The following is a 143888-nucleotide window of genomic DNA, read 5'->3' as shown; positions in this document are numbered from 1 at the left end:
TGTGTAGCGCTGCTGAATCGCCTCTGTCCGCGGCATCTAGTACACATACGGTGACAGTGACAAAAGGCAAAACAGGCTCCATGGTTGCCACGCTATGGCGTCTGCCAGGGTAATCCAGGGAAAACGGGCTCGAAATGATTGTCTGCCGTTGCTTTCCCGGAGGAAGGAATGAGTGACTACATTTACCCAGAACCACCCGCGACAATGATTTTTAACCCATCAGGCACTGGGATCTCAACCCAGAATTCCAAGGATCCAGTGTCGGGGGACACTGCGATGGGGTGGAACAGGGGCAGAGTTTATGCTTTCTGGATTGCCTGCAGCAGGAGTGCGCACGAGATAGGTGCTGTGCATGCTCTTGTTCACAGATACAGACTAGACTGTGTTCATTGTTTGCAAAAATGTATCTTTGCAAGGAATTCACTCCCTTTTTCCCATCACACAGCTTCGACTGTCTCCAGACCTGCCACAGCATCCCCCTCACAGAGGCTGGCAAAGATTAGTCGGCGAAAGAAAAAGACACGGGACGAGATATTCGCTGAACTTATGGGCTGCTCCCAAGACGAGGCGGACCAGCAGAGCCAGTGGAGGGAGACCCTCTCTCTGTACCAGCGCTCACACAGCGAACGGGAGGAGAGGTGGCGTGAGGAAGACAAGCAGGTGACTCAAATGCTGCTTGGACTAATGAGGGAGCAAACGGACATGCTCCGGCGCCTTGTGGATGTTCTGCAGGACCGCAGGCAGGAGGACAGAGCCCCCCTGCAGTGTATCTGCAACCGCCCTCCCCCGCCACAAAGTCCCATACCCCCCCTCACCCAAAATAACCAGGAGGAGGGGTGCCAGGGGCCGTGAAAACTGTCACTGCACCCCAGCAGAGTGCTCAAGTACCCAAAAGCTCTCATACCCTAAATTTTGAGAAGTCCTTCCTTTCCTGACTCACCCAAGCCCAAATCCCAGTTTCATCCCCTAACTGTCTAGTTATTTATTAAAAATACTTTGCTGTTAATTACTGTCTCCGTCATGTTTTTTTACAGAAGACTGTGTTTGAAGGGGGGGTGGGAAAGGGGGTTGGTAATTGCATAGGACAGTCACCTTTACCAGGGTACAGACACGGGGGCAGGATCAGCAGCAGGTCACACACACAGTGCAGTCAGTAGGCACCCTGGTCAGTATGGGAGGTGGTTTCCAGGTTCTGTGTGGGTGGGGGGGAAGTGACTTTGTAGCGGGGGAGGGCGGTTACAGATCTTATGCAGCGGTCCTTGTCCTGGACCGCAGAGGCACGCAGCAGAGGAATCTGTATCCGTCCTCCTCCGCCACAAGGTCACATAGCCCCCGCACACAGAATCCCAAAAAGGAGGGATGGCAGGCTCCGTTGAAACAACCAGTCTGGCACTGCGGACCGCTCTAGGAGCAGGAGCCTGTCATTCCTCGAGTTTAGAGGCGGTCTTTACATCACTGCACACCCTACGCAGCACAGTCTGCGTCCCAGTTTCAACCCTTTAATGCAAAGTCATTAATAAAGAAACGTTTGTTAAGTAACAATGGAACATGTATTTTATTTTTACACGTGTGTTGGAAGTGGGGGAAACAGGGTGAACGGGGTATGTAACTGCAGAGGATAGTCAACAGTAAGTGGGTAAAGAAACAGGGGCAGGTTCAGCTTCTCTGTAAAGAAACTGAACAGTCACAGGTCACGCTGCTCGCTGCTCGCTGGTACTTGAAGAGTTCCTTATCGCTGTCCAAGGCGCCTGTATAGGGCTTCATGAGCCAGGGCATTAGCGGGTAGGCTGGGTCCCCGAGGATCACTATAGGCATCTGCACATCCCCAACAGTTATTTTGTGGTCCGGGAAGAAACTACCTTCCTGCAGGTGTCTAAACAGACCACAGTTCCTGAAAACACGCGCGTCATGAATCTTGCCTGGCCACCCGACGTTGATGTTGGTAAAACGTCCCCCATGGTCCACCAGTGTTTGCAGCACCATTGAAAAGTAGCCCGATTTCTCAGCAGCTGACTGTGGAAGAGGTGGACGATAAGGTGCGAGGAGGTGAAAAAGGCCATAACTGCAGCGGGCTCCATGCTCACAATGCTGTGGCGTCCGCGCTGTCACTGACCAGAAAAGTGCATGAACAGATTGCCCGCAGGCGCTTTCGGGGAGGGAGGGAGGGCGTGATTGATGGTTCAATGATGACAGTTACCCAAAACCACCCTCAACACATTTTTTCAGGCATTGGGGGCTCTACCCAGCATTCCAATAGGCAGCGGGGACTGCGGGAACTGTGGGATAGCTTCCCACAGTGCACCGCTTCCAAAGTTGACGCTGAGCCCGTTAGTGTGGACTCACAAAGTCGAATTAGTGTCCTTAGTGTGGATACACAAATTCGACTTTGTAAGGTCGATTCCACAAATTCGAATTAAGTTGAATCGAACTACTCTTGTAGTGTAGACATACCCTTAGACAGCCAGGGAGAAAGGATTGAACTGGAGTCTCCTACTTCTCAGAGGAGTGAGAACCGCTGAGCTAGCGGACATTCTGATTTGGGGGCTCCCTCAGGCTCTCCCGCTGAAGTTGCTCTACTGTGGATTAAAAATTCGAAAGAGTGTTTGGCCAGAGAGAGAGAGAATATGACCTGTAGTCTAGTGGTTTGCACACCCACCTGGGAGACCCTGGGTCACTTGTTCCAACCACTCTTTCATTATTGAGCCACCATGGAACAGATTCAACAGGAGAGAGTAAAGAAACCTGCTAGCAGAATATCCCCTAACTCAATGGTTAGCCCACTCTTCTGAGAAAGAGGGGACCTGTGACAGGTTGGGTAACAGAAACCCCCTCGAGAACTGCCAACTGATGTGCCAAGACTACTTCTGCCCCTGCTTTCCTTGCTGGCCTGGGACTCCAGCACCCTGTCTTGTTGAGCCAGACACGCCAGTCTGCTCCAACACAGACCCAGGATCTGGACCACATGCCCCAAAGCTTCAAACTTAACCAGAAAGCAATTTACAGAAGTGTTCCTGTCTTTAACACTCAGATGCCCAACTCCCAATGGGGTCTAAACCCCAAATAAATCCATTTTACCCTGTATAAAGCTTATACAGGATAAATTCATAACTTGTTCGCCCTCTATAACACTGATAGAGAGGTATGCACAGTTGCCCCCCTCCCCCCTGCAGGTTTTAATACATACTCTGAGTTAATTAACAAGTAAAAAGTGATTTTATTAAATACAGAAAGTAGGATTTAAGTGGTTCCAAGTAGTATCAGACAAAACAAAATGAATTACCAAGTGAAATAAAATAAAACACGCAAATCTAAGTCTAATACAGTAATACAACTCAGTACAGATAAAATCTCAGCCTGAGAGAGGTGTCAATAAGTTTCTTTCACAGACTGGACATCTTCCTAGTCTAGGTACAGGCCTTTCCCCTGGTACAGCCCTTGTTCCTGCTCAGGTGGTAGCTAGGGGATTCCTCATGATGGCTGCCTCCTTTGTTCTGTTCCACCCATTTATATATATTGATAAGGCGGGAATCCTTTGTCCCTCTCTGGGTTCCCACCCCCTTCTCAATGGAAAAGCACCAGATTAAAGATGGATTCTAGTTCAGGTGACATGATCACGTCACTGTAAGACTTCATTACCCACTTGCCAGCACACTGGTATACAGGGAGACTTACAAGTAAAACAGAGCCATCTGCAGACAATTGTCCTGGTTAATGGGAGTCATCAAGATTCCAAACCACCATTAATGGCCCACACTTTGCATAATTACAATAGGCCCTCAGAGTTATATTTCATATTTCTAGTTTTAGATACAAGTGATACATTTATACAAATAGGATGACCACACTTAGTAGACAATAAGCTTTGTAATGATACCTTACAAGAGACCTTTTGTATGAAGCATATTCCAGTTACATTATATTTAAACTCATTAGCATATTTTCATAAAATCATATAGAGTGCAACATCACAGGCCAATGTTCAAAGCCTTTTTCCCCCCTCAGGTAGAGGTGGGACTTGAACCTGGGTCTCTCACATCCCAACTGCTGTATCTGCTGGGCTAAAAGCTATAAGAAAGACATCACCTCCTCCTTCAGGTATTTTGTGTGTGCCAAGGCAGGTGCCTAATTCATTCCAGCAAGAAATGCCTTAGGCACTAAAGTCATCTGAGTCCAGGTGGCTGGTTCCCATTTGTGGATTGCTAAGCAGAGCTAGGCAGCTCCCTGTGGCCCAAACTTAGGTATGGATCTCTGAGAGATGGTCATGGCAGGGCTTAGCACTCACCCCTCTGGTCACCATTTCTCAATGGCTATCTGAGGCAGCTCCCCACTTTGCATGTTGGCTTTTGTAGATCACATCCTAACATGCCAGTATCTCCCCGTTCATTGTATGGGGAGTGTAGGCACTGAACTCAGATTTGTGGATCACACTGCTGTTCCCTGATTTTTCTAGGTACCTAAAAGTTGGGGGCTGTGACACTCAGCATTGCAAGGCCTAAGTCCTTTCATGGATCCCACCCCACATTATGGCTGCATCATGAAAGATGTAGTCCAGCCAGGGAGTGTGGACAATAGTGGATAATGAGGCAAGGGACACCCAAACTACAACTCACATGAGGAACTGGGGCAAAATAGGCGGATGCAGTTTAATGTTGAACAGATTTGGAATGAAATATTTTGATAGTTTGGAACTGAATGTTTTCAGAAATTTTCATTCCATGACAATTGTTGAAGTTTTCATTTTCCCTCCTGATTCAGGACAAAAGCCAAATAATTAATTGTTGGAATTTCCCAAGAAATGGAAATGTCACTCTTCTTGGTGACTTATCTGTTTATGTCCTTGTTATGCAGATATTGTACTCATTTGAATCCTAATCAGAATTTTGCCTCAATAATATCAGGGTGAGTGAGGACTTCAAACAAACTGTGTTGTGTAAAAAATACTTACTACATTTCAGTGTGTTGCCTTGTAATTTAATTGGGTTACCCTTTGTTCTTGTATGGTCAAAAATTTATTCTTGTGATTATTCCATGCCTTTATTCTATTCTATTCTTCATTATTTTATGTACCTCCGTCATGCCACCACTTATCTGACTGCTATCTAAACTAAACAGTTCCAGTCTTTTCAAGCTCTCTTCTGATGGAATCTAGCAGCAGAAGTGGGAGCATACCAGCAATTTTTGTCCCATTCAAAGCACAATGAAGTATTCAGAAGTATTTGTTTTTCTAATGATCCCTTTCCTTGAAGGGCTATTGAGTGCTAGTCAGGGGCAGAGCCTGAACTGGCTATGGCCCCAATCCTGCAAAGATGTTTAACTCTACTGCTGCAAGTAGACTCACTGAGTTCAATGGCCCTATTTACATGGGTTTGGTTAAAACCATGCATAAGGATTTGCAGGATCAGGGACTTATGTTTTCTGTGATTCAGGGATTTTTCACAGTCAGCTGGTCATTGTTTTTTTTCCCCAACTGTTTGATTTGGTGCAGTTTGGAGACCGGAGGCTTAATTCACCACTATGCTACTTCAGTTCTATGCTGGGGTAAATCCATTGGTTTGCAGTGCTGGCGCAACCCTGTGGCATTGTGATAAAGTGACTTCTGCCATAGTGATGGGCACACTAGGGACTGAACCAGGAACCTCCACAGATAAAAGCATGAGCTGTTGTAGGTAAAGCTAAAGTGTCAGTAATTGCTAGTTTGGGCTGTAATACACTCATATCCTCTGCAGATTGGCCACAGAGGAGCCCATAACATATACTCACCAGTGGCTTACAGTAGCATCTCTGTTGGATTTTCTATTAGTGTACCAGAATATATTTTTAACGGTTCATTAAAGGTAAATGAAGTCTGAGCTAGTTTGTTTCTCAGATTCATATGATGATGAACCACGTCAGTAACAGTACAACTGGCTGAAAGATCCAACCAATCTCTTGGAGATCCAGTTGTATGGGATTAGACTCTTTAGCTGCCCAACAGGAAACGACAAGCAAACCCAAAATACCTTTTGCACTTTCACATATGAGCACGTGAACCAGACTCGTGGTGGGAACTAGCCGCCATCTGAACCTCCGTTATCAGAAGAAACCTTTTTTGTGCTTTGTCGTTGCAGGTTCTCTGTGTTTACACAGTAAAAGCAGCCATCTGCTAATATGTGACTTATTTGCTTTTTAATAAGAGGCACCCAGCATGGCTAGATTTCCTGGTAACAGGCAGCAATAGATTTTCTAAATTTCTTGCCTAAGTAATATGAGAGTTCTTTGAGTTTGTTGGGCAAAATGTAGTCATTGGAGCTGATGCTCTGATTCACTTAAAAGCGCAGGTGTAGATTCCTGATTTATCATTCCAGATCCATATGCAGTGTTCTGTATGGAGCACATATTAGAGAACATATTATTGGAGCTCAAAGCAACCCTCCATATAAAAATGAATTTCCAATGTAACCACAGGCAGGAAAGAAACTGAAAACCCAACAAAAAAAACCCTTCTAGTTCTTTATACACCTAAAAGAGGCAAAGAACAAGACACATTTCCCCCTCTTTTGCAGATCACACTCCTCAGAGCTTGAGGAGTTCAAAGGCAGAATGAATCTAGTAATGCAGGGAAATTAATGGCTACTGTTTACCTAGCTTCAGGGAATGACAAAACAAAAGCCAAATAAATCAACTAACACTTTTCGAATTTAAAGTCACTTTCTTTAATATTCAAGTAACAAAAACATAATGGAGCACAATATTTCCAGCATGCAAAACACAGACACAAAAGCAAAGTATGTATCAGCTGTATGAAAATCTAGTCTTCAAAGTAACAAACACATTAGTAAAAAAAAGCAAACATCTTAGTGCCATGTAACTAAATGGGCCTGTAAAAATAATGATCCCAAACCTCCAGTGGTGTAAATCAGCATATCTCCACTGAATACAATATTGCTATGCAGATTTATACTTTCTGTGGTTCTGGGTTTAAGGAATGTGGTTACATTCTTTGTACTTAATTGGTGACATTCATGTACTTCCACCCCAACACAGTACAATAAGGCTTTGTTTAGGGTTCTGCATTAGGGTTAGGGGATGCAGTTTGTCTCCGCTGAGCCTAGTGGCTTCACCAGAGCCCCTGTGCTGCTGCTGCCCTTCCACAACCGGTGCATCCTTTCTGGCCCTCTGGATTCTTGGTGGCTCCACCCCGACCCACCTCCAAACTCCCTTTACACACTCTCCTATTTGGAGCTAGTGTGGAGATACACATGGGGTGCATAGCCACTGCCCCTGGAGACCCATCCAGTGTGGGCTAACTGCGGGGCTTCAGTCTTGTGATGGGCCATGTGCATGTGTGTGTGTGGACTACATGCAGTGTGAGTATGGAGATTCATGATACACTGTGCTTAGAAGTTTAATAGACACACAGTGTGTGTTGAAAGGTGATGCTGTCAATACCTCCAGACATTAAAAGGATCAAATTGTTGGGGGAATCTTCTGCCTTCATTTCTGTTCCATTTCAGTTGCGTTCACAAGCTAGTGGATACAGAGAACTCAGACTGTTTCCAAGAACGAGAGCAAAATCCCATCACAGATAGCTATCAAAATGGCTGCTTGGGAGGGAAGGGCTTTTAAGATCCCTCTTTTGCTTATCCCTTTAAACCATCAAAGCCCCTCATGAGAAGGATCCTCACTCTGCCAAGGAGTCACTGTTCAGAGACCCATCAAAGATATCCCTTGAGTCAGACTTGCTCAGGTGACAGATGTTGTTCCCATCCTCTGGACTGAGCAAGGTCCCTTTTCTGTGCTCTTGGCCTTGATGACTCAAGCAGATTGTATTGTCAAATTGACCACTGAGAAGATGATAGTGACCCTTTAAGGGGTTAATATTCAAATCAGTATGGGAAGAATTAATACGAGGAAGCCGTAATGTCAGTGAAGAGAGTTACACATCTAATGCTCCATAGGATTCCTGGTCCAAATGTGACTCTAATTAATTCTAAATGAGAAATTCCCCTGGCTTCATTAAAGATAACATCTGCAGGAATACCAGTTGTGCACAAAGGTTCTCAGCTCTCACAGAAAATACCATGCCTAGGAATAACAATGGATTATGTATATTCCCCGATGGGATCAGAGGAAATAAATACACTTTGGTATCACAGGTTACATCTAATGTCTAAGTAAGGTAAATCAAATTAAATATCACACCAAATCAGCATTATATAATACATTACAGTACCAGAGAAGGAAGCGTCTGGGTACAAGCGATGACCAAGCACAAATGTGGGATCTGCCTATCTATGTTCACTATGCTTAAAGAAAGGCCACTGGAATTCCATTAAAGCACACAGCATATAACACAAAAGGCAATGATTTTTTTGTCTCTTTAACCTGCTGGGGCAAGGCTGGGTTACAAAGCTAGGGCAAAGATACACTATCATTTAAGCAAAGCATTGTCGCTTTCTCTGACCATAACTAGAGATTATGTTAAGGTCTCCAGGATCTGAAAAAAACAAGAGACAACTCTCTATACCTTGCGTGAAATTGAATGGGGAGATGGGAATGTAGTGGTGTGGTGCTGTTTTTACATACTGCTCTGTAATTAAGATCAGCCACCAGCATTTCTGGAGACAATTGCCTTTTGTTACTAGTCAGCACAGACATTTGGGTTTAGCAATCTAACTTTCAAAGGCCTTTCATGCCTGCTCTCAGTGCTATTTAGTTTTTAGTCACAAACACAAACGTGATCATGATTGATTTACATGGGATTGCAAACTCCAGCTGTGTTCTGTTATTAAATCGAAATGTAAACCAATTAAAAGAAACAGAAAATGGTGCATGGGAGAACCATGTTTTTGGTTTCATAAGCTGTATTTGAAATACTAACCATCTCTTTTAAGGATGAGAACAACTAGAAGAACACACTGCTTTTTTTATGGACCTCATCATACTGGGGACACCAGTACAAAGTCAAATCAAGGTCACAGTAACAACCAATGAAAATGCCCCACACCTCACCACAGTAAACCAAACAAAATAAGAAAGAGTGAACCTTTCACAGACAGGCCTATGTGCCTCTTGTTTGAGCACTCTTTTTGGTTTGTTTTTGGACTGCAAAGTGTTATAGAATGATAGTGTATCTTTGACCCCTGAAGGGCTTCTAGACATAGTCATATTTAGAAGGGTATGAGCGTTTCCCATCATCGCTACGAGCAGTGTCGTCGTATGTGGAGATTTTTTTACTTTTGGCTTCAGATTCGTAGCCAGTACCAGCCTTATATGGCGTAGTCTTGTAGGAGATATTCCGTCCTGATGCATTGTAGGACACTGCCTTGTAACTGAAAGAGAAATAAAATACAATGTCAGCAATGCAGACTCTGTGACAACCTCCAATATCCACTTCGCTATGAACTTTATTCCTGATAGTTCCTGGATTTAATGCAACTGATTAAGCACTCTATTAATTCCTATTATTTGTATTATAGTAACACTTGGAGGCCCTGACAAAAATGAGTGCCAAATGTCCACAAACAGATTGCAAAATTCTCTCCTTTAAATTTGTTATTTGAAATTAGGGTGACCAGATGTCTCGATTTTATAGGGACAGTCCTGATTTTTGCCTCTTTTTCTTATATAGGCTCTTATTACCCCCCCACCCCCGTCCCGATTTTTCACACTTGCTGTCTGGTCACCCTATTTGAAATGCTTCATCAGTTTCTTCCATGAATAATTCCTGGCCTGCAGATTATTTGAATTGCAGACTGAAAATATAACAATGAAACATACAGGGGCAGATTTGCATCTGGTGTAAATTGTCCTAGCTCCTTTGGCTTCAGAGGTTCTATGACAAGTTACACAATTTGCAACTCATGCTGTAATTTATGTAACGAAGTTAGCTAACCAACATAGTGCACATTTTGAATTGTATGTTTGATTGTAAAAATCGCAATTCATCCCTTGTTGACATATATATCACCCAGTCAGGGAAGAGAAACAATATCATGTGACTCATGTAAGTAAATAACACTATACAAGTAAGTAGTCTGTATTCTTAGGGGGCCCACAGATATCATGATTACAGCTGAGCAAATAATTGAGCGCAAAATAATTTGAGTTCCAGGGCCAAAATGAAAAATCCTGAATTGAAAAACTTGAGAAAATTAATTTTTGTGAACCCATTATGAATACTTTTTGGTTTTTCATTTGGGTTCTTTCTGGTTGTTTTTCACTGTTGTTTGTTTTTGTTTATTTAAAAAAGTGGCCACATTTCAAGATGAAACAAAAAGTTTCAAAACAAAAAAATCAAAAAAAATATTTTTACTTAAAAAAAAACAAAAAACTTTTGGCCAAACTATGCCAAAATTCAGCCTGAATTTGCATATAGTTTGCCCCCCAAAATACATTTTTCAGTCAAATTACTATTCTCTGAAAAAAAATTGCCAAGCTCTAATCATTATATTCTTCATAACCTGGGTGTGCCATATGAGTGCAGCTACTGTGCACCTGGTCCATGGGCTATATAAGTTTTTCACATCCAGTGCTTGCCAAGGTAATCTAAGCTAAAGATCTGTGATGTGCCATAAAATAATGAACCCTGCAGAAGAGTGTCCATCACTTCCTAGTGCACGATCAAACACTATTTCATTACCAGCAAAGCTTCCAATTTAGAAGCATAGGGACTTACTTGGTTTCTTCTGGTACCAGTCCCCTGCAGGCAATGCACATCATAACACCTCCTACCAGGGACAAGCCCCCAGCAACCCAGCCAACGAACAAGGCTGAACCAAAGGTATACCTACAAAATAAAAAGACAAAGGGCCCATAATGCTGTGGGGGTGCAAGAACTCTCCATGCAATTTGTTTTGAAGTGTATTTAAGATACAGAATTCTCTCCTGGAGCAAGACCTCTCTTCTACCATGTTGGTCTCTCTTAGCAGAGGTCTTTCATAGTTTTTACCTTCAGATTTCCCTCTGTCCCAACAGGAATGAGAGTGACTATATCCCACCCCAGCTGCACAAGTGTCGTCCATATTGTAGAGGGGACGGATGCGTTCTCCCTCCTTCTCTGGTTTGGCTACATGAACATGGACATCACTTAGCTACATTGTTTTGGTTGCTTGTTTATTCATTTCAGTCTTCAAAGTGCCCACTAAGGCAATTGACAGACTACCATTAACTACACTGGGCTTTCGATCAGATCTTAAAGCAGGATTAACCAGTCACAGGAGGACCTCCACCCCTCCCCAATCCCACCCCATGTAGGGGAACAATCAAGTAACATATCACCACTATAGTTAGTTCTACATCATACCCCCTTCCCTACAGACATACTAGAAAAATGACATTACAGGGCAGCCCTGTCCTCAGCTGCTGTAATAGCCTCTGGGGACCATTAGCAGCTGGTACAAGTTACAGAAGGTTGAGTATGTGCTTGGGGAACTGGCTTTGGATAGAGTAGACCTGATATCAGGGGACCCCAAGGGTGGTTTAAAGTTACACTGTGCACTCATCACAGCTAAAGATCTGGCCTGATAAATCCATCTAGCCATAGCATCAGAACTGATCTGAAAACACAGACTAGATACCATCACTACATGCTTATTGATTCTGGGCAGCTGTGGCTACCACATGCCAATGCTACCGTTCTGCTCCTGAGCTATATCGATCTCACACTGACTGCTCTTCACAAGAGGAGAAGGTTACCTTGTCTGGATGGTCTGCATCGATCCTTGGTACATATTGGCTGTTGACATCCAGAAGTTTGTGACCAGCATGTTGGCAAATACGGACACTCCGGCAATAGCACATAGACCTGGGAACAGAGAGAATATGGGACTAGAAGCAAGATTCTCCACTGCCTTATATGTCAGGGAGTCATTCAAATGAAATAATTCTGAAAAAATAGGAGTAAAGTGCTACCTACCACTCCGATTGCAGTCTGTGTGTTTTTGCCCCCAAGCAGTGTGCCGAATTGCCGCTGCGGACGGTGGGGGCAGTCCGTGTGCCGTTAGGGCGGCACGTGTGTTTCTGCGGTGGCAGCAATTCGGCGGCAGCTTCTATGTTCAGCTGTCTGGGGCGGCACAACTTCTGTTTTCTGGCCGAAGACAGAAGCTGCCGCCAAATTGCCGCTGCCGCAGAAACACGCGTGCTGCCCTAACGGCACACAGACTGCCTCCGCCGTCAGCGGTGGCAATTCGGCGCACTGCTTGGGGCGACAAAAACAGTAGAGCCAGCCCTGACCATTGAGACTAAGAATTGTCAGATTTCCATGTAAATTGCTCCATAATGGAGTGTTCCAGAATCAAAGCATGCGTTACAACCCGGCCCTTCCTTCCCCTACCCCAAAAAACCTTCTCTAGTAGAGCTGGTAGATTTTTTCTGTTCAACCTTTTCTCAATGGAAAACCATTTTGAGACATGTAAATTCTGATTGCTGAAAACCACCTTTTTTCTGTTTTTGAGATTTCGGTTTTTCAATGAAAAACTTCAAAGAGAATTTTCATTGTCATTAAAATTTTTCATGGGGAAAAAATCATTTCACAATCATTGGGATATTGGAAAAGGGCACAAATAGCAGCTATTAAAGTTTTCTGGGGTTGGTAATGTGGAATCAAACATCCCTCTTGCAAATTTGAAGTCACAGATATCCCTGTCCCGAAACAGGAAGGAAAAAACTCAAACCCATCACATTACCAAAGTCCTCAAAAGTCCCCTGCTTGCCAACCAGCAACACTGACTCTGACACCTTCCAAAAGCCCCACCTATCCTTTATCCAGCTGAGGAGCCAGGACCACAGAAATCAGTGATGTTTCCATCTTAGGTATCAAATTACTCCCATTATCCTAGTATCTGGGCACGTCACAGTCTTTAATGCATTTATCCTCCCAGCGCCTGGTGACTTTGGGAAGTGCAAGAATCCCCATTTTACAGAGAGTTACTTGAGGTCACACAGCAAGTCTATAGCACAGCAAGGAATCAAAGCCAGGTCTCCTGAAGGCTAGGCTAGATCTAACTATTGGACAATCCTTCCTTTTGACTTTGCTCACCAGCTCTAATATGCCACATGGTAGCTGGGGTCTTGCCTGTATTTTAGATAAGATAACTCTTCCAGTCATTGTCTTTCAGTGATTTCATAAATGTAGAATATATGGGTGGGTGGGATTTGCACAGACTTTCACTGTTGGCCTAACTCTGATCCCTGTGAAGTCAGAGGCTAAAATTTATATATATTTTAAATGCAAAAATGAAGCCACATTATATGAAGTCCTTTCTTTCATCCAAACAGTGTATATTGTACAAGCTTGAACTGTTTTGTTTGAGGTCACTGGGACAACCTGCCTGAGTAAGTGCTCAACCTGAGTAAGCATTGCAGAAATCAGGCCTTCATAGAATGATAGAAGTGAAGGCCTGGAAGGGACCTCAATAGGTCATCTAGTCCCATCCTCTGCATTCAAGGCAGGACTAAGTAAAACCTAGACCATTCCTGACAGGTTTTTGTCTAACCTGTTCTTAAAAACCTCTAGTAACAGAGATTCTACAACCTTCCCGGGCAATTTGTTTCAGTGTTTAACAATCCTGACAGTTAGGAAGTTTTTCCTAATGTCCAACCTAAATTGGACTTGCTGCAGTTTAACCCCATTGCTTCTTGTCCTATCCTCAGAGGTTAAAGAGAATTTTTTTCCCCTCGTCCTTGTATGTATTTGAAAACTGTTATCATGCCCCTTCTCAGTCTTCTCTTTTCCAAACTAAACTAACCCAGTTTTTTCAGTCTTCCCTCATAGGTCATGTTTTCTAGAACTTTCATCATTTTTGTTGCTTCTCTCTGGAGTTTCTCCAATTTGTCCACATCTTTCCTGAAATATGGCACCCAGAACTGGACACAGTACTCCAGCTGAGGCCTTATCAGCGCGGAGTAAAGTGGAAGAATTACTTCTCGAGTCTTTCTTACAACAATCCTGCTGAATCATTCCAGAATGATGCTTCAGTGAGACTATGGACTCAATTTCTTTACTCACCTGCACTGGATTGTGGGTAAATCTGTGATGAAGGAATTCCCTTAGGCATCACCACTTTCACGGTTGGTTGCTTAGTGCAAATACAGAGGTAAATTCTGCTTATTTATTCATGCAAGTCATGTTACTAGAACCTCTGGGATTGCCCACATGAGGAAGACAAGCATGACTGGATTTTATTGGCAATCCCAAGTATTCAAAAATCATGAAACTGTCTTAAAATCATGAAATTTTAAAAGTAATTTCTGGGCTGTTTTTATTTGTCTGGTTTTTGAGCTTTTAGGGTTCACATTTTCATGTTTTCCATCTTCATGAAGGCTAGAAACTTACTTTTTTATTAAATGAAAACTGAGGTTCTCATATATTTACATAACTCTAGGAGCTGAGGCCTTAATAAAAACACCAGAAATATTGCCAGAGTTGGTAGCACTGCAGTTTTCAATTCTGAAACATTCATTCCCTGTGCATCTTGACTGTATTTGTCCTTTTGCTTTTTTGTGTTACAAAGACTTCCTCAATCTTAAATTCAGCTGCTGGCTGAGCTTTGCACATAATAGAAGAAATTGTGTAGAGCACAATGACTTACCAGCCACAATAAACATGATGCCGGAGGTCAGAGTCATGTTGGCTTTTGCAGAGTCCTCCATATTGCCAATCCGAATGCATTTCAGGGCGAAAATGGACACAAGGAGGCCAATGGCACCCAGGACGATGCCCACGATCATTAGTGCTCTCACAGCCTGGAACATTGCTGCAAAACAAGTCAAGGAGAAAAACATTTGACTACATAACATGGGGGTATAGTCCAGGCTGTGGCTGGAAGGCTGGGGACAGCCAACATGGCCCACAGCAGGCATTGATGTTCCAACCACATGAATTCTCAGACAAGAGCTGAGAGCCATGATGAAGCTGATGGAGCTGTACAGACATTTTCCATCAAATTTTTTTTTTCAAAGGCACATGGCTTTTCAACAAAAATGAAAATTTTCACCCCCAAAATTTTGTTTTTGTCAAACCATTTTAGGTTTTCATCGATAAACCAAAACCCAACATTTTTTGTTTTGTTTTTAGCAGCCAAAAAAACTGAACACTTTTTGTTTTAAATTTTAAGCTTTTCAGTTGCCAAAAACTGAAATATTTTCAGCTCTGGGTTTTTTATTTTTTTAAGAAAAATCTTTACATTTTCAAAGAAAAATATTTATGAAAATGAAAGCATTTTTCTGGGGTGAGGGGAAACAATCATTTCTTGAGTAGCACTGGAGGCTGTCCTTTCATATGCAGAAGGAAAGATGTTAAATCTATACCCCTATGAACTATTTCCATTGAGCATACTCTGAACCTGGCATGTTGACCTTCTAGGTGAGCTTCCACATAGGAGTGAGCTTCCTGTCCCACACTGTGAGAAGCAAGGGAAGAATGAGATTGGCCCATAGATACATGACAAATGGTCCAGTTAGCTCTAAATGGAATTTGGGCCAGATTTCTATGGTGTTTAGACACCAATGAGGCAGATAAGGGCCTGTCAGCATCTTTGAGCACCTAAATACCTTTGCAAATCTGCATCTTTATCTTTACCATTTACAGGGTTCCCTCTTGTCAAACAATGTTAGTAGTTGGTTGGAATTTTTTTTTGTCAAAACAGTTTTCCATTAGAAAATGCCATTTTTAACAAAACCAACATTTTTCATGAAAATTTATTGATTTTGGTGAAATTTTACTTAAAAAAAATTGGAACACAGTTACAAAAATGTCGAACATTTTGGGAACAGAAAGTTGTGATATTTCATTTTGAAACGATGTTTTGTTTTGAAATGTACTTTATTTTATATATTCAATTAAATTCAAACAGGTGGAAATTGAAACAAATTGTGAGACAGCATGGGGCAGATTATGAATGGCTTGCGGAAGTGGAGCCCATGGCCGACAGATTTCAAGATTTTAAGTGCCACTTCCCACAGCTCCTATTGGCTGAGAACGGTGAACTGCAGCCACTGGGAGCTGCGGGTGGCTGTGCAAATGTAAACAAACTGTCTGGTGGCCCACCAGCAGATTAGCCTGATGGGCTGCGTGAGGCCCGTGGGCCGCAGGTTGCCCACCACTGATCTAGTGTCTCTATTTACAGCTGTGCAAGGCTAGTGCAAAGTATGACTAAAATCAGGAAGTTAGGATTTCACACTCACTTTTCATGGGTGTGAATGGCAACACAAGGTGCAGGGCCTGGGGAACAATCAGGTCCACTGTCTTTCAGGTATTGGACTTGCTCCATTGTTGGAGATCCAGAGACAAAGCTAAGGATTAACCAGGTATAACAATTTTTAAAAATGCAATAAAAAGAAATATGGCCACCTCGCGGTGGCTTTATTCTCTTTGGTGTTTTCTTACAATAAGCCAAAGGAGTGTGCCATGTTTATTTCACTAGCTGGCAATGAGATAAGCAGATTTGGTTGGTACCAGATGTTGCTCATGGCAAGTGCGCGTGTGAGCAAAGAGTAGCAGCTTGTGATTTATTCAGAAAGTTATGCCAATGCTGAGAAATCCCACAAACAACCCCTTTTTACAGAAGGCTTCAACTGAGCAAACAAATTTTGAAAAGCAGATTGAAGACTTGACACATGCTCTCATACAAAGCTACTGTACATTGGTTCCAAACTGTAACCCAACATATTGTGAATAATCTATAGCAACACCTCTTAACATCCCTCAAGCAGCCTCTCTATCAAGCAGAGAAAAAAAGGATATGATTTTTGAATATCAAGAAGTCTTTCTAATGAAATGGCATCTATTTCATCTCATCCACAATTTAACACTTGGCTGCAGACATTTCTTGGCAATAATGTCTGTGCCAGTGTCCATACCAGTTGTTAAAGACCCCATGAGAGATGAGAAGGTGTCAGAGTAACAGAGATGGTCAAATAATGGGAGGATGCAGTCACAAATATGTTTGTAAAGTACCATTTGTGATTTGATTTTGGTACATTTGTGCCTCTTTTTTTCATTCCATGAACATTCCAATGACTGAGTTCTATTTATGTCAATGCTGTTATGGGTATGAATACCTGTGTTTCTGCAAGAGCAAGGGTATCTACATGACCAAGAGGATGAGAGTCCTCATCAGCTGGGAATTCTCTTGGTATGCAGGTATTCTCATCTGGCACAGAGCTGGAATAAGCGTCTTCTACACCACTCCATGTCCTAGGCTCAGCACACAGAGTGAGCCTAGTGAAGGAAGGGGGAGTGGCTGGAGGGATACTGTGTTCTGGATGTTCCCAGCTCATGTGCTGCTCCTTGTGGGCTGCTACTAGCTGGTGCTAGGGTGACCAAATGTCCCGATTTTATAGGGATTGTCCCAATTTTGGGGTCTTTTCTTATATAGGCTCCTATTACCCCCCATCCCCATGCCAATTTTTTACTTTTGCTGTCTGGTCACCCTAGCTGGTGCTGGATGTGGTAAAGACTCCTATTGACCTGAATGGCCATCGACTGATGGTGTATATGAGCTGACAGTGAGGAAGAAGGTACTGTATGGAAAAGAGCCAGAAGTGAACTATATGGCATTGCACAGAGGTGAAGCGATAGTACAGAGGACACTCTCTTCAGTGCCATTCTCTGGTGATTTGAACGTTTTTAAAGCGTGTTTCTGAGAGTTTTGAGGTAGCCTTTTTTCAATTATTCTTTTCACATTTGATACCACCAGGACAACTTCTTGTCCCACAATCACAGAACACCTGACATAGCTACCTTAGAAAAATTACATTGAAGAACAAGTTGGACAGGAGTGAAAGGGAAATATTTGCAATTCCGCTAGCCTTGCCCTACCCCCCTGATCCATGTTAGATGGGGAGGTGGTCAGGGGACCATGTAGAAGAACATCAGATCTCCCTGGCATTAGGTGGGTTACCTCATGTTTGGGTAGAACCAATAGCTTTATCAGCTTGGCGCAGTAACTCACCTACAGATGAACATGACAAGCAGCACTGAATGCATGGAGAGACCCAACCTGAAATAACCATGGCTTTCAGTGGGATTGAGCTGTAGTGACAATCCCAGGTTATTACTGCTATGACTCATTCTGATCATCAAGTATGTCCTTATCAGCTGATAACAAGTGTTAACAAACCAGGTATTTTCAGCCTCCCATTCATTAGCACAGAGGTGTGATTTCATTATTATTCATCAGAAATCAAGAGGCTGATGGATAAGTGTTATCAGACCCAAAGGGTGTTCACAAAACATTTGGTGCAGAGCAGGAGGAAGCAGTGAGAAGAAAAGCACAATGTTCCTTTACTCATTTTTCTTTACAAAGGCTGAAGTTTCATTTCATCCACTTTGGTTTCAGTGAGAGTAGAAATAGCCTGTGATATCACCAAGCAAGGTGTGTGCTGCTGGCTGAGTGACAACCGATGAAATTAATACACCATAGCTCTGAGTAAGCCACTATTGAATAGAATCTATAGCTCTGGTTTCCTCTCAGGGAGTGATAAGCTCTCCCCTGAGACACCCTTTTACTTCCTACAAATGTCCTATACAAGATTACAATATTTGGGTGCAAGAAAGATGATAGGAGGGGTGCTCTGATTCTCAGACGGCACTAGCACATTCTGGATCAGATAAACTGGTACATTCCAGTTGCTTTGTGTGCCTCTGATATGCTGTGAAGCAGCCAGAGTACAGCCATGGATCTCGCTCTCTTTCAAAATGCTTTAGTCCCAACCCTGCAATCATTGTGGAGAAAAAAATCTCTCAGTGAAGTCCAGCATGGACTGGAGGATTGAGGCTAGAGTTAAGGAATTGACTCCCTTGAGGTGGTAAGCCCTTTATTTTAAAAACAGCAGTAGAGCTCTGTCCCTGAGTAGCTGAGCTGCAGAAGACCAGGCAGGCAGGGACATTGCTTTGCTAGGGGATGACTGACGTCATGAGTTTTTCAAATACATTGTTCATGCCAACAGAAGAAAAAATGAATTATTATGCACTAAGTTATATCGCACCCCACATGGGTTTGGAAGGTATGTGGGAGAGAGAACAAGATACCTCATTCTCTTCTATCCCAAATAGTGGCCAGGCACAACTGTAGTCCTTCCATTCACCTCCTTCTGGCATAAATCCCTTTGAAGGGTGGAGCTTAGGCTCCTCCACTCTCCTTAGCATTTCCTCCTCAGCTCAGCCTATGGCCTCTTTGTGGATCAAGTCCCTTGTCTTTTGAAATGGAGTGTGTTAGAGAACACATGATGGGCCAGATCCCCAGCTGGTGTAAATCAGCATAGTGCTACTGAGAGTGACCATTGTCTATGTGACTGCAACAGAGCTATGGAATGGAACTACCCAGACATCTGTTGGGAAAATAACACAGCAGGGCACAGATTATCCAACAAGTTCTTGGAATGTATTGGAGACACATTTTTATTTCAGAAGGTGGAGAAAGCTACTAGGGGGGAGGCTGTTCTAGATTTGATTTTGACAAATAGGGAGGAGCTGGTTGAGAATTTCAAAGTGGAAGGCAACTTGGGTGAAAGTGATCATGAAATGGTAGAGTTCATGATTCTAAGGAATGGTAGGAGGGAGAACAGCACAATAAAGACAATGGATTTCAAGAAGGCAGACTTTAGCAAACTCAGGGAGTTAGTAGGTAAAATCCCATGGGAAGCAAGTCTAAGGGGGGAAACAATTGAAAACAGTTGGCAGTTTTTCAAAGAGACATTATTAAGGACACAAAAGCAAACTATCTCACTGCATAGGAAAGATAGAAAGTATGGCAAGAGACCAGCCTGGCTTAACCAGGAGATCTTCAATGTTCTAATACTCAAAAAAGAGTCCTACAAAAAATGGAAACTTGGTCAAAATACAAAGGATGAATATAAACAAATAACACAAGTATGTAGGGACAAAATTAGAAAAGCCAAGGCACAAAACAAGATTAAACAAACTAGGGACATTAAAGGAAACAAAAAAACATTCTACAAATACATGAGAAGCAAGAGGAAGACCAAGGACAGAGTAGGCCTGTTACTCAATGAGGGGGGAAAGACAATAACAGAAAATGTGGAAATGGCAGAGGTGCTTAATGACTTCTTTGTTTCGGTTTTCACCAAGAAGGTTGGTGGCCATTGGACATCTAATATAGTGAATGCCAGTGAAAATGAGATAGGATCTGACTCTAAAACAGGGGAAGAACAAGTCAAAAATTACTTAGACAAGTTAGATGTCTTCAAATCACCAGGGCCTGATGAAATGCATCCTAGAATACTCTAGAAGCTGACTGAGGAGATATCTGAGCCGTTAGCAATTATCCTTGAAAAGTCATGGAAGACAGGAGACATTCCAGAAGACTGGAAAAGGGCAAATATAGTGCCAATCTATAAAAAGGGAAATAAGTACAACCCAGGGAATTACAGACCAGTCAGCTTAACGTCTGTACCTGGAAAGATAATGGAGCAAATAATTAAGCAATCAATTTGCAAACACCTCGAAGTAATAAGATGATAAATAACAGTCAGCATGGATTTGTCAAGAACAAATCATGTGAAACCAACCTTATAGCTTTCTTTACATGGTAATAAACCTTGTGGATGGTGGGGGAAGCAGTAGATGTGGTATATCTTGACTTTAGTAAGACTTTTCATATTGTCTCTCATGACTGTCTTATAAACAAACTAGGGAAATACAATCTAGATGGAGCTACAAGAAGGTGGGTGCATGACTGGTTGGAATATCATTCCCAGAGAATAGTTATCAGTGGTTCACAGTCATGCTGGAAGGGCATAACGAGTGGGGTCCCACAGGGATCGGTTCAGGGTCTGGTTCTGTTCAATATCTTCATCAATGATTCAGATAATGGCATAGAGAGTACAAAGTTTGTGGACGATACCAAGATGGGAGGTGTTGCAAGTGCTTTGGAGCATAGGACTAAAATTCAAAATGATCTGGACAAACTGGAGAAATGGTCTGAAGTAAATAGGATGAAATTCAATAAGGACAAATGCAATTTTACCAGAACAGACATGAAAATGGAACCCTACTACCAATTAAAATGACCAGAATATGGATATCATTGGGGATTTTTAAGAGTAAGTTGGACAAACACCTGTAGGGATGGTCTAGATAATACTTAGTCCTGCCTTGAGTGCAGGAGACTGGACTAGATGACCTCTTGAGGTCCCTTCCAGTTCTATGATTCTATGATTTCTATGACCTTTTAAAAAAAAATTAAAGCCAGGTCATTCCAACTTTACATTTCAGCAATGCACTATGGAAAATAATACTGATCAGACCTGTTTTTGCAATATGACCTTTCTGAGACTGTTAAATATATTTTCTTATTCCTAGAGATGGGTGGCAAAGTTTTCCATCTTGCAAAAATTTTTGAAATTTTGAAAAATGATTCCCAACTTGAATTGGGATGAAATGTCAAAAATCTCAAAACTTTCACAAACCAAAAATCCCAAAAAGTCAGATCACGTCAATCAAAATATTTAATTTTATTAATTTCCAGATGTTTCATTTTGATTTTAACCCTTAAAATTTGTGTTCATTATTTTACTATAAATTAGTTTAAATTTCTAAATGAAAAGTCATTTCAAACTGAAAAACAGAACTTTTTTTTCAAACATGTAGACACAGGAAATCTGTCAAAGTTGACCACTTCCTGCAAAAAGTTTTGGTTTTAATGAATGGACATTTTTCCTACAAAAAAGTGTTTCATCAAAAAGTTCCTGACAGGCTCTACTTATTACAACGTTACTTAAAGAGTAATCTAATTAAGAACTGGATCTTGTCAATGATAAATCAACGCAGTCAAACCTGATCATCACTGTTGCTAAGGGAAAATATATTTCTGTCTTAAACCATAATTAGTCATGTACAGATTTGTTAGAGACATTTATTAAAATAAAAGCAACTCCAGGACAGTTAGCTTCAAATGCTTTTTTCTCAAAATGGACAATGCATTGTGTACCAGTCATAATGCAGAGTGAACACAGGTGTATTTATTAAATCATATCTCTAGAGAGATGCCCAGAACTTTATCAAGCAACAAACACAAAAGCAAAAAAGTTTGTCTTCAACTGTACAGTGTCTGGTGACTTCTCAGAGACGAATCACGTCAGTCATCAAAATGGACAGAACAGGTAAGAAACACTAGGATCTGTTCTCTTCTTTACACGTGTCAATATGCACACAAAAGGCCGTGATTTGCCACAGCTCTGCAACCTGGGCAGTTATTTGCACCTATGCAAGGAAAAATGGGTGTCAAATGCCACTGAATCAGTGACACAGTATTAATTTTTTATTCCACATTGCACAGGTGTAAATGACTGCATAAAGTAATGGACAATCATACTGGTAATTCCGATTCATTTTAATGTTGATCCAGCCTCAGTGCATGCTAATGCTTTGTAAAATGCTCAAAGGCAGAAGTGACTTCTCTGGTGTAAAATGTCTGGATATTTGTTTACAAAATGGCTATAGGGATTGTACCCTGATTTCAATGTTCCTGAGTTTGCTACTGACCCCTCTCACAACCTTGCTCCGAGTTCTTTACTGCCTTGCACATTTACACCTGGGCAAAGTGACTGTAAAATGCCACTGGATCAGAATGATTTTGCACCAAATTTGTATTCACTTTTTGTGGATATAAATCATTATGCAAGTGGCTCAGCAGCAGAGAATCAGGCCCCAGGATAAATAACATGGTAACCAAATAATCCAATTGGATGTGGACTATGCCGTATTTTAACAGAAACTTTCATACACCTGTCCCTAACCAACCAAGTTAGCTTTAGATGAGATGCCTTAAAGGCTATAAATCAGTTTGATCAGTTTGTCCCAATTAAAAAAAAATGACTGAAGAACCAAAACCAAAATAAAAAACAATCAGCCAATCACAACCTTCCAGTAAAACTCCATGTAGAAAAAAGGATCATTAAAAATACTCTCTTGCACTCCAATTCCTCTATGCCCACTATTCAGCACCAGCTTTCTCAACAAGAAAATTCAAGATATTCTCTTTCCTTTGGGGGAAAAATGTTTCCACTGGTTTCTTGCTGGAAATGATCAATATGATCAGCCAATAACAGTTAAATGAAATAACTGAACAGCTCTTATCCACCATTTCATGTGTTTAAATCCAAAGAGCCAGAATCTCAGCTGATTTGAATCAGAGTAGCTCTATTTACATCAACAGAGCTATGCTGATTTGCTTCTAACTGAGGACAATAATATAGGTACCAGACAAATATGCAACATTCTGTAATATTTGCCATGCAAGATTATTATTTATGGTAATTCAACATACATGTGCTGTTATATTCATGTGCTAAGTATTTTGGAGATATTTTTCCCGCCTTACAAAGCGCTTTAAAATATCAGCTCCTGCTATTCAGTGAAAACTGTATTATATTTATCCTTCAAGAAAACTACAGGGGTTCACTTGGGTCCATCTTTTGCCCCTACCTGGTAGCCCAAGAATGGTGAAATAAGGCCGGCACTCTGTGAAGCCTGAGCTCTGCCTCACGCAGCTCCTCCAGAGTCCCTGATACTGGAACACAGCTGTGACTGGGTTGTCATACAAGTCCTGTGTGCTCCACATGTCTATTCCAGTGGCCGCGATGCATCCAGCAAAACCCAGAGATGAGACAACAAAGCCCATCACTTGGCATATTGTTGTCGACATGGTGTCTCCCCTCTGGCCAGGATCTGAGCTAGCGCTGATGAAGCCGTAGACCTTACAGGAACACTCAAGTCCTCTTGACTGAGCCACCAGAAATGCAGCTGCTCTTATCAGATGGTGCCCGTTCAGCGGCTTTGTTTGCTCAAAGTGTTTTTGCAAGATAGTCCAGTTTCGCTCTCGCTGGGTAGGGTTATGTGTTTTTTGGTTGGCGAGGCAAGAGATAGGAGCTTTTGTCCTTTAGAAGCACTTGTTCTGCCAGACCTAAGCAGTCACTGCTGGTCAAGTGTAGGGCAACCCGCTTTGAACAAAGTTATGAGGTGCATTACCTTTCCTGAACACACCTGCACCTCTTCCCATAACTAAATACTCTGGAGTCTGCTACACTTATTCTGTGTAGTTGGTACAGTACTGCTGAGAGAGATCAAGGGAGAACTAGAGACACAAATGAATTCCTCATTTTTGGGTAGACATACCATGCCAGTGCTTCCCAACACGGCATCCCCCAAAGGTCTTTACATACAACATGGGTCTCATTCTCACTGCTCATTCCTTCTTTTACCCCATCCAAAATGGGAGTAAGACACTCCCAAATCAGGTTGGTAGTAGCAATTAATCCCCACTCTACATTCACTTGGCACAGGTACAGATGTCTACATAAGGTAAAAGGTGGTGGAGAATCAGGCCATATGTTTTTTACTTGAGTTTTTCAAAAGGTCTGTCACCAAGAGAGGAAAAAACTAAAGTCTTATCAGAACAGCCATGAAAAACTAAAGGAGTTTTAATAAGAACAAAACAGAATGGACTAGATACCCCAGGGCACCAGAGCTGTCCTCAGTGCACCTGACGGGAACAGCACAAGTGAGTTTCAACCATCTTTCAACCATCATCCCCAACGCTGAGGTCAGGCAGTAGCTGAACTGGGGCTGCCTTGACTCATGCTGGCATCAAAAAGTCCCCAAGAGGCTGTTCTGCGGAGCAAAACATGTCCTGGCCATGCCCACTACCCATGGAACAACCCCCAGTAACAGGGCAGCAAGAGTGGGTGTGACCTAGAACCAGTTTTACACCGTCTGGGGATTCCCCTATTTAAAGCCTGGTTACCAAATCTTCTTTACTATTAATTGATACGGAAATGATCCAAATGGGGAGGCTGGTTGCCTACCCGTCTATCTACCTAGTCATGTATTTCTAAGGCGCCCATCACTGTGATACCTCAGCCCCAACTATACATGCGTGACACCTGCCAACTTCAATGAGTATGCACTGAGGGGGAGAACAGACCGCTCGGAAAGTGCCATTTTATTGGTAGTTGTTTACGAAGGCTGAGAGGAGGCGAGAATTAGGAAATTAATTATCTCTTCCCATAGTGGTGAAGTGCTCTGCTCAGGGGAGCAATATAAATTTGTCTTGCTGCTCTGCCAATGCATTGCTGTGAGTTACAGGGACCTTCCAGACTTCATGCTCATCAATTATGATCTAATATACTGTTCCAACTGATTTACTTCAACCCTGACCTAGAAACAAATTCCGTCTTTATCCAATGAAGATACCTTTCTTTGCTGCAGACATAGTCAATATGATCGCATCATTATGAAGCAGAATGAAAGCTACCAGAAAGAGAGGTGAGGTTATTACTAGGATGGGTGATTTACAGAGGTGTTATTATGTATTGGCTATCGTCCTGTATCCTATATAATGACTACCCAAGACATCCCTTTTAACACTTCACGTGCACTGCTGTACTGGAGCCAATACATCCTGAGAGTGACAATATATATATAGATTTACATGCAGGAATATTGGGAGAAGATTGTGGTCCATCTAGGCCTATTTTATAATCTGAAGCCATACTAAATCATATGTAATCCTGGTAGAACAGCCACAAGAATTAGCTAGCAGCTGTGCCTTTTGTTTAGATCACTCTCCCTGAAAAGGCTGTTAGGCTGCCCTTTGAGCCAATTCACATGGCTTTCTGTTCTTGCTCTAACAAAGGCCACAGGTTTGCTTCATTTGTCCGACCCATGCCGGTTGGGAACATCTGCTCACAGAATGGTGCCCTGTTCTTTTGTACAATCCAAGATATCTAACTTTTCAAATTACAAGTAGTTGCTAGTTTCTGCCTCCAACGACTGACTGGCAGCAAACAGAATCCTTTTTAGCCTGTATTTTATAGTTTCTGTTATAGTAGCTGAGAGTCCTGTAAAAGGCCCGGTCTGAATCTCTAGCACAAACACAAATCACAGATAGTACAGTGAAATCATCCTGTGAATTTCTTGTGCACTAGCAGATTTCTCAAGAAGGCCCTCGGCTCTTGTAAACTTGCATAGTTTCATTGATTTTACTAGAATTGCACCAGTTTACACCACGTGAGGGGCTGGTCCCCATGTAGCTAAGGTCAGAACTGGGCCTTAAATTTCTACAATGAATGCAACAAACGGGGATGGGGTAAGGGTAGTAATGCTTGTGAGATGAGGACACTGGTTTTATGGCTGAAATATTGACATCCTTTGTTAACCCACCAGTTCAGTATCTGAACAAAAAAACAATTGTTTCAAGTTGATCTGAAACAACATTTTTTTGAAATTTTCAGCAAACTGAAAAAGTACAAAACCTTTGGATTTTTAGTTGAACAAAATGTTTCATTTGATCCAAAACACATTGTTTTGTTTCTTTTTTTATTTTTTTAAATCTTTTTTATAAAACTAAAGTAAAGGTCAAAACAAAAAGTAATTTTGAATAAAAATATTGAAACATTTCATTTAGAAAACAGAGAAATGAAATTTTCTGATTTTTTGTTTGTTTGTTTCAGACCAACAGAATCTGGCAAATTCAGCAAACATTTGCAAAATGTTTCAGTCAACCTGAATCTGCATTTTTGACCATAAAAGCTTGTCTGAAAAATTTCACCCAGACCTAGCTTTAGCAAGGAATTACACAATAATTTGAACAGTTAGGAAGTAAGGACAGTAAAAATGGCCATTGATATATAGATCACATAAAGGAAAAAAAATTGAACATGAAGGCCTGGTCTACACTGGGGGGGTGAGGGAAATCGATCTAAGATATGCAATTTCAGCTACGAGAATAGCGTAGCTGAAGTCGACGTATCTTAGATCGACTTAGATTGACTTACTTCGCATCCTCACGGTGCAGGATTGATGGCCACCGCTCCCCCTTCAACTCCGCTTCCGCCTCTCGCCCTGGTGGAATTCCAGAGTTGACAGGGAGCACGCTCGAGGATCAAGCTAGACAAGACGCGATACATCGATCCCTGATAGATCGATCACTACCCGCCAATCCGGTGGGCAGTGTAAACATACCCATACAAATCAGCTAATCTGGGTGATCCATGGGTCTTGAACCCAAGCCTACAGGCAAATTTCACCTCCCGGCTGTATACTTTTAGTTACTGGGCTGATGGCCAATGGACCACAGGTGTCCTGATTGGAGGAGCGACTGTCACTACTTATTGGTCCAGCTGTGCTATTTAAGCCAGAAGGAGGCACAGGAAGTTATCTAAGCAGCTGAGTGAATTCCTAGTTTACTACTTCATTGGACCCTGACTTTTTGCCTGATTCCTGAGCTCTTCCCTCCTGCCTTGCTCCTGATCACAGCTCTGACTGTGATCCTTGGCTTGATTCACTGACTATAATTCCAGCTCTGACCCTTGACCCCTGACACTGACTCCTGCTCTGACCAGTAGGGATGACTGCCCAAGCTCTGGTCATGACACTAGAGTATTAAAGGGATTATTTCTGGAACATACTGTACCACTGACAATCCATTTTGAAAACTCATGGCTGGCTGAGGAAGAACCACAAGATGGGAGAACAATAAATGTCATACAGGATTAGAGTGTGGACTTGTCTTCTAAGGGACATGGTGGAACCTCCAGTGCTCAGGGCTATTACAGCTATCCTGGAAAAATTACTAGTAAATGCACTGGCAGAAGCAATCCTGCATTAGCAAGGAGATGGACTGGGTGACCTTACACGGCTTTTCCATCAGTAACATCTATTAGAACAACAAATATGTGGCTAGCACTTTCTCTGGCCCCCTAAAAGATCTGTCCAGATAGTGACCTTCCACCAGCAGATGAAGAGAGGACTGAGCACTCAGCACAGCTGTTGTGAGGGTTACAGGTGTTTGTATATACTTAAGCCCCTTCATTTTCAATTTAAACGGTTTTGTACCAAAAAAATCTCAGGTTTTGCAAAAAGTATTATTCTTTTTCTCTGATATTCACCCTACTTTTGTATCATCCGAATATATAAAAAATAACTTATTTTATTAAGAAAATACAACACATTACGTGAGATGTATTACGATAATACATTAGTCTGTGTGTATATGCAAAACTTCCTGTTAAAGTATGGCTATGTATTAGTCTAGAAAATCCACACAATAAATAAATGAAGTGCGTGAGCCTCTGAATGTACTGATGGATCTCACACCCACCACGTACAGATTTCAAGCTGTTAGCAGATAGTTTAAAGATCCGACACACTAAAATGGGAAGCAAATGAAAATCTGTATCAGAATACATTTCAGAACACAAGGAAGTATTCAAAAGTTTAAAAAACAAAAGCTGGAGAAAAGGATGAAACTGAGCATATGCGCTGCAAATGGTGTGACCCAGTTATTAAATGTAAATATTTATAGGCTAATAGTTCTAAGTCTACAACAGTAAACTGCTTATTCAAATGAAAAGTTTTATTTGGGGATTAGAGATGTATTGTTTTCTTAAACTCAGAGGTAACATTGTGTTTTGAGTTCTCTTTTTGTTTTACAGCAAACCAAATTGAATTCCATTCACCAAAGCATTAATCTACTGAATACCCTTTTCCCCCTCTCCTTCCATCCACCAAAATAAACCCTGATATTTATCCAGGAAAAATATTATTCATTTTTCCACCGATTTTTACCATTTTTTGTTGTAGTAATAAACATTGTTACATTTCTGGGAAATGTTAAATAAAATAAAACCCCAAAATGACTGGCCCTCTATATACTCTACCTCTAACCTTTTTACCAGCAGGATTAGCTTTCCCTGGGGTCCTTGCAAGAGTTCTGTTTGCCATTCTCCCTTTGCCCTCAGAGAGTGCTGTGGGCTACAACTCTCAGCATCTCCTACTCCCTTTGGAGGCAGATCTGCCCCTAGCTGTTCCCAGTCCAGAGATTGGGGCCATAGTCCGGGGGAGGGGGGGTTCTACAGACATCCCATTGGAAGAGACTCAGCACACAAGACCCACAGTTATCCACAGCTCTGCTATGGTTCTCTTTCCCTCTCTCCCACTACAGCCTAGCCACATGTGTGCACATACAGGTACCAAGAGAAGGCAGATCCCCGCTGAAGGGGTTGTTTTTGGCATGAACCCCCACCATTCTCTCTTGGCCCCCCTGCACCAGCTCAGACACAACAGCCTAGCATGTCTGGGATGCTCAGCTCCCAGAGTAGTCTCATGAATGGCTTTTCTTCCACTGGCCATGCCCTAAAGCAGGGTTCGGCAACCTTTCCAAAGTGGTGTGCCAAGTCTTCATTTATTCACTCTAATTTAAGGTTTTGCGTGCCAGTCATACATTTTAATGTTTTTAGAAGGTCTCTTTCTATAAGTCTGTAATATATAACTAAACTATTGTTGTATGTAAATTAAATAAGGTTTTTAAAATGTTTAAGAAATTTCATTTGAAATTAAATTAAAATGCAGAGCCCCCCGGCCTGGTGGCCAGAACCCAGGCAGCGTGCGTGCCACTGAAAATCAGCTCGCATGCCACCTTCGGCACCAGTGCCATAGGTTGCCTACCCCTGCCCTAAAGCTTGTGCTGCTGTCACCATCTAGTGGTAGGAAATCATATGGCCACCGTTTTGCCTTGCATCTAATTGATCCTGGGGAAAGAAAGGGTTAGATTGTGATAGGCTGATATAGGGGGCAGAACAGAGACATGCCACCCTATATAGATGTTTAGAGGAACTGTGCCACAAGGAGGCACAATCCTACCCCAATGGGACCAGGGCAGGGGGATCTGAGACAGCTTCCCAGGTACATCTGGTGTATTCTGCACCTCAGCATGAAGCGATGTGGGACTCAGACCTTGCTTCCTGCCCACCCTCTCTGTGGTGCCTGAGGAAGTGTCTCTGTGCTCTCTCAATGGCAGGCATAACATATAAGGAGAAATGATTCCATTATGATGAAACATTTCAACCTTATCCAAAGGAAATTGTTTCAGAATATTTCATGGAATGAATTTTTTTTATTTTAAATTTTCATACCAATTTGGGACAAAACCAAATTTCAGAGTCTTGGAATTTGTTTCAGGATGGCAATTCCAAATTTCAATTACCCTCACAGTTAAAAAATAGCATCTTATTTCCAGTTCATACTTTACTGACTTCATCTTCAGCCACTGGATTTCATTGTCTTTGCTAGTTTAAAGAACCTTTTCGCAACAGATATTGTCTCCCTGTATAGGTGCTTATTAACTGTGAGCAGGTACTTCTAGGCCATTCACTGCAATAGGTTTACACAGACGTGTAGGTAGGTGCTGAAAAGATATGGGTAGCAGTGGACATGGGTACAACTGTTATCCACACATGTATCAGAACATTAATTTAAAACCTGAGCGCTATGAAAGCTGTTTACACCATGGAGAATGTTGGCATTTTTATAAAAATAAAGCTCCTTTTAACAATTTTCACACAATTGTACATGCAACAATGTGACACTGTATTATTAAGGAGGTAAATACTAATAGGAACTGCTTGATCATGGGGGACTTTAACTTCCCGGATATAGATTGGGAAACAAATGCTAGTAATAATAATAGGGCTCAGCTTTTCCTAGACGTGATAGCTAATGAATTCCTTCATCAAGTGGTTGCTGAACCGACGAGGGGGGATGCCATTTTAGATTTGATTTTGGTGAGTAACGAGGACCTTGTTGAGGAAATTGTTGTACGGGACAACCTTGGCTCGAGTGATCATGAGCTAATTCGTTTCCAAATAAATGGGAGGATAATCAATAGTGCATCTGAGACTAGGGTGTACGATTTCAAAAGGGCTAACTTTACGAAATTAAGGCGACTAGTTAGGGAAGTGGACTGGGCTAACATATTTAGGGATCTAAAGGCAGATGACGCCTGGGGTTACTTCAGGTTGAAGTTGCAGGAGTTGTCAGAGGCATGTATCCCGAGAAGGGGGAAACGGCTCGTAGGTAACAGTTTTAGACCGAGCTGGATGAGCAAGCGTCTTAGAGGGGTCATTAAGAAAAAACAGAAAGCGTACCAGGAGTGGAAAATGGGAGGGATCAGCAAAGAAACCTACCTTATTGAGGTCAGAGGGTGTAGGGAAGCTGTGAGAAAGGCAAAGCGACGGGTGGAGATGGACCTAGCGAAGGGGATTAAAACCAATAGCAAACGGTTTTTTAGCCATATAAATAGGAAGAAAACCAAGAAAGAAGAAGTGGGACCGCTTAAAACTTTAAACGGAGTGGAGATTAGGGATAATCTTGGAATGGCACAATATCTGAACGAATATTTTGCCTCGGTCTTTAATGAGGCTAATGAAGGGCTAAGGAATAGTGATAGAGGGACCGATGGGAATGAAGATATGGGGGTAGACATTACGGTATCTGAGGTAGAAACCAAACTTGAACAGCTTAACGGAAGTAAATCAGGGGGCCCGGATAATCTTCATCCTAGAATATTAAGGGAATTGGCGAGGGATATTGCTAGCCCGTTAGCGATAATCTTTAATAAATCTCTAAATTCGGGGATTGTACCGTCTGACTGGAGATTAGCTAATGTAGTTCCTATATTCAAGAAGGGGAAAAAAAGTGACCCGGGTAACTACAGGCCTGTTAGTTTAACATCTGTAGTATGCAAAGTCATGGAAAAAATCTTAAAAGAGAGTGGTTCCGGAGCATGAGGCCGATGGCAACTGGGATAGATTACAGCATGGATTTACGAAAGGTAGATCGTGCCAAACCAACCTGATCTCCTTCTTTGAGAAAGTAACAGATTTTTTAGACAAGGGAAATGCGGTGGATCTAATATATCTGGATTTCAGTAAGGCGTTTGATATGGTACCGCATGAAGAATTACTGGTTAAATTGGAGAAGATGGGGATCGAAATGAAAATCCAGAGGTGGATAAGGAGCTGGTTAAAGGGGAGACTGCAGAGGGTAGTATTGAAGGGGGAACTGTCCGGTTGGAGGGGGGTTACCAGTGGAGTTCCTCAAGGCTCCCTTTTGGGTCCGATTTTATTCAATCTATTTATTGCTGACCTGGGAACCAAGAGTAGGAGTGGGCTGATAAAGTTTGCGGATGACACCAAGTTGGGAGGTATTGCCAATTCGGAAGAGGATCGGGATATTCTCCAGGGAGATTTGGATGACCTTGTAAACTGGAGTATTAGTAACAGGATGAAATTCAATAGTGAGAAGTGTAAAGTTATGCATTTAGGGATGACTAACAAGAACTTTAGTTATAAGTTGGGGACGCACCAGTTGGAAGTAACGGAGGAGGAGAAGGACCTAGGAGTCCTGGTTGATCGTAGGATGACTATGAGTAGGCAATGTGATGTGGCCGTTAAAAAAGCTAATGCGGTCTTGGGATGCATTAGGTGAGGTATTTCTAGTAGGGATAAGGAGGTGCTAGTCCCGTTATATAAGGCGTTGGTGAGACCTCATTTGGAGTATTGTGTGCAGTTTTGGTCTCCCATGTTTAAGAAGGATGAATTCAAACTGGAACGGGTACAAAGAAGGGCCACTAGAATGATCTGAGGAATAGAAGGCCTGTCGTATGAAAGGAGACTTGAGGAGCTCGGTTTGTTTTCCTTAACCAAAAGAAGGATAAGAGGAGATATGATTACACTCTTTAAATATATCAGAGGGATAAATACCAGGGAAGGAGAGGAATTATTCCAGCTCAGTGCTAATGTGGACACGAGGACAAACGGATATAAATTGTCAGTCAGGAAATTCAGGCTTGAAATTAGACGAAGGTTTCTAACCATCAGGGGAGTGCAATACTGGAACAGCCTACCGAGGGAAACAGTGGGGGCGAAGGACCTCCATGACTTTAAGATTAAGCTAGATAAGTTTATGGAGGAGATGGTATGATAGGATAACGGGCTTAGTCAATAGGTCAATTAAGTGCCACACTGGTAAATAGTACAATGGGTCAATGATATGATATAACCTTTTCCAAGGGTATGGCTGGAGAGTCTTGCCCGCATGCTTGGGGTTCAGCTGACCGCCATATTTGGGGTCGGGAAGGAATTTTCCTCCAGGGAAGATTGGCAATGGCCCTGGAGGTTTTTCGCCTTCCTCCGAAGCATGGGGCAGGGGTCTCTTGCTAAGGAGTGGATGGATCGGCTATGTGGCCTGCATCTTGCAGGAGGTCAGACTAGATGATCATAATGGCCCCTTCTGATCTTGAATTCTATGATTCTATGATTCTATCCCAAATGCACATAGATCATATCCTGACTCTGCACTGCCCAGCAGATTGGGCCTGCATTTAGACTACTGCAAAGTGAATGTAAAATATCACAGGCCATATTCTCTCCTGCACTGAGATACTCCTGGCACAAGAGTTGGGGAAAGTCTCAAACTGCTTCAGCTCTTGTACAAGGTAGAGCAGCCCAGGGGCTGCTCCAATTACAACAGCTGGCATAGGTTTCTAAGGGCTTGTCTAGACTACAACAAAAAGGGGTTGTTTTTAAAAAGTGCTAGCTAATACGTTATAGGGCCGGCTCCAGACTCCAGCGCGCCAAGCAGGCGCGTGGGGCGGCATTTCGTGGCAGGGCGTCATTTGGCTCCGGCGGACCTTCCGCAGTCATGCCTGCGGGAGGTCCACCAGAGCCCCGGGCAGGTATGACTGCGGCGGGTGCGCTGGTCCCGCGGCTCAGACGGAGCTCCCGCAGGCATGCCTGCGGATGCTCCACCGGAGCCGCGGGACCACGGGACCGTCCGCAGACACTTCTGCCCCGGCCGCGGGACCGGGGAAGGGCAGCACGGTGCGCCGCCCTGCTTGGGGCAGTGTAATTTCTAGAGCCGCCCCTGGTTATAACTAGAGCTGGTGAAAAATTTTCCAACGGAACACTTTTCCATCCAAAAATGCTGATTTGTTGACAGAATGTGCCAATTTCAATGAAATATTTTGAAGAAAAAAGAAATAAAACAAAGCATTTTGATAAAGAATCAAATGTTTTTGCTTTTTCAGTTCAAAACAACTTTTTGATTCAAGATATATTTTATTTTATATTATAAATTATAAAATATAACAATTTAAAATAAAATACAAAAGTCAAAATCAAATCAAAACATTTCAATTGACCTAAAATGAATGTTTTCAAAAATTGTATTTTGCTGAAAATCTCAATTATTTGATATTTCGTACCAATTCAGAATTTTCCCCCCAAAATATTGGGCTTTCCTGCAGAAGAGAAATTCTGGTTCCTGGCCACTACTAGTTATACATTTCTGTAGAAATATTCACATTTTGCTACCAGCTCTACTGAAAGCCTCCACCACTATGAATGGAGAAATGACAAACAGCACTTCTTTCCCCCAGCAAACCAACCATAAAATGAATACAACCCCCCTCTCTTTCTCTCTGATGCACACCAAAGAAGGTTTTTAAAATAATGTGCTAAGACTTTTATTTCCAAAGGAAGGAACAGTCAAAAATGTATGTTCTGCGTTTACTGGGAGAGGAGACTGTCCTATGTATAAACCTCAGGTGAGCAGGACAGCTGAACATCAGCTACAAGCTCAGGAAGGTGTTTTCCATAGCATTTACTCCCAGGTGTCCCCTGGTTGTGCACCAGTGAATACGAGGGGGTTACTGGCATGTGAACTGTAGGCCAGGTTCTCTCCTGGCATAATTCTCGTGACATTGAGAGTTACCAGGAGGGAGTTTGACCCAGACTATTTATTTTACTCAGCCTGCACGCAATTCCCTGCTCCATTCCTACCCCTTGGAATGCTGCCAAAATGCTGCCAAAGGCTGGAGGTAGATTGCTGGAGAGGAACTGTGCAGGCCAGGAGGGAGGGGTCAGTGTCACTCTTGCCTTTTTTCTCCCCTCGACCTCTCCTGTCGGTCTGCCATTCTCTGCCAGCCCTCAAAACCCCAGTCCTGACATGGAGGCCAAGCTGCCATGGTGCAGCCTCTCCCTTAATTCCCCGATCACTGGCAGCCCCTGCTGTGCCTAAAATACATGCCCTGAGCAGAGACACAAGTGAACTAGAGGATAGCTTTATTGGAAGGATTTACGTCTCCTTTAGCTACTGGAAAATCTCCACCACTTGCTTGTTGGACGAGCGAGTGCCCCTTCCTGTCCTCTATTATGCCTGCCCATTCCCTAGTGCTCCCCTTTCTCTATGGTGTGTACCCATTTCCTCCTTCCTCTATTGCTCGACTCCCCCTGTCCCACTCAGCCTGATGCCCCGCCTGTTCCTCAAGGGTGCTCTCACCTCCCTTTGCTCTGCTGCTCTATTCTTTTAGCTCCTCTCACACCTCCCTCTGTGCCCTTTTCCCTCTCTCCTCACTCAGTTGCCCTGCTGGTGTCTTTTGTCTCTTTCTTACCCCTCACTGTGCTATCTGATCCCAATGCATCTCTTTTTTACCTGCTGTTCATGTCAAACTGAAACATATAGTCAGAGATGAGCCAAAACCCTGTCACCCTTCTGCACACACCCCTAAAATTTTGGTCATGAACTGAATCCCAGACTCTGAGGGGCATATTTTTGGTTTCCAGAGCAGATGAAACCTTGCAAGTCCAGCTGATCTTTACGGGACTTGGGTGCTGTCAAATCCAGTGAACATGGCTACTAAATGTTTGTACCTGATCCCCAAAGCTTAGCCTAAATCTAATCCAGATCCAAACAATGCTATGTCAGCCCATTTCCACTATGTTGTAAGTTACACCAGGTACAATTTTCAAAAGCACCTAAGCAACTTCCATTGCCTTTCAGTGGGCTCCTTGGTCCCTTTGGCTTTTGAAAATGTTACCTGTGCAACTGAGCTTGAAGGGCTCCCTGCATCACAGCATGGAGAACCAGCCCTGCTAAGGGTAAATTTGGAATCCATCATAGAGCGGAAAAGGGCAGCACAGATGATGGAGGGAGTGGGGGAAAGGAGAGGAGATGCCAGGTCCTTCTGTTCCTTCTGCTAAATTTTCTCATTGGACAGCAGATCAGAGAGAGAGCAGCAAATACCCCCGGCTGTGTGGAGTTGCAGGACTTCTACCCCCTAAAAGCAGATTTGTAGTACGTAGTGTGCAAACTAGCTCAGTGCAGCTGAGCTGCCTAACCTCAGAGGTCACTGCCTGAAGGGAGAAGCGGAGCAGGTACATGTAGGACAGGTGTGGTAGGGGTGAGCGGTCCGTCTGAATGCCTTTGGAAATCTGTGTTGGGCTGCTGATTTGCCATTGAGGCAGCACTAGCATAGGGGTTTCCTAGACCTCTCCAGATGTCACAATCTGAACAATTCCCTAGCTCTCATGCTGCTGCGGTAAATCCCTTCTCATTTACTTGGTGACTTGTGACGAGATCCCCATCAAACAAATGGGGGTATAATATACTAATACAAAAGTACTGTCCTCCAGCAACACCCTCCAGCCGTGAGCCACTGCACTGATTCTAAACTGGCTGACATACTACAAGCTTTCTGCTGTTTAATATCTTGGGGCCAAATTCAGCTGTGTTGGGGGCACAGCTCCACCAACATCAGTGGAGTTGTGCTTCCTTACACCAGGGCTAGACTTGGTCCCTTTATTTCTGTCTCCTTCCTCTCTTCATAGTCAGTTTTCTGTCCTCAAAAGCTGCAGCAAAGGAAGGAAGTCCAAAAACAGGGTCATGGGGGAGTTTTCAAGCTGAATGGCAAATCTACATCCATGTCAGTTGTGCTGAGTACACACTGCATTTTTAAAGGATTATTGCATTACTTGGGGCTTCAGCTCACTCATCTTTGAGCCCTTAGAATACTGCAATAATCAGCCGGAAGTCAGCTGGTTGCCATTTCTTGTGCGTTGATTACCATCACAGCTGTGAATACAGGAGACTCAAAGCCACAGAAACACCCATCCCAGTGGTCGCTTGTACTTAGGGTGACCAGACAGCAAGTGTGAAAAATCGGGCCGGGGGTGGGGGTAATAGGAGCCTATATAAGAAAAAGACCCAAAAATCAGGACTGTCCCTATAAAATCAGGACATCTGGTCACCCTACTTGTACTAAATGCTGCAGTTAAAGTTGTAAACCAGTTTCAGTTCTTTCCTCTGTTTTCCCTTGCTGTGTCCTTTCTGAAAAATTCTCATTTTAGGCTGAAATTGTCTACACTCCAGCTCAGCTGCAATGTGATTCCCCCACCTCCACCCACCCCAAAATTTGAGGAAAATCCACTTAGTCATTTCTGAGTTACTTAAGGTGGGGGAAAAAATTCCTTTTGTAAAAACGCATTCTCCCTCCCTTCCCCCATACAGATAATGAAAAAGCAGCTGGATTTTTTTAACTTGCACATGTGCTCCTTGATCTGGAGGCTCACTACAAAGCTTAAAAAAATTGGTTGGGTAATTATAAAGCTATAGGTAATTGACAAATTATTACTGAGCATGCTCAGTGACATCTGCTAAAGATTTCTTTGCTTGACATTCATCTATAACAGCTCCTAGAAGGCATTCTGCAGCTGGGAATAGTTGGAGCTCAATAGAGAGCTCTGGCCACACCCCTCTCTCTAAGCATGCCCCTGGGATGTCCTCTATTCAAAGGGCTGAGAAGGTCAGCTGATAGACTTTAGGAACATAGGAACTTCCATAGCGCATCAGACCAATGATCCATTTAGTCCACTGTGCTGACACCAGCAGAGTTCAGTATCAGCTGCTTCAGAGGAAGGTACAAGAAACCATGAAGCAACCCACCCAAAGATGAAGCATCTCCATCACCTATGCAGATAGAAGTTGGCTTTTGTCTTGAGGCATAAGAGCATTTACAGGGCTTTACCAAAATTGCAAAGTGGGAGGTGGCTTTGTAACTGCACCCTTCAATAATCTTTGTTTCATGACACACCTCCTTTATCTGCCCAGTGTTAATTTATCTCAAACCTAATCACTGGGCCCATTACAGCCCTTGAATGTTATCACTGCTACTCCCATAAATTTACCTATAGCTCATATTTACTTTGTTGTTGGCAAATACAATGCACACCCATAATAGCAATTTCCAAATGGTTCTGACTGAATCAAAGGAAATCCACCCTCTTCTCCTTCTCCACATGACTTGCAAAACTAGTCAAGGTAATGTGAGGGCCTCACAGTACAAGGTATTTAGGGAATGGGTGTGCTGTTTTTTCTGAACCTCTGGGTGGGGTTTTCAGAAGTACTCAGTGCTAGCTTAACTCCCTTCTGTCCCCTTGTGCATCAGTGGGTTGGTGCCTTTAACTTCAGTGGGAGGAGAGTTGGACCAAAGTGGAGCACCTTCTGCCCACCCTCTGTGAGCGCTCCATGGGGTTAGATGTATCATGGTAAGTCTGGTGGAGATTGACAGCAGCTTTGCCCACTACTGACCTCAGGCTACTCTGCAGGCTGGTTCTCTTCGACAGCCCCAAGAGCCTGTGTAAGTTATAGCCACCTTCCCAGGGTGCCCTGCGGGTCTCAGTATACCCCAAATCTCCACAGCACTGTGTGCTGCAAATTCAACCCCAACATACCCCCTACCACCTCCAATCACACCCCTACCCCAGAGCTGGTGAAGGAGTCATCTTACGGCATCCCTATGTCTCTTTCCACAGTGCCTGCACTAGAGGAATCTTCCCCCTGGAGCAACCAGGGCTTGCAGGGTCCCTTTACCCCACTCCAGCCCTTTTACGGAGCATAAAGGGACTGGGATGAGGGTGAGGATCTTGTCCAAGGTGTCTAGCTTGCCATCCACCCCGCCTGTGCTCATAGCCATCTCTAGCTATCAGCACCCAGAGCTCCTGCTCCTTGCAGCCATCATCTTTCCTTCCCATGGTGCAGAGGGATGATTGCTGGATGTGTCCCATGGGGCTGAGCCAGGGCATGAGGACACACAATGATACACTGCCCCAGGTGCCTCTGCCAGTTTCTGAAGATTTTAAGCTTTCATTTATAAACAAAGGCCCAGGTCCTAGGCTGGTGTCACCCTACACACTTCAGTGGAGCTACACCAATTTATGGCAGCTCAGGATTTAGTCCCTCCCCCCCCAAATTTCTAGCTATTATAGATGTGAATAAAACCTTCTGAACATGATCCCCTGCAGAGAGACTGAAACAGCAGTTCTAAGTGAGGCATGAACCGCCCAATTCATCACAACAGATGGTGTTAATTCCACATCTTAACCATGACACTGTAAATGTCAATGTAACTATTTCATTGTGGTAATTTGTGCAGAAACATCCAGCCACACTGTGGATGGGAGATTGTAGGCAGAGCATGAGCAGAGTACCACCACGCCCTCTGACACTGACACGACCTCTTGGGGTATCTGAGACAAGGCATTAGGAAGGTACGATTGCTTGAAAAAGCAGAGGCATTGCTCTTATGCTTTATGCTGCAGGGTGGGAGGGGAATGTGTCATTTTAAAAATGGCTCATTAGAGACACACCGGGTTTGGTTTTTTCTCTTGGCCTGAATGAAGCCTGGTGCCGTTGAGTATTTTTGGATAAGTTGAGCGGTTCATTTTCAAGTTTTTCATTATGGCTCAGATCATGTCCCCTTAGCCTCCACTCAGTTAGCTCTGTCCCTCCTGACATCCCTCCTTCTAAAGATATAGCAATTTTGGGGGAGTCCCATAGATTTCATTGTGGAGGACCTACCACATGACAAGGAGGAAGATACCCTTCCTGCACGATCCAGGCTGTTGGTCTCTTTAGCCTCTGATAATTCTGAGAGCCCCCTAGTATAGTCCATAGACTCCCTAGCAGACTCAAAACCCTGCCATCCACAAGGCTTGTCTTGGAAGTTTTTAAGATGGCTGCTGTAGTTGCCCGCTGATGTTTTAAAATCAGGAGCTGAACTGACTGGGGTAAACAATTTTAAGAAGTGAGCAGGCACAGCTTTGAAGAAACTCTGTTGCACTTCTTGCCAGTTGAGGATCAAGATAAGCCAATTAGTACCGTTGGGATCACTTACTATCTCACTGGATAAAAATAGTCCTACACAGCAGAGTTGCCAGCAATTTTCCTTAACATATGTACCACCCTACTACCAACATTCTCAGACAAAGTGTTTTATTAAGGCTGAATTTTAAATATGTATCAATTACATGAGAGAAATCTTATTAGAATGTTGTAGGTATAATACACACACACACACACACACACACACATACACACACACAGAGGAAATTCTAAGTTTCAAAATTCCAAGGACCATATTCTGCTCTCAGGTTATATGAGTTAGTTCCACTGACTGGCACTGGTATAACTGAGAAGAGAGTTTTGCTCCAAGGGTGTGGAAAGCCTGAATATTCATAGTTACGATTCCACAAGCAAGCTTAACTCTGATCAATGCTTAGCCTCCACCCATCCACTACCAACCCCTTCATACCCCACCTCCATATTGCTTCTTGACGCTTCCCATACAGACTGCAATCCACCTTCCAGAGTGTAAATAGAGATCTGCACTCACATAAGCACATCTTACATGGGCCTCTGCTTCATCTACCCACAAATTGCCAAAGAGAACTCAGACGCTGTATCTTCCAGACATATTCAAGAAACAATATTTCTATCCACCAGGCTGCTATTAGCCAGACAACCTAGTGTATATAGGACCAGTTTCTGCCACCTTGACTCACACTGATTAATACCCTACTCCATGAGTAATGCTACTGAAATCAGTGGAGCTACTTGCAACGTAAGATACTACTGAACGTGAGTAGGGTGGCAAAATATGGCCCTTCGTGACCGTAGAACTCCCCATTCACCTCCTGATCTGACTCACACACTGCACCATAGAACACTTCTCATAGCCCTGCATGCACTCCCAAACAGATGACCAAACACCAGGGGTGAAATCCTATCCCCAGCTCAATCAGTGGGAGTTTCACCATTGATCTCAGTGGGGCCAGGTTTTTACTCCAAGAATAATTATGATATACTTTACTAGACCTCAACCCCCCGGCTAAATCTCTCTCCTATGCTGGGACCAACATGGCATCAACAACACTGCAAATATGTATGAACTGAAATTTTTCAAGACTTATAGCTTGGCCAAATTTGGGCAGATTTTCACAGGGACAGCAGAAGGCACCTCTCTGACACCAGGGTGACCTCCTGCCCCAGCCACATTTCAAGACCCTGCTCCAGATCACAGAAAAGCTAGAGCTTGTCAACAAAACAATTGTAGATTGTTTTTAGCATGGGCCAAACAATCTAATTCTCCCTAATCCCCCATTCTCAGAAACAGCCAAACCAATTTTGCTGAAACTTCTCAGAAAAATTCAGCCTGAAACAGACACCTGGTATTGGAAATTTCATCCTGAATTATTAAAGTTTGGCATTATAAACAACTGAAAACTGGGGTGTATAAAGGAATATGTCTGGCAATATATATTACAGACGGCGCTAGTAGCTCTGTCTAGAATTAGTAATGGTTATTTCTTCTTATTTTTTTATTATTTGTGTGTTTAAATCCAGATGAATGTGCCTCAGACGACCACAAAAGAATATTTTTGTCCACAAAACCAAACAGCAAAAATAATATTCAGAAACAAAATGAGAACAAACAAGCTTGGTTCTTGAGTGACAAATTTCACACCAGACTGAATGTTTATAATTGAACTGCTGAAGTAAGAGCAATAAACTACAGAAGTTATTTCTCATTTTCATATTTTCTGTATTGATTTTTCCTCAGTATATTCAAAATGTAAATGTCCAGATAAATTAGAGACATATAATAAGGATAGAAAATTACAGTTCCTCTATTTTTCTTATGCTCTGGGTTGGGAAGTGAAAAGTAAAATACAGAAACCAAAAATGTAATGATGCACTCAGGTCACCTGGCTGATATACTACAGTTTTACTATTTTTATTCACTACAGCACTATTGTTCATAATATAAATTGCCATTGTCAGAATAATAAATAGGGGTTTATAATGGAAATGCTGACATACCATTAATTATGGAACGGCTAGCAAGATGGCTGTAATGCAAATCGGGGTGATACACAGTTAAAACAAGCACCAGGATGATCACCTTAAATAATATAGATAGATTTTTAAAAAATACATTGGTTTTGTTTAATTTTTAAACTCCTTTTTTCTAGTTAAAATACAATTGCCCTTTGCTAATGGCGTGTGCAAAGGTATTTCTGTGTAGCAGAATAAGCTCAAATATTAAGCCAATCTAGAAGCAATGGTGAGGTTGTTTTTGTTCCACTGTCACTAGAGACTTGAAATGTCATGCAGCATATAATAGGGGAGAAAAGTCATTTCCACTTCCCTCCCCCTTAAGAAAAGCAAGGTCTCCCTAGTAAAAATAGATCATCACTCTTCATAGGGAAGTGCTGATAATGCTTGCCATAGTGATCAGCAAGTCAGAACTACAGAACATAAATATCCATATATATACACATGCATATGCACACCCATCACAAGGTGATACCTTGATGCCCCATTTACCCAGGCCAGGATTTCACACACATTTTTACAAGAGATTTGTCCCTATTGTCAATGTTTGCAATGTGCCCAAGTCTTCTGATATTGGTAATTAACTGATTCATTCTGTTAGGACTTGAAGATGATGAGTTAATTAAAACCCCATAGACACTGTGGAATACTATACAAGACCACTCAACATCTTTGGATTGATTTAATTTTGGCCTAGGAAAGGAAAGTTTTTCCTTTCTGGTGATTTTTAATACCAAAATCTTCAAGTGTTTGATGAATGGATAAGGTATGTCTGATCACAATTGCTCTATGTTTGCAGACTGGGATAGCTTCGTCTTACAGGTATCAACCCAAGATCTGGAGAACCAGGAGAAATTTGGGGAATTGCAAAAGCTTTTCAGTTTTTCCTGAAGTGCTGGGGCAAGTGATAAAGCAATTTTAAATGGCTTTTTGTGGCTTTCTTTGTATGGGAAAGATGCACTGTCTCTTCAAGAACTGCATAAAAATAATCCTCAGTACAGCAAAGCAAGCAAACAAAAAAAACAAACAAACAATGTTTTCAGTCTTACCTTGAAAATTTCACTCGTATATTCCAAAGTTAAAAGCAGTTTTCATAGATGAAGAGTTGCAAAATGAAAATTGGTCGTTTCATACAACTCTGCATCCTTCTCTCTATATCGCTAATCACAAGCATTTTAAAGGTTGAGAACTCTAGAACCTACCAATATTTAATGTTATAGTTTTTGTGTTCTCCTGTCTCCATTCATTATGGATCTCACTGATTTCAATCTAATTATTTTTGAATAATATGTTAGTGGATTGAAGTTGTGTTAAAATATAATACCAGCCTACTGCATCTCAGACCTGCCCTACTTTGCTGATTGTATGGTAAATGGTGCACTTTAAACATTCAGTTGGGTTAACATGTCACTTTTAGGGCCAAATTCTGCCCTTGGTTACATCTGTACTGCTCTGCAGTCATCACTGGGAGTTGTATTTGCAGGCAGAATTTGTACTTTTTGTGGGGAGGGCAGCACATTTTCAAAGGGGCACTATAAATGCACACCTGTGGGGTTTTGCACAAGCAAATGTGAGGCATCCAAACATGCAAAATATTTCACAAGGAAAATTATGGGACAAATTAAGGACCAAATCGTTCAGCTCTTCTTCAGGCAATTGCCTAAGGACTCAGTGAAGACTGCAGTGTCTGGCTGCTAAAGAGGTTAGTTTGAAAATGTGGCTCTAAAAACATATGACTTGGAAACACAGCTAAGGGTGTACAACAGACTCCTTGTCTGTTCCTCATGCTGTAATTGTTTAATGTATGTACTTAGAGAATGAACGCACAACACCAAGATGTGATTCTCTACACTTTCATGAATAATGCTCATTTCTGTGTGTTCTGAAAATGTTGTTTTTTTAAAGTTATGCAGTGATCTGGTGATATAATTGGTTTCTTCTCTCCACTCATCTCATCAAGATCTAGAGATGATATGTGCATAATGGTACAAGAGCAATATTTCCTTTTATCTTTGTGCTGATGGAAGAGCAGAGCCCCACTGGTCTGGCAAAGGAGGCTGTGTCTTGCACATATAGACACTCTGTGCTAAGCTACATGACTTTGGAATGATTTCTAATAAACAGATGTCTGGAAAGGTGATCCCAGTCCAGTCCCATTTATTGCCAGGCCACATAAAGAAAAACACGAGATGAATTTTCAGTACAGTGAGTGGCAATTGAGAAGCTCAGCTTTTATTTTCATTAACAAGAGCTATGCTCTCCTATCTGCCTCACCTGGCACTGAACATGCAATATGAACTAAAGTTTTCTGCTCAGAGCAGAGTTTTGAGGCAATAATAATCTGTTTATCATTCTCCATGATGTTCAATTTTTGCAGGAAAGTCACCTAACTTTTATACACAGCAGATAATGTCAATGTACAATACAGCAAACCCTTCACATCTATGGATGCATCCTTTCAATCCCCACAAGTGTCCAGGTTGGGCTGTAAGATAACACACATTTTTCGGTGCTACCAAACAGGAGTTGGGGAATTCTGCATGGACAGGTTAGAATTATTGACTCTTTCCATGTAGAATGGATAATCCGTGTTTAAAAGGGTTCTGTGAGGGAATTGATTCTACAAAATGTAATCTTGGGAAAGCTCTTCTCTGTGAGCATTAGCCGATCATTTTTGAAAATGTTCTTAAAATAGAGATTCACAAATCATTTGTTTTCATTACTTGGTCAACTGTGGTCCATTCTGACCAGAAATGAGAAATCTCCTAGCACTGCAAACACATTTTGTGAAAAGACAGTGTAAAAAAAGAATGTATTTCTTTTCACCCCAATATGTCCTGGTATCATGGGAACACTGGAAAAGGAGAAAGCCCCAATGAAGGACGAACATTGAAAGAGTCATGGTAGGACATTTGCAAATGATAATTTGTGTTATTTCTGACCACCTTGTCTCCCCCTTTCCACCTCTTCAATCTACACCCACTTCAGGGTGTTCGTTAAAAATGGAGCCTTAATATTTCAAGAAAGCCAAGAACTGAAGACCTTTAATTATCAAGCGTGACTAGTGCTTTTTGGATACTCAAACTGAGGCCTCTTAATGGGATCTGCAATTCAGAAAGTGCTGAGCACTCACCCTCTGAACAGAAGGCCTTTTAAACATGCCTCAATTTGGACACCCAAAATCACTCTGGAAGACTTAGGCTTCAGCTACTACAGAAATCAGGGTAAATGGTAGTGGACAGTAAAAACAGATGGCAAGCCCAGGCCTTTTTGATCTAGAGCCCTCCCGACTCCCACCTCTGCCCCCAGTGACGTTATACGACCAGCAGGCCCCTACCTGGCAGCCCAAGGATGGTGAAGTAAGAGCGGCATTCGGTGAAACCTGAACTCTCCCTGACACAGGTGCGCCACAGGCCTTGGTAGTTATACACGGCTGTCACTGGGTTGTTGTAAAGGTCTTGAGTGCTCCACATGTCCATGCCTGTTGCTGCTATGATTCCACCTACCCCTAAAACTGACACCACAAAGCCCAGGGACTGGCATATTGTCACAGACATGACGGCTGCTAGATCTCAGAATGGGCCCTGGAGGTGCAAAAGCACTATACAAATCTTGTCTGGGCAGCCCAGCGAGCACAAAGGTACTTTTAGCTGAAGCCGCTGGCCACGTCACTAATGGAGTCATGAAACGTCCAGCCTGTGCTTCACAGACTTGCCCAGTTCCCTTTATCTGTTTCAGGGAGATAATTTTCCTTAATCCGTACCAAGAGCCATTTGTTACTCACAGTGTTAACACCTTGCTCTCTGTTTACCTTGCAGCGTAGTTTCACTCTGACTAATGAGGTGCACTGGTGACTGCAGCCACTGGGAACGACTGGCGATCAGTGTTTTCCAGCCAGGCGGGAAAGCTGTGTTTGGAGACGTATTGAACAGAAATGAGAGAAAAGGCCTCAAAAAGCCCAGCAGTTTCACAGGCAGTGGGACAAATATTCCCAAGGGCTGCCGGGCTCCTGAAGGATATCCAGGCTGGAGGGAAAGGCACCTTCCCAGCTCTGTTGTGCTTTCCTTTGTCTCACAGTCAGAGCGTCTCTGCTTCCCTTTGATTTTGGCTGACATGAGCAGTGTGTGGAGCCTAGGTCTGAGAGCATGAGACCTGTGCATGGATAGGATTGAGTATTTCAGTGGGAAGGCAGTAAGGCAAACCCAAACTCTGCCTCCTCATCTGCTGCCCTCAATGCTAAGTCCTGGAAAGGTCCCCTGAATGCAGGGCTGGTGCAAGGATGTTTCGCGCCCTAGGCGAAACTTCCACCTTGCGCCCCCCCCCCCCCCGCGCGCCACCGCCCTGAGGCGCTCCCCTTGCGGCAGCTCCTCACCCCCCACCCTCTGCCCTGAGGCACCCCTCCCCGCCCCAGCTCACTCCTGCTCCACGCATGAGCACCCCAACCCCCCCTGGCTGCTTCACTTCTTCTGCCTCCCAGGCTTGCGGCGCCAATCACCTTAGGCGCCACAAGCCTGGGAGGCGGAAGAAGTGAAGCAGCCACGGCATGCTCGGGGAGGAGGTGGGGCAGGGGTGAGCTGGGGTGGGGAGTTCCCCTGCGTGCCCCCCCCACTTGCTGCAGGCAGCCCTCCCCATGCTCCCCTGCCCCAGCTCCCTTTGCCTTAATGCCGGCGGCGACCGAAGATCTGGCCGCCGAAGATCTGCCGCCGTGGTTGCTGCCGAAGAAAATGACACCCCCCAAATCCCAGTGCCCTAGGCGACCGCCTAGGTCGCCTAAATGGTTGCACCGGCCCTGCCTGCATGGGTCGTTTGTCTGGATTTGTTCAAACTAGGCAGGGGAGGCTCCAGGCACCAGTGCAGCAAGCGTGTGCCTGGGGTGGCAAACCACGGGGGGGAGGCTTGCCGGTCGCCGTGAGGACAGCAGTCAGGCAGCCTTCAGCAGCATTTTTGCAGGAGGTCCACTGGTTCTGTGGATTCGGCGGCAATTTGACGCCGGGTATGCCAAAGGCGCGGGACCGGCAGATCACCCGCAGAGCCACCGCCGAATCCGCTGGACCGGAGGACCTCCCGCAGAAACGCCGCCAAAGGCTGTCTGACTGCCATGCTTGGGGCAGCAAAAATCATAGAGCCACCCCTGAAACTAGGGAGGATAACTCCACATCCTTGCACAGGCGCTGGCTACTATTGCAGTCCCCCCTTTGTCCTGGTCTGCTAATGAGGCACGGCCGTGGCCACACAACTAATTATTAATTAACAGCACAGCTAATTATTAGGCGTACAAGGGAGTTTTTCCTGCCTCCCATTAGAGAAGGTGGGATTGTCAACGCTTAAAATCCCACAACGGCACAGCTGCTGTAATGCTTCTGTGTAGACACTCACTAAAGTGATGGGAGGGGTTCTCCATCTCCTTGAGCACCAGTAGCGGGATCAATGGACGAATTCTTCCATCAACCTAGCACTATCCACACCAGGGGTTGGGTCGGCTTAACTGTATTGCTTAGAGGTGTGTATTTTTCACACACCCCCAAGCAACATAGATTGTTCACTTAACTTCTTAGTGCAGACCCAGTCACTAGCAGCATCACTGCATCCTACTGCTCTGGCCTCAGCATTGCTTCCAATGCTAGGCTGTGGATTTTCAGCCACAATGTCTGTGATAGAGGCTTGGTTCCGGGCATAGCATTATCTCCTTATAAAGACAAAGCTGGTTTTACAAAATAAGGTCCAATCAGTTGCTTTAGAACAATAGCTTGGCCCGCAGTGTTCCACACGCCTTAGCACCTACTCTGTGGAGTGTGTGTATGTGTTGGGGGAGGGGAGGAGAAGCTGAAGTACTAGGCCTTCACCATAATTCAGCTTCCTCCAGGCACATGGGAAGAACCAGATCCCCTAAGCTCTTCATGAAGGGCCTGGGCCAAATGGGTAGCTTCCCAGTCTCTTCATTGGGCCCTGGGTCAGGCCCAAACACCTGCTTGCCGCGAAGCATGATGACATGCACCACCTCCCGCATGTCTCGGCTGTGATTACTTTCGGTATCAGTCATCGCAGAGAGCAGGTTCATGAATCACGGGAAGTTTCCCTGATACCACACAGCTCAAAATAGAGATTAAAATTAGAGAACAAATATGGTTGCCTCTGTTTGCCTGTGCTGGGCTTTCATGGCTTGGGGAAGGGTTCATCACACGTGGGGTGTGTTTGGAATAAATATGTAAATAGAAATACGCCCTGGCAGCTGTGACACCAACCCAACATGCTGGGCATTGGTCACCAGCAGGATGCTTCAGTGTAACTCAACCCAGCCTATTGAATCCACAGAGGCAGCATGGCATACGGGAATGAATATGCGAGGGGGAGACACAAGCCCCCCAAGTTCTAATTGTTGTTCTGCCACTGACTTGTGTGGGGTCTTGGACAAGTCCCTTAGGGTCAGAAGATGCCTGGTCCTTGTACACATGCGAAAAGGGACTGGAAAGGTGGTTTTCCTGTTGGTGTGACACTGCACAAAGGGGCCATGACAATGTGTGAGGGGGCAACCACTGCACAACGGAGCCAGGAAGAGAGCACTAGAGTTGTGATCTCTAATATTCTAATCTGTCTAGTAAGCATTTGTGGACCTGCTGGCACAGTGTGTGTCAAGTCCCACTCTGGTGTTTGGCCTCAGAAACAATGGCAATTCCTCCTGAAGTTCAAGCGGGGGGGGGAGGGGGCATGTGCTGGGGACTGGAGAGGCCATGCTACAAACCCTGCTGCTGTGGGAGTGGGGATTGAGTGGTTCTACTTGATCTATATTTAAGTTTTCTTTTTTTAATAGTTCATTTCACATGATAGTTAAAACTGTTATAATCTGTTGATTGTGGGGCGATGTGCCGTAAAATCCTGCTGTTCCAAACTGTGAACATCTGCCACGCGCTGACAGGTTTGGAAATTGAGAAGTAAAGTGACCCAACCAGTTCTCTCCTCTTGAACAATTCCTGATGTGTAGGTTTATATAAAACACATGACCCAGAGTGCAGGCTCGATAGCCTGGATCTTACTGTAATATGTTGCTATCATCATAATGACATACACAGAGGTCCTCATTGGTATTGGGATTACCCTCCCCCCGTCCCGCAAATCGCTTATGTCAATACATGTCTGCTTCAAAAATCACAGCTGGAAAATTAAAGAGAAATGAGACATATAAAACGTGTCTTGTTTATTTACCTTAAGTAAATGTCAGGTTAAAAGGCGCTAAGAAGGAACTTTCATAACCAGAATACATGGTAAAAACATCCACAAATTTGAAGAAGTGTTGTTCTGAAAGGTACCAAAGTGGAAATACTGGCCCTGAACTATGGGGTTGAATTAATGTTACAGTCTCTCACTTTCAGAAATATTTTATAGATCTCAGTCTCATGTTCTCTCGCCTCCCTTTTCTTTAATTTCATCTAGTTTTACATATCATTTTCTCTAGCACTCCTTTCCCGTCTGTTTATTTCTCTGCATCTCCCCAACTCTTCTCTATTCCCTATCACAGATCATTCCACTCCAGGTTCCCAGTTCTCTCCCTTGAGTTTGTCCCTTCTACTCTTGCTGCCTGCCCCAGAGCATTTCCCCCCTCAGGACGATTTTGCTTTCACTCTTCATTTGAATTTCCCACCACTTTCTCCAGGCTTCTGTCTTTACACTGGTTTTGCTTTATTTTTTCTCTTTTATTCTTTAATTTCTTTCTCCCGTTTTGGTTAAACCTACCCTGTACTTGACTCTCCACACCCTCTAACCGCTTCCCACTATAGCATCCCTTCTCTCATGACTTGTAGGTCACACGCTCCAGTTTCTGGGTCTCCCTCTCCCAGGCTCCCTGCTCCTGGGGAGCCTCCAGCTTCTCCCCAAAACCTAATTAATTCTGTGTCCCTGCCACCCCCACATCTGCCTGTCCCCAGCCCGGCTGTTAATTCTACTCCTCAACCCTCACATCACTTCTGCCCCCAGCCCCTCCCTCAGTTCTGCCCCTGCAACCCCACATCTGCTCTTCAGGGCCCCTCTGCTCCTCCTGCAGCCCCAAGGGCTCTTCCCCCATCCCCCTTCCATCCCTGGTGCTCCAGGGAGGTGGAGGAGCTTTCAGGAGCCATAGAGATGAGCTATCAGGGAGAGGGTGGGTAGACAGGGGACCTCCAGGTCATAGAGACTAGGATGACTGTGGCTAGAGAAGCCCATTTTTTCATTCCCAGTGGGCTTTCCCCCCCCCCATGTCAGTGACACTGACCAAGGATCCCCAGAGTCCTCCTGTATCATACAGGACAGCATCAAACAGGCTGCACAATCCCTGGGGCAGTGATGAGATTGGCTTCTCTACCTCACCGACCTAATGCTCTCTATGGTTTGACACCAGAGACTGCACAGCATTGAGACCGCATTCATAGATTCATAGACTCTAGGACTGGAAGGGACCTCGAGAGGTCATCGAGTCCAGTCCCCTGCCCTCATGGCAGGACCAAATACTGTCTAGACTATCCCTGATGTACATTTATCTAACCTACTCTTAAATATCTCCAGAGATGGAGATTCCACAACCTCCCTAGGCAATTTATTCCAGTGTTTAACCACCCTGACAGTTAGGAACTTTTCCCTAATGTCCAACCTAAATCTCCTTTGCTGCAGTTTAAGCCCATTGCTTCTTGTTCTATCCTCAGAGCCTAAGGTGAACAAGTTTTCTCCCTCCTCCTTATGACACCCTTTTAGATACCTGAAAACTGCTATCATGTCCCCTCTCAGTCTCTTCTTTTCCAAACTAAACAAACCCAATTCTTTCAGCCTTCCTTCGTAGGTCATGTTCTCAAGACCTTTAATCATTCTTGTTGCTCTTCTCTGGACCTCTCCAATTTCTCCACATCTTTCTTGAAATGTGGTGCCCAGAACTGGACACAATACTCCAGTTGAGGCCTAACCAGCGCAGAGTAGAGCGGAAGAATGACATCTCGTGTCTTGCTCGCAACACACTTGTTAATGCATCTGTCACAGAGTCCCCGGGCGATGCTCTGGAACTGCTCCCCACCAAGCCAGTCAGGACTCTGGGGAGCCTCCTCTCCCTTGGAGCAGACTTGTTCAGGGCAAGAAGCTTACACAGCTTCACCTCCTGGGTCTCTCCTTGGAGCATTCAGCATCCTCTGCCCCTCCGTGCACTTCCCACAGCGAGCCCGCCCCAGCGGGGTCCTGGGGAAGCCACCGGGTCCTGCACCCCCACTTTGCAGTCAGACGTGACTCTCAGCCAGCCAGTAAAACAGAGGTTTATTCGATGACAGGAACATGGTCTAAAACAGAGCTTGTAGATACAGCGAACCGGACCCCTTGGCTGGGTCCATTCTGGGGGGCAGTGAGCCAGACCCCCACGTCTGCCCTTCACTCCTCGTCCCCAGCCAGCTCCAGACTAACCACCCCCTCCAGCCCCTCCTCCTCTGCTCAGCCCCTTTCCCCGGGCCAGGAAGTCACCTGACCTCTTTGTCTCCAACACCTTCAGCTGGCACCTTTGCAGAGGAGGGGCCCAGGCCATCAGTTGCTAGGAGACAGAGTGTTAGGCATTTAGGTGCACTGGCCCCTTCCTCTGCAGCAATCACACACCCTTATTCCACCACCTAGATATTAAGAACTGCATAGGGGACACTGAGGCACCAACACAGTATTCAGAGAAAACATTAAGAACATTCCCAGTTCGTCACAGCATCCCAGAATCACGTTTGCTTTTTTTGCAACAGCATCACACTGTTGACTCATATTTAGCTTGTGGTCCACTATAACCCCTAGATCCCTTTCTGCCGTACTCCTTCCTAGACAGTCTCTTCCCATTCTGTATGTGTGAAACTGATTGATTGCTCCTTCCTAAGTGGAGCACTTTGCATTTGTCTTTATTAAACTTCATCCGGTTTACCTCAGACCATTTCTCCAATTTGTCCAGATCATTTTGAATTATGACCCTATCCTCCAAAGCAGTTGCAATCCCTCCCAGCTTGGTATCATCTGATGATGCAACTACCTGGGTCGCAGAGACTTCATGATAGAAAGTCCACAGGAGCAGATCATAGAGACGACACTGTCTGAGGCTAGAAGGGCTGATTTCAGGCTCCCCAGTGGGATATTCCTCTCCCTCTCTCTCCCCCGACCCCCGGGTCTCAGGGACACCGGTGGAGCCGGGATCCTACCCCCAGCACCCAGAGCCAAGGTCGGATTCTCTCCCCAGGGATGGAGCCCGGCGGGGAAGTGAAGATCGGGGTCTTGTCACCAGCATCGATAAATGTCACCTGCCTCCAGTCACAGTCCAGACAAACCCGGATCCTGTTGGGCAGGGGCGGCTCTAGACACCAGCGCGCCAAGCAGGCGCTTGGGGTGGCCGTTTCCCGGGGGGGCGGCATTTGGCTCCGGTTGAGCTCCCGCCGGCATGCCTGCGGCAGGTCCACCGGAGCCCGGGACGAGCGGACCTGCCGCAGGCATGACTGCGGCGGGTCCCGTCTTCTCGCGGCTCCGGTGGAGCTCCCGCAGGCATGACTGCGGCAGGTCCGCTGGTCCCGGGCTCCGGTGGACCTGCCGCAGGCATGCCGGCGGGAGCTCCACCGGAGCCGCGGGAAGAGGGGACCCGCCGCGGGACCGGGGAAGGGCGGCGCAGCTCTCCGCGCTGCTTGGGGCAGCCTACTGTCTAGAGCCGCCCCTGCTGTTGGGGGCCCGGCTCAGGGGCAGGGGGGGGTCACAGGGGAGGTGAGAGCCCAGAACTGATCCAACACATACCCCACAGCCCAGATCCCCTCCTCAGGGCTGATCCATCCCTTCCTCCTCACAGACTCTCTGGCCACCCTCACAGCCCAGCCTCCCCCACCCCCCCACCTCCACCTCCACCTCCCTGCAGTGACTCCCTGAGGTGAATCCCTCACAGCCCAGCACACAGAGCTCAGTGTCAAATCTCTCAGGATTGTTGGGCAGATCTTGCCATGTGTCTCCCCATCTCACACTTTTGCAATCCTCAGATAAGACGAGGTGGGGATGAGCTGTGTCCGGATCCAGAGTCACATTCACTGGGGAGAGGGAGAATCAGAGCGTTGAAGGCAGAGCTCAGCCCCGGGGGAGGCTGGAACCATTTCTCTCACTTTCCAGCAGCCCTGTTCTGGCTGGGACAGTCCTGGATCCCAGGGAGCTGCCTCTGTCCTGGGCACCTGAGACTGAGCAGAGATGTCACTGCAGTTCCTCGTTGTTTAATAGGAATCACTTCACTGGTTTTTCATTTGTTTGCAGACGCTTCAGTTCTTCCTGCTAGGCAGGGATGGTGCAACCACTAGGCAGTCGCCTAGAGCACCAAGTGGTTGGGGGCGCCCCGGGCTGTCTTCAGGCATAGGCAGCTGGGTAGGACACCTGAAAATTTGGGGCACCACTGGGTCTTAGTGTCCACCCAGCTGCTTTTCCTATCCCTGTTGTGACCCTTCCTGCAGGCTCCAAGTCATCCTGGGAAGGCGATCTAGTAGTTGGCCTTCTGGCTAAGAGGGGTGAAAACATTATCTAAGTTTACTCAGAACATGTCAGTCTACAGGACCTTAGTTTAAAATTTGCTTTAAAAATATTTCATTAGTGAGTTGGTGAAGATTATAAAATCACATCTCTAAAAAATCCTTGCATAGATTTTTAGATGTTTGGATCTTCAGACATATGGTTTTTAAAATAAATTGTTCAAAAGACCACCCTTATCTAAAACACATTTTTTAATTACTGTAGTAAAAACAGTTATTTCCAAAGTCTTCCTGTCCTTTCTGTCCATCCATTTCTTCCTTCACTGCCCTCCACCAAGAGAGCCCTTAAAGGGACAACAGCCCTTTGCTTCCAGATAGCAGGACAAAGAGTTTCCCTTTCTTTACTTCTGATTATCTGATGAACTAGTTTTAAGCAAAGTCAGTACCTTAGTAAGATATAAAATCATTTGTTATGCTAAAATCTTTGGAAACATATTTTTTAAAGTTGGTGGAATTTCATAAACGTGTATTGTTATGGAGATCACACACAGTAAATTAGTGTTCTCTTTTTCTAAAAGCAATGAACATTGTTATGAACACACTAAATCTCTGTGACGGATTACTTTAAAATAATGTCTGTTTCAGTGAGTTAAATATGTAGCAATCTGGAATGATTACTTTATGAAGGCTGAAGAGTACATTTAAAATATAAAATAAGCTTAGAATTACTGATTAAGAAAATGTAAAACAGAGAAGGGTTGCATTCATGTATTCCATAATATTTAATGTTGTATTCAGCAAGCCAGCTGACTCACCCTTACTACAAAGTTTTTGCAAATAAATGTCTGACAAATTTCAGGGCATATCAAAAAACCTGTGACTGACATTTTTTATTCTCAAAATTAGTGCTTTTAATTAGGTACCTTCTGCACGTCCATTCTGCGTGAGGGAGAGGGTACAGGGGTCTCTGCGGGGAACGGTGACTCTCTGCCACTGTGAGGCAGGCTGGACGTCTTTTTATTCTTTCTGCCTTGTCTCTCCGCCCCCCCACCCCCCGGCTGCAAGCTCAGGCTGCCATGGGGCATAGGGCACCAGTTTAATAATATTGCATAGGGCCCCATAAATCCTAAGGACAGCCCTGGGGGCGCTAAAAAACGGTGCCCTGGCTCAGCAGGGAGGAGCTGCTTTCCAGAGGCTCGGGAGAGCCAGAGCGTCGGCTCGCGGGGGCAGTGAGCCCCAGCCATGGAGGAGCCGGCACAGCGCAGGGGGGCAGGAGCCTGCAAAGGCGGTGGCGCTGCTAGTGGGGAGCAGCCACGACCCCCGCCCCTCCTGCCCAGGCTGCGGCCTGGCGCCCCCAACCCCGGGGCTCCTGCAGGCTGCAGCAGATGCATGTGGGCACCGGACCCCATGCGCCCCCCAGCTCCCCACTTGCCGCACTTGGGCTCTGCGGCTCCCGGGCATGTGAGCCGCCACCTGGGCGCAGAGCCCTGAGCCTGCTCCAGGAGGGGCAGCGGTGGTGGCGGCTCACACTCCCAAGAGCAGCAGAGCCCGACTGTGGCGAGAGGAGAGCTGAGGGGGGCACACGGGGGCCTCTGCCCGCATGCATCTGCTGCAGGAGCCCCCAGGAGGGGGGGCACTGAGCCGTAGCCTGGCAGGAGGGGCGGGGACACGGCTGCTCCCCGCTAGCGGTGCCACCGCTGCCTTTGCAGGGCTGCTGTCCACTGCGCTGCACCGGCTCCTCCATGGCTGGATCTCGACGCCCCCACAAGCGAGTCAACAGTGTGTCAACAGTGTGATGCTGTTGCAAAAAAAGCAAATGTGATTCTGGGATGCATTAACAGGTGTGTTGTGAGCAAGACATGAGAAGTCATTCCTCCGCTCTACTCTGCACTGGTCAGGCCTCAGCTGGAGTATTGTGTCCAGTTCTGGGCACCACACTTCAAGAAAGATGTGGAGAAATTGGAGAGGGTCCAGAGAAGAGCAAGAATGATTAAAGGTCTAGAGAACATGACCTACGAAGGAAGGCTGAAAGAATTGGGTTTGTTTAGTTTGGAAAAGAGAAGACTTGAGAGGGGACATGATAGCAGTTTTCAGGTATCTAAAAGGGTGTCATAAGGAGGAGGGAGAAAACTTATTCATCTTAGCCTCTGAGGATAGAACAAGGAGCAATGGGCTTAAACTGCAGCAAGGGAGGTTTAGGTTGGACATTAGGGAAAAGTTCCTAACTGTCAGGGTGGTTAAACATTGGAATAAATTGCCTAGGGAGGTTGTGGAATCTCCATCTCTGGAGATATTTAAGAGTAGGTTAGATAAATGTCTATCAGGGATAATCTAGGCAGTATTTGGTCCTGCCATGAGGGCAGGGGACTGGACTCGATGACCTCTCGAGATCCCTTCCAGTCCTAGAGTTTATGAATCTATGAATCTATAAGCAGGACGTTCTGGCTTTCCAGTGCCTCCAGAAGGTGGCTCCTCCCTGCTGAGCTGCTGCAGTGGCCCAAACCTGGCAAAGCCAGTGAGTGGATTCGGGCGAGGGCTGCCGGGGTGGGGTGGGGAGGGTTCATGGGGGGGCTGTGCATCCTCCAGGGGAGTTCAGGGGGCTGGGAGGGGGGAACCTGGTCTGGGGAGCAGCCCCTGGGCACGGCTGGACCCTGGGGATTGTAAAGGCTTGTTGGGATTTTCCCCTCAATGAACTGATGTTACGGGGGGGCAAGGTGGAAGTTTTGCCTAGAGTGCAAAATATCCTTGCACTGGCCCTGCTGCTTGGGCTGCTCCATCCCCAGTGGCAGAGACACAGTAATGAAGGCGTCAGAAGCTTTTGGTGAGGAGGGATCAGAAGAGGCAGGTACCAGCTTTAAACCCCATGGGGAAGCTCCCTCCCCTAATGCAGCCTCAATTCCCAGGCCAGGAAACAGAGACTTATTGGTACTGTTTGAAGACAGGATACTGGACTATATGGACCACTGAGCTGACTCACTATGGCCATTCTGATGTTCTTATATATACCCGAGCTGTATCTGTAATCCACTAGACCCCATTCCCCTCCTAGAACTGGGATAGAACCCAGGAGTCCTGGCAGAGTCTCTCTCTCTACAGAGTTAGTAACAAAATAAGAATAGACATTAACATTTTAACCAGTGTCCCTAAAGTGATTTTCCACAAGATGTCAGACCATGTATTAGGGTGTGTCTACACTACGGGATTATTCTGATTTTACAGAAACCAGTTTTTTAAAACAGATTGTATAAAGTCGAGTGCACGCGGCCACATTAAGCACATTAATTCAGTGATATGCGTCCATGTACCGAGGCTAGCGTCGATTTCCTGAGCGTTGCACTGTGGGTAGCTATCCCATAGCTATCCCAAAGTTCCCGCAGTCTCCCCCACCCATTGGAATGCTGGATTGAGATCCCAGTGCCTGATGGGGCAAAAAACATTGCCACTGGTGCTTCTGGGTACAGCCTCACCCCTCCCTCCATTAAAGCCGCAGCAGCCAACCGTTTCACGCCTTTTTTCCTGGGTGAACTGTGCAGATGCCATTCCACGGCAAGCATGGACGCTGCTGAGCTCAAGACAGCAATCATGGATGTTTTAAACACCTCGCGCATTCTCATGCAGTCAATGCTGAACCGGGACCTGCAAAGCCAGGCAAGGAGGCGGCGGCTACGGCAGAGCGGCGATGAGAGTGATGAGGACATGGACACAGAATTCTGTCAAACTGCGGGCCCCTGCGCTTTGGAGATCCTGCTGGTAATGTGGCAGGTTCTAGCCATTGAACCCCGATTTGGGGCCTGGGAAACAAGCACAGACTGGTGGGACTGCATAGTGTTACAGGTGTGGGACAATTCCCAGTGGCTGCGAAACTTTCGCATGCGGAAGGGCACTTTCATGGAACTTTGTGACTTGGTTTCCCCTGCCCTGAAGCACCAGAATACCAAGATGAGAGCAGCCCTCACAGTTGAGAAGCGAGTGGCAATAGCCCTCTGGAAGCTTGCAATGCCAGACAGCTACCGGTCAGTCGGGAATCAGTTTGGAGTGGGCAAATCTACTGTGAAGGCTGCTGTGATGCAAGTAGCCAAAGCAATCACTAAGCTGCTGCTACGAAAGGTTGTGACTCTGGGAAATGTGCAGGTCATAGTGGATGGCTTTGCTTCAATGGGGTTCCCTAACTGTGGTGGGGCAATAGATGGAACCCATATCCCTATCTTGGCACCGGAGCACCAGGGCACCCACTACATAAACCGCAAGGGGTACTTTTCCATGGTGCTGCAAGCATTGGTGGATCATAAGGGACGTTTCACCAACATCCACGTGGGATGGCCGGGAAGGGTTTATGACACTCGCGACTTCAGGAACACTACTCTGTTTAAATGGCTGGAGCAAGGGAATTACTTCCCAGACCAGAAATTAACAGTTGGGGATGTTGAAATGCCTGTAGTTATCCTGGGGGACCCAGCCTACCCCTTGATGCCATGGCTCATGAAGCCATACACAGGCAGCCTGGACAGTAGTCAGGAGCTGTTCAACTACAGGCTGAGCAAGTGCAGAATGGTGGTAGAATGTGCCTTTGGCCGTTTAAAGGCGCGCTGGCGCACATTACTGACTCGCTCAGACCTCAGTCAAACCAATGTCCCCATTGTTATTGCTGCTTGCTGTGTGCTCCACAATCTCTGTGAGAGTAAGGGGAGACCTTTATGGCGGGATGGGAGGCTGAGGCAAATCACCTCGCCGCTGATTACACACAGCCAGACACCAGGGCGATTAGAAGAGCACACCAGGAAGTGGTGCACATTAGAGAAGCTTTGAAAACCAGTTTCATCACTGGCCAGGGTACAGTGTGACTGTTGTTTGTTTCTCCTTGATGAACCCCCCGCCACCCTTGATTGACTCATTCCCTGTAAGCCACCCACCCACCCACCCCTTCGATCACAGCTTGCTTTCTAAGGAAATAAAGTCACTCGTTTAAAAATCATGCATTCTTTATTACTTAATTATAAAAAGAGGGAGAGAACTGACATGGTAGCCCGGGTGGGGTTTGGGAGGAGGATAGTAGGAAAGGAAAAGGCCACTAAAAAAATTTCATAATAATGAGAGCCTTTTGGTTGGGCTGTCCACTGGGGTGGAGTGGGCAGATGCACGGAGCCTCCCCCCACGAGTTCTTACTCATCTGGCGGGTGAGGAGGCTAAGGAACATGGTGAGGGGGGAGGGTGGTTATACAGGGGCTGCAGCGGCACTCTGTGATCCTGCTGCCATTCCTGAAGCTCCACCATACACTGGAGCATGTCAGTTTGATCACGCAGCAGCCCCAGAGTTGCATCCCACCACCGCTGATCTGCCTGCCACCACCTCTCATCTCGAGCATCTCTCCTGTCCTCACGTTGGTCCCTCCTGTCCTCACGTTGGTCCCTCTTGTCCTCACGGTCACTGGCATCTTTCTTGTACTTTGCTACCACGTCCTTCCACTCATTCAGATGAGCTCTTTCATTGCGGGTCAGTTCCATGATTTCCGAAAACATTTCTTCTCGCGTCTTTTTTTTCCGCCGTCTTATCTGAGATAGCCTTCGGGATGGAGTAGGGAGGCTTGAAAAATTTACAGCAGCCTGAGGGAGGGAAAAAAGGGAGAGAAGTATTTAAAAAGATACATTTTAGAGAACAATGGTCATACTCTTTCACGGTGAACAACACTATTCTGACCAGTGCAGAGTAGAGCGGAGAAATGACTTCTCGTGTCTTGCTCACAACACACCTGTTAATGCATCCCAGAATCACATTTGTTTTTTTTGCAACAGCATCACACTGTTGACACACTGTTGACTCGCTTGCGGGGGCGTCGAGATCCAGCCATGGAGGAGCCGGTGCGGCGCAGTGGACAGCAGCCCTGCAAAGGCAGCGGTGGCACCGCTAGTGGGGAGCAGCCGTGTCCCCGCCCCTCCTGCCAGGCTACGGCCCAGTGTCCCCCCTCCTGGGGGCTCCTGCAGCAGATGCATGCGGGCAGAGGCCCCCGTGTGCCCCCCACAGCTCTCCTCTCGCCACAGTCGGGCTCTGCTGCTCTTGGGAGTGTGAGCCGCCACCACCGCCGCCCCTCCTGGAGCAGGCTCAGGGCTCTGCGCCCAGGTGGCGGCTCACATGCCCGGGAGCCGCAGAGCCCAAGTGCGGCAAGTGGGGAGCTGGGGGGCGCATGGGGTCCGGCGCCCACATGCATCTGCTGCAGCCTGCAGGAGCCCCGGGGTTGGGGGCGCCAGGCCGCAGCCTGGGCAGGAGGGGCGGGGGGCGTGGCTGCTCCCCACTAGCAGCGCCACCGCCTTTGCAGGCTCCTGCCCCCCTGCGCTGAGCCGGCTCCTCCATGGCTGGGGCTCACTGCCCCCACGAGCCGACGCTCTGGCTCTCCCGAGCCTCTGGAAAGCGGCTCCTCCCTGCTGAGCCAGGGCACCGTTTTTTAGCGCCCCCAGGGCTGTCCTTAGGATTTATGGGGCCGTATGCAGTATTATTAAACTGGTGCCCTATGCCCCATGGCAGCCTGAGCTTGCAGCCGGGGGGTGGGGGGGCGGAGAGACAAGGCAGAAAGAATAAAAAGACGCCCAGCCTGCCTCACGGTGGCAGAGAGTCACCGTTCCCCGCAGAGACCCCTGTACCCTCTCCCTCACGCAGAATGGACGTGCAGAAGGTACCTAATTAAAAGCACTAATTTTGAGAATAAAAAATGTCAGTCACAGGTTTTTTGATATGCCCTGAAGTTTGTCAGACATTTATTTGCAAAAACTTTGTAGTAAGGGTGAGTCAGCTGGCTTGCTGAATACAACATTAAATATTATGGAAAAGCTCAGCGTCAATCGCTCCCCCACCTCCTTCCCCCTGCTTGGCTACCTGCAGGGAAGGATTTCTTTTAAGCCACAGGCAAACAGCCCAGTAGGAATGGCCATCTCTGTCCCCTTACTTAAATTCCTGAATTTCAACCAGGTTACCATGAACGATATCACTCTCCTGAGGATAACACAGCAAGATAAAGAACGGATGTTGCTTGAATGCCAGCAATCACTGGGACCATACGCAGCTAGGCTTTGTCATGCAGTGATACCAGATTACTTGCTACATGCATGGCGTTGTCAAGTGTCCTACCATGGAGGACAGAATAAAGCAGTGCTTCCCAGGAACCTTCTGCAAAGGCTTTTGGAGTACCTCCAGGAGAGCTTCATGGAGATGTCCCTGGAGGATTTCCGCTCCATTCCCAGACATGTTAACAGACTTTTCCAGTAACTGTACTGGCCGCGAATGCATCCCAAGTCCCCAGGGCAAATTAATCATTAAAAAATGCTTGCTTTTAAACTATGTCTTATATTTACAAGGTACACTCACCAGAGGTCCCTTCCATGGCTTCATTGTCTGGGATAGTTGCTTGGGAGGGCTGGGAGGGTAATTCTGTCAGGGTGAGAAAAAATTCCTGGCTGTTGGGGAGAACGGAGTGCTGTGTGCTCTCTGCAAGCTCGTCCTCCTCTTCCTCCTCATCGTCCCCGTCCGCAGAATCCTCAGCCATGGCTGCGATTACCACCCCCACCTCGGAATCCACGGACAGGGATGGGGTAGTGGTGGCGGACCCCCCTAGAATTGCATGCAGCTCAGCACAGAAGCGGCATGTTTTCAGCCCTGCCCCAGACTTTCTGTTTGCTTCTTTGGTTTTCTGGTAGACTTGTCTGAGCTCTTTAACTTTCACACGGCACTGTACTGAGTCTCTGGTGTGGCCTCTCTGCATCATGGCCTTGGAAATTTTTTCAAATGTTTTTTCATTTCGTCTTTTGGAACTGAGTTCTGTTAGCACGGAATCCTCTCCCCATACAGCGATCAGATCCAGTACCTCCCATGCAGTCCATCCTGGAGCTCTTTTTCGATTCTCAGGAGACTGCATTGTTACCTGTGCTGATGATCTCTGCGTGGTCACGTGTGCTGGTGAGCTCTCCACTCTGGCCAAACAGGAAATGAAATTCAAAAGTTCGCGGGGCTTTTCCTGTCTACCTGGCCAGTGCATCTGAGTTCAAATGGCTTTCCAGAGCGGCCACAATGGTGCACTGTGAGATAGCTCCCAGAGGCCAATACCATCGAATTGCGGCTACACTAACCCTAATACGACATGGCAATACCGATTTCAGCGCTACTCCCCTCGTCGGGGAGGAGTACAGAAATCGGTTTTAAGAGCCCTTTATATCGATATAAAGGGCTTCGTTGTGTGGATGGGTGCAGCGTAAAATCGGTTTAACGCTGCTAAATTCCGTATAAACGCATAGTGTAGACCAGGCCTTAGAGCTCAGTGGGTCTAATATTTATTTAATTTTCTCTCTTTTATAAAGGAATTAGATAAAGGATTCCTGTCAGCTAACTGCTAAGTTATCTGCCAAAACACTAGAGTTTTTAGGTGTCTAAGGAGCCCCTGGAATCATGGTTAAATTACCCTCCCCCGCCACCACCAAAATTTGAAATGGTGCCCCTGAGTGCACAGTACCTACCGTGGTCCCCCATAAGAGCTGCATTAACAGGCAACTCTGCAAGTGACCCCCATGCCTCTCTAGTTCCTTGGCCACATGTATTCTGTCCCTATTCTGGCGGCTAATCCAGAAAGAGGAAAAGAGCTCCCCACTGCTCCCACCTGAGGGATGTGTTGGGTTGAGATCAGGTGGTCGAAGCAGGCAATAGTGACAGAATCTGAGACTTGAAGCTCCTAGAGTGAGTGACCTCTTACCTTTATAGACCTGCCCTTCAGTCATACCCAGCGATATTAAAGTTTAATGTGATAGTAAATAGACCCATTTTAAACCCTTCACCACACAAGACAAAGCCCGTAGGATTCATCATTCACTATTTATTTCTCTTTCCCTGGCTCCCTACAGCCACCAGCCACCTTCGAGCTTTCCCTCTTCTCTCCCAGGCTCTGCTCACTTGATTGCAGGAGCTCAGCGGATGGTCCAGCTTTGCTCTTTCACTTCCATTCTTCACTTCTTTGGATGGCTGCATTTGCAACTGAGCAGCCTGATGGAAATACCTGAGTCCTCTGTCTTGGCAGGCAGGCCAAGCAGCTGGGGGAGGTTAGCCTGAACTGTCAGGAGTGGAGGCTTGGCCCATAGGGTAGGGTTACCATATTTTAACTTTCAAAAAAAGAGAACACTCCATGGTGGGGGAGTGGTAGCCCTGCCCCCTATCCACACCCTCCCACTTCCCGCCCCCTGACTGCCCCCCACAGAACCCCCAACCCCTCCAACCTCCCCTGCTCCTTGTCCCCTGATTGCCTCCTCCCGGGACCCCTGCTCCTAACTGCCCCCTGGGACCCCACCCCCTATCTAAGCCTCCCTTCTCCTAGTCCCCCTCTTTAGACCCTCCCACCCTAACTGCCCCCCCTAGAACTCCACCCCCTACCTGTCCCCTGACTGCCCCGACCCCTATCCATACCCCCACCCCGACAGACCCCAGGTCTCCCACACCTATCCAACCGCTCCCAGTCCCCTGACTGCCCCCCCAGAACCCCAATCCCTCCAACCCACCCTGCTCCTTGTCCCCTGATTGCCTCCTCCCAGGACCCCTGCTCCTAACTGCCCCCTTGGACCCCACCCCCTATCTAAGCCTCCCTTCTCCTTGTCCCCTCCTTACACCCCCACCCTAACTACCCCTAGAACTCCACCCCTACCTGCCCCCGACAGACCCCTGGGTCTCCCACACCTATCCAAATGCTCCCTGTCCCCTGACTGCCCCCCCAGAACTCCCAACCCATCTAACCCCACCTGCTCCCGGACCCTTGACTGCCCCGACCCCTTTCCACACCCTCGCCTCCTAACAGGCTCCCCCCAGAACCCCTGACCCATCCAAGCCCCCCTGCTCCCTGTCCCACGACTGTCCCTTGGGACCCCGTGCCCCTTCTCCAACCTTCCGGCCCCCTTACCATGCTGCTCAGAGCAGTGTGTCTGGTGTGTGGAGCCAGACAGTGCTGTGCTCCCCCACGGAGCGCGCCACCCCTCCCCCACGAGAGTGCTACCGGCACAGTGCGCTGAGGCTGCGGGGTGGGGGGGGAGCAGGGGAGGAGCTCTGGCTGCTGGAGGCCCAGATACGAGCAGCTCAATCCAGCCCGGCCACCGTGTCAGCTGCATCGTGCTCTGCATTGGGAGGGAAATCCTGGACCTTTTTAGATTTTTACAAATTCCTCCCAGATGGCTATTTAAAAACCCAAAAGCCGGACATGTTCGGGAAAATCCGGATGCGTGGTAACCCTACCATAGGGACTCCAGGATCTGCAGCTGCTGCCACCTATACGGTGAATCCTCCAACTCATCACCCAAGCTCTTCCACATTCTGCAAACTGGCCTCACTGTCTGACTATGTAGGAGAACAGAAACCCTTTGTTACAGCAGGAGAGTCTCTTCAATGCTGCACTCTTTGCTTGACCTTTCAGAGGTCACTGTGAAACACGACTACCCTGCCCCTAGGAGTCTCTCAAGGAGCTGCCTGTGCAGTCACTTGGCACCCACCAGTAATGGTCTGACAGTGGCATTGCAGAGGGAGCTTAGCAGACCGTCCCTTCTATGACTTCCTGAATTGCTGCCAGGACTGATTCTAAGAGAAGAGCAGATTTCTCCTCTGTGCTAGGGAGATTCCCATAGGAAAAGCAGCTATGGTGGGGGAGGAGGCAATACAAGCACTACCCCTGAGCCCTTGAATAGCAGCAACCAGCAACCAGCAGCAACTCTGGGAGCCAGGGGATTGGTGTGTCTTGCTGGGACAGCAGAGCTGGAGAGCAGAAAAGGGCATTGGAGGAATCGTAGAAAAGTCAGTGTCATGGCCATGTCATCAGCAGCCAGACCTAGTGGTCAGAGGCAGAGTCCACACTCAGAAGACAGGAGTCAAGAGTCAGCTGGGTCAGGATACTGGAAGAACAGAAGCAAAACACCAAACTGAGTTTAGAACCTCAAATCAGATGAGTCACAGCGAGTCAGGATGCCAGGAAATCAAGCCTGGGCAGTGGGAGCAGGAACAGCTAACACATGGTCCAGAAGACAGGGGAGCTCGGGTGTTCAGACAGCTTCTTGTTCCTGCTGTTGGTTTAAGGAGGTCCCGGGGGCCGATTAGCTGCTCAGGGACTCTGCCATTAGGCCTCAGGGATGGAGCCTCAAACTGGGTCTGGAATTCATAAGTCCTAGGTAAGCAGTTTTTAGTAGGCTTCCAGGTGGCCTGCTGCAGTGTGGCTGCTCCCATGAGCCCTGCAGACCCGGGTTAATGACCCATGGGTCATGACAGTGAGTGATCTCTCCCCACTCAAACCTCCTCCAGGATCCTGGACACATCCTCTAAGAATAAAAAAACAAAGTCATGATGACAACTAGGCTATGTAACAGGAGCTCCCTCTTTGTTGCAACAGCCCCAAGTGCCCAGAAGAGTGAACGGTTCTTACCTCCAGGAGACGCATGGGATCTTCCATCTAAGCCTCAGTAGGACCCATGTTGCTTGGTTTGACAGGATAAGATCATCTGTTCCCACTGCTCTCTGAGCTGGGCTGGCTGAAGCATACATCTGTGTAAGAGGCTGGGACTGGAAGAGAGATGTTACAATCAGGGTCCAGGTACCCCAGAAGGAGAACAGAGGGTCTGAAACCGAAAGGCTAAGCAATCAAATCAGCGGATTCGACAGAGAATTTTTGTACCTGTCATAAACAGATAGTAAAGGGTTAACAAGCTCAGTAACCTGATGAACACCTGACCAGAGGACCAATCAAGGGACAAGATAATTTCAAATCTCTGTGGAGGGAAGGCTTTGTCTGTGTCCTTTGTTTGGATTGTCGTTCTCTCTTTGGATTTAAGAGAGGCCAGACATATTCTTCAAGTTCTCCAAGGTTTCCTGAAGTATTTTCTTCTATTCAGTATAGTGAGTATTAGAAGGCGGTTTAGTCTTATAATTGATTTCTACATTTGCAATTGTGTATTTGCTGGAGAAATATCTTTATTTCTGTTTGCTGTTACTTTGATTATTCTGAGAAAGGAGTGGGGGGGGGGGGGAACCTCTCCAGGCTTATCAGCTAGACCCTGTATATTTTATCCTGGTGATACAGAGATAGTGTACTTTTTTTCTTTCTTTAATAAAATCTTTTCTTTTAGAACCTGAGTGATTTCTTCCCTTGTTTGGATTTTCAGGGGAAGGGGAGGGGGAAAAGTGAATCCCTCTTTGTTTGATTCAAGGAGTTTGAATCAAGGTATCTCTCCCAAGGACAAGGGGAAGGGAAAGAAGGTGGGGGGAATGGATTATTTCCCTTTGTGTTAAGATCCAAGGAAGTTGGGATCTGTGTTCCCCAGGGAAAGTTTGGGGGAACAGGGAGTGTACTAGACACTGGAATTTCTAGTTGGTGGCAGCTTTACCAGATCTAAACTAGGATTTTAGTTTAGAGGAGTCCATGCAGGTCCCCATCTTGTGGATGCTAAAGTTCAAAGTGGGGAATAAACCTATGACAGTACCATACAGTGACATCAAATAAGGTCTGTTAGGAAAGCTGAGATGTTAGTCTGGAAACTGCTAAGGCCAAGATTGTGACTCTTAAGATTCAGTTTTAGTCACTACAAAGTGTGTTTTGTTTTGTTTGTCTGTTTGAAATTTGTCACTTTCTCTTGCTTAGTATCACTTAAATCTCTTCTTTGTTACTATGCTTTCCAAAGCACCTCAGTGTTGTGTGTTTGAGTGAAGTGTGAGTCTCCAGCCTACCTAACAGGCTGAGCTGTGCCCTGTTTCTTTGAAGGTAGCGAATAATTTTGGAGTGGTGCTGGGCACAGAGTCCACGGGCAGTTCACCAGACATCTCTCAGAGCCCAAAGAGAACAAAGGCGCATGAGAGATTCAGGCCCCACTGACCCATGGGAACTTCCCATAGAAGAGGCTACACAGTGCTCCAGACACAGCCAGCAGGATCCCTCCCACAAGCTGGGCCATGTCCTTCCCCTCCCAGCCCCACAGCTTCTTCCCCACCCCAGCCTCAGTAACCCCTCCCATCTCCCTGGTCTCCCCACCCACTCTCCAATACCAGGCTGTTTCCATAATGGAAGGAGGTTTCTACCAGAGTTCACTCACCGCTAGATCCTGGCCAGGCCTCGTGTCACAGCTTTCTAGCTGGGCTAGCAACCCCGTTGATAGTCACTCTTGCAGTTTGTTGGCTGGGAACTCAGCCCTCCAACCAGGTGACTGTCCTTTAGTCCACTCCTTCCTGGGTCATGCTCCTTCCAAACAAAGTCCAAAAATGTCTTGAACAGAAACAAGGCCTTCCACCCTCGTGGGGAGCTCTTCCTCAGCCTGATTTCGCCTTGGTCTGCCCTTCTTGGGTTTCTATGGTCTTCTATGTCCCCTTCCTTAGGGACGGTGGGAGAACCCTGTCCTACCCTGGACTCCAGGTTTTGGCCCAAGGCCATATGTTGAACAGCTAGGTCTGCTTCTGTACTTTTGCTGCTGTTTTCCCTTGTTTCCTCTCAGGTGGGGCTCACTTGGTCATCAATTTGGCCTAGCTCCAGGCTTTGCAGCCACAGGCCAAGCCACCCTGTGAAATACCCTCCTCCTTAAAATCCGGCCCAACCCGGGGGCAAGCTCTACTCTTGTCCAATCTTCATCCCTCACCATCTCATCTCGTCGCTGTCACCGGCTATGCACTCGTACAGCCTCGTACTCACCAGAACTCAGAGGCCATCCTTCTCTTCCTGCAGCCACTCATTCTCATTAACAACTGCTTGCAGAGCCTTGTTCTGAAGCCACTAGCTTCTTCTGTAGCCTTTTTTCTATTGCTGCTGCATCCCCCAAAACCTTTTCCATCAGTGTCTGAGCACACACCACTGCTCAACTCTCATGCCTGATTCATCTCTGTGCCAATCATTTCACTCTTCACCTCCCTGCAGCACCCGATAGGTGTGTTGCAGGAGGGTCTGCAAGGTCCATGGCCATCCCTGCCATCTCCACCTAGCCTGCCTCATGTGTGTTTTCCAAGAGGACACCTTCTCCTTTCTTTCTACCTTCTTGGGGCCCTGGCCCCTCCTTTTGCCACTCAGGAATTTCCTATGCAGGCCGGGTCTTTTGATATGGCCTGCTTCTCTGCACCAAAACCAAAGAACTTTTGTTCCTATCTTGGCATTAGGCTATGCTTGTACACTTTCTCAGGCCCTGCTTTCCTGGGCTAACCTTCTCAGCACAGCCACAGCATGCTCTCTGAGTCTTCTCTTTTTGTCCATGGGCCTAGCAGGTTGATTTCCCTTTGCAGGATCTCTCACAGGTACTGCTGCTGCTCCCTCAAGATTAGCAGCTGCATCTGTAGCTCTGCCTGCCCTTCCTTCTGCTTCTGTTGGGTTTCTAGGAGCTGCTGGAGAAACCCCGAGACCTGCTTTGGCTGCTTAGCCAGTCCCTGGAACTCAAATGGGAAATCCCACTTGGGGGGGATGGACCTTCCTTCAGTAACCAAGACTTCCATGAGCCCTCACAGATGACAGGGGGAATTCAATCCTGCTGACTATGCCAATAATCAATGAATCTACTCATTGTTACGTGCCCTCTGATCCTCCATCGATGGTCACTCCAGCACCATGGCAGTCTCTCTGCCTGGTAATTCGGCCCTCTGGCCGGCTCACCACCTTTAGTCCATGCTTCTGGGGCTCAGCTTGTCACACACTGGAAGTCTAAAGAGGTCTTCCCAGAGAAAAAAGTTCTTCTGCTCTTGCTGGGGCTCTGGCTCAGATCTGCAGCTCCCTTGCTGGGCTTGGTAACCCTCTCTGGGTGCGTGTATGCCCCCTTCTTTGGTGCCAGTAGAGGAACCCGGTCCCACCCTGACACTGGTAGCAGCCCAGGGCTCTGTACTCAACAGCTAGGGTTGCTCTTTTCTCTTTGCTGCAGATTTCCCTGGGCACATCCTACCTCTCTTTTCAAGTTCCCTTCTAGGCTTTCCTTACTGCTTTCAACTTCCTACCTAGTTCTCATTCCAGTTCATAGCCCAGCTAGGCTTTATCGCCGCTGAAGTCTGGTTCTTTCGGGGCCAATAAATGGTCCCTCTGAGGTAGGACTCATTCTGTAATCAGTTTGGCTAAGCCCCAGGCTCTGCAGCCCAGGGGAAAGCACTCTCCTTTCCCTGTTACAGACCTGTGCTGCCCAGTCCTCCTCTTATTGGGTTGAGGTGAGTCTTGCTCACATGCTCAGGGCTCGGGAAGAAATTTTCCTCCAGGGCAGATTGGCAGAGTCCCTGGAGATTTTTCACCTTCCTCTGCAGTATGGGGCACGGTTCACTTGCTGGAGGATTCTCTGCACCTTAAAGTCTTTAAACCATTACTTGAGAACTTCAATAGTTTAGACATAGGTTAGGGGTTTATTACAAGAGTGGGAGAGTGAGATTCTGTGGCCTGTATTGTGCAGGAGGTCAGACTATATGATCATAATGGTCCCTTCTGACCTTAAAGTCTAGGAGTCCATGAGTTCAGACCTCTCCAGTTCAGACCTGGTTTCCAGAGGGGCTAAGTTTACAAAGGCTCAACTGGCTGCAGTTGGAGTTTTGCTGGTTCTGGTGACTCTGACGTTCATCATTCAGAGGCTGACAGGTTTGTTGAGGGGAAGGTGAAACCCCATTGCTGATCAGAAGGAGGTCAGAGTCAGGTCTCTAGGAGCTGAAGGTTCATTTGTCCTGCTGCGGGAAGTGGAGCTGGAGAGCAGAGATGTTATGTGAATGAGACTGCATGATGGAGTTGGAGACTGAGGGACGGGAGCCTCCTCCCAGAAATGCTCCCAGGAGAACAGGTTTGAGGACATCTGTAGGGAGCCTCTTGCTAGGAAAAAAAACAAGACTGGCGCATTGATGGAGATGTCTCTGTCCCAGGGATGGGGGAAGCTCCCAACCAGGCTATGCAGCAGGGATCCCATTTCTCCCCCAGGAGACCCATCTGCCCAAAGAAGTAAATGGCTCTTACCTCCATGAGGGAGCGTGGTCTTCCCTCTCAGCCTCTTTGAGAACTAGCACTGCTTGGTTTCATAGAACAAGGTGACCTGTCCCCACTGCTCCCTGAGGTGGCTCAGCTTCTGACTGCACCCATCTGGGAGGCAGTCACACACCCAGGGCCTAGAAGACAGGTGGGGAGGAGGTTCCTATTCATGTTACCCTCGGAGAGTCCATAGAAGGGCCAAAGGAAGAATAAAGGGCAGGAGGTGAAGCAGGCCTTGAGCCTCTGGCCCATCCTCACCTCCTCAAATGTGGAGCTTCCTGAGCTTCAGTTGGGTAGGCAGTCTGTAGCCCTGACACAAAGGTCCTTCTGCGCCATATGGGGCAGGGAGATCTCTGCCTGGGAGCACGGGGAATGGGATGGGGGTCAGAGGAAGGAAAGAGGGGAGGGGTATGGGAGTGAGGGGAAGAGCTCATGCCCCAGATGAAGGAAGTTTGGGGTCAGAGGGAAGGACCCTGGTCCACAGAGAGGGGAGAGAGTTTCTGTCAGTGACAGGGGCCTCCATTTCCCCTTCCACTAGCCCCCCATTTACAGTGAGACAGAGCAGTACCTGCAGCAGGGAGCGGGAGTTGCTGAACATGGGAGGAGAACCTTTAAGGGCATCAGATGAGGCACAGTCCTTGCAGCGCCTCGGGCACCTGGTGCAAGTGCCGGATGATGCAGAGCTGGCACATCACCTTGGCTGTGACATCCTCCAACTGCAGGGGAATGAGAACATGTCAGAGACTGAGACACTGCCCAGGAATCAGGGAGGATTAGGACACCTGGAACCAGCACCATTTACACCCAGGAGCTGCTCATATCTGAGTGGTGGATTCACCCTCCTGATCCCCAGGATGGAGGCTTGTTGTCCTCTGTAGTGACCTCCAGTGCCAACCACCCTCCTTGTAGGGTTAGCTCCTGCCACCTCCCCCTCAGTGCCCCTGACAGCTGTTCCACCTCCAACCCACCTGGGGACACCGCTCAAGTTTGTAGAACCCTCTCCTCCACCCCTACCTCCATCCCCACCCAGGTAGGGCAGGGAGGGGGGAAGGAGGGATTCTGGCAGCAGTGAAGTGGGATGGGGGGAGGTTGAGACCTTTCCCCAAGTCCAGGGCCGGCTCCAGGCACCAGCTGAGCAAGCTGGTGCTTGGGGCGGCAGATTCTAGGGGGCGGCATTCCGCCCAATCCTAGGGCGGCATTGACGCTTTTTTTTTTGTTTGCTGCTCTGGCCGCCCTGTAGGGGGCAGAGGAGGGGAGCGCCCTGCAGCAAATTCGGCAGGGCAGCCCGCGTCCTTCCCTCCCCACCGACCGGAGCAGCTCGGAGCCCTCCCGGCAGGCGGCGCGGAGGTCGGGGCCGCGGGGTGAGCGCCCACCTGAAGCCCTGGCTGCCCCTCTCTCTCTCTCCCCCCTCGCTCCCTCTCCTTCCCCCCATTAGACCAGTCGCGCACTCTGCAGCACAGGGAGTCCCCTGGCTCCGGCCACCCTGTAGGGTTTTTTGTTTTGTTCTCCCCTGCTTTGCCGGCTGTGCCGTTCCTCCACCCCCACTTTGGCGCTCCAGCCGCGCCGCAGGTTGTTTTTTTTCACCTGCTTTGCCGCTCCAGCACCCTGTTCCCCCCGCCCCCTTTACCGCTCCAGCCCCACCGTGGTTTTATGTTGTTGTTTTGTTTTGTTTTTCCCCTGCTTTGCTGCTCCGGCTGTGCTGCAGTTTCCTCCCCACCCCGCTTTGCCGCTCTGGCCCCGCTGTGGTTTGTTTTTGTTTTTTCCCTGCTTTGCCGCTCCGGTGGTCTTCCCCCCCCCCTTTTTTTTTTTTGCTTGGGGCAGCAAAAAAGCCAGAGCCAGCCCTGCCCAAGTCACCCCAGTGACAAATGCTGAAGCCACAGGATGGCAGCCCTGGTGAACGGGGCAGGTCAGCAGCCCCTGCTGACTGAATCCTCCCCTTCTCTGTAGAGCAGGTCCAGCCCTGCCAGCAGCAGGACAAGCTTCCCCCACCCATGTGCCTCAGAACTGCCTGGCCAGTCGCCATCACCCATCAGTCCTTGGCCTCCCAGGCTCCCAGTGATGGGAGCAATTCTGGAGGGTGGCTCCGGTGACATGGACACTAGGCCACAGGGAAATGGGTGCAGCTCTGTGGGGCAGGAAAGGTTCACACAGGGCACTTAGGGGACTCTCCTGCCCTTCCCAGGAGTGATAGCAGAGCATCACATTCTAAGAACAGAAGTCCATGAAGTCCAGAAGTCCCCACTAGGCTCCTTGCTCCCAGGCCAGTGAATAGTGATAAGATGGGAATGAGGCCTGGGCCCCGCCCCAATCTCCTGAGTCTAATGCAGCTGCTTACCTTGTCCCCCATCAGTTGCTGGGCTTCCCCCAGGATGGAGGATGTGAGGAGCAGCCCAGCCTGGCTGACATGCAGCAGGGGATCATGGATTGCCAGCATTGCTGTCTGGAGGAAGTATTTTCTCTGCCCCTCAGAGAAGAATTTTCCAAAGACCTAAAACCAACAGGACACGAGGCTTTAGCAGATTGCCCAGAGCCAGCCTCCAAGTCCTGGAGATAGAATGGCCTCACCCTCTAGTGCCCCAAAGGGAGGGTAAGAGAGCTGCTGTAGCCAAGGCAGTTCATTCCCCAGGAGGCTTTCAGGGTCCCATGGCTCAGGGAAGCCCCTTTATTAAAAGGTGGCAGATGCTTAGGGACCAAAGCCTCCAGTGGCTCTTTCTGGAGGGCAATTTACCACAGGGGCCATGATGGGCTGGAAATAGATCTCTAATGTGGGTGAGCAGGGCCCACTCTGCTGTGCAGCGCACAGAGATGATAGGGGACCCTGTATTGCTTCCAGCAGAGACATCTCCTGCACCTCAGTGGCTAGAGGAGTGTGCATGTGGGGGAGGGGATTGGAGCTGACAGACCAAAGGTCTATTCCCCCCAAATTAGTGATTTCTCTAGTAGCTGGGTAAGGCCTCTGCAGCTCCTTGGTTTCTTCCAAAGGGAATCCAATCTGCAACCTGACAAGGATAAGGAGACTCATTTCCCTGTCCCCATCACAGACACTCCTAGGAAACTTTTCTTCTGCTGCAGCAATTCAGCTTGTGGGAGGCAGGACAAGCTCACACAGTCTCTCTCACGTGGCGTCTATAGAGCAGCATTCTGTATATGCACTTGTAGATCCAGGAGCCATTCCAAGGTCTCCTCTGTGATGTTGTGGAAATCACCCACTTCACCTTTGACTCCAATCTGGGGGCACTGTGTTATGGTGTGTTCCATGGTTTGGATGTTCTCACCACAGTTGTGAGACGGGGGGCGGGGGGTCTTCGATTTTCTACTTGTGCAGCAAGTAGCCGCAACTTGGGTCAGTGACAATGTGCTTCTTTGGAACAGTGGCTGAGGTCCAGATACTCTGCCATTCCATGGCCGGGTCTGGAGACATGAGAGGGGTGCATGTGGTCCATATTGATTCTGGAGCTCACTGTGTCCCCTACCCAGTTCCCAGGTTGGGGCGTTCTGCTTCCTGACTGGCAATGGAATTGGGCAAACCCCACCTCCTTTCTCTGCTTCTACAGGGTGAAGGGAATTAAACAAGGGTCTGATCAAGCAATAGTGACTGACTGACCCAGTGCTCTCCTCTCAGACACTTGGGGATCAGCCAGGGGGACAAGGAGCAGAGACACCTAGAGCCATAATTCTATATTAACTCACCCACCCGGGGATTCTCCTTATGGCACGTAGCAATGGCTCCATGTAAGACACTCAAATCACGGAAACTAGCGAGGTTCCAATGTGGGACCTTTAGCACCAGCCTGTCCCACTGGGTGCTGGATGAGGAACTTTGAGCTGGAAATAAGGAGTGGGCTCTTGTCCTGTCTCCAGGAGGCATCCACTGCAGGGACCCCAGCCAGCCCCACTCCCTGAGCTGTGTCATGCCCTGCCACAGTGTCCTTACCTCCTCCACCCTGGCTGTGTTCTTATAGCCCAGGAGCCTGCTGTCCTGGTGCCAGTAGTGGTACCACAGATCTTCTGCCTCGTGTATGGTCAGCCCTGGGAGAGAGAGAGAGAGAGAGAGAGAGAGAGAGAGAGACTTATCATTCTGGTTGCAGTTTCTGTGTCCTTCCAATCCTATTGGTGGCTGCACAGTGGAGTGGAGAACAGAGGCAGAGGGAGACTTGTCCTCCAGGTCAGTCTGAGAGAAATTGTCTGGGGTCCCATTAGCCACCTGTGGTCACTCTCAGTCCCCTGTTGGGTTCCGTGTCCCAGCGGGTTCCTTACTCCTCTGTTGGAGCAGCAGCTGGTACAGCCGGTAAGTCCCATCCCTGGCCTGCCGGCTGATGTCCTTGTCTGGGTCACTGACAAACAGAGCCAGCTGTGCCACATGGTGACCCATCCTAGGGAACTCTGCTGAGATCTAATGGAAGGGAGAGGAGAGGAGACTCCATCAGCATTTTCCTGTCAGCTCCCTGTCCCCCCTGGGCCAGAAGGCTCCTTCCCCTTAGCCCCTCTGCAGGAGATGCTGGGGGAGAGGAGCCTGAGATAGACCCTTCATTTGCTCTGCTGCCAAGGGAGCCAGGAGCTACTTTGGGATGCCAAGCAGGGGCTAGAGCATGGTCCCCTTAAAGGCCCAGGGACAACACTTGGCCAGGACAAGAAGAACTTGACTCAAGGCTATCTTATTCCCTGCTCTGACGCTGCCTCCCCAAGAGGAACACTCTGAACCCACAGCCCCTGCAGCAGCAGATCCTACAGCCCATTGGAGTCAGCCCGCCTACACCTGGAGACAGGGGGCTGGGGTCAGAGGTCACTCATGTCAAACTCAGGGAGGGTGACTGCATATCTGAGCAGGGATGTGCAGCTCCTAATGGCCCTGGCTCTCTCCTGGGACACCCTGGACACAATCCAGAGGTTGACATGCTGTGGGGAAAGGAGGCAGGTCAGGATCAATGGGCAGGTGGTGCTTTGCAAATAAGCCCCATCCCCCCAGCCCCAGGGGCCTGAGACATTATGTGCAGGGGTGGGGAATAGCTGAGTCATTGATCACAGAGCTTTAGAAGGGGATTCTTTCCCCCAGGATGCAGCTTGTATCCTGCAGGTCACAACTTGTCAGGGTCTCTCTAGATTGGGACAAGGTTCAGTGTCAGGGCTGGTCCCATCCTCCCAGAACTCCTGATTCCTGAACAGTTCACCAGAAAGGAGACTGAACCCTCGCCTTTCCCTGCTACTAAAATCCTTGGTGGGATGTAGGGAGTCACTGAGAGCACAATGCCCCCAGGAATTTCAAATCATATCAGAGAGAAGGGCTGATTCCCTGGGGTCCTCTTGTTTCCCTGCTTCATGTGCCTCTTCTCTGAGAACCATCTCCGGAATCTAATGGGGTGTGTGTGTTGGGGGGATGGGGGAAGGGGGTGGATTTCAGACTCTCACTCCCCAAGACAACCAGTGGCCCTGTGGTTAGTGCTCAACAGAACCAGGCAGAGCTCTGGTTTGAAGTCCCAGCTCCTTCCTCTGTCCCTCAAGAAAGCAGGACCTGATACTGTATTGCACTGACCTCCCCAACCAAAGACACCCCATTGGGGACCCAGCTAGGAGGACAGAGTAGAAAATGGATCTTCCAGTCTCTCCTTACCAGTCCCCCAAAGAGTTAAGGTAAAATTGGTTCCCACCCCTCCTTATGGGGCTCACCTCCAAGATGTAGTGGAGCCTGTCTGCGTCTGGGGACTCTGCCAGCAGGTTCCCCAGCATGGCATCCAGGAGCTCTGGCATGACTTTGTGCAGAGCCTGCAAAGCATGGGTCAGAGTTAGGGAAATTGGGCCTACATCTGCCACAGGATGGGAAGAGGGGTCTCTGGGAAGCACTGGTGAGACTCCCAAACACACATCCTGGCCTCTCTCATTCACAACCCACTGCAGGAAATTAGCAAGGATTGATGACACCTGGATCTTTGATCCATGAGCTTAGCAGGTCTCTGCAGAGGGCCTTGTAGTCAGAAGAGTATGAAACAGCCAAGTTGCTATGGATGGAAGCTGGGCTGCCGGGCAAAACATGGCATATGAAAGAAAGAAAGAAAGAAAAAGAAAAATCCCCCAGGGAGGGGTAATCCTCTGGAGGGAAGGATCCAACCCTGCAGCTTGTTCCATCTCTGCCTACCCCACCCCTAAATCTGGAGCTCCAGCAAATCAAGGGAGCAGGGACCAAGGACCACTCTGGAAGAGGAGGATGGAGGAGGAGGATGTACCTGGATGTTGATGGTGTCCTTCTCTGTGCCCAGGGTGAAGACGGAGCGAAGGGCAGCTCGCAAGAGGTGGGTCTCTAGGTCTGGCTAAAGGGCAGGTTTCATGGTGCTGGCAAGAGAGAGGAGCTGGTATTAGATTGTGCAGTGTGGGGGTGGGACTGTCGCCAACATGGACACAAAACAACAGGGATATAGGCACAGGCTGGCGAGAATGGAAATTGAGGCACTGAGCTAGGGAATGACAAGGCCAAGACGTCACAGATAGACAGTGGCAGGACAGGAATAGCGCCTGTTCCCTGGAGCCTGCTGCCCCTCCTGTATCTGAGCCCGGGAGTGAGCCCCTCCTCAAGGCCCCTGTATTGTTAGTGGAGTGAAAAGAACAGCCCAGCCAGGAGAGAGTGAACCTTCCCACCCCACCATCTCTGCCAGAGGAGCCACTCCTGGGAGGTGACCTGGGAGTGGGAGAGATAGTGACTCCCAGCCTTGTGCCTGAGCAGCACTGGGGTTAGGGGAGCCGGGGGGAGGAGGACGGGGCTGTCTTGGTACCTGAGGTTGCCCACTGCGACCAGGGAGTTGGCGAGGATGGCAATGGGTGGAGAGTCTTTAGGAAGCTCCTCAATGAGCTCCTGTGAGACACAAAGGAGACAAAGGAGCGTGAGAGATTCGGGCCCTACTGACACCTCCCAATGAGTAGATTACACAGCCAGTGCCCCACGTGGCCAGCAGGATCCTCCACTACCTCCTGCTCCTCCAATTTCTTCCTGCCCATCAAACTTGTCCCCCTTCCAGGATTCCTGCCCAGCTCAGTCCCAATCCTCTTCTTTCCTCCTCCCTGTCAAAACTGCCCCCATTCAGCACCATCCCAGCTACCAAGCTGGGACCATGTGATTCCTTGTCCCCCAGTCTCAGCTGCCCTCCAGCCCCACAATTCCCCCACTGCCCAATCTCAGAATTTCTCCCTTCTCTTCTCCTCAGCCTTCAGCCCCAGCAATCCCTGCCCTCTGCTGCCCCCTCCAACGCCACCCAGCCCGCACCCATTAGCCCGGCGATACCCCTGCCAATCCCATGTCTCTCTCCTCCCTCCAGCTGCTGTCTGACGTGTCTCACTCACCACACTCCTCTCCACCATAGCCGCCTTGCAGCAGTGCAGCTCCAGCATGTCCTGCCCTCTGTCCTGTGCAGCAAGACATGCAGGGTAGATGGCCTGCAGGAACAGGAGCTGCTTCCCCTCATCCTGTACCCACCAGAAGTGGGGTAGAGCGAGAGAGAACCTGTTAGCTAGGGACCTTCCTGCCCCACCCACACCAGCTCCAGGACTCAGGCCTCAGTGGGGGATTGTGGGGACCCGCCTATTGTCCAAATCCCCCACGACTCCTACACAAGCAGGATCAGGAACTGGGACAGTGCCTGTGGGGGGAGGAGACCTCGGCTGTTGTGGGACAAACATCCCCATCTTGGGGGTCCCACATCATGGATGTAAAAGGGCCCCATTAGGGGTGGTGGATCATCAGGGACAAGACCCTCAGCAGGGGGTGGGGATGCTGGGAAGGGACAGGACAATCTTGGTTCCAGCCCAGGTGGGGAATATTTGCACCTTTTCTCTGCACCGGAGCTGCTCTCTGATGACCTTGAGAGCAGCTTCATCTGTGGACATGTCCACCCATTCCTCCTCCTCTGAATCTCTGAGGGTCCCTGCACCAGAGAGAGAAGGTAACAGGGTGATGCCTGCTGCCACTTGGGAGAAGGACAGGGGCATGGTCGGGAGAGCAGGATTAAAGACTCCCTTTCCCACCTCAGCCACCCAGGGCAGATTGGGCCCCACACCTCCCTCTCAGGGATGCCTTCAGCCCCCAACAACTTCAGAAGCCCATAGCAGAGAGAGCCCCCTGCACTGTCCAGGACTCCATGGGAGGTGCCTACTCCCCCAGCCCCGGAGCATCAACGACCAAAGTGGCAGCAGCTCTTGATGCCCCCCACCCCCAGTTCCCCTTGCTGCAGGGGCAGCTGTGTGACTGCTGCTGGTGTCAGTGGGGTTCACGTGGCTCAGGCCAGACACCTGGGCTGGGGACCCCCCCTACATCATATCACCGGGAGAGTGTCTGAGCCCAGGGTGTTCAGATTCCCATCCTCACCCCTTCCTGATCCCAGCCTGGCTCCTCACCTGGAACAAAGCAGCAGCGTCCATCGGCGTCGCTGCTGCCAGAGTCCCAGGCGCTGCTGCTGTCCCATGCTGAGCAGCTGGTGCTGGGACAGGGAGCTTCCACCTCCTGGCCTGAGGGGGCTGGAAGGTCCTCAGTGACCGGGCAGGGCAATGCCTCCTGCTGGGAATGAGGGCTGGGCTCCTGGGGCCGCTGCTGCCCACACAACAAGCCCCAGAGCCTCCCTGCCCGGTGCCCCTCCTGGGCTGGGTCCTGTCTGCAAAATCGCATCCTGAGCCAGCTCCATTTGGGCCTGGTCGGGGCCTCTCCCAGCTCGGTGCCTGCGCCGGGAGCTGGTTTTGTTCACCAGAAGGCTGGGCACTTCCGCCTTCTGGCCTGGATGGGAGCTGTTTCCCCGCCAGCGGGGATGGAGAGGTTGCTCTGCCCCTTGGGAAGATGGCAGCTGCTTCCCTCAGGCTCTGGGGCCACCTGCAGAGCCTTCTTCCTGAACATCCTCAGGAGCCTGGCCATCCTGGAATCGAACGGGGAGCAGGTGTGAGTCTGGGCTCAAGGCAGCCTTTCACTTATGGGCCTTTTCAGTCCCTCCTCATCCCTGCTCCAACCAGAGCAGCCCCTTCTCCCCCCACAGGAGTGCAGGGAGTGCAAGCTACACACCCTGGCAGGAATTCATTGCATGATCCGCTCCCAATGTTCCCACTCCTAATCCCTGCTGCTGCTGCAATATCCAGGAAATCTCATTCTTTTAGAGCAATGGGGTCAGTCCCAAAGACCATCGGTTACTCTGGACAAGCAGCCCCCTCCTGTCATCCCAGGCCACACTCCCCCGCCTAGGCTAGAGAAGGAACAGAACCCAGGAGTCCAGATTTCTCCTGAGAAACCATTCCCCACGCCAAAGTCACAAAGACCCTAGGCACAGGAAGATCAGGGCCCTCCTCATCCCCATTGATTTCCATGCTCAGCAGCTCACAGGGCCTGGCCCAGCTCAGAGACTCTCCAGCCTGGGGAACAGTGTCCCACAAGGGAAGGGCTAGGAGCCCCATTGCTGGGATCTTTCCAAACACACTGGAGATGGCTCCGGAGAAGCCCTTGCCCAGTCTGAGAGTGAGGGGCTCTTGGGGGCTGTTTGCAAATGAAATCCCCCTTTGAAGATGTTCTCTCCCCCTGTTTCTGCCTCTCTCCAGACAGACAGGGGAAGCCACTGAGGAACCCTAATGCCACTCACTTGCTCTAGGTGATGGTATGATGGATGGTGGATGTTCAGGGTCAGCAGATGTCCCTCGCCCTCCTCCTCACTCTCCAAGCCCAAGGAAGGCTGGAGAGGGTGGTGACCTGAGGAGTTACCCTGCCCAGCCAGCAGGCAGGGTGATGACTCTAGGGTGATCGACTGGCTGTGAAAACAAGAGTCTGTCTTATTGCCAGGGGACGGAGACAGTCAGCCAGCAGCAGCGGGGTGCAGAACACTGCCCTAGTGCAGAGGTGACAGCAGCTCCAGGATCCTGACATCCCAGCACTTTACACACCTTCCTGGAGCCTCCCAACCCCCATGGGCTGTAACCATGGGACCCCAACCATACTGATGGCAAATGGGCCTCAGCTACTGGCTCAGGGTCACACCGAGTGTCAGAGCCATGGATGGACCCCTTCACTAACCACTGCTGCACACTCCCTCTCACAGCTGGCAATTGCAACCAGGCCCTAATGTCCAGTCCCCCTGCCTTTGAGAGGGAGTGTCACTCCTGGTTCCATTGCTGCCTATTGATCTTTGGGACTGGGCAAGTTGCTCCCCCTCTCTATGGCTCTCTGGGACTCACATCCTCGAATGGGCTTTAAAAAAGACAATGGTTAAAGTTTGGCCCCAACTATTTCTTGTTTCTCTAGACTAGCCATTTTAGCAAAGTTTAGAATTCTTGACGTTCAACACCTGGAAACATCCCTTTCTCCTTCGCAGACAGCTTGAGCATCCCTTCTCACCCAGGCTCACTGCTGCCTGGAGTTAGAGAACTGACCCTATTCCCATTGGACCTACCCAAGGCGTCACACAGCAAAGCGGTGACAGAGCCAGAAAGAGAAGCCAACAGTCCTGACTCCTGTTCTAACTAACAGACAACAACCCCCACAGAGGCAGGGATACAGCCCAGGAAATAAGGGGTGAAAATTTTCATGGAAACCGTTTTCTGTCAGAAAATCCATTCAGACTAAACCACTTTGTTTCTTGAAATCATAACAAGTAGGATGAAAATTCTTTGCAAACAAATATTTGTTTGCAAAACAAGAGCATCTCCTGTTTGTCACAGTGCATTATATTGTCTCGTTGTACACAAAGAGGAGACACTGTGATCTAGAAAATTAGATGAGATGCTTTAGTCTGAGCTAAGTAGTTGCTGCTCTTAACAATTTCAAAAGAATAAAATACCAATAAAATAGAATATTATGTCATAATCTGATATGGCTCAATGTGATAGGACACGTCCTATTCTGCACTGCTACTAGTGACACTCTTCAGTGGATCCCCAACATCCACCCATCGTGAGGTAGGTGGGAGAGTACTGTTGTTCATACTTGACAGAAGGAGAAACTAAGGCTGAGAAAGGAGCAGTGACTTGTCTTAGCTGATGCAGCCAGTCAGTAGCAGAGTTGCTCTCAAATGAGCTACAGACCAACAGTTGTTCATAGTCATTATTCAGCAACTATTTTAGAAGAACTGAAATGTTAGAGAGGATCATGAACTGCTCCAAGACAATTAATGGAGAGCAGCATCAACATTGGTCAAACATATAACTGGTTGTGACTTATTTGCTTGGTCATAAAAGAGAACAACAAAGACCAGAATTTCCTCCCTGTCAATAGCCCCCTCCTCAGCCAATCAAGGTTGAGCCTTTGAGGGGTGGGAGGCTAAGGGTTCTCATGAAATAGCCCAAAGAATGGTGCAGGTCTTTTGTATATACTAAACAGATTGAGCTTTTCCAATGTCTCATTATAAGGCGTCATCCCCATCACTCAATTATGAATCTTTTCTGTACCCTCTCCAATTTTTTTAACATAATATACAAAATGTGGACACAAGAACTGGATTCAACATTCCAATACCAGACTCACCAATGCTGTATCACTTCCCTTTCCATACTCACTACTCTATCCACCCAAGAATGGCTTTAACCTTTTTTACCACAGTTTCACATTGACAAATTATGTTGAGCAGCTCGTCCACTATGGCCCTGAAATCCTTTCCAGGGTCACTGCTTTCCAGCGGACTGTCCACCATTCTGTGGGGTGCCGCCTGACTCCTTTGTTACTGGAAGTATGGGTTTGCATATGGCTTTATTGAACCCTAATTATTCAGTAAGTATTTTAGAAGAACTAGCCCATTAGAGAGAGAATCATGAATTGCTCAAAGACAATGAATGGAGAAAAGCAGCAAGAGCAATCAAACACAGGTTTGGTTATGGCTTATTTCCTTGGTCTTAAAAGAGAGTAACAAGGACCTGAGTCTCCTCCCTCACAATAGCCCCATGCTCACGCAATCAGCACTGAGACTCTGAGAATCAGAAAGCTGAGAGTTCTCACCAGATGTCCCAGGTCACCACCGGAGGGAGTCACTCTTGGAGCACTATTCCAGCCACATGTCTTTGGGAGGGCCTCCCACAATGAGAGTTGGAGTGCAAACCCCTCTTCCCCCGTCCCCCACTCCACATGCACAGATAGGTCCTGGTGGTGAAAGGAGAGCAGGGGGAAAGGACAAAGATGCAAGAGAAGAAGAGAAAGGAGGGAGAGACAGGAAAGGGGAAAACAAAAAGGAGAAACCCCAATGTCCCCAGTGATTCTAAGGGACAAAGTCCTAGGTCGGAAATAAAATGCTGCTCCCACAATCTAGTGTTTTCCTTTCCTAAAAATCAGCCGGCACCTGATGGATAAGACTGAATAGGTTTCAAACCTCTCGGAGGCTCTTACCTTCTATACAAGGACGTCTGTTTTCTAGCAAAATCAATAAAAGGAGAAAACTCCAAAGCGGGTCCTCCTTGCACTCACGTACGTGAAAATGAATTCTCTCTCAGTCCTCAAGGAGAGACCTCGAGAAGACTTGCTGAAGCAAAGCCACAGGGATCTCCAAGGTTGCCCCTGTCCTGCACCCCTGTCCTGCCTGGCTGATGTCAAGATTTCTCTGTGAGATCATTGCCTCCCCATCACCTTTGTCCAATAGGCTGAGGTCCAGCCATAGGCCCTTGTGATGTCACTGCCTCCCCCACCCCTCCCCTGCAATGCTGATGTCCTGCCCCTGTCCAGCCACATTGGATGTTTGAGCAGCTTCCACTGGATCATCCCACTCAATGACTCTTCATTGTGGGGATGACACCGACTACACAGTAGAAGACAAGAGTCTCTTCCCCAGGCCGCAATCAGGTTTTCAAAAGTTAGTAGACTTTATGGCCAGAAGGAACCATTAGAGCATTTAATCTGATCCCCTCCATATCCTAAGGCCTCCTGTATGTCAGAAGAGCTGGGTTTTTCTTTTACTCAAACATTTTCCAGAAAGGCATCTAGTATTTATTAGAAGATATCAAGAGATGGAGAAGCCATCATTTCTCTTGGTAGTTTGTTCCAATGATGAACCACCCTCTTACAAATCTGGGTCTTATTGTCATTATACGTTTTCTGATTTCTGCTTCCATCCATGGGGTCTTGTCATGCCTGTCTCTGCTAGATAAAAGAGCCCTTTTATACTCAACATTTTCTCTCCATGAAGTCAAGCAACTCACCTCTCATTCTTCTTTTGTACATACTAAACAGATTGAGCTTTTTCAAAGTGTCATTATAAGGCATCATCCCCATCACTCAATTATGAATCTTTTCTGTACCCTCTCCAATTTTTAACATAATATTAAAAAATGTGGACACAAGAATTGGATTCAACATTCCAAAATCAGTCTCACCAATGCTGTATCACTTCCCTTTCCATACTCACTACTCTATCCACCCAAGAATGGCTTTAACCTTTTTTACCACAGTTTCATATTGACAGATTATGTTGAGCAGCTCATCCACTATGGTCCCAAAATCCTTTTCAGGGTCACTGCTTTCCAGCGGACTGTCCACCATTCTGTGGGGTGCCGCCTGACTCCTTTGTTACTGGAAGTATGGGTTTGCATATGGCTTTATTAAAACCTAATTATTCAGTAAGTATTTTAGAAGAACTAGCCCATTAGAGAGAGAATCATGAATTGCTCAAAGACAATGAATGGAGAAAAGCAGCAAGAGCAATCAAACACAGGTTTGGTTATGGCTTATTTCCTTGGTCTTAAAAGAGAGTAACAAGGACCTGAGTCTCCTCCCTCACAATAGCCCCATGCTCGCCCAATCAGCACTGAGACGCTGAGAATCAGAAAGCTGAGAGTTTTCACCAGATGTCCCAGGTCACCACCAGAGGGAGTCACTCTTGGAGCACTATTCCAGCCACATGTCTTTGGGAGGGCCTCCCACAATGAGAGTTGGAGTGCAAACCCCTCCCCCCCAGTCCCCCACTTCACATGCACAGATAGGTCCTGGTGGTGAAAGGAGAGCAGGGGGAAAGGACAAAGATGCAAGAGAAGAAGAGAAAGGAGGGAGAGACAGGAAAGGGGAAAACAAAAAGGAGAAACCCCAATGTCCCCAGTGATTCTAAGGGACAAAGTCCTAGGTTGGAAATAAAATGCTGCTTCCACAGTTTAGTGTTTTCCTTTCCTAAAAATCAGCCGGCACCTGATGGATAAGACTGAACAGGTTCCAAACCTCTCAGAGGCTCTTACCTTCTATACAGGGACGTCTGTTTTCTAGCAAAATCAATAAAAGAAAAGGAGAAAACCCTGAAGAGGGTCCTCCTTGCGCTCACGTACTTGAAAATGTATTCTCTCTCAGTCCTCAAGGAGAGACCTTGAGAAGGAGACTTGCTGAAGCAAAGCCACAGGGATCTCCAAGGTTGCCCCTGTCCTGCACCCCTGTCCTGCCTGGCTGATGTCAAAATCTCTCTGTGAGATCATCGCCTCCCCATCACCTTTGTCCAATAGGCTGAAGTCCTGCCAGAGGCCCTTGTGATGTCACTGCCACACCCACCCCTCCCCTGCAATGCTGATGTCCTGCCCCTGTCCAGCCACACTGGATGTTTGAACTGCTTCCACTGGATCATCCCACTCAATGACTCTTCATTGTGGGGATGACACCAACACACAGTAGAACACAAGACGCTCTTCCCCATGCTACACTCAATTGTTCATAAATTAGCAGACTTTGTGGACAGAAGAGACAATTAGACCATGTAATCTGACACCCTGCATATCACATGCTTTCTATATAGCATAGTAGCTAGTTTTTCACTAAACACATTCCAGAAAGGCACCTAGTCTTCATTAGAAGCCATCAAGAAATGGGGAATTCCCAACGCTTCCCTTTCTAGTTTGTTCCTTTGGTGATTCATCTTCACTGTTGAATATTTGTGTCCTGTTTCTGCTGTTCCCAACTGGCCTGGGTCTATCACATTTGTTACTTTTTGTCCTGATTTCCTTCCGCTCCTGGAAGTTGATGTTCCGAAATTTTTCATGAAGGATGAATTCTAGATGACTTTTTCAAATGTCTGGGTAAAGATAGCTTTTGTATGTCACCCTCCCCTTGTTCCCGGTATCTTATAAATCCATTGCACTCATTGATGTGCTGTTCACGCACCATTTCCCTCAAAGCTCCTCCACATACTTTGATGCGATCCTATCACATGCCTGGAAAATTACTAGGTTTTCCAATATTTCTAAAATATTAAGGGATTCCCCAAAGCCAGAGCCAGTATTGGTAAAGGTTCTGTGACAGGGTCAGGCCAGATGGCTACAAGAGAGTGTTTTTTTTTTCTTTTCTTTTATAGGAGTGTGGTCAAAGGGCTAAACGTAGGGAACCTGATGGGGACACAGAGCAGAGAACCCCGGACATCGCCCACTGCGCCTCAAAGACGACAAGGAAGCCAGCGGACGCCGCCCAGAGGAACTGTGCCAGGATGCGTGAACGGACTGAGGAGCGGAAATAGGCTCCACAGTCGCAGGAAATCCCATTGGCCAACTTCCTCTCCCTGCTTTTGTAGATGGCCAGTTTGGCCAGGGCCAAGAGGAGGCTGACAAGGAAGTCCCGTGACTTAGTGGGACCTCGGATGGAGAGTGCATAGATGAACAGGTGAGGGGAAAAGTGCAACCAAAAATTTAATAATATATCTAAGAGGAGCCAGAATAGGGGCTGCAACCTGGCGCACTCTAGATAAATGTGCGTCAGGGTTTCCCTCGTGCTACAGAAAGGGCAGGTGTCCAGGATAGGGGTAAACCGCATGAAGTACACGCCCATGCTCATGGCCCCATGGAGGGAGCTGCCAACTGCTATCCCCAGGGGCCTCGGAACCAGGGTGGAGTACAGGCTGGCCCACTATGGCTCCTCACCCCCAAGAGGTGGCAGGGGGTCCCGCCACTTTGTGACGGGGCGGGACACGAGGGTGAGGAAGTGAAGGGTGTGGAGCACAAGCGTGTACAGATGTTTCCTTGGTGGGATCTGGAACCGAACCGGCTGCAAATCGTGCAGCCGGCTCACGGTGAAAGGGTGGGGTGGCCAGTTGGGTCCATGGGGCAGGGGCCCGATGAAAAGGTCCGGAGGGCCAGGAGTGAAGGGTGGGACTCTCCAGTCACTTTAAATCCCAGCTGCTTTTCTTTCTCTTCCCCTCAGAATCTTCAAATGGGCCTGGATTTTTTGCTGAAGAAACAGAAATGATTTGGGAGGTTTTATTTGGAGGGTTAAGAAGGGTCTAGAACTGAATGTTTTTCCAACCAAACCCGCAGATTGATTGGTTCTAATCACTTTGTGACATCAGGACCACCAAGAAGATGAAACCTTATCAATGCAGACTGGGAGTGTGTCTTATTCAGACTTGTTAGCAATTCAGGTTCAGTTTTTGTTGTTGTTGTTTTGTTTTTGTAATTAGAGAGAGATCTCATTTGTAACCAAGCTTTATCTGTATTTATGAACTGATTAGTAGTGTAGTGCATAACAGGACTCTGGAGTCACATGGAGGTGAATCAATGAACCTGTGTTTGAGAAGGTTAAATGAACAAAGTGATACAAATTCCAAAAGCCACCAGGGTTTAAATATGGGCTGGAATTTCAGCCCTGAAGCCCTGGGGACTGCACTGGTTGGGCAGAGCTGCTCTAAGCACCAGGGCAAACCCCATGAGACATGGAAGGCCATTCATCTGGTTTGAAGCTGCGCAGTCCCAGTGTTGTGGAGCACTGTCCCTGTCCGGTAGGGACCCAGCGCTGGATGTGGCTTTGTCCGGTAAAAATGAGAGAGAGGAGGAAACAGTGCTGGACTTACAGCTTGCGTGCCCCTGGTGGGGTCCGCACATTGCCCCCGATGGCTGAGCAGTTGAAGGGTCCTTGGCTCCGAGCTCCCTCCTTCTGCCTGCAGGGACTTGGAGCTCCAGGTCCCCTGCTGCCCGCGGCGGCCGGGAGCTGCGGAGTAACCCCACCGCCCACAGCAGCTCGGAGCTCCTAACCCCCGCAGGAAGTAGGGGTACCACCACTTTTAATGTTTAGGCACCCCACAGCCCAGCACCCCTTGCACAGCCCCCCCAAAACTTCCCATTGCCCCACACAGACCCCCCCCCACTGGCCAGCACCCCCAACTGCCTATCACCACCCACCCCTTCACTGCCCAGAGCCCCCCCACAAACCCTCCCAGACACCCACTGCCCTGTGCCCTGCCCCCACTCACCAGCCCTGCTGGGAAGTGACTGTGTCTGCTGGGCTGAGTGAGGAGCCCTCCAGCAGGGCTGCGTGGGGCCGTCTCCCGCTCAGCTGGCCCTGCCCCCTGCTGGGACCTGGGATCGGCAACATTTGATGTTTTAGGTGCACCTAGAATGCTGGTGCCCCTAGGCCAGGGGTCGGCAACCTGCGGCAGGTGTGCCGAGCCAATTTTTACTGGCACGCTGGGTCCTGGCCCCGCTCAGCCCACTGCCGGCTGGCAGGAGTTGGCGGATGGAACCCCACACCGGCAGTACCAGATTTACCATGGGGACAGGCCCATGGTCCAAAGGGACACCGTGCAGGCCTGCTTTTCTCCGCCCCCCAACCCTGTTGGGGCAGACGCTTAGTGCTGCCGGCTCCTGGGGGTCCTGCTGCAGCAGGCAGGCTCTGCAGGCAGCCAAGCTCCTCCCTTGCCTCTTCCCGTAGCGTGCTACATTCCCTCCCGCCCAGCCGCCGATCAGCTGCTTGCCGGCAGGAAGGAGGGGGAAAGAGTGGAAGTGCAGCGCGCTCGCCGCTCCGGGGAGGAGAAGGAGGAGAAGAGGCGGGGGCAGAGCCTTGGGGAAGGGGCTGGAATCGGGGCATACTCCCTCCAGCCCCCTGCAGTGAGCACCCCCACGACCTCAGCCCACACCCACAGCCCTCTGCCCACCCTGACCCCTGCACCGCCACACACACCCATCCCCTGCCCTGACCCGACCCGACCCCTGCACCCCCCACACACACACCCAGCCCCCTGCCCCAACTCCTGCACCCCCCACACACCCAGCCCCCTGCACCTCCTCACACATACCCAGCCCCCTGCTCTGACTCCTGAACCCCCCCACAACCCCACCCCCATCCTGAGCACCAAATGGGAGCTCCTGCACACCTCCCCATTCCCACCTGCACCCCTCGCACCAAACAGGAGCTGCCCCAGGGAAGCGCTCCACACCCCAACCTCCTGTCCCAACCCTGAGCCCCCTCCCTCACCCTAGCCCCTGGCCAGACCCCACATCCCAATGTTTTTTTTACAATATTTGGAAAGATCACTAAGTAGTCCGTAGACACCCTCCACAATTTTCAAGTGGTCTGTGGGAAAATAAGATAGACTACAAGAACAATCAAGGTACCTCACTTTATTTTCATATACTTGCTATTACTTATAGGAGGAGGATGAAGAAAAAAAGAATGAAAAACAGGGGTGAGCGGAGATGAGAATTTTCTTTTTCTTGGCTGGGTCCCAAGGAGGGGCCCCAAAAATGAAGCTGAGCACAGGGCCAGGGGGCCCCACTAACTCTAAATCCACCGCTGGCTGTCACGTCACCTGGGCTGGGGATAATGTGTCGACTGATCCCCACAGTCTCCAACCTACCTGGGCAGTACAGCAAACATGGCCCTGCCCACTAGCTCCTCTCCACTCTCTAGCCCACCCACCCCTTGCTTCCCACGGCTTAAGGCTTAGCCCTCTCACTTTTCAGAATGATTGCTTGCCCCACCTGATTGCGAACCCCAGGCTGGCAGCGGTGGTTGTACTTATGTGCCTGTGCTTAATTTGTGTTTTCAATGATTTACCTTCTAAAAAATCTCACGTCTCGCACCCCCAGAAAGGGCATCTCGCACCCCCAGGGGGTGCGTGCACCCCAGGTTAAGAACCACTGCACTAAACTGATAAGATCTGCATTTTAATTTAATTTTAAATGAAGCTTCTTAAACATTTTAAAAACCTTGTTTACTTTACATACAATAGTTTAGTTATATAGTATAGACTTATAGAGAGACCTTCTAAAAACGTTAAAATGTATTACTGGCACGCGGAACCTTAAATTAGAGTGAATAAATGAAGACTCAGCACACCACTTCTGAAAGGTTGCCGATCCCTGCCCTAGGCACATGCCTACTGTGCTAATGGGAAATCTGGCCCTGGGAGGAGACTGAGGATGCATGAAGGACACCGGGGAGGGGGGGGCACCTCCCTGCAGAATGACAAAGGCTGGGTGGGTCCATGCAGGCAGGTGTACGGATATCCCATATTCTGGGGATGTATCTGTGGCCATCCTAATTAGAAATGCAGATTTGTATAAAGAACAGCTGGGATTGCCCTAAACCTTTTCAGTAGCAATGCCCTCTGCGTAGGTACCTCACTGTCCCATTCCCTGGTAAAGATCCCAGAAGCAGTGGATTCTGGGAGATTTCAAAAGTCTGCCTGGTGGGGCTAATGGAACCACTTTGGCTGGTCCTTGCCCACATACACACTAGAACAGTTCAGATTGACACAGGTCAGCACCACCCAGCAGTTATTTGCTACAATCCAGTCTAATCCCCCTGCTTTTGGCACAGTCCTGCACTGTCTGGAGCCCTTTTGTGGGTGGACTCAAGGGTTTTGGGGTCCACACAGTGTCTAGCACAGTGATTTCCCCTAGTGCAGGCCGGCATCGGAGTTTAACCCCTGATGGAGCAACACAGGAATTCAGAATCCCAGTGAGAAACCTCATCTTCCTGCTGGGCCTGGGACCTTTATCGAGGAGTCTTTCCCTCCTAATGGACAAACTTCTTCAAGGGGGCTGACACTGAGGTGGCAGCACGACCTAGTGGTTTGGGCCCTGGAGTGGGATAGGAGAGAGCTGGGTTCTATGCCAAGCTCAGTCACTGACATGCTGGGTGAACTCACTGCCGCTCCGTGCCTCAGTTTCCCTTACCACCCTTTGTTTGTCTCTCTTATTTAGACTGTAAACTGCTCAGGGCAGGGATTGTCCCTCACGGTGTTTTGTGCAGGGCCCAGATCTCATTTGCGGTCTATTAGGATGACTGTGATGCAAATAAAGATAATAATAAATTCTATGAAACAAATCTGTAACAATAGCTTGTACCTTCCCTTTTCCAGTCTGAAGGTAACACACCCACATAGACTGACCTGCAGCTCTTGTGATTTAAACCTCACTGATCAATTAACAGCTACAATTAACAGTGGAAGGTAGTTTTGAAAAGGATTGAGAATCTTAGAGAAAAAATCTCCACATCTGATATCTTTAAAGACTTCATTTTTTGCCTTTTTTGTCATGCTAGCAGATCATTTACTTATTATAACATCACCCATACAATGAAGGCTTTACGGAGCTGAATGATGCATCACACCTGTGACAGGTAACTTTCAATGAAATTAGCCTGTAATTAAAATCCAAAGTTATTACCCATTAAACTTGACAGCAATTCCCTACCTTGTACTCCTGGGCAGCCTCCTGTATGGGAACCACCCTGTGAGCACGGTGAGCCTGGGATCTGTCACACACCACACAGATGGGGGTTGATCCTCTTCACAGAACAGTTTCAGAGCCTCCTGGTGTCTCTCAGACACCCCCTCCTCTCCTGCTCCTTTTGCTGCCTGTAAACTCAGCCGTTTGGCTATTTCTAGAACATTTGCCAGCTGCCTGTTCGGCCTGAAGTTTCTCTGTTGCACAGTTTCTCTGCACTGAGGGCAGGAGATGGCTGTATTGGATCCTTCCCAGCACTGGCTGATGCAGACCCTGCAGAAATTGTGCCCACACTCCAGAGTGACAGGTTCTGTGAAATGCTCCAGACAGACAAGACATGTAGCTTCCTCCTGGAGACTTTCCACGGGGTTCACTGCAGCCATGGCTCCCTCTGGGCAGAGTAACAGGGTAAGTTTAGATTCCCTGAGTTCACATTATGCCTCGCCTGCAGCAGCAAGGGGGTGTTTCCCTTCCAGGAACAGACTTACTCTGTTTGCTGAATTGGAAATAGCCAACATTACTGCCCTGGAGGCTTTGGTGGAAAGTGTACCCCACTGGGGCTCTGGTCCTGCCAGGGCCGGCTCTACTTTTTTGGCTGCCTCAAGCAGCGAAGCAAAGGAAAAAAAAAAAAAAAAAGCTGCCGCCGAAGAAGGAAAAATGAAAAAGCTGCCGCCGAAGCGCCATCGAAGAAGTGGGGGGGGGGAGTTGGAGTGCCACCCCAAGAACGGACGGAGTGCAGCCCCTACAGATTTGCCGCCCCAGGCACCGGCTTCTTTAGCTGATGCCTAGAGCCGGTCCTGGGTCCTGAAATCAGCCCCCTGTGCTGGTGTGGAGGGTCACTGGGGCTTCAGATGGACATCAGAATCCATCCCCCTGCTCTGATGAGCTTGCAGAACTGTGTGTCTTAGGAGTGATATTTAGACTTGGGCAGAATTCATTTTATTTAATATATAATTTTGACAGATACAATAAATATTTATTTTAAGTATTTTTTACATTTATCTATTTAAACATTCACAGTTGCACAGTTTTTATCAATTTAAATGTTTACACTTGTGGGATTTATGGGAGGGGTCAGACAATATTTTGGTCACACAATAATTATTTACAAAAAGAACAGGAGAACTTGTGGCACCTTAGAGACTAACAAATTTACTTAAGCATAAGTTTTCGTGGCCTACAGCCCACTTCTTTGGATGCATAGAATGGAACATATAGTGAGGAGATATATATACTGAGATAGACCCAGATCAGTGGGGTACAGGAGTCTGGTCCTATTTAGTATCCAGGAAGTGAGAAGCCCGCCCACTGCTAAAGGACCTCCCCCCAGCCTAAGGAGAGGATCCACAGGTCCGGGACACTAGCTAAGTACGTGGGACAACTAATGAAAAAAACAGGAGCGGGAGTGAGGTCACAGGGCTAAACGAAGGGAACCAGATGGGGACACCGAGCAGATGGGGACACCGAGCAGAGAACCCCGGACAACGCCCACTGCTCCTCGAAGGCGTCAATACAGGAGTCTGGTCCTATTAGTATCCAGGAAGTGAGAAGCCCGCCCACTGCTAAAGGACCTCCCCCCAGCCTAAGGAGAGGATCCACAGGTCCGGGACACTAGCTAAGTACGTGGGACAACTAATGAAAAAAACAGGAGCGGGAGTGAGGTCACAGGGCTAAACGAAGGGAACCAGATGGGGACACCGAGCAGATGGGGACACCGAGCAGAGAACCCCGGACAACGCCCACTGCTCCTCGGCGTCAATACAGGAGTCTGGTCCTATTAGTATCCAGGAAGTGAGAAGCCCGCCCACTGCTAAAGGACCTCTCCCAGCCTAAGGAGAGGATCCACAGGTCCGGGACACTAGCTAACGTGGGACAACTAATGAAAAACAGGAGCGGGAGTGAGGTCACAGGGCTAAACGAAGGGAACCAGATGGGGACACCGAGCAGATGGGGACACCGAGCAGAGAACCCCGGACAACGCCCACTGCTCCTCGAAGGCGTCAATACAGGAGTCTGGTCCTATTAGTATCCAGGAAGTGAGAAGCCCGCCCACTGCTAAAGGACCTCCCCCCAGCCTAAGGAGAGGATCCACAGGTCCGGGACACTAGCTAAGTACGTGGGACAACTAATGAAAAAAACAGGAGCGGGAGTGAGGTCACAGGGCTAAACGAAGGGAACCAGATGGGGACACCGAGCAGATGGGGACACCGAGCAGAGAACCCCGGACAACGCCCACTGCTCCTCGAAGGCGTCAATACAGGAGTCTGGTCCTATTAGTATCCAGGAAGTGGGCGGGCAAAGCCCGCCCACTGCTAAAGGACCTCCCCCCAGCCTAAGGAGAGGATCCACAGGTCCGGGACACTAACTAAGTACGTGGGACAACTAATGAAAAAAAAACAGGAGCGGGAGTGAGGTCACAGGGCTAAACGAAGGGAACCAGATGGGGACACCGAGCAGATGGGGACACCGAGCAGAGAACCCCGGACAACGCCCACTGCTCCTCGAAGGCGTCAATACAGGAGTCTGGTAGAGGGCAAATATACTGGTCACTGGATGAGTAGTTTTCTGTTCCCTGAGTGACCAGAGCAGGGGCTGCACTAGAATAATCAGGAACCTGCTAGAACCAATTAAAACAGGCAGGATAATTAAGACACCTGGAGCCAATTAAGAAACTGCTAGAATCAATTAGGACAGGCTAGCTAATCAGGACACCTGAGTTTAAAAAAGACCTCACTTCAGTTTGTGGTGTGCATGCGAGGAGCTGAGAGTGAGAAGACATATTGCTGGAAGACTGAGGAGTGGAAGCATTATCAGGCATCAGGAGAAAGGTCCTGTGGTGAGGCTAAAGAAGGTGTTTGGAGGAGGCCATGGGGAAGTAGGCTAAACGAAGGGAACCAGATGGGGACACCGAGCAGATGGGGACACCGAGCAGAGAACCCCGGACAACGCCCACTGCTCCTCGAAGGCGTCAATACAGGAGTCTGGTCCTATTAGTATCCAGGAAGTGAGAAGCCCGCCCACTGCTAAAGGACCTCTCCCCAGCCTAAGGAGAGGATCCACAGGTCCGGGACACTAGCTACACGTGGGACAACTAATGAAAAACAGGAGCGGGAGTGCGGTAACATGGCTAAACGAAGGGAACCAGATGGGGACACCGAGCAGATGGGGACACCGAGCAGAGAACCCCGGACAACGCCCACTGCTCCTCGAAGGCGTCAATACAGGAGTCTGGTCCTATTAGTATCCAGGAAGTGAGAAGCCCGCCCACTGCTAAAGGACCTCCCCCCAGCCTAAGGAGAGGATCCACAGGTCCGGGACACTAGCTAAGTACGTGGGACAACTAATGAAAAAAACAGGAGCGGGAGTGAGGTCACAGGGCTAAACGAAGGGAACCAGATGGGGACACCGAGCAGATGGGGACACCGAGCAGAGAACCCCGGACAACGCCCACTGCTCCTCGAAGGCGTCAATACAGGAGTCTGGTCCTATTAGTATCCAGGAAGTGGGCGGGCGAAGCCCGCCCACTGCTAAAGGACCTCCCCCCAGCCTAAGGAGAGGATCCACAGGTCCGGGACACTAACTAAGTACGTGGGACAACTAATGAAAAAAACAGGAGCGGGAGTGAGGTCACAGGGCTAAACGAAGGGAACCAGATGGGGACACCGAGCAGATGGGGACACCGAGCAGAGAACCCCGGACAACGCCCACTGCTCCTCGAAGGCGTCAATACAGGAGTCTGGTAGAGGGCAAATATACTGGTCACTGGATGAGTAGTTTTCTGTTCCCTGAGTGACCAGAGCAGGGGCTGCACTAGAGTAATCAGGAACCTGCTAGAACCAATTAAAACAGGCAGGATAATTAAGACACCTGGAGCCAATTAAGAAACTGCTAGAATCAATTAGGACAGGCTAGCTAATCAGGACACCTGAGTTTAAAAAAGACCTCACTTCAGTTTGTGGTGTGCATGCGAGGAGCTGAGAGTGAGAAGACATATTGCTGGAAGACTGAGGAGTGGAAGCATTATCAGGCATCAGGAGAAAGGTCCTGTGGTGAGGCTAAAGAAGGTGTTTGGAGGAGGCCATGGGGAAGTAGCCCAGGGAGTTGTAGCTGTCATGCAACTGTTCCAGGAGGCACTCTAGACAGCTGTAGTCCACAGGGCCCTGAGCTGGAACCCGGAGTAGAGGGTAGGCCTGGGTTCCCCCAAACCTCCCAACTCCTGATCAGACACAGGAGGAATTCACCTGGACCATGGTTTCTACCAGAGGGGAAGATCTCTGGGCTGTTTCCTGACCCACAGGGTGAATCTGTGAGGTGAGCAAATCTGCCAATAAGCACAGGACCCACCAAGGTAGAGGCGGAACTTTGTCACAATACATACAGAGACCATGAAAAGGTGGGAGTTGCCCAACCCACTCTAAGAGGCTATTTAATTAAGATGAACTGTTGTCAGCAGGAGAAAAAACACTTTTGTAGTGATAATCAAGATAGCCCATTTAAGACAGTTTGACAAGAAGGTGTGAGGATACTTATGTCAGAGAAAAACTCAGTTCTCACTTGTGGTTGGGTACAGCAAAGTTAGATACTTTATTTTCTCTTTACAATTGTATAGAGGGAGGGAGTGCCCTAGGACACAGGGTTGCCCCAGTCCTAGGCAGGTCTCTCTCCAGGTAAACAATTACAGCAAGTATTTATATTTTGTTACAGACAATAATAAGCAACAGCTGCATTTTGTTTATACATAGGTCAGCCTGATATCTTGTTTTTCTCACTTCTATAGAGAGGCCCATTGGCATTTAACTATTCAGTTTCCTCTTGTGGCAAACACACTGCTGTTATGGCATATGCTGAGCACAAATGGTTAAATTTTGACAAGTCCCTGAAGGACCAGTACTTGCTTAGCCAGTGCTTCCTTTTCTACCTGGAAGTCCTTTCTCAAGGCTTGCAACTTGCCCTGGGCGTAGGTTTGAGTTGCTGCCTTGTTCGTGATCTATGCTTTTAAATTGCTCAATTCTAGTTATCAAGTACACTTCTCTTCCCTTTTCTCCAACTTCTCTATTGCCCAGTCCTGCTATGACTGGGGTAGATCCACCTGCCACCCTTCCCAGTCAACCACGATGGAGAGAAGAATGTTAAACCCCTCTCCAGTTCTCAGACTTACTGTGGCTGATTGGGCACACCTTTAATCATACAATCCTCAACATATAACATAAAAAATACCAAGCAAAGCAAACATAAAAATAACAAGGGCAAAACAAATAGATGGTGTAAATTCTGCAGGGCTCCCCACTTCTCAATTGCCCACCACACTGTGACAAATTTCTGTTACCAATCTATCCCTCGTGTCAGGTGATCAGGCTAACACTGCAGGATCATTGGGGGAAGATAAAGAAAACACACCATATAACTGAATTTTAAAGCCTCATTAATAAAATAATAAAACAACAGAGTGTTGTTCACATCACTCAGGAAAAACATTAATGCCCTAAGCCACTTTCATACTCTCACATGTACGTCCAGACTGGCCACGTTTGTGTATAACGTTCAGAGAAGGGGGAGAGGTGGACGGGAGATTATCCTGTTTACAGCTTGTCCAAAATTTCCAACATGCTTTCGCTCTTGGAGGGCTGTTCTTTTACACCCTGGGATCTCCTGCAGCATCTTTCAGAGATTCCAGTCCAGGTCGGCAGCCTGTGGCTTCTTCAGTGTCACCAAGCCACACCAGTTCCAGGGTCGCAAAGACACACTGTTGGATCTCACTGGACAGTTAAGCTTTGCAAATGTAATCTCAGTCCTGTAACTTGTATTGCCTTTGGTTTGCCTCTGTCTATATTTTTCCACAGCCAGCTGGGGCCGAAAGCAATTTTTCTTTGTACTTCGCATGGTTTGCATTGATTCTTGACCTTGAAAGCAGAGCAACTTTCTCTTTATCTTTGGGCCAAGCTGAATTTCAAATTAACCCGTTCCTTTCCTCAAAAGACAGATTGCTCACACTGTCAGAGGCTTTTTTGGTGATTAAAAGCTCCTCTTAGATGTATAATCTTAAAGGGCTGGGGGGGGGTCATCCTCTCTGGCCCCTCTCCCAGAGCAGCCTGCCTACACCCCAGACTCATTCCCAGCCCTGCCCCACCCCAGAGCCCACACTCCCAGTCTGAGCTTTCACCCCCTCACTGCACCCTCAACTTTCTGCCCTAGCCCTGAGTGCCTCCAGCACCCTGAACACATTATCCCCAGTCCCAGCCAGAGCCCTCACCCCCCACACTCCTACTCTCGCCCCCAGCCCTGAGCCCCTCCTACACCCCACACCTCCCATTCCCAGCCCCAGACAGAGCCCTCCCCTCTACTCTCACCTGATCCCCCTCCCACACTCCAAACCCCTCATCTGCAGCCAAAACCCACAGCCCTCACCCCTGCACCCCATCCCTCTGCACCCCTCCCACCCCCAAACTCCCTCCCAGAGCCTGCACCCCAATCCCCTACCCCAGCCTAGGGCCTGCACCCCAGACCTCCTCCCTCACCCAAACTCCCTCCCAGAGCCTTGGGCGGCGGGGGGGGGGCAGAATTTGGGCGGGGGCAGGTTCTGGGCACCACCAAAATTTTTACAAACCTGCCACCCCTGGGCATATCTTGTACTCAGGAAGCACAAACACTACTCAGGGCTGGTGGTATTATCGGTGCCAGTCTCTACACACAGTGGGGAGGGGCCAGGGGTTTGTGTTCCTGCCCGTAGATGGGCCAGACTCACCCCTGCAGCGCCTCCTGCTGTTTTTTTCAGGGAATTAGCTCATTCCAGCATCCGGAGCACCCTCTGCAGGCTGGTGATCCACCTGTTCTCTTGGCCCCCATGTCCCTCCCTGGACCCGGTGCCCTTTTAACTGGGGTGCTGCCCCTCCCAAGGGAACTCCCACCCCACTATCCCCACTTTGCCTCAGTCTTGGCTACTGCCCAGTCTCCATATGGCCCCTGTTCACTGGGACAGACTGCAGTGTCAGCCACTCATCATCGGCAAAGGGGGTTTGGACCGGCTGCCTCTGCCTACCCCTGGGCTGCCCCCTGCAACCCCCAGTACCTCTTGGCCTAATGCTAGGCCGCAGCCTGGGGCTTTCCAGGCAGGAGCTCCCCAGCTCCTCTGCCTTTTCCCAGCCCTGCTCCACTCTAGGTACCTTGTCTAGTTCCCTGCAGCCAGACCATTCTCCTTCTACAGGCAGAGGGAGAGACTGTCTGGGCTTCTGGCTCACAGGCTCTTATAGGGGCCAGCTGGGCCTTCTTTCTCCCAATCAGCCCAGGCTTCTTGCCCCAGCCACAGCCCTCTCCTGGGCTGTTTTAAGCCCCGGAAGGCAGGAGCTTCCCTCTCCCCAGGGTTGGCACAGCAGCAGAATGCCCCCCACCTCCAGGAGGATATACTGTGCCTTTCCAAAAGCTCCAGGTGGAGCACTGTGCTGCTGCAATATCTCCAACATTGGGCAGCACTTTGCAAGCACATCTGAGCCTAATGCCTCAGTTTCCCCATCTATAAAGCAGGGATGCTTTAATTCTTACTTCCCATGGGGCTGTAAGGCTTGACTCATCAGTTGTGAAACCATTGAAATCCTAGCGCAGAGAGTGCTATAAAAATTAGAGAGGTTAGATCCTTAGCTGAGATAAGTGAGCGTAGCTCCATTTGTTTCAATGACTATGCCGATTTATACCAGCTGAGAATCTGGCCCAAAGTAACATTGTTATCATTCATAACCAGAGGTCTCCATTGTAGCAACCCAATACAGTTTCATCAGTCTTACAGTGAGACTGATCAAGGATTTAACCCTTCCGACCACCTAAAATTTAAAAACTTGATATTACAGTTCCCCTTGTTCTCCTTATTCCAGCATGAACAATTCATTTATGCGCTTGAGTCATTACCCAATACTTCCCCTCCTCCTGGGAATCAAACATCATGGTGGATTCTTGTGATATCCCCTCTCCTCCATCAATCTGTGACAATATCTCTGTTCTGAGTGATTTCTCATTGTAATTTACTGGACTATCTCAGAGCAACCAAGACTTTTCCATAAAAGCTTCTTCCTTGACTTTGTATTTTGAGGAGCTTCTTCCAGAAGCATGGGGCCAGCTCATTCCCCTGTGAGCAGCAGCAGAAGAGAATCCAAAATCAGTAGGTTCTCTCATTCTAAAGGAGCAGATTTACAGAGTGGAAAAGAGGGATTAAAGTTCTGTTATGCTACAGGAGCACTTTTCTGAGACTTCATCTGTCATCTCCCATTATAGTTTAATCTACCTGAAAAACAAAACTCCCACTCCCAGTGAACTTACCTCCCCTGTTTTTTATTTCTTGTATTAAAAAAAATTGTTTTAAAAAGAGGTGATTTACTCCCAAATACCTTTAGTGAGAAGAAACAGCATGATGGTAGATATATCTCCTAGGACATCCTAGTGGCCAAACACCACACATTATCTTTACTCTTCTCTACATGTAACTAGAGCATCACAGAAATGGCTGCAGATATATTTTCCTGAATATAAATAAGATTAAGGTATTGAGATGTGACCAAGAATATTGATTGTGCCTCTTCAATGGGGGAACCTACTAATCAGTACAATGGCTCAGGGTATTTTGATATTTGTTCCCCTTCATTCTCAGAATGTGGTTCATCTGGCAATGGCCTAGTAGATTGGTGAGACAATAAGTCTAAAAGAAGATGCTAGGCACAGTATTTTAGTATTCTTTCTGTATGTCTCTGCTCAAGTGGACTTTCAAAATCAATGGCTTGTGGGAAAAGAGGACTTAAGAGGTTCCAAAACTTTTAAAATTTTAAAAAATTAAAAAATCCAGAATTTTGTCAAGCCTGTGCTACAGTTGTCCAGGACACTGGAGTTAACAACCTTAATGTAGAAAAGGCCTTATGATGAGTATTGACCACATGTAGCTAGGGCTTCATTTATAAATCACATCCAACATATGGCACCTACATCAGCACAGTGCCCCCTAGAATCAGGATAGGGCAGATGCTGCCAAGCTGTAGACTATGGATCACTCTTGGCTTGAAGAGCACTTGCTGATGGTCTACAGAGGTCTATGGCTCCTTCTTGCTGCTCCATTGCATTAAAGAAAGCTATCTACCAGGGTATTCATAGAATCACAGAAGATTAGGGTTGGAAGAGACTTCAGGAAGTCATCCAGTCCAATCCCCTACTCAAAGCAGGACCAATCCCATCTAAAACAACAAGGAGTCCGGTGGCACCTTAAAGACTAACAGATTTATTTGGGCATAAGCTTTCGTGGGTAAAAAACCTCACTTCTTCAGATGCATCTAAAGAAGTGAGGTTTTTTTACCCACGAAAGCTTATGCCCAAATAAATCTGTTAGTCTTTAAGGTGCCACCGGACTCCTTGTTGTTTTTGTGGATATAGACTAACACGGCTACCCCCTGATACTCAACCCCAGCTAAATCATCCCAGCTAGGTCTTTGTCAAACTGGGCCTTAAAAACCTCTAATGATGAAGATTCCACCACCTCCCTAGGTAACCCGTTCCAGTGCTTCACCACCCTCCTAGTGAAATAGTGTTTCCTTATATCCAACCTAGACCTCCCCCAATGCAACTTGAGACCATTGCTCCTTGTTCTGTCATCTGTCACCACTGAGAACAGCCAAGCTCCATCCTCTCTGGAACCCCCCTTCAGGTAGTTGAAGGCTGCTATCATATTCCCCTCTCACTCTTCTCTTCTGCAGACTAAATAAACCCAGTTCCCTCAGCCTCTCCTCCAGGCTCATGAACATTTTGTGGCAACACTTTTTTTTCAACAGAAAGGTGGGTTTTTGACTAAAGTATTTTTGGGTTAAAATGTCTGCTTCCTTTATTTTATTTTATTTTTATTTTTTTGGTCAATTCCCTCCTCCCTTCCCAACATCTAAAACTTTTTGGGCTCTGGGCACTGAAACTATTCACTAATTCGGCAAAAAGATTTTCCAAAAAAAAAATAAAAAATGTATAAATGGTTTGTTTTGACATTTTTGAAACAAATCATTTCATTTCCTTATAAACTGACATTTTCCAAATGAAATGTCAGTTTGAAATGACACTTCAAAACTTTTCATTCAACCCACACAACATTTTTTTTGGCTCTTGAATTCACTGAGAAAAGCTGGGGGGAAAAACAGTTTTGGTTTGAAACAAATATTTGTTCAGCCACCTATCTAAAAAATCAGTTATTTGCTTAGCTTTAGTTTTGGGGGTGCTTTTTTTTTTTAAGAAAAGTAAAAGTTTTCAGGGAAAAAATCTTTTCTGACCAGCTTTATTTACTTGTGACTTATGCTCTAAAGTGCCTATGGCACTTTTGAAAATGGGACTTACGCTCCTAAATCATTTGGGTACTTTGAAAAATGTCACCTGCAAGCTATTGCTGTAGGTGCAATGTGGAAGTGGTATGATTGTGAATGGGGAAGATGGGCTGTGTGATCACAGCTGGTGGGGAGGAGACAAACTCTTGGAGATCTGGTCCTTGCTATGAAAAGGGTGGAGAACCGCTGGTCTAGGATATTGGTTTAATGCTGACTGTGCGAGCAGTGCTATTTACTATGTTACCTGCACAGATTCCTGCAGCAGCTGGGATATGTTTGGGAGAGTTTCCATCCAATACAAAGCATCCTCAGCCTTGTATTTTGTATTCAGGTGAGTTCATGCAGTCGACATATACATCACATAATGTCTATTGAAATTAATTATGATTAAAGTAACTTCTTTTTGGTAGTTTTAATAGCAAGGTATGTGCTCAGATACTACCATGATGGGGACCATGTATGTACCGAACGAGAGCTTTGAGGAAATCCAGTTCAGAAGCTAGTTGAAGGATGGGTGGGCCTGGGTTTTCCTTTGGACTGATTTTTCCCCTGAAGGATGAAAGCCCATTAATTCCTTCCAAATACAATTGCCTTCTCCAGCTTAGGGCCAGATTTACCAAAGTGCCAAAGGCATTTAGAAGCCCAAGTCCCATTTCAATGGACAATCCCTTAAAATCTGCCTCTTTAACAGGAGCTCTCCCCTCAATAGCATGTCATCTCTTAATGACTTTAGACAAATATCTGGGGAAGGGGATCTCCCCTAAGAGTAACTCTTTAAACCTGTAAAAAGCAACAGAGTTCTGTGGCACCTTATAGACTAACAGAAGTATTGGAGCATGAGCTTTCGTGGGTGAATACCCACTTTGTCAGATGCAGGATCTTTAAACCTGGCTTGTTATAGCAGCTACAGTGACCCTAGTAGGGGGTAAATTGAACCAGCACAGGTGAGACTCAGAGTACATTCCTTATAGTGCTTTATGGGCCTGATCCAGAGACAAGATTCCATCAGGAGTCTTTTCATTGGCTTTAATGGGTTTTGGATCAGGCCCTGTACATGTATATTTGCAGCCAAACATTGTCCAGTGTTTCCATTTGCCAAGTTTCCCGGTGACCCTACTAGGTTTCTTTATTCTGCCTTACCCTGTGTCAATGGGAGTGGATCTCTCCTGGATACCAGATTTGTCTCTGCAAGGGAGGGTGCCTGGGATGACTAATTTATTTTATTAATAAGTCAGCTGTAATTTCAAAGACATCTTGTTGACCCATCTAAAGCCAAGTGAATCACTCATGCTGGAGGAGGCTCTTTCGGCTTGATACCTCCGGGGACACAGCGAGGTTGGGTGGCAGGAGGAGCCGCAGAGGGAATGATATCCAACTGGACAATGAGGAGCACAGTGACAAAGTGTTCACATCATTGGCTGATAGGTCTGCATCAGTCACTCATTCACAAGCACAAGGTCTAAATTGCAGAACCAATTAACGGCACTAATAGCCCTTGCCTGAATTAATCTTTGAGACAAAAGGGAAGAGAAATGGAAGTGCTATTAGCAAATCAAGCTGTACCATCCCTGCTTTATTGCAGGAATCTAAGTGTCTGCATTTGGCTATTATGAACTGACTGCAATTACAGCCCTCATTTAAAATGATTAAATGGTTATAATTATTTTTCAATTAAAACTTAGATCTTCCATTTATGCAATATCGTAGGCTTCAATTAAAGTTATTTTTTTTTCCTGGAAAAAAAGTGTCGCTTTGCCAAAAGATTCCTGCTTCTGCTCCAGCTGCTAAGAGCCAAATAACATGCTAATAACGCTTTTGTTTTTATCCCTTAGTCCCAGCCGCACTGAACTTGTGCACAGTGAAGCGGATTAACCACCAAGCACAGCATTTGCAATACCTGCTGGAGGTCAGGAACAAAATACACGTAGAGAGTTTTACAGGTCTCAGCTGCCCCGCTGGATCTAAAGCACCTACTGGACATGGGCAGGTGAAAGGGTATCATACACCAGCATAAGGATTACCCATAAGAAGCTAACGAGATCTTGAGCACCATTCCCTTCCCATGTCAGCAGTTGCTGCAGTTAATGTGTGACCATTATTCAGTCACTAATGGGAGGAGAGGATGTCCGAGTGACCATGAATGGCAGGTGCCAAGGAGAGAGTGGCTCCATTCACACGGCCCAAAGTTGGACAAGATTTGCCCTAGAAATTGGAGTGGTTCTTCTCTGGGGGGAAGTGTGTGGAGAGCATAGACGAGGGGTGTTGGAGAAGAACCCTAGAGGGGAGATGTGGGGAGAAGGGAAGAAGAGAAGGTAAAATAGGGGTAAAGGGAGGAAGACAAAGGGACAATAAGAAACAGAAAAGGGGGGGGGGAAACAAACAGCAGGAAATCTTCAGCCAGACCAAGTAGCAGTGCCCTGAGGGGGATCGCAGAGGGAGGAGAAAGTAGAGTCCATCTCCACAGGGATGCAGAAAAGTGGTGCAGCTGCTCCACAAAGGCTTCTTCAGCCCAGTGAGTAGAACAGCATCCACAGCCTAGCACCACCACCTTTCATACAGCAAGGAGCAGCAGATCCCCCAAATGTATCCCTGCCTTGGCCCATCTGCATCACCCCCACTTCCCTGCATGCTGCCAAACAATGAACCTCTGCAGAACCTGGCTTAGACCTATAGGGAAGGGAGGGCGTGCACAGAGCTGTGCATGCCTCAAACACTACTCTCCCTCTGCAGCAGAACCTCTCCAGTTGTGCTTCACTGTGACCTTCCTCACCTATGGAGAAGGAGTTGTGATTTTCCCCAGAAGGAAGAAAAACAGGGACAATGGAGCTCTTGACCATCACAGGCTGGAGGAGCTGCTTAGAAAGAACTAATTAGGCATCATAAAGCATAGGGGAAATAGGGAAGGTAAGAAACTGAAAAACAATTCAATTCTCCTACCCCTCAGATTGAGGTTTGTCCAAGAAATTCAGCTCCTTCTCCTTCTTAACCTTTCCAAAGTGCAAGAGAAGTTTGCAAATAATGGCCCGATACCTGAAAGGCACCAAGCCCTTGTGATTCCTGCTACAATTAATACTAGAGCTTCATGGAGAACAGAAATTCTATGTCACAAAGGATTTCAGAATTTGTTTTGATTTTGATTTGGAACACCACCTGAAAATTTCAAAATTTTCAAAAATTAAAATAAAAAAACCCTTTCAGATCAAAATGCTTAATTTTGATTTGGGATTTTTCTATAATAAGTAATGTAAACAGCATAAAGAAATTCAAAATGAAAGATTGTTTTGACATTTTCTGGAACTTTTTGATTTTTCATTTTGAAACAATGTCGGAACTACTAGAAATTTTTCCCTTTTTTTCCCCTTCAGAATGAACTTTTGGCAAAATGTGCATGATTTCACAAAGTGCTTTGATTTTTGTTAGGACTCCAATTCCAATGGAAAATGGTTCCAGACGTTTTTTTCTGACCAGCTCCAATCAATAGGAGGTCAGTAGCAGCTCAGAGACTTTTTGGGATTTGTCCTTCTGAATTAAGGACACACAAAGTTGTATTGGACCAGATTTCCTGAACTATGAGTTATCACCTTAATTGCATGTAGACTCCTATCATAGTAACCATGACTGGACATGCAATAATAGTAATTGTGCATCCAAACTAAGGCCATTAATTCCAGCATTTTATTGGAGGAGTTTTGTAAACCATGAGCCTTGAAATGAATGTTTCTCAGGGATTATCAAATATCCCAATTGCCCAGTGCTATTTTAAAAGCACTATGGATCATGAAGAAAAAAATAACTCCACATGCTACTTGCTCATGGAGATTATAAGCACTGTGTTCTCTGAAGAGAAATCCATGACAATTATAAAGACTTTCCACTGCAGTTGGTAAGATCTGAGAGTCCTGAATTGAGAGAGAATCCGTTCTACCACCTTGTCGGCAGTTATTCTAGCATTCATGAGACAAAAGTTGGATGGCTAATGGAGGTTATACAGTTATATTAATTTACAAGAGGATCTTGAACACAGCTAGTCAAGAACTGTAGCTGTTCATAGGAAAAAGAGTTTTCAAGGAAACTTTCATTTCCAAAAACTTTGGGGGAAAAAATGAAATTGTTAAAACGTCCTGTTTTGACACAACTGAATTTTCTTTTCAAAAATTTCATTTGCAAATGACTTTGTTTTGAAATTTAAGCTAATTATAGTAAAATAATTAAGAAAGGTCAAAATCAAAACAGAGCATTTTGATTGACTCAAACCAATTTTATTTTCAGGTTGTCTGTTTGCAAAATTGTTTGAGAAAGGGCAAAATGTTTGAAATCTCAGTAATTTTCCTAGGCAAGGAATACCATTTCCTGCCTGGCTCTCCCTTTGTAAACTTTCTGCACTGAAACACTTAGGGAGTATTGTAATTAACAGATGTCCTACAGATGGTATTCACATGGTTCTTAGGCAGAGAGAGTCACCTGTTTAGCTAACTAAATATAGATTTGAGGGTTCAATTTTAGACACCAAGCTTGAAAATTTTGCCTCAAATCTGTAGTATTATATATGTACAAAAGTACACTGCTCTACAGGCAAAATGCTTCTGAAATAAATGTAGTCCAACTTTACTAATTCTGGGTCACTGAGAACAAAAATGATGCGTAAAATTGTTGATTGGCTCTAGTTTTCAAGATATGCTGTTGGGTCAGTATATATGACCCTTGACTTGGGAATAGCGGAGGATAAGTGAGTTATAAAGGGAGGGGATCTCAATTTAAACCAGAAATGACTAAAATACATCTTTGACTGGATCTATGAATAAATCTATGACTGGGTTTGGACAGTACTTGCTTTTTAGGCAAAACAATGAATGATGCAATCTGAAGCTGGTATTGCGTCATACATGATATGAATTGCATCATGTTATTCCTAGAAGTCATGGATGATGCAATCATAATGAAGCTTACATCACTCTGCTGAACAAATTGCCCTATATCAGCTCTAGAAATCATACAGTGTCGTGCTCTCTTATTTGTCAGTGTTTGATTTTGCAAAGGGACACACTTCTGTTTAGCCAAAGTGAGCAGAGATGCCTTGTACTTGTGTGAACAGTGCAGATAACTTCTGCTATGTTTGTGGTGAAGTGACTTTTGCATCACAAAAGCGCAGTATAACCACTATGGTTAAGAAAGCCTATCACCTTTATTTTGGCTGCAAAATTGGAGATCAGGACAAGAGGTGGGCCCCACACATATGCTGCAACACTTGTGCAACAAATCTTCGCCAGTGGTTGAACAGGAAAAGGAAATCTATGCCTTTTGCAGTGCCAATGATTTGGAGAGAGCCAACAGATCATACCAGCAATTGTTACTTCTGCATGGTGCCTCCAGTTGGGAAAGGTGTGTCAAAGAAGAAAAAGTGGACTGTGCATTATCCAAACATTCCATCAGCTATACGCCCAGTACCCCATGGAGAAGGACTGCCAGTTCCTGATGCACCAGAATCATTCTCACTTGAGTCAGACGAGGAAGAGGATGAAACTTCTGGTCCTGAACCATCAATGTCACAGGACTCACATTTTCTCCCATCCTCCTCCTCTGAACCACACCTCATAACACAAGGTGAACTGAATGACCTTGTCAGGGATTTGGAACTACCCAAGAGTAAGGCAGAGCTGTTGGGCTCCAGACTACAGCAGTGGAATCTCCTGGCAGGTGATGTTAGGGTTTCCATGTTCCGTGACTGTCAAAAGGATCTTGTCCCATTCTTCTTCATGGAAGGTGATCTTGTAGCCTGCAACAACATCGATGGTGTGATGGCAGCCCTCAACATCTTTCACGATCCAGATGAGTGGAGACTGTTCATTGATTCATCGAAGACGAGTCTTAAAGCTGTTTTACTGCATAATGGCAATGTTTTGCCATCAATTCCAGTTGGTCATGCAGTCCATAGGTTTCCTTCATATGACAACATGAAACAACTTTTGAGGTGCATAAACTATGACCAACATCAGTGGCAGCTTTGTGGCAATTTGAAGGTTGTTGCTCTCTTGCTTGGTCTGCAGACTGGATACACAAAGTACTGCTGTTTTCTCTGCGAATGGGATAGTTGTGCAAGAGATTCCCACTACATCAAGAAAGATTGGCCACTCCAACAGTCATTGGAGCCTGGGAGGAAAAGTGTTCAGCATCCACCACTTGTTGAATCAAGGAAGATTTTGTTACCACCCTTACACATCAAGCTGGGTCTGATGAAGAACTTTGTCAAGGCCATTGACAAAACACAAGCAGCTTTCAAGTACCTCCGTGGAAAATTTCCAAGGTTAAGTGAAGCTAAGATAAAGGAAGGTGTCTTTGTTGGTCTTCAGATTCGTGAACTTCTTCGAGATGATGCATTTGACCATGCTGTGTGGCTGTGTGGCAAGGAAAAGATGGCATGGAAAGCCTTCCAGTTAGTGGCAATAAATTTTCTCGGAAACAACAAGGCAGACAACTACAGGTTGTTGGTGGGAAAACCTCCTCAAGGCATACAAAAGCCTTGGTTGCAACATGTCACTAAAGATACATTTTTGCACTCTCATCTAGATTTTTTTTCCACCGAACTGCGGAGCAGTGAGTGACAAGCACGGCAAGCGATTTCACCAGGACATTGCAACAATGGAGAAACACTATCAGGGCAAATGGAGCCCATCAATGCTTGGGGACTATTGTTGGACAGTGACAAGAGATGCTCCATTTAATGAATACAAGAGACAAGCCAAGAAGTGCCAAGTAGACACTGAATAGGACTAAACTATGTACATAATAGTTTTTTGCCTTTTGTTTCATAATACATTTTATTTATATAACCCTTTTGCTGATTTTTAAAGTGTTACATAAACAGGACAGGTGAAATATTATGTAAAGCAACCATAAACACCTGAAAAGACCTAGGTTTACAATTTATGATTAAAACTGTACTATCTACTCATTATACATAGACATAAAATGTAAAAACTTAAATACCTTAGAAACAGTAGCCAATCACTTGTTTTTATTGTCATATTTGAATTCAGCACATCAAAATACATAATAAATAGCACATTTTATCTCTGAAGCAGACGACTTCTCAAAAATTGTAGACCAGTGCTATATACAACTTTCTTTAGCAGATATTAAGGCTGCTAAGGAAAGCACATGGTTTGAAAATGTTGCAAAAGCACACATATCACAACTGACATAGTTGATAGTTACTGTTCATCTCAAATGATGGTGAAGCAGGGAATGGGTGACGGGGGATGGATCACTTGATGATTATATGTTCTGTTCATTCCCTCTGAAGCCAGGGCTCAATTAACTTTTTGTGGGCCCAGCGCCAAACATATTTGTGGGCCCCCATGGGGCAAGGTGCAGGGGGGGCAGGATGGTCAGTCTCCAGCCTGAAGGATGGGTTGGGGGCAATGAGGCACAGCGTGGCGGGAGCAGCCCCGCTCCACACAGCCCAGCAGGAGGGCTCTGTTTACAAATCTGCAGCTGCCAGATGCACACTGGCCTGCCCAGCCCTGTGCTGCCAGCATGCCCCTTCCCCTTGAGGACAGGCCCACACCACCACCCTGCCCCGTGGCCCACCCTTATGCCCAGCACCCCCTACCACAGAGCTCTAGGCCCAGCCCACAGCCCTCCCAGAGTCCTCCCCCGCTGGCCTCCTACCACAACTGCACAAGCACTCTCCACACCACACCGCTCACCCAGCACCCCCCCTCCGCCCATTGACCTGCCCACCACCTTCCTCACAGACCCACCATCACAGCTGCACAGCACCCCATATTCCTGAGGGGATTCTGCACCCAAAAATTAAAAGTTCTGCGCACATTTAAAAGTTCTGCAAATTTTATTTGTCAATAAATTTTGGAGGCTCCAACATGGCAATGGGGATCACAGGCCACTGGTTGCATGGAGGTGGGAGGTTACCGTGCAGCCTCCCCCCACCCCACTCCGGGACAGGGACTCGGCAGTGAGGCTGCACCCAACCCTGACACAGTGCAAGGGCCAGGCCTGCCCCAGAAACATCCTGGGTCCCTGCCCCCCGTGCCAGGCGCACCAGGATCCAAGTGCAGAGGGACTTAGTATGGGGGGATCTAGGTGGGGGTAAGAGAGTTCTCTGTGGGGCAATCTGGGTGCGGATGGCTCAGTGGGAGATCTGGATGCACAGAAGCTCATTGGGGGGTTCCAGGTGCAGGGGCAATGGGACTCTACAGGGGATCCAGCTGAAGGTATTTGGGGCTCAGCAGGGGAGGTGGGGTTCATTTGGGTGGGGGTCCAGGTGCAGGTGGTTGAGGTTCAGTCGGGAAGGTGTCTGGGGGGGCTCCTCGAGGTGGTACAGATGCAGGGGAGGTGGGGCTTGTCAGGGTGAGGGTTCAATGGGCCTGCTTAACAGGGGAGCCCCAGCTTCTAACAAGGGAATGCCACATGCTGGGCTCCAGCTTCCCCCCTGCCCCTGCTTCCCCCATCCCCTTCTCTTCCCCATTCCATGCCCCTTCCCCACAGCTCCATCTCCTCCTCACCCCACCCCCTTCCTTCCCCCTAGGCCCCAGCCCTTCCCCACCATAGGCACTTACTGTTGTACAGAAAACAGGATGGCTCCCAGCACACACAAGGGAAGCTCAACCAGAACTAGGACCCAGAAAGTGGCATCTTCTGAGCAGCACCTTCTTTTTTCAGCCAGGAAGCTCTGTGCTTGCAGAAAGGGGGGGAGGCAGTGGCATGTGACTCCATGTGTCCCCCAGCACTCACCGTTGGTGTGGCTGGGAGCCGGCGGTGTGGAGCAGAGCAGGCTAGGGCTGGGTCACTCCACTTCCCGCCGCCCAGTGTGTGCTGAGCACGCCCGGCTCCTGCTGCAGTCATCCAGGGTATAGCTCCAGGGAAGGGGTGGAGTGGGGGCAGGGCTGGGACTGAGCAGGGGTGGGAAGGGGCAAGGCGGGGGTGGAACAGGGGCAGGGGCAGCTTTCCTGGCAGGCTCAGCCACTGGGGCCCCTTCTGAGTGTGGGCCTGGTGCCATTATGCCACTGGCGTCATGGTAAAACGCGAGTGAAGGACCCGCCACCACCGAAGACTTGGAGTGCTGCCCGGTGAGTACAAGCACCGCAGCAGGTGGTGCTTTTTTTATGTCCACTCCCCCGCTTTGCCCCAGGCCTCCTGAATCCTCTGGGTGGCCCTGACTAGAGGGAAACCTGGGTAAAAAGTAGAATGCTCACAGACAATCAGATTTTGCATTTCAGCGAGATTTTCTTTAAAGAAGGAATTTTTAAAAAAAACAACCCTCTCTTGTATATTCCCATCTGCCAGGGGATGTTTGACCCTATTTTTTAAAAAAATAAAGTTACTTTTTGACCTCCAAACCTGTGTGAATTTGATGCTAATGAAATGAGGCACTAGGGGAACTTACTATACTGCCCTGATGGTGGGTGTGTGAAGAGCAGTGCACCCCAAAGTGCTGCACTGTAACGCCTCTGTGTGGACACTGTGGGCATGAACAAAAAGATTCCTACTTTGAATTCAGGTAGCCCTGTTTGAAGAGGACTGTGTTAACCCAAACTAGGAACCTTTTAGTTCACACCCACAGTGTCCACATGGAGGAGTTACAGCACAGCCCCTTGGGGTGCACTCTTATTCATACCTCCGTAGTCCGAACTGCAGGGCAGCATAGACATATCACTAGCTAAGGGTTTTTTTCCACGTGCATACACATATCTGTACTGCAGCTCTGTCAGTTCCACATGCCTGATTCGATCCCTGGTCTCCTTCTCCCTCCCATGTTGCAGCTAGACCAATTCAAACTCAAAATGAGATGGAAATGTTTAACAGTGAATGTAATGCACCCTGGAACAAGATACTGCGGGTTGTGGGAGATCCTCCAACAGGAGACTTTAAAGTGAGACTGTCTTTCTAAAAAACATGCCATAGCTCAGCCCTAAGCTATTGGGCAAAAAGCAGGATTCGCTGGGTGGGCCTGTGCTATGCAGATGGTCAGACTAGAGGATGGGAGTGGTCTTTTGTCATTCCAGATGAGTAGTGCATGGAGAAGGAGACATGCAGCAGTGCAGGGAGGCTATGAACAACAGGCAACACAGGTATTTTTGATACAGGACACGTCCCTTGAGAAGGGGCTATTTTACAAACACAAGTGCACTGATGGCCTTGGAGACAGAAAGCAGAAAGATCAGCATATTAGCATAGGAATTGGGTCTAGGGGTTCAATGAGAATTGGGACAGCAGCAATTCCTTTGAAAACAACAAGCCTGAGGTCTTGCCTTTTAAGCTGGGTGAGATGTTACTTGTGCGGATGGTGGCAGAAGGGGGAAGATTATTATGGGTTTATGGGTTGGCTCTATAGTACTTGTCATGGGAATCCCTGCTGCCTGCTCAGCTTCAGCCAAGTTACTAGACCTGAGTGCATCATGGCAGTGTCTGTGTTCCTCCTAGTGCAGCACATGAAGCCCAGAAGCTGCTGTGATAGCTGACTGAATGTCTGCCATTTCCCCTTGTCCCAGAGTGTTTGCTTCTAATTGCTTAAAAAATTACAAGCAAGTAGGCTTTAAAAATTACTTTATGTAAAATGAATGCGACTGTCAAACCATCAGTGTGGTTTACTTGCATCAGTTCTATGCCCCCAACTGGATTTATACATTCCTAGTGCTGAGTTCTAAGGACCTTCACATTCACTTTGAGCAGCAACTATTAAATGAGGTAATAGACTTACTCCTGGGGGAATTCTACACCACTGCGCATGCACAGAATTTATGTCCCCCACAGATTTGTTTTCCTTCCCCACAGAAAAATGACTTTCTGATGGGGAAGCAAAGGGAAGCCACATGAGCGGTCACACGACCTCCCACCCCCAGCAGTATGTTTTGGGTGCCCAGGGTAGCTGGCAGAGAGGTAAATCACTGTGGAGCAGAGGGCAGGCCTGGAGAAGGCCAAGCTGGTGTCTCCTACCCTGCTCCCAGCTCAGCTGCTAGTCCTGGCTGGGCTGGAGAGGACAGAACTTCCTCTTCCACTGCATGGCATCAGCGGCTGTGTCAGCCCCACCCCCAGATTTCTCCCCTGGCTGTAGGAAGTTCTGCAAACCCCCCTCCCGCCCATGCGCTGCCTGCACCCATCGCTCCTCAGCTGCAGGGTGACAGATCACTGTACAGGGAGCTGCTCCCCTATCTGCCCAACCCCCGTGCATCCAGACCACCTCATACTAAAGCCCTCCTGCCGAGCCTCACCCCCCTGCACCCAGAACCCCCGCCCCATAAGCCCACTCCCCCTGCACCACCCTGATGAGCCACCCTCATCAGGATCCCCCCCACGAGCCCTAACCAGCTGCACCAGGAGCCACACCCCACTGAGCCCCACTCTTACAGCATCTAGACCCCCTCACTGAGCTCCCCACGCACAGACGCCCCCCACTGAGCTCTAGCCACCCCACACCCAGACCCCCCTGATGAGTCTCAACCATCTTCAACTGGACACCCTGCAGAGTCCCATTATTGTTGCACTCAGAACTTTCCAACAAGACCCTGTGCATCCAGATCCCTCCCCCTGCCCCTGCCCCTGGATCCCCCACTGAGCCCTCTGCACCCAGAATGCCCAACACAGAACCCTCTCAACCCACACCTGGATCCCCCCACACCAATCCCCCCCGCACACTTGGATCCTGCCTTGTTGAGCCTACCTTGCACACATGGCATGGAGGGGCAGGGCCCTGGGATGTTTCTGGGGCAGGCTCGGTCCTTGCGCTGTGTCAGGGTTGGGTGCAGCCTCACTGCTGAGTCCATGTCCCGGGGGTGGGGAGTTGCACAGTGATCTCCCACCTCTGTGCAGCCAGTGGCTTGTGCTCCCCAATGCCATGCTGGAGCCTCCACATTTATTTGACAAAAACATAATTGCAGAATTTTGCAGAATTTTAAAATATTGTGCGCAGAATTTTTATGACACAGAATACCCTCAGGAGTATAGATTGACAACCTACCTTTCTCTGCTATGGATTCACAGTTTGGGCCAGCAACAGATATCTATTCTCCTGCTTCAGCTCTGTTCACACCTGTCCTACCCCACCATGTTCAGGATGATTTCTTGTTTACTTGCTTATTACTGTTACTACTGGAAGCAGTATCAGTATTGGGTTTCCTTTATTTAGTATGAAATGAAAGTTTGTTTGTAGATGACAATAGGACTTTCTGGGCCTCTTCACTACTACCTTCCTCTAAATATAGGGTGGTGTAACTCCATTGTAGTAATGAATCAAGCCCCTCATGTATATACAAATGAAGGCAGAGACGGATCTAAAGAAATGAGTTACGTAGGTCACCTAGTCTAAGATTCTCCACTAATGCAGGATTGTCCTCTACACTCAGGTTGTGTTTCTGTCTCGTCTGCTTTTAAACAGCTCTAATGTTATTGCCCCGGCTATGTCAATTCCATTGTCAAAATTGACCTGCCTTCAACACATGCTTTTCCTAATATCCAGTCACTGTTTCTTTTTTCCAGGTTTGAATCCCTAGTTCTTCTTTTACCACCTTAAATAAATCATCTATCGCTTTAGTGCTATTTCCTCTCAAGTGCTTATACACAGATATCCTATATGCCTCCTTTGTTATCTTTTCTCTAGGCTGCACATGATAAGATTCCCCTAATTTCTCTTCATGAGCCATACCCTCTAATCCTTTTATCATACTTGTCGGCCAACGTTGGATTCCCTCCAGTTTAACAATGTTTCTTATTTTAATAATTAGATGAAAAAAAACCCTATGCTAGTGCAACGTTAAGGTTGCACCCTTAAACACCACAAAGCCAGGAAATGCCAATATTGAGGTTGAATGCACAGTGGCGCCTACAATCCCTTGCATGTGCATTAAGATACAGGGACCAAGCCTGCAGTCCTTATTCAAGGTAAGCTCCTATTAAAGGTCAATAAGGGTTTCACTGGGTAAGAACTACCAGCAAAGCTGTGGGCCCAGTCATTATTATATGATCACATGCTAGTTCTCAAATACTACAACATAATATAATGCACTTTATTCTTACATTTCTCTAAGTTGTTGGCTACATGAACAATCAGTTTGCAGCAAGCTGGGATGTTAATATCCCCTGCACTAGCCTGCCTACACTAACTATCCATGTGGACTCTGCTGATGAGCATTAATAGTTGGTTAATGCTCTTGGATTTAGTTCTCTTTTAAATGGTGGGATTGGCAGCTACCTTCACAAGTGTTTTGCTGTCCAGATTCATTAATGGAATTCATTCATTCATTCATTACTGCAGTGCCTGTCTGGTGATGTTGGTTGTATCCAGCCCCACCTTCTCCTTCTAATTTCTTCCTCTGCTGGGTTTGTGGGTCCTCTCCAAGAGGTGGATGTTACTGATGGTGTCTGGCCAGCGGATCTGGAGAATCCTTCTGAGGCAGCTATTAATGAAGGTCTGGATCTTCCTGGTGGTTGTTTTGGTTGTCCTCCAGGTTTCAGCTCCATACAGTAAGACTGATTTCACGTTGGAGTTGAACAGTCGAATCTTTATTGCCAAAGACAGCTCTCTGGAGCTCCAGATGTTCTTGAGCTGCTGTGCCACCCTGCTGGTCGATGATGCTACCTAGGTAGGTGAAGGACTGCACTTCTTCCAGGGCAGTGTGACTGGGTCGTTGCTGATGGAATTGATCATCTTGGTCTTGTCCTTGTGGATGTTGAGGCCAACCTGTGATGTGGTCTTCTGTGGATGTCTTCATAATCCAATCGATGACGAGAAGAAAGAGAAGTGGTGACAACAAGCATCCTTGTCTGACTTCCATGGATCACTCTACAGTGTATGCGATCAGGTTGACCACCTTTGCTGGGATGCCATGATCTGTTCTGCCGGAAACCTGCCTGTTCATCTCGTAGCTGTGGATCGACGGCATCCTTCATTCTCTCTAAGAGGACTCTGTTGAAGACCTTCCTGGCACCGACAGAGTGTGATTCCTCTATAGTTGGCACAGTTGCTGAGGTCTCCTTTCTTGGGGATTTTGATGAGATATCCCAGCATTTCCACTGAAGCATCCAGGTCTGCTTTCAGGGCCTCTGCTGGGATATCGTTCTTCATCATGGTGATGGCTTTTCTGATCTCGTCTCTGGTTGGTTTATCGCAATTGATTGGGAGGTCCTCATTGGCTGGGTCGATGTCTGGTGGATTTGGTGGTGCTGGTCTGTTCAGGAGTTCCTCAAATCTGTTCATCTGTAGTTCTATTCCTGTTATAGACTTTCCCTGCTTGTCTTGCTGAACTTTCCAGACAGAATTAATGGAATTGGATGATATGATTTCCAGTCATCCAGGTTCCTGCCCTTTTTCAGCATGACAACAGTACCGAGGTGAAAGTAAGCCAGTCCGGTCCGGTACAGAGTACCGGCAAGAGCCGTCACACAGCCAACTGTAGTGGCAGGGGGCAGCTTCCCCTGGCAGTGATTTAAAGGGCCTGGGGCTCCCTGCAGTGGCTGGAGCCCCAGGCCCTTTAAATCACTGTCAAAGCCCCAGGGCTCCTGGCCGCCGCTGCAGCTACCACTACCATGGGGCTCCAGCGGTGATTTAAAGGGCTCAGGGCTCCCAGCCACCGCTACTGCAGCCAGAGCCTCAGGCCCTTTAAATCTCAATTTAAAGGGCCCAGGGATTTAAAGGTCCCAACCCTGCCAGTTGAGGCCCCGCCCCCCTGCTCAGGACTCTGGTGTACTGATAAGTCCTTTAAGTTACTTTGACCCCTGCAACTGTACCTCCCTACTGAGATGTATTTGGAAGTTAGCATTGTCCAAGAAATGGCTCAAACATCTGGAGGATCCCAGGAGAAAAGGACTCTCTGAAGCTCTTCTAGAATTCATCTCTAAGACTTAGTCTGCACTGAAAAGTTATATTAGCATAGCTGTGTCAGCCAGTGGTGTGAAAAAAATCAACCCTGACCAAACTAGCTGTGCCAACAACTCCCCTTGTGTAGACTTAGCTATGCCAGTGGAAGAGGGAGGCATTGTTCCTAAACCAACAGAAAAACGTCCTCTGTCAATGTAGGCTATGCCGTCATAGCTGTGGTGACATAAGCCCCATAGTGTAGACACGGCCTAAGCCTGTCAGCAGTTGGAGAGTTGCCAATGGAAGATTGACTACTACAAGTTCATGTCGTCTACTGTCACTCTGATTTCAAATTGGATTTTCTGTTCTGAAACATGTGAAAGGCCTTCAAAGGAACTACTGATGTTGTGAAAAGGCTATGGGGAGACAGAAACCTCAAACTCTTTATCAAAAGCTAAGCATATGATTCTGAATGGATTTGAGAAACATATGATGGATATTTTGCCACAGACTATCATGTCTCATAGGAAGTGATACCTGTAGTAGACATATTTGTGGGGGAATGGGCACACACAGTCACTGAATGCATCTAAGCCTCAAAGGATCTGTCATGATAATGAGACGAAGAACAATATGGCCTCCACTCAAAAGGAGAAGCATAACAGATTTAAGACATTTAGATGGTAGACTGTATCCCCAGTCCTGCAAGGTACTTAAGCATATGTCTACTTTTAAACGTGCTTAAAGGCAGACAAGAGCTCAAGTACCTTGCTGAATGAAGGCCTATTTCCCTTGAACTTTGAGGAAAGATCTAAAACAATTAAACCAAACTCCTGCTAATGAGGACCCTCTGAATGCTGAGAGCTTTTTCTGAACTTTGCTTTCAGAACTGCACTCTTGTCCATATGTTTGCAGAGAGAAGGTTGCCCTCTTTTTGCAGTTAAGATTATTTATTTTAAAAATCTTGCTAAAAAACTTTGGCAAGAAGTGCTGTCATGAGTACGTATTTTAATATGGACCACAGAAGTTAGGAAAATAAAAAAGATTCTTGGGAAGTGGTTCTTGTTGACAGTATTTTGATATCTACCCTTTTATTATTTGTATTACAATAGCACCAAAGGGCACAGCTGAGATGAGGGCCCCATGTGCTAGGTGCTGTATACTACCTGCACTGAAGAGTTTACAGTTTAACCAGATAAAGGCTGGGAGGATTACAGATGGGAAACTGAGGCACAGAGGGATTCAGAGGATTGGCAAAGATCACACAGGGAGTCTGTAGTAGAGCAGGAAACAGAATCCAGGACTCCTGTGTTCTCACCTACTGTCGATCTGATGCTGTCTCATCTGGTTTCTGCCATGAGGAGGAACTTAGTCTGTTGACTGGATTTTGTCCCTGATTTAGCCTCTGGTCTGACAACCTTCTGTGCTCCAGGGACTCTGCTGCCTGAGGAAGAGGAAAGAACTCACCTGAGAGGGGGATCACTGCTTTGGCCAGAGATATCATCATCCCAACCACTGTGGGCCTTCTTTTCCCCAGTGCTGGCTGCTCCATGGTTGGTTGAGGAAACTGATTTCATATTTCCCCATTTTGTAAACTTGTTGTCCTGGGATGTTAGAGAGATAAGGTGGAGGAGACAATAGCTGTTACTGAACCAACTTCTGTTGGTGAAAGAGGAGAGCTTTGTGCATCTCCAAAGCTTGTCTCTCTCACCAACACAAGTTGGTCCAATAAAAGATATTCCTTCCCCCACCTTGTTTCTCTAATGTTTTCCCATCATTTAGGAAAATGTCCAAGAAAACAAAACTGGTTTTGTAACCTGCAACTTTCCTACACACTGAGAGTGATAGAGCAGGGAGTTCACGTCATCGGGCGCTTAAAGAGAAGATAGAACTTGAAACACGGGAAAGGACCCTCAATTCAGCACCTGTCATGGGGTGAATTCATGTAATGTCTAAATAATGCTGGGTGGGAAGGACCTTTTGAAGTTGTCTGATGAAAAAGCCAGAGAGAGCAGGAGACCAGAATAGCCTGATGGTTAGGCCAAGCCCCAAGTCCTTTCTTTGCCCGATTTAGAGCAGGGACTTGATTGTCTCATGTCGCAGGTGAGCACCTTGACCACTGGACTATTGGCCATTCTGGTGTGGGGTGCTCTCAATTCTGAGGCACCTTCCTGACAAAAATTTAATCAAAACTTACCCCTTTGTGAGAAAAGTTTCCATTTCAATGAAGTGGGTGTTTTCCAGTGAAAAACTGTTCAGCTGACATTTTCCTGACCAACTCTACTTCTATAACCTCAAACCCCTAACAGATCACAGACTTTCACTGGGAGGACACAAGGCCAGGAAAGAAGATGACACCAGCCTGCAGACTAGAAGCTGTCTCCCCAAGAGCCTGCCGAGCCAAAGGATCAGAAGGAAAAGGAATAAGCTGGGGGGTGAAACAGTGAATGCATCATTAATGGATGATACCACTTTCCCCCCCTAATGAGGTATGGATGTACCTGTCTGAATTAGCTATTGCAGAGGCTGTGATTAAGTAGGTTATGTAGATTTTTCCCATTTGATTTTCGATCTCTGTTCTTGATAAATCTGGAGTCAGATTTCCAGTATGCTCTGGGATGCCCTTTCACACCCAGAAGCTAGCAGTGGCTCCTTTGCTGGTGCTAATGCCGTCTCTCTCTCTGGGATTGCCAGAGGAAGTTTCATCTCTTAGTCTCCTACTTGATTGCAAAACCCTGATCAGCTTTATCCTCCTCCTCCCACTGCTGCAATAGCTGCTACTCCAGAGATGGCACCACCTCCCTCGTATCCTTCTGCATGGCAGGCCCAGCACCTGGATGATGTACCAAGACACCCAAGGATGACTGCATGGCCTGCCTGGCCCTGAGGGGGCTGCCGGTACCAAAGCTATAGGAACCATTGTGATGCCTGCCTATTGTGCTCCCAAGCCCCAATTAACCATCTTCTGGGCAAACTCCATGTATGTCCCCAAATCACCAAATCACTGCTGTGGGGAGCTACCCAGGGTGGGGCCAGCAAGGGGAATGGCTGGGGGAAGAAGCACATGGCAGCAAGCAAGGAGCCTGACTCCTCACTCCACGTGGGATAAACCCCTGTTGGAGGGGGTAACTCCACAGTACTGGGGGCTGCAGGTGTGTGAACAGCCCCACAGATGCAAGCCACTGCTTCCCTAAACAAAGGTCCTACATGTGAATTCACAATGATTCTCAGCCCAGTCGTCTCACCTTCTTGGACAATAGTAATTTACTACACAGAGTCCCATTGATTTCAGTGAGACTATTTGTACAGTAAGGTATTACACTCAGGATGAGTCAGAGCGGCACAACTGGGCCCTTCATTAGCATCCTACACTGCATTTTTTTCCTCATATGCAGGAGTCCATATTGCACCCAGTGCAGCAGCGATTACTGTTAACTTTAATTCTAAAGCTTAACCAGGCAGTAAATTCCCTGCTTACGGTTTTGTCAATAAAATATAAAAGCTCAAAGCATCTGTCACAAACACCATTTCACGCTTGTTTCTTCTCCAAGCCTTTGTCTTCACTCATTGCTTTGGTGCCATCAGATTTCCCTTGGAAACCCAGGAATTGTACTTGCAAATAATACAGCCTCAGCCTTCCTGAGGCCATAAGCCTGGCATTGAACAAAACAGTTGTCTGTCTCCCAGCTTTTTGGAAAGACAAAATATATGTTGGCAGCATCTCTGAGTTGGTGGACAGAGGGTGCCCAGCACTAGTCCACGTCACTTTTGCTCTCTTAAATCTTCCCCGTTTTTGCATTGATATTTCACCGTCAGCAAGGTTTGTGCTACATACTAGTAGCTGAAAGCTGTGTTGATGCATGGGTATAATTCATAAGGTCAAAACAGCTGAGAACTTAAAAATTGGATGGTAACAGCCCATGAATCCCAGTGATGTTTAGAATATCACCAAGTTCGAGCAAAGAGTTCTCAACCACACTTATGGCTGTTTCCATTGCTTCACACTGACTCTGCCAGCATTCTAGGCTTCAGAGTGACACAGACAAAGGGGCAATCCTGGAATCTTATTGTATACACAGTACAACAGAAAGAGCAAGAAAGAGGATGTTAGATCACAGAAGCAAGTGATTGAGGAGACTCTTGTAACGTTGGCAGACCCAGTGCCAGCTCATGACGAAGACACAGGCCAATTCTCTTGTGTAGTGGTATAGATCAAAGTGATTCTTAAATGTATAAGAGCAGTGTTCCCTCTAATTTGTCCCACACATGTGCAGAATGAATTTTGTTATGTGATGTGTGACACATCACCTCCATATTGGTGCACATAACAAAATTCTTGTGGTGGGGGTTGGACTAAGGGGTTTGGAGTGTGGAAAGAAGCTCAGGGCTGGGACAAAGGGTTGGGGTGCAGGGGTGTGAGGGTTCCGGCTGGGGGTGTGGGGTCTGGGGAGGGGCTGTGGATGAGGGGCTCAGGGCTGGGGGTTGGGGTGCAGAGGTGTGTGAGGGCTCCAGCTAGGGGTGCGGTCTCTGTGGTGGGGCCATGGATGAGGGGCTGGGATGCAGGCTGCTCCGGTTCTATGGCAGGGAGAGAGGAATCCCCCCAGCTCTCTCTCCCTGCAGCAGCACCTGGCTGGGGGGATAGGCCCTTCTCCCCACCGCTGCAGCTCCAGGGCTGGTGCTGCGGGATAGGTGCCTCTCCCCCAGCCACAGCAGGTCTGGGGCTGCGGGAGAGGCATCTCTCCCTGATGCAGCTCTGAGCACCTGCACAGTGCTTAATAGGATGCTGTGCAGCCGCACAGCTTAGAGGGAACTTAGTATAAGAGTTTATTTGGTGTTTAAGCTTCATGAAAACAAATGGGATGTTACATGCATTGTTTTTACTGATCTGTATCCTGTTATAATAGAGTAGCAAACATTTACATTGTGTGCACCCCCTGTAACTAAATAGCTCATCAAATGGGAAGAAGCCTTGTAGAATGCAAATGAAAAACTCCAATAGAAGAGAGCTAATTTCAAAGCAAGTGGTCATTGTGTGTGATGATTGGAGGTCACAGACTCTAAATGCATTCCTCTCTCTCTGTCCTCAGAGGAAAAGCCCACGTGGGTAGTGACCCTGTCAGCTTGTTTTCTGGGAGAAGAAGCTATAAGTATGGACTCAGGGAAAGATCCTGGATCTCTGGACTGTTTGGACTCTTACAAGGAAGTGTACCAGATGAAAAGTGGGGAGCCCCAGAGATAATCTGGGTACCCTGAAAAGACTTTTGGGAAACTGGCAGTTTATTACATCACTGCTACCATTTCGAATTACAAACTGTGACTCACTTGTGCATATATTTTATCTGCTTTAACCTCTCAATAACTCATTTCCTTTTCTTAGCTAACAAACCTTTCATTAGTTTGCTATAGAATTGGCTGCCAGCTTGTCTTTGGTGTAAGATCTAGAGTACCAAGCAATTTGAGGTAAGTGACTGGTCTCTGGGAGCAACCTGATGTGGTGTGATTTTTGGTTTAAGTGACCTTTTACCACCAAGTCCAGTTTGTCTGGACGGTGAGAGAGACTGGAGAGCCCAAGGGGACTGTCTGTGACTCCATGGTGAGACTGTTACCGTGACCCAGGAGTTCATATTTGTTACTGGGTGGATGAAATCTAATTACAGAACATACCACCCCGTTGGGGCATCTGCCCTGCTTTCTGACAGTCTGCCCTGAGGTCAGCACTCACGGTCACGACCAGCTCCAGACAGTGTGACAACTAGTTCTCAGTCTTCGTATTTAGAATTAAAAGGGGAATAAAGACAAGAAATGAAGGTTTTCAGGCCAAGAGTCTCACCGTGGTGCCAGCAGGGGGTATCCACCCCCTGGGGGCAGGGTCTGTGTGTCTATTTTAAACTCCTGGACCATGGGGGGCATCTGTGTTAGAGACTCCCCTTCACTTCCCAGGGGAGAGGGGGCAGAAGAGGGGGGAGCATTAAAGTGCAGTCAGCACTTCAAAGGATGCTGGAGAAAGGGGTTGAGTCACCTGGCACAGTCTGGCAGAAAGGGGGCTGCAAGTGGCTTGTGCTGATACATGCCTCTGGGTGGACTTTCCATCTCTGGGGGCTTGGGTTCCATAGGACATCAAGCCCATAGCATCTGCCTGAGAAATTGCAGCCTCTTTTTTGTATTAGGTTCTGTATTACACCTAGTAAGAAACAGGTCCTGACCCTGAACGGCTTGCTGTTTAAATGGACAAAACAGACAAAAGGTGGAAGAGGAAACTGAGGCACAGGAAAGTGACTTACGCAAGGCCAACAAGTCAGGAATAGGATCCAGGTCCCCCAAGTCCCAGCCCATTTTTTGTCACTGTCCCCACTAAACTTTAGCTGCTAAAATAAACTCCAGTCCAGTTGGGCAGGTCTAGAGGGCTTCCCCACCAGTTGTGTCGCCATCTTCACCTGAGGCAGGGGCTCCTTTGCAGAGTCAGGCCTACTTGCTTTCCACCCTCCCTCACAGACAGCACAAGAGAGACGGCGCAGGCATGGGGAAATGGCATGAGCAGACGGTGGCAGGGCTGGGGGAACGGGAGAAGAAGGAAGGAGACCCTATGGATAATATCCTTGCCTTCTGCTTTGCTGCTTAGCAACCCGAGTCAAGAAAGGGGCAGTTGCTGGCTTCTAGGATCCTGCCTCCAACCAGTTGCAAACCTTGTTTTGCTAGAGCTGGAGTTACCTGCTCCAAGTGCTGCCCACAGTTAAAATGCCACGATTCCTGCAAAAGGGTGGAGCTGTCACTTGTCAGCAGCTGCCTAGGCGGACAGGCCAGCTCTGTGGGGGAGGCTGTGTCCTTACCAATAAGAGATGCAGCAGGGAGGCAGTGATGAAGGAAAGATTTATTGAGCATGCTGATGGCTAGGTTTATATACTGTGGGAACTGGTCCTTTCCTAACCCAGGGAATGGGAAGTCTTGGGGAAGAGCAAGACACATGTACAGTCTGTTTTATTGTTTTTAAGTCTGAGTGGGACTGGAGAAAAAACGTTGGGTTTCAAGAGGGACATTGCTAGGTATGGCACCAAAGGCTCAGGAATGCAACTAGCTCACCAAGCTGCTAGCAAACACAGGCCACTCAGCATCTGTCTTCAATGCTTTTGTTCTGAATTAGTGATACTTCGCTTCAAGGAAGCTGTTTGGTCACTGATTACCACTGTCACTGCCTGGGGGGATGGAAGGCAGACAGTACTGCAGGGTCTGGACATAAGTTGGATCTGCTGAGGTGATCACAGTTGACATACAGGAGACAGCAGCTCAGAGCCTGACATGAGAGTGGGGGAATCATGGGATTCCATCCTGAGAGGGGGGCACCCAGAGAAAACAGGAGGGGTCAGAGGTACAGTTCACCCAATAACTGTGACAAACTCTTAGTGGTTCCCTAGAGGAAAATTTGGAAATGTAGGAAACCTCCAAATGGAAACAAAGCAAGAGGAGATTCGAGCCATCTGGAGACAGCCTCTCCTGCAGACAATACTGATGAGAAGATAGCCAGATGGCACTGAGATTAAAAGTGCTGCCAGTGCCAATCTAGCTGAAGTAGCAGGAGATGATGCCTAAAAATATATTACTGTCACAATACAGGTCTGACATATGGAGTCTCTGCTTTTCTGAATGCCATGCAGGTTGAGCTTTCCAAATAAACAGCAGGATGCCAGATTATTGATAAGCACAGGGTACACATAAAATGAACAAATATTGGCCAATTGGCTAAATCTGGTGTGTTCCATTTAAACTTATCTCCCATCTCCCCTACTTAATTAGGCAATACTGTTGATTAGGCATGTCTCCAGACTTCCTTTCTCAGTTATCAGTGGGACAAGCAGAGCTGCTTTCTCCTGCCTTGTTTAGGTACACCCCAAGCTCCCCACTTTCCAGCCTGAGCTAAGCATGGTCCTGGTTTAGCATGTACCTAATGTATTAAAATGATCAGATTCAAGGTGACAACAAGAACAATATTCTAATTACTTAATGTTTGTGAAGCACTTTGAAGAGAAATGCTATTACCAATAAGAATATTTATAGAAACAAAAGTAACAGTATTTATAGGGTTTTTTTAATCTCCAAAGCAATTTATAAACATTAAACTAATTAATCATTACATAATACTCCGTCTAGTGGACTCACTTACACATGGGAATAGACCCATTGATTTGAACTGGACAATTTACATGTTTAAAGTTAAGCCCACAGATACATGCTTGCAGGATTGTGGCCCAGGTACCTAGATAGAGAGAATATTAGGTGTATAGATATCATCACAGTGTTACCAGATCTTGTGATTTTATCCGTTGTGATACTTGGTATTCTCCTTAAATACAAGCTCCTAGAGTTATATGAATAGATGAGATTCTCAGCTTTTATTTTTACATTGATAGCCCTAATGGTCGCTGAAAAAAAAGTTTGCAAATGTGACCCAAATTACCTTTACAAAAGTACGTTTTAAAAAGCCAAATTTAAAAAAAAAAATCTCAATTTTTGAGCCAATCTCATGATTTTGGAGGCTTGACTCTTGATCTTTGACAGGCTGAGGTTGGCAATATTGTAATCGCAACAAGCAATTATATGAAAATAAATGCCAGTGCCTATAGGGCATGATTCATTGCCCTATTTGTAAATACCAAAGACAGAATTAATTACTACTGGAAACATTTTTTCCCTTTCTTGCTTTGATGACTTTGACACTTTTAAAGACAGATTTCCTTCAGTGGGAGCAACAAAGCAACTTGTATCACAGCCACTGGATGGCAGCAAAAACTTACTGATGGCATGCTGACAGGGTCTGTCCTGAATTAGTCTGCACTGTCTGCTATGATGGACTCTCTCTATTAGAGGCAGTAAATTGAACCATTTCATTGTCTGGAAGAATTTTCTGCAGTTTTCCATCCAGAGGCTCATGATAACAAACTCTGCGTCAGAGTTTCAAGGAGACAGAGTGAAGATAAAGGAGTGTAATAGTACCCGCATGCCCCATGCCCCATGGCATGAGATTTTCCTATCACGTGAAAGCAGTGCAACTAGGGACATGCTGCCTACAGGTATGGAGGGTTAATTGATGGGAGGACTCGGATACCTCATCAGAGACATCACAGTTTCACTGAAATGAGAGCTAGAAAAGGCCCATTAGGTCACCTTGTCCATCCTCTGCCAGTGCAGGATTCTTCCCTCTTCTGTTCCTGGGACCAGACTAGTGTGAAATGGCTCAAACAGTGGGGGTTCCATCACTCGCCTGGGGAAACCATCCCAGTTAAATACACCTAGCTAGCAGGAGATTTTTCCCTTCCATGCCCCTCAATTTCCTTTTGCTCCGTTGAATCCCCGTGACTCTTCAGCTACCTGTCAAGCACTTGCTCTGGCTCTAGGCTTTTTGCAAGTTACCTGACCCGCACAGTCAGATACTCACTCAAAAGGCTCAGAGAGGGAGCTGATGGGTTTTCGGTCCTATTTGATGCCATAGGCAAGCTGCGCATTGTGACTCCATACAGAGCCAGGGCTGTATATCTCCCTTTAGCCACTGCTTAGCCAAGCTTTACATACTTAGGTCTTTCAGGCTTTCCAGCTCATTTCATAGTTTTTGTTGCTCTTCTCTGGATTCCCTCCTTTTTATTGACATACAGGACTCTGCCAGTTGATAACGGCTAGGCAAGTGGTAAGTGACATTGTACACGCAGCTAAGCAACATGAAAACATGCTCATGTTACTATAACCTCCCTCTCTCTACCCCAACCTGTTAGTTTCTTTCTCCCACCTGGTGCAACTAAGACGTGGGTGATGTGATTACTGTACCTAAAATTTTTTGCAGTCATAAAGCATCATTGCACCTATTGCAGTCTCTTCATCAGCTAATTATGTAACAACATTGATCGTCTTTTTTAAGTGATGACGTTTCCTGCAATAATTGTTTTGCCCCCTGTCAACCAAAACCAGCACCCCAAGACCCTACCAAAACAAATCACTACACACACAGCTCCCCCGCAGAGTGTAGAAACAGACAGGGAACGAACGGCACATGACAGATGTTAGTCACGTCATTTAATGCTCTGCTGGAAGGATCTCAGATACTACAGTGATGAGGGCAGTATAACAACATACACACAGAACCAAAGAGAACATAGCTGCATAATGGCTTATTGCTAGGGATACTTAAACCAAGGCTGGACCAAACAATAGGAAATGTATTACAAGGAATGTCAGTTACAGGGTTAGCTGCACCTCTGGCCTCTATGAGTGCATCCCTCTCAGGTGCGAGGCCTTGAGTCTTTACCTTTCTTGGGGTGGAATTCAGCAATTCTCCCAGGCTTAGCCTGGATCCCAGGCTACAGTACCGTGTGGATCAGCCCCAGTCTGTGCTTACCTTGACATGTCCAACAGAGATCAGGTATCTGTGGCTCTTCTCTTTGGGAGCTTGTGACCCAAACCAGCCTTCGCATGCCAAAGGGCTGTTTAATCCAAACAGCAAGGATAAAGCAGAATACAAGAGAATTTTAAATCAATAAAAGGTCCACCGGAATGCCATGTTTAAACCCCACCCCTGGTATAAGGAGGTTAGGAAGGCTTAGCTTCTTTAGACCTCTGAACACATATCTATGTGTGTCAGTCTGTTCCCTGCAAACAGCTCCCAGAAGACTGCCTGACCGTGGGCCATAGAGGTTGCTTTAACTCTCTGTAACTTGGCTGGAGCTAAAAAGGAAGGCAGTGTGACCTACTTGATAGAGTACTGAAACTAAGAGAGCTGGGTACTATTTCCCACTTCTCCACTGGCCTGCTGGGTGACCTTGGGCAAGTGGCTTCAATGCCCTGTGCCTCAGTTTCCCCATCTACACAATGGTGATCATGACATTGACTTTCTGGATAAGACGCTTTGAGATCTACTAATGAAAAGTGCTAAATAAGAGCTAGGTTTTATTCTCGTCCCAGTTAATAGCTCAGGCACGCTTTCTTAGCCCCTCTGAAGTGTTTACCCAGAGGAGTCTTCCCTGGAGCCAGTGTCTTGTTGCCCTGTTTATGTTTTCCAACAATCTGCTATTAAACTAATCCATCATATCCATACAGTAAACACCCCAGTCACCAAGTCATATGCAATATTCCCAAATTGTTACAGAGCAGCTCCATAGGGAACAACTGTGCATGGACCATAGGGGCAGGCATGAAGATGCCTTGTCTCCCATTTCTGGTCAGTTTATGTGTACTTGTGGGAGGAGCAGAAGGGCCTGAGAATGGGGTTGCTCACAAAATTCTGGCTTTTCCGACTCAGGTCTCAAGCTGAAAATACTGCAAGGTCCTGCCTTCCTTGTAATATACTTTCTGTTCCAGACAGAGCCCAGAAACGCCATTGCGCATAGAAATGAAAGTGTTACCAGGACATGTGTATTGTTACAAATGATGGAGATTTCACCACTTCTGCAGTTGACAAAGCTGAGACTTCTCCAGACTACTGTGGATAAATCTGTCCCTTTTAGGGTGACCAGATGTCCCAATTTTATAGTGACAGTCCTGATGTTTGGGTCTTTCTCTTATATAGGCTCCTATTACCCCCCACCCCGTCCCAATTTTTCACATTTGCTGTCTGGTCACTCTAGTCCATTTCCACTTGTCTTACTACTTAAATTTCCTCTCCTAACATCCCCTCTATGTTTCTCATCCTTCTCCTGAGTCCCCAGCTCATTCCCTAGCCTCCACCCAGATGCAAAGGAGTGTAACAGGATGCACTCACCTCTAGGGCACCTCCACCTGACTGCTCTGGGGATTAGCACCTTCCAGGTCCAGCCCCCCCTTCTGCTGCTCATTCACTCACCCTGCTGCTTCTGTGACTCCGGGTGCTCTCTCATCATGGCTTGGCCCTCTGGCCAGGTCACTACAATCCTCCCTTTCTGGGGTAGCAGAGTCCGATCAGACAACTGACCTGCTCCACTGCCCAGTCTGTGCCACTTCCCCAGTGACTGCTAGGGGAACCCAGGCCCACCTACTACTCCCAGTTCCTGTCTGGGATCCCTGTGTCTAGCACCTGTGGTCTGCTTGCTCCCAGATCCCATTGCTATTTCCCTGGACTCCTTCCTCCATCTCCCCCTGCTCCACCCCCCTGGTTACCAGCCCAAACTCCCACCCTTCTAGGGAGTAACTGCAGACTACTTAACTCCATAGCCTCAAATGCAGCTCCCTTCTCCCAGGGGCTGACTGCAGCCTCCTTCCCCTGAAGCCCCTTTCTTCTGATCCTTCTCAGCTGGGCTCCATCATCAATCAGCCTTTCAATCCCTGACTCTCCCCCAGAACCTCTTCTGCCTCATATGGGTGGATACCCTACCACGAGGAGGTATGTGATGACATTCCCCTTTGGTGCCTGGAGGCCTAGAAAAATGGAGTAAACCCAGTATTCACAGCTAATGGAAGTTAACAGTGAGATTAGCACAACAGGCTTAACAACCAGAACAGGGATAACCACTATAAGGAAATTTCAGGTATCATCCCATACCCAGGGAAATCCTTCCTGTCTCCCTCTGGTGATAGATGTATATGGTCACCTGGCAACCTTTGTTTTGGATCCAATCCCTCTGTTTGGACATAATTACATTTGAATGAAGTGCTAATCAAACTGGAGTCAAACAGTCAGCCAGCATAAAGTCAGTCTGCGTGAGCACACAAGGGAGAAATAAGCTTATTCTGTTGCTCTTAGTGTGGGGTGGATTGTCCCAGTAAGTTTGGGTGGATGGCAAAGCCCAGGGAACTGGTTAAACTTGCTGTTTAAACCTAAGGCTTATGTTTATCCTTAAGTATTGCCTTTCATTTTAATTGTTTGCTGCAGGTTTTGCAAAGACCTCAAGGAAATTATTCCCTTTTGAGGGTGAGTAACAGGAACTGTCTCATGGATTCAGTGTCCTGTGGATTACGGGAGCTGAAACGGCTACCTGTCGAGTTTATCTACAAAGGATACCGACAAGACTTTTGAAGACTGTTAGATTGTGGATTTATCACTTGCTGGACTCTTTAACTTGGTGCTAGCTTTGCAGTGTATTATAGGTTTATCTTGTTAATGTATTTTGTGAATGTTTCCTGTTTAACGTCATTCCCATGCTTCAGGGTTTGCTGTGCTTATGTTCCTGTATATAAAGTGTCTTGTTGTTGGTCCATCAAAAAATATCAGGCCAGATTGTCCCCTGCTCTGTAGTACACACAGGGGCAGAAGCTCTCCTGAATTCTTCTGGCAGGAGGAGTGGTTTGCTTCCCATGCAGAAGAAAGTGAGGGGAAATTTGGGGTCACAGGGCCAGCCTTATTCATGTTATTTACATTAGACTAGCACATTCCATCAGGCACGTCCCTGGGTGGCAGACAGGGGAACATCCTGTGAATATCCAATAAGCAGTCAAGGACCAACTGGTGGCATCTCTCAGCAAGGGTGGGGTAGTCGGTGGTGTGGTTACCTCTATAAAATGCCACATGAACTCTCTGCTGAGGATGTCAAGGTGAATAAAGTATCAGAGGGGTAGCCGCGTTAGTCTGGATCTGTAAAAGCAACAAAGAATCCTGTGGCACCTTATAGACTAACAGACGTTTTGCAGCATGAGCTTTCGTGGGTGAATACCCACTTCTTCGGATGCAAGTGGTGGAAATTTCCAGGGGCAGGTTTATATATGCAAGCAAGATAGAGATAACGAGGTTAGTTCGATCAGGGAGGATGAGGCCCTGTTCTAGCAGTTGAGGTGTGAAAACCAAGGGAGGAGAAACTGGTTCTGTAATTGGCAAGCCATTCACAGTCTTTGTTTAATCCTGAGCTGATGGTGTCAAATTTGCAGATGAACTGGAGCTCAGCAGTTTCTCTTTGAAGTCTGGTCCTGAAGTTTTTTTGCTGCAGGATGGCCACCTTAAGATCTGCTATTGTGTGGCCAGGGAGGTTGAAGTGTTCTCCTACAGGTTTTTGTATATTGCCATTCCTAATATCTGATTTGTGTCCATTTATCCTTTTCCTTAGAGACTGTCCAGTTTGGCCGATGTACATAGCAGAGGGGCATTGCTGGCATATGATGGCATATATTACATTGGTGGACGTGCAGGTGAATGAACCGGTGATGGTGTGGCTGATATGGTTAGGTCCTGTGATGGTGTTGCTGGTTTAGATATGTGGGCAGAGTTGGCATCGAGGTTTGTTGCATGGGTTGGTTCCTGAGCTAGAGTTACTATGGTGCGGTGTGCAGTTACTGGTGAGAATATGCTTCAGGTTGGCAGGTTGTCTGTGGGCGAGGACTGGCCTGCCACCCAAGGCCTGTGAAAGTGTGGGATCATTCTCCAGGATGGGTTGTAGATCCCTGATGATGCGCTGGAGGGGTTTTAGCTGGGGACTGTATGTGATGGCCAGTGGAGTCCTGTTGGTTTCTTTCTTGGGTTTGTCTTGCAGTAGGAGGCTTCTGGGTACACGTCTGGCTCTGTTGATCTGTCTCCTTATTTCCTCGTGCGGGTACTGTAGTCTTGAGAATGCTTGGTGGAGATTTTGTAGGTGTTGGTCTCTGTCTGTGGGGTTAGAGCAGATGCGGTTGTACCTCAGTGCTTGGCTGTAGACAATGGATCTTGTGGTGTGCCCGGGATGGAAGCTGGAGGCATGAAGGTAGGCATAGCGGTAGGTAGGTTTTCGATATAGGGTGGTGTTAATGTGTCCATCAATTATTTGCACCGTAGTGTCTAGGAAGTGGACCTCCCGTGTAGATTGGTCCAGGCTGAGGTTGATGGTGGGGTGGAAGCTGTTGAAATCATGGTGGAATTTTTCCAGAGTCTCTTTCCCATGGGTCCAGATGATGAAGATGTCATCAATGTAGCGTAGGTAGAGAAGGGGCGTGAGTGGACGGGAGCTGAGGAAGCGTTGTTCCAGGTCAGCCATAAAAATATTGGCATATTGTGGGGCCATGCGGGTGCCCATAGCGGTGCCACTGATCTGGAGATATATATTGTCATCAAATTTGAAATAGTTGTGTCTGAGGATAAAGGCACAGAGCTCAGCAACCAGTTGTGCTGTGGCATCATCAGGGATACTGTTCCTGACAGCTTGTATTCCATCAGCGTGTGGGATGTTGGTGTAGAGAGCCTCTACATCCGTGGTGGCCAGGATGGTGTTTTCTGGAAGGTCACCAATGCATTGTAGTTTCCTCAGGAAATCAGTGGTGTCACGGAGATAGCTGGGAGTGCTGGTGGCATAGGGTCTGAGTAGAGAGTCCACATATCCAGACAGTCCTTCAGTGAGAGTTCCAATGCCCGAGATGATGGGGCGTCCAGGATTTCCAGGTTTGTGGATTTTGGGCAGTAGATAGAATAGCCCTGGTCGGGGCTCTAAGGGTATGTTGATTTGTTCCGGTGTTAGTGTAGGGAGTGTCCTGAGTAGATGGTTCAGTTCCTTAGTGTATTCCTCAGTGGGATCTGAGGGCAGTGGCCTGTAGAATTTGGTGTTGGAGAGTTGTCTGGCGGCCTCCTTTTGGTAGTCAGACCTGTTCATGATGACAACAGCACCTCCTTTATCAGCCTCTTTGATTATAATGTCAGGATGGTTTCTGAGGCTGTGGATGGCATTGCGTTCTGCACGACTTAGGTTATGAGGCAAGCGATGTTTTTCCACAATTTCTGCCTGTGCACTTCAGCGGAAGCATTCAATGTATAGGTCTGCGGCGATCTGGAAGCCTACTTTCGCCGTCTCCGACTCAAAGAATACTTTCAGGACAACACTGAACAGCGCACTGATACACAGTTACCCTCCCACCAACAGCACAAAAAGAAGAACTCCACATGGACTCCTCCTGAGGGTCGAAATGACAGTCTGGACCTATACATTGAATGCTTCCGCCGACGTGCACAGGCAGAAATTGTGGAAAAACAACATCTCCAGATCAGTGGCACCGCTATGGGCACCCGCATGGCCCCACAATATGCCAATATTTTTATGGCTGACCTGGAACAATGCTTCCTCAGCTCCCGTCCACTCACGCCCCTTCTCTACCTACGCTACATTGATGACATCTTCATCATCTGGACCCATGGGAAAGAGACTCTGGAAAAATTCCACCATGATTTCAACAGCTTCCACCCCACCATCAACCTCAGCCTGGACCAATCTACACGGGAGGTCCACTTCCTAGACACTACGGTGCAAATAATTGATGGACACATTAACACCACCCTATACCGAAAACCTACCTACCGCTATGCCTACCTTCATGCCTCCAGCTTCCATCCCGGGCACACCACAAGATCCATTGTCTACAGCCAAGCACTGAGGTACAACCGCATCTGCTCTAACCCCACAGACAGAGACCAACACCTACAAAATCTCCACCAAGCATTCTCAAAACTACAGTACCCGCACGAGGAAATAAGGAGACAGATCAACAGAGCCAGACGTGTACCCAGAAGCCTCCTACTGCAAGACAAACCCAAGAAAGAAACCAACAGGACTCCACTGGCCATCACATACAGTCCCCAGCTAAAACCCTCCAGCGCATCATCAGGGATCTACAACCCATCCTGGAGAATGATCCCACACTTTCACAGGCCTTGGGTGGCAGGCCAGTCCTCGCCCACAGACAACCTGCCAACCTGAAGCATATTCTCACCAGTAACTGCACACCGCACCATAGTAACTCTAGCTCAGGAACCAACCCATGCAACAAACCTCGATGCCAACTCTGCCCACATATCTACACCAGCAACACCATCACAGGACCTAACCAGATCAGCCACACCATCACCGGTTCATTCACCTGCACGTCCACCAATGTAATATATGCCATCATATGCCAGCAATGCCCCTCTGCTATGTACATCGGCCAAACTGGACAGTCTCTAAGGAAAAGGATAAATGGACACAAATCAGATATTAGGAATGGCAATATACAAAAACCTGTAGGAGAACACTTCAACCTCCCTGGCCACGCAATAGCAGATCTTAAGGTGGCCATCCTGCAGCAAAAAAACTTCAGGACCAGACTTCAAAGAGAAACTGCTGAGCTCCAGTTCATCTGCAAATTTGACACCATCAGCTCAGGATTAAACAAAGACTGTGAATGGCTTGCCAATTACAGAACCAGTTTCTCCTCCCTTGGTTTTCACACCTCAACTGCTAGAACAGGGCCTCATCCTCCCTGATCGAACTAACCTCATTATCTCTAGCTTGCTTCTTGCTTGCATATATAAACCTGCCCCTGGAAATTTCCACCACTTGCATCCGAAGAAGTGGGTATTCACCCACGAAAGCTCATGCTGCAAAAGGTGAATAAAGACTACCTTTCTGGGGCAGCTGGGGTTCTGTAGCTTTGGTAGGCGGCTCACTAAGGAGAAGGGAAACACCAATTTCAAAGCAAGAGCGTAAAGCTTGCCCAGTAGATAATCTCATGTGAACTGATGACCATGTTGCCGACCCCAAATACTGAAGTGGCAAGAAAGAAGAGATTGGAGTAGCACATAGAGGCCCCATTGCTCTAGTTACTGTACAAGCACATAATTAGAGACAGTCCCTGCCCCAGGGAACTTGCAGTTGAAACAGAGAGGGGAAAGCCTAGATCTATAAAAGTAAGTAGGCTCAATTTCAGTGGAAGCCAGGACCTGCAATACCTCTGCTGATCTGGGCCAAAGTGACTTCCCCATGGTCACAGCAGATGAGCAGCACAGCTGGGAGTAGATCCCACATCTCCTGGGTCTCATGCCCTAACCCTAACCCGTGAGCTGCATGTGGCCCAATTAGCACACAACTGAGGCCCAGCTCAGCTGTGTGCTAAAGGTCGCCTGTGTGCCGGGGTCAGCCAGGCTCCCGGCAGCCCTGTGCGGAGGGGTCCAGGCTGCCCCATTGCCCACGGTGGTGGAGTAAGGGTCAGGGCTGCCAGCCAGCCCCACAGGGTTGGGTTCCAGGGCAGCTGTGCTGTGGGGGTTCCGGGTCGGGGCTGTGTTATAAGTGTTGTAAGTTGAGAACCACTGCTCTAGACCACACTGCTTTTCACAGCCAGCTCCTGGTCTTTGGTCCTTTGTGTCTCTGCCACTACACCCATGCAGCAGAGATCAGCTGGTGCAGCACTGCCAGGTACAGTCTTAGCTGCAGCTGCCCCTTAAAAAGAGAAATTCCTTCGCTTGCAGGACTAGCCACAGAAAATGTAACAAAGCCTCTTCCTGGGGAATCTTTGCTGGCCTGCATGTTGCAACATGAGGTTAGCAAAGCACTTAAGCACATGAGCAGTCCCACAGATCTCCCTAGCCCTGCCCCCACTGATCTCCAGCCCGCCCTCTGCAGAGTCTGGAGAAAGAAGGGCTGTTACTACAATCTATGAGGGTGTGAGCTGGTCCATTATATTTTTAAGTCCTTGGTTTAGGGCTTCTCCACATGAACACTCATTTTGCGGTAAGCTGCTAGATCTGCTAGCTCCAAATGCATTAATGAACAGTTAATGCGCAACAGCCAGGGCCCACATAGAATCATAGGCCTGGAAGAGATATCGAGAGGTCATCTAGTCCAGTCCCCTGCACTCATGGCAGGACTAAGTATTAGCTAGACCATCCCTGACAGGTCTTTGTCCAACCTGCTCTTAAAAATCTCCAATGATGGAGATCCCACAACCTCCCTAGGCAATTTATTCCAGTGATTAACCACCCTGACAGTTAGAAATTTTTTCCTAATGTCCAACCTAAACTGCCCTTGCTGCAATTTAAGCCTATTGCTTCTTGTCCTATCCTCAGAGGTTAATGAGGACAATTTTTCTCCCACATCCTTGTAACATTTTTTTATGTAGTGACAACTGTTATCACGTCCCTTATCAGTCTTCTTTGTCCAGACTAAACAAACCCATTTTTTTCAATCTTCCCTCAGAGATCATGTTATGTAGATCTTTAATAATTTTTGTTCCTCTTCTCTGGACTTTCTCCAATTTGTTCACGTCTTTCCTGAAATGTGGTGCCCAGAACTGGACACAGTACTCCAGCTGAGGCCTAAACAGGGTGGAGTAGAGCAGAAGAATTATGTCTCATGTTTTGCTTACAAAAAAAATCCTGATAATACATCCCAGAATGATGTCTGCTTTTTTTGCAGCAGTGTTACACTCATATTTAACTTATGATCCACTATAACCCCGAGATCCCTTTCTGCAGTACTCCTTCCTAGGCAGTCATTTCCCATTTTGTATGTGTGCAACTGATTGTTCCTTCCTAAGGAACAGTTAGTCCACAGCAGGTTAGTGCAGAGTCAATTCACACCCCAGCTTGCCATGAAATAAATGTTTGTTTAGACCAGCCCTTACTATTTTCCACAAGTCCTTTGAGTTAAAGCAGCTAATGACAATTAACCAAAGGGGGTATAAACGTGATTGCAGTCAGAAAAATATCTGTAAAATTCTAATTTATATCTGCTTACCTTTCTGTAAAACACAAGGTGAAATCCTGGGCCTCTTGAAATCAGTAGCAAAACTCCCCTGGGCTGCTCAAGGACCCTGATTTCACCCTAGGTTTTTCCCACAGCAATCTCTGCCCAGCCAGTACAGCTCTGAAGCTGGATTTTGTCCCAGTTTGTGAATAATCTAGGTTTGTTAACGTTCCAGTTGCACAATCTTTATTACTGATGATCAACTACACACCTGGGAATTGACTTGCCTTCTGGAGTCTGGATTGAGTTTGCACACATGGAAATTAGAAAAAATGCCCAAGATTTTTAAAAGTGGGTAGTGATATTGGGGAAACATCCATTTTGGAGGCTGTGAAAGGAATTCAGTCACTGCAGATGCCCCCCCCCCATGGCCATGTGAGGGCATAGCAGGCTCACCTCCACCAGCCCCTGCTGATGGCCACTTCAGCCCTGCGGTGGCCTGGCTCCTTTCACAACCCAGACCTCCCACCAGCTCATATTTTATGTTCCCGCCTTTGGGGATAAAATATCTTTTCAATCTGTCCCCAAGCCCTGGTCTTCCAGCCTGTCTGTCTGTAGTGTTCTGGTCCTTTCAGTGGGAGCAGGATTATAACATCTTAAAAGTCTTTATTCTGCTCCACTCACCCGCAGGTTGCTGGCCCATCTTTCATCAATCAGCTGTCTGGTGTTTCCAGTTACATTTCCTCTCCCTTTTATTTCTCAGTCTTTACCTCATGGGTCGGGGGCTACCTGGGAGCTGGGGCAAGAGCGCTAGAAACTCAGTAGAAGTGGCCCCACCCTGTGCTCCTCTTCTTTCCCTGAGGCCCCACCCACACCGTGGCTCCTTCTCTTCTCCACCTCTTCCCCCAAAGCCCTGCATCCTGGCCAGGCCAGAAGCCAGAGCTGGTCTCCAGTAAGAGCTGCTCAGAGAGCCCAGGATGCTGTGGGGAATCCTAGACATTTCCCCTGGGTGGGAGCACTTGAGAGACAGAGCCCTGCCCCCTCTTGGTCCTGGAGAGGAAGGGAGGCCCCAGCTTCAGAGAAGACGCACTGCTCTGCCCGCAGGAACTGGGCACTGGGCTTATCCCAACCGCCTCATCCCCCATCCAGGCCCACAGCGACCAGTGCCCTACAGGCAAGCCGGGATCCTGACAACAGCTCCATGGATGGTCAGGGAGCAGCAGCCTCAGCCCAAATCACCACAGCCAGGATGGAAGTGGGAGCCAAGAAGGGCAAATGTCTTATAATACATTCGCAAAGCAAGATGGTACAACAGATTGACTTGTGATAAAGGAAGTAAATGAACAAAAAGTGAAGTCAAAGATAGATACTGGAACTGAGCCCAAGTGGCAGACATAAAAAGACTAGTGACCACTCACAGTTAAAACTGAAAACTAAGCTTGTGCATATAACAGACCCATAATGAGTCCATGGTCCCTCCCAAGCTAAGGCAGCATGGCTATAAAAGGGAAGATATCACTCAGAAGAGTTTGAAATAGTGGAATAGATAATCCCATGTCCAGTTAGGCTGAAGAGCAGTCTGCTAATGCAGATGATCAGAGGTGTACAGCTTGTCCACAGAACAGAATGTAAAACATATTCTTAAAGAAAACTGATAAGGTGTTTAATGGACTGAGACACATTAAAGACATAAAACAACACATTGCTATAGGTATCACTGAGCTATCAAAAATACACACACCATGTAAAATCCCCTTAGCTACCCATTACCCATTTCCAAAACAAAACCCGACTAGCTCAAAAGCTTACCCAAAGCTATAACTTTTCTCTGAGGGAGAAATTTGAGATGGATGACCAACAGAAAAAACCTGTCTACCTCCAAGCATAAACACTGACTGGGACTGCATTGATGAAATTCCTGTCTATGATGGGATTCTGTACTAAGGACATCCTAGAATAGCACATATGAGCTCAGAAATGCTAAGCGAAATCTGCAGTGCCCAGGTGGCTGTAGAGAAAGCTGCCCAGTATGAACACCCCAGTTGATGCTAAGGTACCCATGTGTGAAATCTGCAATAACTACAGAAAGCAAAATACACACACACAAATCCAAAGCGATATGAGATTTCTGATTATCTGTTCATTGTTTTATTACACAGGAACATAACATAATGACCAATGGCCTCATCAGGCAACCGGTTTCTTGGGTAAGGGAGAAAGGACAGTCGTTGCTGCTTCAGGGAAGAACTGAGTGACTTTTTTGTCCAAACCTTTTTGCAGTGAAAAATGCAGATATAGTGACACAAAAACATTTTCCAATTTTGAGTCCATTTTGCTGACTTGTTCATTTTGAACTCCGCCTGCCCAACCCACAATTTCTGAAAAAATCATAGTGTATCATTTTGACATTTCCCAAATGAAACATTTTGAGTTGTCGATTGGAAATGACATTTTGTTAAGGAATTTCCTTTCCTTTTATTTTATTTTTAAATTTTAAACAATGAAATCAGACCAAAATATTTAGTTGGAACCAAAATAATTTTTTGCCACACTGAAATTTTCAGAAAATGTCGTTTTTGGTTTGACATGAAACATGTTATATTTCCCAATTTTTCAGAATTGCTGATGAACTGAAAAACCTGTTACTTGTCCATCTCTACTCACAAGAAGTTGGCTCAGTTTGTTGCTCTACCATAGACTTTCTGTGTGACTTCAAGCATGTCACCTAATCTCTCTATGTCTTAATATAATAGGAATAATATTACTTCCCTATCTCGCGAGGGAGTCGTGAGGGAAAATAACCAACGTTTGCGAGGAACTCATGTAAGTGATATTTCCACACTTAAAAATTGGCCTTTAACAAGTGACATTCTTACAAGGATCACAATGGTTTTGAAACATTTGCATTATTTGTTCTAACCATTTCAAGTTCCCTTCATGCTCCCATTTTGCTGTAGCTCTCCAGGGCATGTGGTCATGCCATATCCAACAGAGTGGAGATTTTACCATGTCCAGTTTCTCTGCAATATCACTTGCTTCCAGGTAAATCTGGGTGAGTTGCAACCAGTTCCTCCAGTTCTTTGCCAAGTCCCCTTCCAGATTAAGGGACTCTGGTGGCTTCATTTGCCAGTTCTGAAGAGATTCAGTTTTCTTCTGACACCGTATAGCAAAAATGTGACACTTCCAAACCCAGGTCATCTGTTGTGGGGCAGGGTTGCCAAAGGGGAATGTCCTGTTCCTATGACAGAAGATCAGTCTCCATTTATCCTTGTGGCTACTGTTACAATATTTCGATGTCAAATACAAATATTAAAAATTCTCAGCTTCCTCCTTGTAGGTGCAGCCCCTCTCCTCCTGCCTTGTGGAGGTTTTACTGAACCAGTGCTCCTCACAAGTAGATCTCTATGAGGGGAAGAATACCTGCCAGCCAGTCTGTCTCTGCCTCTATCCAGGAAGTTCTGTGCAAAGTGATGTCTCTTCCTTTGTGCTCTGAAAGATGCCCAGGCATCCGGTGGGATTAGAAGTTCCACTCCTGTGCCCCGTTCATTGAAAACATCTTGTCCTCAGCTTAGTTCTGGATACAGTCAGCAGCATAGTCCCTATTGACAGAATTTTTGGTATGATACATAGTCAATCTCTGTGGGAGCTGCCCTTCCTGCTGAGGGCTTTGAAGATGAGGACCAGGAGCTGAAGCTGAATGTGGTATGGAATGAAGAGCCAGCTGAGGGCAAAGGAGCACCAATGTGATCAGGGGGCCGGGGCACATGACTTACGAGGATTGGCTTAAGGAACTGGGCTTGTTTAGTTTGCAGAAGAGAAGAATGAGGGGGGATTTGATAGAAGCCTTCAACTACCTAAAAGGGGGTTCCAAATAGGATGGAGCTCAGCTGTTCTCAGTGGTGGCAGATGACAGAACAAGGAGCAATGGTTTCAAGTTGCAGTGGGGGAGGTCTAGGGTGGATATTAGGAAACTTTTTCACTAGGAGGGTGGTGAAGCACTGGAATGGGTTACCGAGGGAGGTGGTAGAATCTCCATCCTTAATGGTCCCTGGCTGGGAGGATTTAGTTGGGGTTGGTCCTGCTTTGAGCAGGGAGTTGGACTAGATGACCTCCTGAGGTCTCTTCCAACCCTAATCTTCTATGATTCTGTGATATGATGTGGACTGATGCCTGTTCCACGAAGGTGAAAGAAACAGCTAGTTCCTCACAGGACCAGCTGCAGCTTCTGTGTAGCATGATGCCTAGGGAGACAGCATGGCAGTAGCCCAGCCTAGAAGTAACAGTGGCACAGGCACAATAACCAGGTCTGTCCCCGAGGAGTAGGCACAATCTTCTTGTTGGCTGGAGATAGAAAAAGGCATTTTTGGTTACTGCTACCTCCTGGTGTAGAGTTTAAATTACTCCAAGACTTCACTCATCCTTGACAGTCCATGGGCTGGTAGCTTGGCAGTGAGGGATTCTGTGAGATTCTCAAACCTCTTCCCTTTATTACCAACCTCAGCTCCGTCTCCCTCAGGTTCAACTTGCGACACTGCAATTTTATGTGCTGATTCCAGCCAGACACCGAGAACAGCTTGGTGCCAACAGTGAGTTAGGCACTGAGCTCTGGTCTGTATCACAGTTTCTTTACTTACTTTGACCTGTGACAAATATATTTCACAAAAGCACCTGGGCCGTAGGTGTCTTTGCCCGAAATTAGAAACGCAGTCAGTTCAAAACTAAAGGCAACAGCTGCTCCTCATTCCTACCCAGAGAAAATAACCAACCACATTTAAATCAAACCCCCAAAACTCCCTCTTTCCTCATAAACACACTTAGCATCCCTCTCCCTCCCTAAAAGCCTCAGTGAAGGGATGCCTTGAAGGGCAACATATCTGGCAATTCAGGACCTGGAGAATAAGGACCTACACTAAGGGCTCCTCCTGAACAGGGGCGGCTCAAGGCCCCAGCACACCAAGCGCGTGCTTGGGGCAGCATGCCGCGGGGGGCACTCTGCCGGTCGCCAGGAGGGCGGCAGGCGGCTCCGGTGGACCTCCCGCAGGCATGCCTGCGGAGGGTCCGCTGGTCCCGCGGCTTCGGTGGAGAATCTGCAGGCACGTCTGCAGGAGGTCCACCGGAGCCACGGGACCGGCAACCGGCAGAGCACCCCTCGCAGAGTGCCGCTGTGCTTGGGGCGGCAAAATGGCTAGAGCCACCCCTGCTCCTGAAGACCATCAGATACCTGGCTTTTATCCTGGGAGGGCATCAGCATGAGTCTCTTCTCTGGAGGCAGCTGAGGCATATGGCCCAGGGAGAGAAGTGGTCTTTCAACTCGGCATAGCCTACAGGGCTTTAATGTACCACTGGGGGAGAAACAGTTCTTCTGTCCCATGAATATTTTTGAGATTTCACTAAAAAAAAAATCCTGTTTTGTATCGAAACAGAGACTTTTTGTCATTTTTCATGAGCCAGCGAGAGCGAGCACCCACCAGACCCCAGAATAGCTAGGTGGGCAGGACCCTGGCCTGGGATGTGACAGACCTACTTTTGAATCCCTGTTTTGTAGCAGGAACTTGAAACCAAGTCCCCACATCCTAGGTTAGTGCCCAAACCACTGGGCTACCAGTTCCATACAGCTCACTGGCCCAGTGGAGATTTAATTGTTTATACACAGTGGAACAGCTTTGACAGAGAAACAGACTGAATCTATGCCCTGGTGGCTGAGGTACCCCTCCACCCTCGGGATGTGGGAGACCCACAATCAAGGCCCTGCTCTGCCTGATTCAGAACAGGAACTTGAAGCCAGTTCAACTTTAATGTTCAAATCTGACACCATAGACTCTAAGCAGAAGCCAGCCGGGCAGCACCTGATGATATACCCTCTGCGGGCTGCTGCATTCTGTATCAGCTTCAGCTTGCGGGTTGCCTTAAGGTGTCTCTGTATGCAGAGCTCATTGCTGTGATCCACCCTTGCGATGACAGCCAAAAAAGGCCTGCATCCAAAAGGAACAGAATCCATCTCCCAACCAGAAGAAGACGGGAAGAAGGCTTCCTCCCCTACCTGGTGCTATACTGTTTTCCCTCAGCAGCTGGGGATTCAACAACACCGCTAAGCTTCAAACTCTTTGTGGTCAATACATTTTGCTGTGCATTGTAGGCAACATTCTGATCATCCATATCCTGGTGCTTAAGATGCAGACACATAGGCAGGAAGAGAAAGCTGATGTGCAAAGGTGCAGAGCAGAGGGATGCAGACAAGAGCCTGGTCTGGCATTCTAGAGTGTGGGAGCATCTCCTGCAGTGAGAAGCCACTCCGTGGCCAACAGGGGTCGTGGCTCTTGGATAAGTGTGTGTGGTTCCCTCATAAACCACTAGTGCACATGCTGCCGTTAATAGTAAGCGCCAGCCAGCTTCAGCAGCAGTAAGTATTTTGCTGCAAAAGACATCAACTGCAAACAGTGTGGCACCTCTGCCTAGCAAAGATCTGATTGCTCCTTCACAGACCTCTTCTATTAGCATAGGGCGGGTGCAGTTGCCTACACTTAGCGGGCATTTCCCTATTGACAGGATTCAGCCTTGTGTCTGAGGTGGACCTCTGCAGGCTAGCACCAGACAACTCCTATCAGATCCCTTTCCCATCACACCTTCACTCAACCTAAACATGGGTCCAGACCAAATTCATTAACACAGATGCCATCTCTCCACATATCCTCTAGGAGAGATCTGAGGTATGGGCAATCTGGGGACGCTGTACTTGTTTGGTAGATTGAGAGGATTTTCAGCTCCTTTGGCATCAATCCTTCCCCTTCCACATGTACAAAATATATTTTAAAAGCTTTGGAAACAGGGCCCGTTTCCCTCCAAGATATCTACACTTTATACCTAAAAGAGGGGCCCTCTTTTAGAGCCCCCAGTCTTGTATTTTATAACTTGTTAGTCCAAAAAAAAATCTGTTGCTTATTAGGAAAGAGATTTCCCCCTCTCCTGTTTTTTCAACTCTTTTTATTAGACTATTATTTCTCTCCTGAGCCGTGTATTTTCTTCTCTTTTCCCCTCTTGCTTCTATTCCTCTTTAAGAATGAAAGCAAGGACAGGTCACTTGCCTTTTTATATCAGCATTTGGATGAAATGTTCTGAGAGAGCAATAAAAAACAACAAAAAAAAAACAACAAAAGGCCATTTTTAATTGGAAGTGTTTTGTTTTCCCTGGGTTTTTAATTTAGAGAGAGGCTCACAAATACCCTCTCAGGCTACATGGCTGGGCTGTTTTCTTCTGCCACAGACAGGCTTTCATGGTATAGCACAATAGCTTTTGTTTCAGAAGTATAGGGCAACAAGGACCTTGAATGCCAGAGGTCTGTATTATATCCATAACTGTAGATTTGGATGGTGGAACGGAGGTTGGGGGAAGGTGAGAATGAGAGATTTCTCCATTGTACAGATGGAGTCCTTCCAGCAAACGCCAACACAATGGGAAGCACATTCTTAAGAGCTGAAGCAGCCTCTGGATAAAGACTCACTCATTTTGTACATAATGGTCCCTGTGCTTTAACCTTGTACAGCTGCTATGACACCTGCTTTTCAGAGCCATTGTTGCAGAACAAGCAGAGCTTTGTCTGCCGTATACATACTGAGCCATACGTGTTAACATGTCTCTCTTTTTTATTTACTTTTGTTCCCCCTCTTTCTCACTCTCTTTTTTTAATACAGCAGTTGTGAATGACTAGATTAAAATGCAGTTCAGCCTTGATTCCAGCAAAGCTAAGCCCAGTTTGAGCCTTTGTGACATATTGGTGGTGGTGGCAGAGAGGAGAGCCAAGGGGAGATAGCAGATCAGATGGCATTGGAGGTGAAGGGCAGTGAGGCTTGCACTAAAGGTCATTGGTAGGGAAGACTTTTAAGCTAGTGTCACAATTATGACAGCTGCTGGGTTCTGATCTAATGTAGCTACTGTTTTCCTTTCCCTCTGTAACAGTCTCACTGTTTATCCTTTTCTTCTTCTTCTAAGTTCCCTACCTTTTCTCTTTCATCCTTGGGTAGTTCCTTCCTTCCTTTGCAATTGATCTCTTCAGTGGAAGTATCAGTAGGACTGGATAGCTAGGAGTCTTACGCCACAGAGAAGAGATGGGCTTGGGAAAGAATTGACGGCCCCTGAAGCACAAAAAGGCTGACATTTCTGGTGGGAAGAGCTTTATGAAACAAAAATGAAGCTTTAAAAAATTCTAAAGCAGCCTTCCCGCGTGCTGGGAATCCAATGTGGTGGGAAGAAGCAGGTGTGGGACATCACTAGATGACAATGACAGAACTGGTAGGATCTTGAAATCCTTTCAGGAGCTATGCTGTAAGGCCCCAAATCACCCTTAGCCAGTAGTACAAAGACAATACTGCAGTGAATAATGTGGAAGAGATATTAACTTGTTCAGAAAGAATTCAGATTGAGAAACGATGAGAGCGCTGGCTTGGCTATTTTAGAAACTAGTAAACTGGACTGTTCCATTCTCTTATCTATTGATTTGGAGTGAGGGGAGGGCAAGGTGTACACAGATGCTCTTTGTGTTGTTCTTGTTGCTAGAAATCTTCCTGAAGATAAATGGGTAAATGCTCCACAGCTGAATTTGGATCGTTTGGGAGAAATTTTGCATCCTCATTCTTGGCTGTGTCAGTGCTTTCTCAGCCCAGACACAGTGAACTTCTAACTGTTATGCTTTCCCCTATGCAAAAAACCCTGATCCACATGCACTAAGCATAACCTTTACTTCACAGAGAGATAGAGGGCAACAAACGAAAAAGGGCAAACATAACGATTCTACAAGCAATGCTTAATTTGTGCTGCTGCTTGCCAGGGCTGAGCACCGGCACCTCTCAGTTTGGTAGCCCTGGCACCTCTGGGCCTGCAGCATTAGTTATGAAAGTAAAACAATTGCTTGAGCCCTGGCTCCAAATTGCTTGAGATCCGGCACCTCTTTCATTACAAATTAAGCACTGTCTACAAGCAAGAACACAGGGATGTGTGAGCATGTATGTGTGAGCGTATGTCCTCTCTGCAGTAAGCTCAGCTGAAAACAAAATGGCAGTTTCTTCTACAACAGGGAGGGGAATGTCTCTCCATTTAAAGGTGCTGTGCATAAAAATAAGCGATAACAGACTGAAGCTGCTTATGCTGCCCATATCTCTCTTCCTAGCTTCTCTCCTCATTGTGTTGACAATTGCATTATCCATCCTATCACACAAGCTCACAGCTATTGATAACGTTGCTGAGATCTTATTTTTATTCATTGGACATATGACTAGAATTCTGGTTTTGGCATTGATCATTTCTTGCTTTAACGTTTGTATCCCACTCCTTTCTGCTCTCTCTTCTCTTAGTATTGTCTCTCAACCTCTAGTCTATTCCAAATCATCTTCATCTCCTGCTCCTGCCATATCACTCTCTGGCTCCTTCTGCATTAAATTAAAACTTCTCCCCTTCTGGGCTCAACAAGGTGAGTTAGCATTGGCTAAAGAGGGAACTAAAAAGAGCAGTTACTGATGCATTACAGGGCAAAGGAGTTATGAGCCCAGCTTCTGGGTGCTGCTTAAATCCAGACCCTCAGTCAGTATGAATTACACAACTATGAATTTTATTGATCATGTCTGCACTGTATACGTATCCATAAAGCATGGAGTAATATCCTAATGTCTTGTCTTGGCAAGCATTGAACTCAGTGTTATACTGGGGATGGATTCTCTAGAGAAGAGTCTCTTAATTGTCCAGGTTTCCAAAATCTGGAGGGGATATCCACATGGAGCAGAGAAAGGTGAATAGTTCTTTGGATTCCAGGAAAAA

At 47.2% G+C, this 143888-nt stretch overlaps 2 protein-coding genes and 1 long non-coding RNA gene across 10 annotated transcripts; 1 reads left to right on the top strand and 2 right to left on the bottom strand.

The window, feature by feature from the left end:
* Positions 1-9133: 9133 nt before the first annotated feature.
* On the bottom strand, positions 9134-23648 carry CLDN18 (claudin 18). Its single transcript, XM_039489695.1, has 5 exons — positions 23429-23648; positions 14571-14735; positions 11677-11785; positions 10658-10768; positions 9134-9311 (listed from the first exon to the last, which is right to left on the bottom strand). The coding sequence occupies exons 1-5, from the start codon at positions 23646-23648 to the stop codon at positions 9134-9136; spliced, it is 783 nt and encodes a 260-aa protein (XP_039345629.1).
* Positions 23649-63170: 39522 nt separating this feature from the next.
* On the bottom strand, positions 63171-83551 carry LOC120371407 (maestro heat-like repeat-containing protein family member 7). Of its 8 annotated transcripts, none has more exons than XM_039487096.1 (10): positions 75428-75536; positions 74874-74969; positions 73467-73602; positions 73144-73238; positions 71545-71697; positions 69778-69925; positions 69198-69346; positions 66340-69056; positions 64680-64816; positions 63171-64575 (listed from the first exon to the last, which is right to left on the bottom strand). In XM_039487096.1, exons 2-6 carry the CDS (start codon positions 74952-74954, stop codon positions 69830-69832), a joined length of 561 nt encoding a protein of 186 aa, XP_039343030.1. In that variant the 5' UTR covers positions 74955-74969; positions 75428-75536; the 3' UTR covers positions 63171-64575; positions 64680-64816; positions 66340-69056; positions 69198-69346; positions 69778-69829. The 8 variants fall into 8 exon arrangements, with proteins under 8 accessions (XP_039343030.1, XP_039343032.1, XP_039343033.1 ...); XM_039487098.1 differs by having other exon boundaries at positions 63171-64408; XM_039487099.1 differs by having other exon boundaries at positions 63171-64155.
* Positions 83552-83675: 124 nt separating this feature from the next.
* LOC120371408 lies at positions 83676-85508 on the top strand. The gene is made up of 3 exons (XR_005584328.1): positions 83676-84188; positions 84464-84765; positions 85303-85508. It is a non-coding gene; the product is annotated as an uncharacterized LOC120371408 (long non-coding RNA).
* The last annotated feature ends 58380 nt before the right edge of the window (positions 85509-143888 follow it).

This window comes from Mauremys reevesii, linkage group 9, assembly GCF_016161935.1.
Source record: "Mauremys reevesii isolate NIE-2019 linkage group 9, ASM1616193v1, whole genome shotgun sequence".
Classification (NCBI taxonomy): domain Eukaryota; kingdom Metazoa; phylum Chordata; order Testudines; family Geoemydidae; genus Mauremys; species Mauremys reevesii.
The sequence above is the reverse complement of the archived record's forward strand: the minus strand, read 5'-3'. Positions and strand labels throughout refer to the sequence as shown.

What these genes read in the sequence shown, in the direction of transcription:
- CLDN18 (XM_039489695.1), bottom strand. Translation starts at nt 23,648, where the DNA reads ATGTCGACAACAATATGCCAAGTGATGGGCTTTGTTGTCTCATCTCTG. An exon ending in CACCATTCTTGGGCTACCAG is followed by an intron (nt 14,736 to 23,428) that starts GTAGGGGCAAAA and finishes CTTGTTTTGCAG; the next exon opens with CAATGTTCCAGGCTGTGAGA. An exon ending in ATGCAGACCATCCAGACAAG is followed by an intron (nt 10,769 to 11,676) that starts GTAACCTTCTCC and finishes TTTATTTTGTAG; the next exon opens with GTATACCTTTGGTTCAGCCT.
- LOC120371407 (XM_039487093.1), bottom strand. Translation starts at nt 77,853, where the DNA reads ATGCGATTTTGCAGACAGGACCCAGCCCAGGAGGGGCACCGGGCAGGG. An exon ending in AGCTCCGGTGCAGAGAAAAG is followed by an intron (nt 76,659 to 77,018) that starts GTGCAAATATTC and finishes TGGTGGGTACAG; the next exon opens with GATGAGGGGAAGCAGCTCCT. An exon ending in GTCGCAGTGGGCAACCTCAG is followed by an intron (nt 75,534 to 75,970) that starts GTACCAAGACAG and finishes CTCTCTTGCCAG; the next exon opens with CACCATGAAACCTGCCCTTT.